Source organism: Diorhabda carinulata, chromosome 6 (assembly GCF_026250575.1).
Source record: "Diorhabda carinulata isolate Delta chromosome 6, icDioCari1.1, whole genome shotgun sequence".
NCBI lineage: Eukaryota > Metazoa > Arthropoda > Insecta > Coleoptera > Chrysomelidae > Diorhabda > Diorhabda carinulata.
The window spans coordinates 1,123,350-1,245,245 of NC_079465.1; the positions used below are offsets into that span (position 1 = coordinate 1,123,350).

At 31.0% G+C, this 121,896-nt stretch overlaps 17 protein-coding genes and 1 long non-coding RNA gene across 30 annotated transcripts; 9 read left to right on the forward strand and 9 right to left on the reverse strand.

Moving 5' to 3' along the window:
* Positions 1 to 6,334: 6,334 nt before the first annotated feature.
* Positions 6,335 to 22,272, reverse strand: LOC130895280 (uncharacterized). Its single transcript, XM_057802503.1, has 7 exons — positions 22,194 to 22,272; positions 19,480 to 19,559; positions 15,373 to 17,799; positions 11,562 to 12,091; positions 9,987 to 10,531; positions 7,653 to 7,760; positions 6,335 to 7,125 (listed from the first exon to the last, which is right to left on the reverse strand). The coding sequence occupies exons 1-7, from the start codon at positions 22,239 to 22,241 to the stop codon at positions 7,075 to 7,077; spliced, it is 3,789 nt and encodes a 1,262-aa protein (XP_057658486.1). The 5' UTR covers positions 22,242 to 22,272; the 3' UTR covers positions 6,335 to 7,074.
* A 980-nt stretch (positions 22,273 to 23,252) lies between these two features.
* On the reverse strand, positions 23,253 to 29,591 carry LOC130895155 (glycoprotein-N-acetylgalactosamine 3-beta-galactosyltransferase 1-like). Of its 3 annotated transcripts, XM_057802326.1 has the most exons (10): positions 29,512 to 29,591; positions 29,090 to 29,165; positions 28,713 to 28,772; positions 27,795 to 27,911; positions 27,552 to 27,746; positions 27,385 to 27,502; positions 27,194 to 27,332; positions 26,978 to 27,137; positions 23,713 to 23,934; positions 23,253 to 23,510 (listed from the first exon to the last, which is right to left on the reverse strand). In XM_057802326.1, the coding sequence occupies exons 3-10, from the start codon at positions 28,725 to 28,727 to the stop codon at positions 23,307 to 23,309; spliced, it is 1,170 nt and encodes a 389-aa protein (XP_057658309.1). In that variant the 5' UTR covers positions 28,728 to 28,772; positions 29,090 to 29,165; positions 29,512 to 29,591; the 3' UTR covers positions 23,253 to 23,306. The 3 variants fall into 3 exon arrangements, with proteins under 3 accessions (XP_057658309.1, XP_057658310.1, XP_057658308.1); XM_057802327.1 differs by lacking the exon at positions 29,512 to 29,591 and having other exon boundaries at positions 29,090 to 29,181; XM_057802325.1 differs by lacking the exons at positions 28,713 to 28,772; positions 29,090 to 29,165; positions 29,512 to 29,591 and adding an exon at positions 28,271 to 28,353.
* A 450-nt stretch (positions 29,592 to 30,041) lies between these two features.
* On the forward strand, positions 30,042 to 30,987 carry LOC130895157 (uncharacterized). The gene is made up of 4 exons (XM_057802328.1): positions 30,042 to 30,214; positions 30,271 to 30,386; positions 30,439 to 30,712; positions 30,769 to 30,987. The coding sequence occupies exons 1-4, from the start codon at positions 30,167 to 30,169 to the stop codon at positions 30,823 to 30,825; spliced, it is 495 nt and encodes a 164-aa protein (XP_057658311.1). The 5' UTR covers positions 30,042 to 30,166; the 3' UTR covers positions 30,826 to 30,987.
* Positions 30,988 to 32,603: 1,616 nt separating this feature from the next.
* LOC130895154 (scoloptoxin SSD14-like) lies at positions 32,604 to 38,694 on the forward strand. The gene is made up of 10 exons (XM_057802324.1): positions 32,604 to 32,840; positions 33,983 to 34,129; positions 34,422 to 34,645; positions 35,277 to 35,472; positions 35,694 to 35,894; positions 36,126 to 36,360; positions 37,458 to 37,648; positions 37,706 to 37,946; positions 38,164 to 38,280; positions 38,337 to 38,694. Coding segments are annotated over exons 1-10 (1,722 nt in total). The 5' UTR covers positions 32,604 to 32,838; the 3' UTR covers positions 38,505 to 38,694.
* Positions 38,695 to 40,422: 1,728 nt separating this feature from the next.
* Positions 40,423 to 42,538, reverse strand: LOC130894873 (GTP-binding protein 128up). Its single transcript, XM_057801890.1, has 6 exons — positions 42,397 to 42,538; positions 42,041 to 42,337; positions 41,582 to 41,990; positions 40,856 to 40,985; positions 40,669 to 40,791; positions 40,423 to 40,615 (listed from the first exon to the last, which is right to left on the reverse strand). Exons 1-6 carry the CDS (start codon positions 42,436 to 42,438, stop codon positions 40,513 to 40,515), a joined length of 1,104 nt encoding a protein of 367 aa, XP_057657873.1. The 5' UTR covers positions 42,439 to 42,538; the 3' UTR covers positions 40,423 to 40,512.
* Positions 42,539 to 42,769: 231 nt separating this feature from the next.
* On the forward strand, positions 42,770 to 45,497 carry LOC130895501 (serine/arginine repetitive matrix protein 2-like). Of its 3 annotated transcripts, XM_057802827.1 has the most exons (5): positions 42,770 to 42,852; positions 42,903 to 43,069; positions 43,840 to 44,709; positions 44,771 to 44,919; positions 44,974 to 45,497. In XM_057802827.1, exons 1-5 carry the CDS (start codon positions 42,827 to 42,829, stop codon positions 45,295 to 45,297), a joined length of 1,536 nt encoding a protein of 511 aa, XP_057658810.1. In that variant the 5' UTR covers positions 42,770 to 42,826; the 3' UTR covers positions 45,298 to 45,497. The 3 variants fall into 3 exon arrangements, with proteins under 3 accessions (XP_057658810.1, XP_057658811.1, XP_057658812.1); XM_057802828.1 differs by lacking the exon at positions 42,770 to 42,852 and having other exon boundaries at positions 42,980 to 43,301; XM_057802829.1 differs by lacking the exons at positions 42,770 to 42,852; positions 42,903 to 43,069 and adding an exon at positions 43,172 to 43,301 and having other exon boundaries at positions 43,536 to 44,709.
* A 1,961-nt stretch (positions 45,498 to 47,458) lies between these two features.
* LOC130894772 (serine-threonine kinase receptor-associated protein) lies at positions 47,459 to 49,557 on the reverse strand. The gene is made up of 5 exons (XM_057801758.1): positions 49,307 to 49,557; positions 48,662 to 48,952; positions 48,475 to 48,599; positions 48,128 to 48,404; positions 47,459 to 47,777 (listed from the first exon to the last, which is right to left on the reverse strand). The coding sequence occupies exons 1-5, from the start codon at positions 49,419 to 49,421 to the stop codon at positions 47,605 to 47,607; spliced, it is 981 nt and encodes a 326-aa protein (XP_057657741.1). The 5' UTR covers positions 49,422 to 49,557; the 3' UTR covers positions 47,459 to 47,604.
* A 365-nt stretch (positions 49,558 to 49,922) lies between these two features.
* LOC130894893 (uncharacterized) lies at positions 49,923 to 51,661 on the forward strand. The gene has a single exon (XM_057801918.1). The coding sequence runs from the start codon at positions 49,968 to 49,970 to the stop codon at positions 51,516 to 51,518; it is 1,551 nt and encodes a 516-aa protein (XP_057657901.1). The 5' UTR covers positions 49,923 to 49,967; the 3' UTR covers positions 51,519 to 51,661.
* Positions 51,662 to 52,595: 934 nt separating this feature from the next.
* On the reverse strand, positions 52,596 to 60,863 carry LOC130894742 (organic cation transporter protein). The gene is made up of 10 exons (XM_057801711.1): positions 60,654 to 60,863; positions 58,531 to 58,690; positions 55,275 to 55,464; positions 55,116 to 55,219; positions 54,735 to 55,058; positions 54,448 to 54,684; positions 53,367 to 53,581; positions 53,125 to 53,306; positions 52,927 to 53,063; positions 52,596 to 52,875 (listed from the first exon to the last, which is right to left on the reverse strand). The coding sequence occupies exons 2-10, from the start codon at positions 58,671 to 58,673 to the stop codon at positions 52,749 to 52,751; spliced, it is 1,659 nt and encodes a 552-aa protein (XP_057657694.1). The 5' UTR covers positions 58,674 to 58,690; positions 60,654 to 60,863; the 3' UTR covers positions 52,596 to 52,748.
* On the forward strand, positions 55,456 to 57,808 carry LOC130894743 (probable N-acetyltransferase 14). 2 transcript variants are annotated; one of them, XM_057801713.1, is made up of 4 exons: positions 55,456 to 55,685; positions 57,035 to 57,390; positions 57,460 to 57,594; positions 57,647 to 57,808. In XM_057801713.1, the coding sequence occupies exons 1-4, from the start codon at positions 55,563 to 55,565 to the stop codon at positions 57,741 to 57,743; spliced, it is 711 nt and encodes a 236-aa protein (XP_057657696.1). In that variant the 5' UTR covers positions 55,456 to 55,562; the 3' UTR covers positions 57,744 to 57,808. The 2 variants fall into 2 exon arrangements, with proteins under 2 accessions (XP_057657696.1, XP_057657695.1); XM_057801712.1 differs by having other exon boundaries at positions 55,459 to 55,685; positions 57,035 to 57,408.
* Positions 60,864 to 61,828: 965 nt separating the features above from the next.
* LOC130894745 (E3 SUMO-protein ligase NSE2-like) lies at positions 61,829 to 62,694 on the reverse strand. The gene has a single exon (XM_057801717.1). The coding sequence runs from the start codon at positions 62,599 to 62,601 to the stop codon at positions 61,933 to 61,935; it is 669 nt and encodes a 222-aa protein (XP_057657700.1). The 5' UTR covers positions 62,602 to 62,694; the 3' UTR covers positions 61,829 to 61,932.
* A 258-nt stretch (positions 62,695 to 62,952) lies between these two features.
* Positions 62,953 to 83,142, forward strand: LOC130894744 (intersectin-1). Of its 3 annotated transcripts, none has more exons than XM_057801715.1 (21): positions 62,953 to 63,084; positions 63,152 to 63,332; positions 63,393 to 63,760; positions 63,812 to 64,127; positions 64,180 to 64,338; positions 64,392 to 64,612; positions 64,671 to 65,365; positions 65,431 to 65,805; positions 67,876 to 68,045; positions 68,103 to 68,259; positions 70,096 to 70,227; positions 70,355 to 70,561; positions 70,646 to 70,919; positions 70,980 to 71,147; positions 75,562 to 75,833; positions 77,261 to 77,498; positions 77,643 to 77,974; positions 79,407 to 79,635; positions 80,119 to 80,190; positions 81,450 to 81,674; positions 81,735 to 83,142. In XM_057801715.1, exons 2-21 carry the CDS (start codon positions 63,154 to 63,156, stop codon positions 81,887 to 81,889), a joined length of 4,944 nt encoding a protein of 1,647 aa, XP_057657698.1. In that variant the 5' UTR covers positions 62,953 to 63,084; positions 63,152 to 63,153; the 3' UTR covers positions 81,890 to 83,142. The 3 variants fall into 3 exon arrangements, with proteins under 3 accessions (XP_057657698.1, XP_057657697.1, XP_057657699.1); XM_057801714.1 differs by lacking the exon at positions 80,119 to 80,190 and adding an exon at positions 80,229 to 80,330; XM_057801716.1 differs by lacking the exons at positions 70,355 to 70,561; positions 80,119 to 80,190 and adding an exon at positions 80,229 to 80,330 and having other exon boundaries at positions 62,973 to 63,084.
* Positions 71,688 to 83,517, reverse strand: LOC130894746 (uncharacterized). Its single transcript, XR_009059379.1, has 3 exons — positions 83,389 to 83,517; positions 83,161 to 83,323; positions 71,688 to 73,472 (listed from the first exon to the last, which is right to left on the reverse strand). It is a non-coding gene; the product is annotated as an uncharacterized LOC130894746 (long non-coding RNA).
* Positions 83,518 to 85,313: 1,796 nt separating this feature from the next.
* Positions 85,314 to 105,012, reverse strand: LOC130895413 (uncharacterized). Of its 3 annotated transcripts, none has more exons than XM_057802669.1 (8): positions 104,507 to 105,012; positions 93,526 to 93,743; positions 91,826 to 93,470; positions 90,995 to 91,297; positions 90,099 to 90,410; positions 87,960 to 88,268; positions 86,245 to 86,549; positions 85,314 to 86,186 (listed from the first exon to the last, which is right to left on the reverse strand). In XM_057802669.1, the coding sequence occupies exons 2-8, from the start codon at positions 93,736 to 93,738 to the stop codon at positions 85,950 to 85,952; spliced, it is 3,324 nt and encodes a 1,107-aa protein (XP_057658652.1). In that variant the 5' UTR covers positions 93,739 to 93,743; positions 104,507 to 105,012; the 3' UTR covers positions 85,314 to 85,949. The 3 variants fall into 3 exon arrangements, with proteins under 3 accessions (XP_057658652.1, XP_057658651.1, XP_057658650.1); XM_057802668.1 differs by lacking the exon at positions 104,507 to 105,012 and adding an exon at positions 97,702 to 97,872 and having other exon boundaries at positions 86,245 to 86,531; XM_057802667.1 differs by lacking the exon at positions 104,507 to 105,012 and adding an exon at positions 97,702 to 97,872.
* On the forward strand, positions 100,711 to 106,014 carry LOC130895414 (group 3 secretory phospholipase A2-like). Of its 3 annotated transcripts, none has more exons than XM_057802672.1 (7): positions 100,711 to 100,800; positions 102,696 to 102,723; positions 102,883 to 103,025; positions 103,288 to 103,445; positions 103,502 to 103,640; positions 103,843 to 103,986; positions 105,367 to 106,014. In XM_057802672.1, exons 2-7 carry the CDS (start codon positions 102,718 to 102,720, stop codon positions 105,458 to 105,460), a joined length of 684 nt encoding a protein of 227 aa, XP_057658655.1. In that variant the 5' UTR covers positions 100,711 to 100,800; positions 102,696 to 102,717; the 3' UTR covers positions 105,461 to 106,014. The 3 variants fall into 3 exon arrangements, with proteins under 3 accessions (XP_057658655.1, XP_057658653.1, XP_057658654.1); XM_057802670.1 differs by having other exon boundaries at positions 100,715 to 100,800; positions 104,056 to 106,014; XM_057802671.1 differs by lacking the exon at positions 100,711 to 100,800 and adding an exon at positions 101,570 to 101,835 and having other exon boundaries at positions 104,056 to 106,014.
* A 652-nt stretch (positions 106,015 to 106,666) lies between these two features.
* On the forward strand, positions 106,667 to 108,041 carry LOC130895415 (uncharacterized). Its single transcript, XM_057802673.1, has 6 exons — positions 106,667 to 106,721; positions 106,875 to 107,017; positions 107,074 to 107,261; positions 107,321 to 107,426; positions 107,483 to 107,623; positions 107,859 to 108,041. The coding sequence occupies exons 1-6, from the start codon at positions 106,719 to 106,721 to the stop codon at positions 107,914 to 107,916; spliced, it is 639 nt and encodes a 212-aa protein (XP_057658656.1). The 5' UTR covers positions 106,667 to 106,718; the 3' UTR covers positions 107,917 to 108,041.
* A 456-nt stretch (positions 108,042 to 108,497) lies between these two features.
* LOC130894906 (brachyurin-like) lies at positions 108,498 to 110,032 on the reverse strand. Its single transcript, XM_057801940.1, has 5 exons — positions 109,940 to 110,032; positions 109,365 to 109,567; positions 109,075 to 109,301; positions 108,788 to 108,943; positions 108,498 to 108,726 (listed from the first exon to the last, which is right to left on the reverse strand). Exons 1-5 carry the CDS (start codon positions 110,000 to 110,002, stop codon positions 108,545 to 108,547), a joined length of 831 nt encoding a protein of 276 aa, XP_057657923.1. The 5' UTR covers positions 110,003 to 110,032; the 3' UTR covers positions 108,498 to 108,544.
* Positions 110,033 to 111,903: 1,871 nt separating this feature from the next.
* LOC130895362 (facilitated trehalose transporter Tret1-like) lies at positions 111,904 to 120,238 on the forward strand. Of its 2 annotated transcripts, none has more exons than XM_057802600.1 (3): positions 111,904 to 112,033; positions 114,979 to 115,143; positions 116,721 to 120,238. In XM_057802600.1, exons 2-3 carry the CDS (start codon positions 114,987 to 114,989, stop codon positions 118,061 to 118,063), a joined length of 1,500 nt encoding a protein of 499 aa, XP_057658583.1. In that variant the 5' UTR covers positions 111,904 to 112,033; positions 114,979 to 114,986; the 3' UTR covers positions 118,064 to 120,238. The 2 variants fall into 2 exon arrangements, with proteins under 2 accessions (XP_057658583.1, XP_057658584.1); XM_057802601.1 differs by having other exon boundaries at positions 111,968 to 112,033; positions 114,974 to 115,143; positions 116,721 to 119,570.
* The last annotated feature ends 1,658 nt before the right edge of the window (positions 120,239 to 121,896 follow it).

The following is a 121,896-nucleotide window of genomic DNA, read 5'->3' on the forward strand; positions in this document are numbered from 1 at the left end:
GATAGAACCCAATCTAATATTCCCATTTCCAAAATTATTACTATTTTTTGTTTCATCGCTTCGATTTTGCACCAGCAGTCGAAAAAATTCAACCTCGATCACCCCTACCTCGTATTTCCATCAAATACATCATACCAGGGACGTCAAAACTGTCGATTTCATTTCGTTTCAGCTCTACTTGATTATTTTGGCGACGTCGTACGACGCAGTGGAAAACAGCGGAAGGCGACTCATAAAAACCTGCTACCTCTCCGCGGAAGAATCGAAAAACGCCAATAACAGAGAGCAACTGCTTTTATTGGCGAAATACGCGGAACAATGGCGCCCCATTTTTTCAGCGGGCGGCTTTTACGACATCAACCAATCGTGTTTAACATCAATTTTTTCTTCTATCATCATCTATCTCGTCATTATCATACAATTCAACATGGTACTCACCAACTAACCGACACATTGCGCTGATGAGAACCCCCAACTAGAAAACACGCTACACAAAATGCGTTTTTACATCTTATATTTGTCTGAAACATTGTTCAAAACCTTTCCTTTCGGTTTTTCGTCGATTATAAAACGCGTCCTCCCCAAATCGTTTATTCTTTCAATTAAGGAGATAAATTGTAATCGCCGGGGACCAAATCTGGGTTGTAAGGAAGTTATCCATTCAAATATGTTGACTTAGTAGGGATCCAAATGAAAACATTCGCCATTATACAGAATTTGTTTAGTTTCGACGAGACTGTGTCAGTTATTGGAACCGGGAGGGTAATTTTCGAAATACACTGCACTGCGTCCGTTTAAAGAAACAAATCTAAGGCTTATCCTTTCGAACGAAATCAACCGGAGGAAATAAATACGATCATTAAGTCGGAAACCGAAGACGTAATGCGTTTCTTCAACAAGAATCCGTTTATTTATTACGTCGAGAGAAAAATAAACATAAAATTTGTATCTAGAGACTTTTAAATCTTGGAATTTAGTCAGTCTCAGTTTAATTTCACCGTTTTTTTTAATCTGGCGTTTATTTCTTTGATTTTGGTGTCTATTTCTTTGATTTTTTCGTCATATGGTTTCTTTTTTACCTAATATCGAATTCTGAACCCACTTCGACTGTTTTCTTGTTTTATATGGCGACTGGAAGTAACTAAATATATTTTGGGTTTGATTTCCACGGTCACACAACTACAAACTTTATTTATATTTATGGGAATCGTGTTTTTCTAAACAGGACTTTTAAATCTTGGGATTTGGTCAGTCTCAGTTTAAATTTATCGTTTTTTTTTTGAATTTGGCGTCTATTTCTTTGATTTTTTCGTCATATGGTTTCTTTTTTATCTAATATCGAATTCTGAACCCACTTCGACTGTTTTCTTGCTTTATATGGCGTTAAATATCGACTGGAAGTAACTAAATATATTTTGGGTTTGATTTCCACGATCACACAACTACAAACTTTATTTATATTTATAGGAATCGTGTTTTTCTAAACAGGACTTTTAAATCTTGGGATTTAGTCAGTCTCAGTTTAATTTCACCGTTTTTTTTTTGAATTTGGCGTCTATTTCTTTGATTTTTTCGTCATATGGTTTCTTTTTTATCTAATATCGAATTCTGAACCCACTTCGACTGTTTTCTTGCTTTATATGGCGTTAAATATCGACTGGAAGTAACTTAATATATTTTGGGTTTGATTTCCACGGTCACACAACTACAAACTTTATTTATATTTATGGGAATCGTGTTTTTCTAAACAGGACTTTTAAATCTTGGGATTTGGTCAGTCTCAGTTTAAATTTATCGTTTTTTTTTTGAATTTGGCGTCTATTTCTTTGATTTTTTCGTCATATGGTTTCTTTTTTATCTAATATCGAATTCTGAACCCACTTCGACTGTTTTCTTGCTTTATATGGCGTTAAATATCGACTGGAAGTAACTAAATATATTTTGGGTTTGATTTCCACGGTCACACAACTACAAACTTTATTTATATTTATGGGAATCGTGTTTTTCTAAACAGGACTTTTAAATCTTGGGATTTGGTCAGTCTCAGTTTAAATTTATCGTTTTTTTTTTGAATTTGGCGTCTATTTCTTTGATTTTTTCGTCATATGGTTTCTTTTTTATCTAATATCGAATTCTGAACCCACTTCGACTGTTTTCTTGCTTTATATGGCGTTAAACATCGACTGGAAGTAACTAAATATATTTTGGGTTTGATTTCCACGGTCACACAACTACAAACTTTATTTATATTTATGGGAATCGTGTTTTTCTAAACAGGACTTTTAAATCTTGGGATTTGGTCAGTCTCAGTTTAAATTTATCGTTTTTTTTTGAATTTGGCGTCTATTTCTTTGATTTTTTCGTCATATGGTTTCTTTTTTATCTAATATCGAATTCTGAACCCACTTCGACTGTTTTCTTGCTTTATATGGCGTTAAATATCGACTGGAAGTAACTAAATATATTTTGGGTTTTATTTCCACGATCACACAACTACAAACTTTATTTATATTTATGGGAATCGTGTTTTTCTAAACAGGACTTTTAAATCTTGGGATTTGGTCAGTCTCAGTTTAAATTTATCGTTTTTTTTTTGAATTTGGCGTCTATTTCTTTGATTTTTTCGTCATATGGTTTCTTTTTTATCTAATATCGAATTCTGAACCCACTTCGACTGTTTTCTTGCTTTATATGGCGTTAAATATCGACTGGAAGTAACTAAATATATTTTGGGTTTGATTTCCACGGTCACACAACTACAAACTTTATTTATATTTATGGGAATCGTGTTTTTCTAAACAGGACTTTTAAATCTTGGGATTTGGTCAGTCTCAGTTTAAATTTATCGTTTTTTTTTTGAATTTGGCGTCTATTTCTTTGATTTTTTCGTCATATGGTTTCTTTTTTATCTAATATCGAATTCTGAACCCACTTCGACTGTTTTCTTGCTTTATATGGCGTTAAACATCGACTGGAAGTAACTAAATATATTTTGGGTTTGATTTCCACGGTCACACAACTTCAAACTTCATTTATATTTATAGGAATCGTGTTTTTCTAAACAGGAATGTATTTCATAGTCATTTTTTGTTTTTTTTTCCTTCTCGGTTAGTCGTCGACGTTCATAATTGCGACATAAATATTAATAACTCAAGATTTGTAGTATTTGATGTCTTCTTATATCTTTCTTAGTGATCTTTATCACGTACGTCGTCATTATATTATAAATCTTGAAGATTCGCCGGCTTTTTGAAACAGTTATTTTTGCTAGATTCCTCGCGATTTAAAATATAGTGAGATTTTTATGTAAATTCCATTGCAAACTATTTTATTTTTGAATAAATATAAAAGTAGTGATTCATACATCCCTTGATGGTGGAATAATGGACGACAAAGGGCCGTTAAGTATACAGTGTGTCCACGTAAATAAATTGGCGGCATATGGGACGTAACTTTTTTATTATTAATTTTGCGAAAAAAAGTTATTCTTTATAAAAAGTTCTAAATGTTCCGAAACCTAAAATTCGATCATCGGATGTTAAATTTTTTCAGTCGTATACGAGGTTTGTCGAAAAATGTGATTTTTTGACAATATCGAAAATTGTTATAAAGAAAAGATGTTCAGAATTGAAAATAGCTTTTAAACAATAATAAATAAACTTTTAAAAACAATTATCATCCAGTGCATCCTAGATTAATTATGCATTAATGTGCAAACTCAAATTTCCAACGTAATCGCAGAAAAATATGTAGAAAAAATAATTTTTTTAATTAAAAATAAACAATTCGAAAGCTATTTTTAACACTGAATATCTTTTGTTTATAACAATTTTCGATATAGTCAAAAAATCACATTTTTTTTCCATATTTGTCGAAAAATCACATTTTTCGACAAACCTCGTATACGACTGAAAAAATTTAACATCCGATGATCGAATTTTGAGTTTCGGAACATTTAGAACTTTTTATAAAGAATAACTTTTTTTCGTAAAATTAATAATAAAAAAGTTAAGTCGCATACGCCGCCAATTTACGTGGACACACTGTATAAGTAGGTATGTATGCGTTGTGAATGTGAGCTCATGTTATAATCACTTGGAAATTCCACTCCTCTCGACCCGAACTGGTCAACATTTACATACGGGTCAACTGAATAAAATAGTAGAAAGATTTTTTTCGCGAATGGTCCTCCCAATTATACGAGGGGCGTTGGAATCGCATATAAACAAAATTAAATTCATTTTGAACAGTTTAAACACAAAAACAATCGTAGTTTCCCGATTTTTTATCGAGTCATTAATTCGAGAGTTTATCTATTACGTAAAAGATGGCGCATACATCAGGTTTTGTTCGATGTTTTCGTGACAAAATATTTTTCTTACTGTATTTACTCTTATTAACAATAAACAGTAAAAAAACACGATTATTTAGTTTTATTTCTATAATTCTACCCAAATATAACGAAGTTATTTACCGAAAATGAAAAATTTTATCACGTTTTACAAATATTTTGACAAGTGACGTCATTCTAATGGCGGATATTCCTTCCGCTACGACAACGAACGGTTCTAACCCTATCAGGTATTGAAAATAGTAAATTTTGAACGTACTGCACTGGCAAAATTTGATATAAATTGTTTTGTGATAAAAAAAATTGTTTTTTATACTTTTTATAACAATTACGTGGGGATATATATAAAGTACCACTAATTTAAACAGACATTAAAACCTTACGTTGTCTGACCTACTCCTTACAAGTCACTCAACCTCATTTTTGTATTGTATGCATTCGATAAATAAAAATTTCAAAAGGAAAAAAAAATACTTGCAAACAATTGAAAATGCACATCGTTTCCCGTACATACGAGAGTCTTTAACTGTAAAAAGGTCAAGATATTTCGACGAATTGTTTTTTATTTCGTAAACACAAATTAAAATCGTTCAATTCACAAAAAATAGATATAAATAATAGAATAATGTAACGGAAAAGTATGTAAAACAATTTAATATTAAGAAATTTACTAAAATCGAAAACCTAACCTAACTTTACGAAACGTTTTTTATAATATGCTAAGTACGCCACTGATTTGAATTTACGCGAACTCCACTTTTCGCTATGTACACTAATTGAAAATAAAATTTATGACCAAATCTGTGAATAACTAATAAAAAAATCGTGAGTTACACACGACGGGGATTCTTTGCCGGTGGCCTTTGATATCATCTCTTTTTATTCCCCTTTTATGTAAAATCCCATTTGCAGACAACAAAAGGTATTCCTGCAATGAGAAACTCGATTCAACAAAGTATTTCAAATCCTGTTTTATTGGAGAATTATTGCTAGTGAGAAATTCCATTGATACATTGGAAGCTCTAATGCACTATATTGATTCATTGGTAATTATTTAGTACATTTTATATATTTAACTAAAATATTTTAATACTAATAAATGCTGAATAGTTTAGACGGTAGAGACATCTATTGGTGCGTAAAGCATATTCAATTTACGTATTCTAGTTGTATCGAAAATTTCTATTAACAGCATTGAATTAGTGTATAGTACTGCTATCTAGATGGCGTTTTTATCTACCAAATAATTATATATATAATTCTAATTCAATAAATTCGGTATGAGAAAATTTCAGTTTTTCCTTTATTCTTACTTATTCCAAATTTAATTATGTAGAATTTTCTCCATATTTCATAAAATAAATTGCAGTAGATCGTCCATTACATGAGATTGTAGAAATCTCCCATTTTTTATCCCGTAATGTTAACAAGTTCATCTATTACACAATAGGTGGCCATTGAAAATATGCCATTTTTTATCCAGTGATTCAATCTAATCCATCTAATTTATTTTCATCCAATTTTGGAATTTGTTTTGTCTATTACACAATAAGTGACGAATGCGATGTTGGAAAACGCCATTTTTCATCCAATGATTCAACCTAATTAATCGAACAGGGAACTGTAATACTCATTCGTTTTATCTATTACACAATAGATGGCGATGTTGGAAAACGCCATTTTTGATCCAATTATTCAATCTAGTTAATCGAATAGGAATCTGTAATTTTTATCCAATATCCTAATTTAGTTCACCTATTACGTAATAGACGTCAAATGCGATATTGCGAATCTGCCATTTTTGTTCAATAGTTAATTTTAGTTAATCTATTTCATAAAAGATGGTGCGTGCGATATTCGAAACTTTTTTTCTATACTGTGATCAAAGCGAGTTCATTCACTACATAAGAGATGGCAGTGGATTCGCAAATTGGTCTTTTTAGTGAATTATGAGTAAAGTTAGGAAAAATAACGTTCGAGAAATTGTTACAAATAATTTTAATAACTTCTTTTTCATATCAACAAGTACAAAATAATACAAAACATTCTCTCAACTGAATTCAAAACTATCACATTTTATAAATTACATCTAATTCATGGATGGATTATGAATATTGTATTAAACCAAAGTCTTTTGGAGTAAAAACAAAATCTAAAACCTCAGTATCGAAATTATACGAGGGCAATCGAAATCGTGTAAAAATTTGTCCAAAATTTGTAGGGCAAAAATTGTTTTTATCGAGAAAAAAATATCATTTCGAGGATTTTACGGTCTAATAGGGGTCTAATATCCATTAATCGATGAAAATCGGTATGAAAATTTCCTTATACCTAAATCACAGGATAACTTTTATACACTGAAAGTAATCGTTAAATTACCTTCGCATCCACTTCCACCCCCTATTTTTATATATTGGATAAGTCCAAAGCACCCTCACTAACTTCAAAGTCAATTTTAACTTTGATATTTTCTAGTTTTTAGGGGTGTACTGCAACGATTTTAGGGTAGAAAACTCAAAAATATTTTCAAACAATCACTAGACTATTAAAAAAATAACTTTCGGTGGTTAACTTTTCTAATTAAACATAAAATTTGGGGGGAGAGGCAACGGTACCGTTTTTTTCGTTATAAATTCACCGATAAGTCAAATAAAACTTTCGGAACAAATATTTTTGCACTATTTTCCCCCTAAATACGATAATAACGTGAAAAAAAATATTTGTTAACCCTTTTTATATACGCACATTTTCTTATGTTCCGGCCAATGTATTATCTGAAAATATAAAACAAAAAAAAATTGATTTCCATTTCACCTCTCCAATATTTACGAGGTATGTCCAAAAAAATTTATACAAATGTACCGATATTTCAAGGATCGTCGTTTTTTTTAAACACACCTCGTATATCCCGCTTTAAATTATTCATTTCATCCACTGACGTTTCTTGAATTTGAAACGGCGGTAATTAAACGGTTCCATTCCAAACTCGTTTAATGATAATATTGCGACATGTAAGCAGCCGCACGCCATCTAACGACAATAGTCAAAAGCTCAGCGAATACTATAAATGATGACGAGTGGCTCCATCTATTATTGAATAACCGTTAATAAAACTGCCGTTTCAAATGGTATGAACTGTAATTAGATAGAAGTTTTTAAAATGGTCTAGAATCGATGCTACGAAGCGGGAAATTACAGTTGGATTAGTTGAATTATGAAAGGTTTTGAAGGTCTCGTCTCGTCGTCTCAATTTGGTCGAATGAGAAATAAAATGAAATTCAAAATTAGTATCAATACTTACTTGACAATTATTGCTACAATACATAGCCATACGGCAACTACATATTAAAATAGCCGGTTTATTGCATATACAATGTCTTCCGCTGATGACCAATTTATTAATTTGAAGCTGGAATCAAAAATTATGTGTCGAAAAATACGTCAAAATTTCAAAATTTGGGTTAAAATAACACAAAGATACAGATACATTTCGAACAAACCTCGTATATCTGGTAAAACGATAAATTTTAACCCAAACATACAGATACGTTTCGAACAAACCTCGTATATCTGGTAAAACGATAAATTTTAACCCAAACATACAGATACGTTTCGAACAAACCTCGTATATCTGGTAAAACGATAAATTTTAACCCAAAGTTACACATACGTTTCGAATAAACCTCGTATATCTGGTAAAACGATAAATTTTAACCCAAACATACAGATACGTTTCGAACAAACCTCGTATATCTGGTAAAACGATAAATTTTAACCCAAACATACAGATACGTTTCGAACAAACCTCGTATATCTGGTAAAACGATAAATTTTAACCCAAACATACAGATACGTTTCGAACAAACCTCGTATATCTGGTAAAACGATAAATTTTAACCCAAAGATACAAATACGTTTCGAACAAACCTCGTATATCTGGTAAAACGATAAATTTTAACAAAATTACGAAGCTCTGGACGTGAATGATATTTTATTTGTATTTGTTTACCCTTCAAATATAGATAAGATTTCTGAGAAACCATAAATTAGAATTGAAGACCCAACATGTGCAACGTTGATAATAAATTTTATCAAAAGGTTTTGTCGTTATCCAGTTCGCAGTATGCTGACATAATCTTATAATTAATAAACGTCAGGTATTATGAAAAAATCTGCTACAAAGCTAAACAAAATCATCGTTTCACCGCCGTTTGCATTTTTGTTAAAATTGTTTATAAAATGCGTTGCATTTTTTATATGACCTTCACAGTTTTGTAGAGTGGACGATATTTTTAACAACCTCGTATAAAAAATCTAATCGAGTGATCGATTGTTGTCTTTTAAACATGTGACGGTTTTTAGCAACTTACGTATCAGATTATTATTATCATAAAAAATACTAAATCAAGTTAAATCGTATTAATAATCCAATCATATTTAAAAAATATAATTCGACGATTTGTTACTGTTATTTTTAAACTGTACGTAATAAAAATTCCCATCTCTAAATTCTAATCTAATATTTCACACAAGTTCTTTCTGGTTAAGTTATCCAAAACAACCCTCTTGACAGCGACGTATCATCATCAACTATTTAGTATTACGAACTCTAACCTCATCAAGTTATCATGCTATAAATTTTGAATATGTTTAATCGGTCAGTTGATATTCATCTACTACGATAGTCAGATTAGTGTAACCACTTGCCAACTTTAAATTATTAAATCATCAGTTCGCCAAATAAATTGTTTTTAAAAAGCAAGTTGGTGAATTGTGTCATTTAATTTTATTATTACGACGCAGTTGCGCAGTAGGATCATTTTTCAATAAGCAATATGGCGACAAACGTATTGTTTTACAATGTAGGAAAAAGTAGATCCTGTTATTTCAAGTTTTATCGAAACTATAATTCATCATTTATTAATTCAATTCATGAACAATGACGTAAACAATAGGAAACGTCAAATTAAAAAAAAAATATGAAAAAACAAGTGGTAGTAGAATAAACTATGTCGAGTTAATCCGAACATGATTTAGGAATGTTCGGAAAATACTACGCATCATATTCGTTAAGCAGCATTGCCAAATGTCACATAATTATCACATTTCAATAAATTTTATCGTTTGTTATTAAATTTATAATGGAAAACTCACATATAACGAAATTTACATTCGATAATTTTTAAAACAATTGTGTTTTATGCATTTTTGTTCAATTTTATTTGTGTTCTATGTCATCCAACAAAGATGCTTGTTTTATTCTGTAGATACTTTTAAAAACTCATTGGTGTTTTAAATAATTTCATCCAGGAAATCTGACAACGCTGCTATAACGAGTTATGACTACACAATGACTATGCTGAGTTCACGATTTTTAAACTTTTCAACATAAAAATAATTTATTGGTATGAAACTTTATATGTACGTTATGTAAGTTATTATTAACAATTCCATAACTAAATTAAAGTGTATAACCATAAATAATGAACACGACATATTAGTAATAATTAATTTGGGAATATAGAATACGAGGGTTGTCCATAAAGTAAGGTACTGCGGACGCAACAAATTAAAAATTTTTTTTGTATATCAATATAATCGTAAATTATGTTGAGATGTGTATTAGTAAACTTACCGAAGCAAAGTGATTTTCGTCTACCAGCATTGAATCATCTTGAATTTCGACCTCTTCCTTCTTGATGATCATGAAATCGATCGCTTCGTCGAGCTCGGAGGACAGCACGTTTTTCAACCACGTCAAATCAATAACGTCGTCGTCGACTGGGACACTAATTTGAGCAACTTCATTAGAAATAGAAGCGTCAGTCGGTTTTTTTCTATTTCTGTTGCCAGTTTGGCACCTCTGACGAGAATACTTGGATGTACTTGGTACGGAAGTCACCTTCGATTGACCTGGATGATCGTCCACCTTGTTGGAACCATCTTCGGACGCTTCAAAATCGCCAACCAAGGACGGCCGCCTCGTATCGCACGTTTTGGCATTGGAGGTTTGACTAGGCGGCGGTTGTTGATACGGAAACTGATTTCTTCGATCTGCACAACGATTCAATTTACGATAATGGTCATTTTTTTGAGAATTCAACACTAATGAATTGAACATGATTATTTGTTCACGTAGCGTTGATCTTTGCTGAGACGTGAACTCTTCTTTTCTATAATCTGAAATTAATTTCGACAATTGTACACGTTTTATCAAACCGTTATTCGGAACAGCTATTCCCATCTCTATACAAATTTTGTCCTCTACGATATTTACGAAGCGTGACGAAAAAGTTTCGACGAGATGTTGGTTTATAAGCAGCTAAGCCATCAGATGACGGTGGTATCAATTAAATCGGTCGAATGTACGTACCATCGACCGAGGTATGGAAAAAAAAACAAAAATGAGGGAAAACGATAATTGGTCAATACAATTTTTCATTTTATGCGTCTGTCATATGTCACAGTCGAATCAGAGAACGTTTTAGATACGACGGCCTTCAGATACATCAGTACCAAATACCATCAGGCACCTTGATTTGAAGCTTTCAACTATAAATAGCAAACTTTTGTCTTTGCGCCACCATATACACCTGATTCGGTTCCTTTTTACTAATTTGTGTGTATAATGTGTTCCAGGAGTCGTTGAAATCGAAACTATACAATTATTGATAAAAATTACTAATTTCCGAAAACTGGAACCTCGATAAATGGATTCGAGGGAATCGAAAACACCAAATTAACGTGATTTTCATTATACCAAACCGAGCAAAAACACATTTTCTTCTTATACACTCTTTTTAAAAAAAGTCACAATCAAATAACCCTCGTAATAAAATAATACTAATACCTTGTTATGACCAAAAAAAAAACTACCAAAATAACCTACAGCCCTCGTATTATTATTGACGTTATTTTTAAAAATAAAAAAAAATCATAAATCGATGTCACGTTATATCTTCAAATCTCCCTCGTATATATATACATAAACAGACTGATTTATTCAAGTTGATATGATTCAAATATTGTTATCTCTTTCTTTCTCACGATGTAAATGTATTTGCTTCTTTTTTTAATTGACAACTCGACGACATTATTTTATTTTATATTGTTATCTCTTTCTTTCTCGCGATGTAAATGTATTTGCTTCTTTTTTTAATTGGCAACTCAACATTATTTTGTTTTACGTGAAAGTCGTAAAAAAACTTACCTTGACATTGTGCAGATTTGGCGACGATGGCTTCGATGCATTTCTGCACAAATGTGTACAAATTTTTCAACGCTACGTGATTGTTATAGAAAGATGGATAGAATCCCATCAGTTTCCACAACAACGTGTACATCCGCACTATTGATATCCTTAAACCTTGTCGGAGTAAAAAATTGTAAATTTCGTCTACATGAACGACAGTCAAGTGGGTGTTGATATTCGACAAATGGAGTTTGACCATCAAATTTTTGGCGTAATTAGAAAAACGAAATTCTTGAATTTTTGCCACCATTTTGAATTCTTTGGTGTAGATGTCGGACGGGAAGTTTTTCGATTTTAACCAAGTTAAATATTGGTTGTCGTAGTGCATCGATTGCTCTATAAACCGAATGTAATGCCCGATGTGTTCCTGCCAATCTTCAAGGGTGATATTAGACAAAAGTCGAGGTTGAGACACCCTTCTATTCGATGAAATCTGATTTATGGTCGCGTTGGGATGTCGAGGGCGTTCGAGTGTATTTGATGCCGTTCTGTAGAAAAAATGGAATAAATTTAGGTGAAATTCTAGTGAGGACTGTCTGTGTAATTAGAAAAAAAAAATAAAAGTCCATCGATCCAGGAGAGGCTCGGGAAACTTTGCCAACGAAAATTTTGAAAAAAAAATTGCATGTGTGCAAAGGAAAAATTCATTTAGAAAAATGCAACTCGAATAGTTAGAAAATATTGCTGGACAGGAGATTTTACAACACAGGGGGGTTTTGGACGACGATGCAGAAGGAACCTGGGGCCGAAAGTGGCCAACATCTACGTCGTCTATTAATACCCCGTAAAAATTCGTTAAGGAATTGAACAAATATATGCATCCTGGAGGTTTTGATATCGTTAAACAAGAATATCACGACGGAGAAGACCTGCAAGGTGCCTGCTGTACCTGGGGTGACGGTTTTACGTCTTTTCCTGGAGCTCCATGGAAATTAGTCAACAAATTGGACAAATATATGCATCCTGGAGGTTTTTGAGATCGTTAAACAAGAATATCACGACGGTGAAGACCTGCGAGGTACCTGGTGTACCTGGGGTGACGGTTTTACGTCTTTTCCTGGAGCTCCATGAAAATCAGTCAACAAATTGGACAAATATATGCATCCTGGAGGTTTTCGAGATTATTAAACAAGAATATCACGACGGTGAAGACCTTGCGAGGTACCTGGAGTGACGGTTTTACGTCTTTTCCTGGAGCTCCATGAAAATTAATCAACAAATTGGAAATATATATGCATCCTGGAGGTTTTCGAGATTATTAAACAAGAATATCACGACGGAGAAGACGTTGCGAGGTACCTGGTGTACCTGAGGTGACGGTTTTAAGTCTTTTCCTGGAGCTCCATGAAAATTAGTCAACAAATTGGACAAATATATGCATCCTGGAGGTTTTTGGGATCGTTAAACAAGAATATCACGATGGTGAAGACCTTGCGAGGTACCTGGTGTACCTTGAGTGACGGTTTTACGTCTTTTCCTGGAGCTCCATGGAAATTAGACGACAATTTGGACAAATGTATGCATCCTGGAGGTTTTTGAAATCGTTAAACAAGAATATCACAACGTTGAAGACCTGCGAGGTACCTGGTGTACCTGGGGTGACGGTTTTACGTCTTTTCCTGGAGCTCCATGAAAATCAGTCAACAAATTGGACAAATATATGCATCCTGGAGGTTTTTGGGATCGTTAAACAAGAATATCACGACGGTGAAGACCTGCGAGGTACCTGGTGTACCTGGGGTGACGGTTTTACGTCTTTTCCTGGAGCTCCATGAAAATTAGTCAACAATTCGGACAAATATATGCATCCTGGAGGTTTTTGGGATCGTTAAACAAGAATATCACGACGGTGAAGACCTGCGAGGTACCTGGTGTACCTGGGGTGACGGTTTTACGTCTTTTCCTGGAGCTCCATGAAAATTAGTCAACAAATTGGAAATATATATGCATCCTGGAGGTTTTCGAGATTATTAAACAAGAATATCACGATGGTGAAGACCTTGCGAGGTACCTGGTGTACCTTGAGTGACGGTTTTACGTCTTTTCCTGGAGCTCCATGGAAATTAGACGACAATTTGGACAAATGTATGCATCCTGGAGGTTTTTGAAATCGTTAAACAAGAATATCACAACGTTGAAGACCTGCGAGGTACCTGGTGTACCTGGGGTGACGGTTTTACGTCTTTTCCTGGAGCTCCATGAAAATCAGTCAACAAATTGGACAAATATATGCATCCTGGAGGTTTTTGGTATCGTTAAACAAGAATATCACGACGGTGAAGACCTGCGAGGTACCTGGTGTACCTGGGGTGACGGTTTTAAGTCTTTTCCTGGAGCTCCATGAAAATTAGTCAACAAATTGGACAGATATATGCATCCTGGAGGTTTTCGAGATTATTAAACAAGAATATCACGACGGAGAAGACGTTGCGAGGTACCTGGAGTGACGGTTTTACGTCTTTTCCTGGAGCTCCATGAAAATTAGTCAACAAATTGGACAAATATATGCATCCTGGAGGTTTTCGAGATTATTAAACAACAATATCACGACGGAGAAGACGTTGCGAGGTACCTGGTGTTCCTGGGGTGACGGTTTTACGTCTTTTCCTGGAGCTCCATGAAAATTAGTCAACAATTCGGACAAATATATGCATCCTGGAGGTTTTTGGGATCGTTAAACAAGAATATCACGACGGTGAAGACCTGCGAGGTACCTGGTGTACCTGGGGTGACGGTTTTACGTCTTTTCCTGGAGCTCCATGAAAATTAGTCAACAAATTGGAAATATATATGCATCCTGGAGGTTTTCGAGATTATTAAACAAGAATATCACGATGGTGAAGACCTTGCGAGGTACCTGGTGTACCTTGAGTGACGGTTTTACGTCTTTTCCTGGAGCTCCATGGAAATTAGACGACAATTTGGACAAATGTATGCATCCTGGAGGTTTTTGAAATCGTTAAACAAGAATATCACAACGTTGAAGACCTGCGAGGTACCTGGTGTACCTGGGGTGACGGTTTTACGTCTTTTCCTGGAGCTCCATGAAAATCAGTCAACAAATTGGACAAATATATGCATCCTGGAGGTTTTTGGTATCGTTAAACAAGAATATCACGACGGTGAAGACCTGCGAGGTACCTGGTGTACCTGGGGTGACGGTTTTAAGTCTTTTCCTGGAGCTCCATGAAAATTAGTCAACAAATTGGACAGATATATGCATCCTGGAGGTTTTCGAGATTATTAAACAAGTATATCACGACGGAGAAGACGTTGCGAGGTACCTGGAGTGACGGTTTTACGTCTTTTCCTGGAGCTCCATGAAAATTAGTCAACAAATTGGACAGATATATGCATCCTGGAGGTTTTCGAGATTATTAAACAAGAATATCACGACGGTGAAGACCTTGCGAGGTACCTGGTGTACCTGGGGTGACGGTTTTACGTCTTTTCCTGGAGCTCCATGAAAATCAGTCAACAAATTGGACAGATATATGCATCCTGGAGGTTTTCGAGATTATTAAACAAGTATATCACGACGGTGAAGACCTTGCGAGGTACCTGGTGTACCTGGAGTGACGGTTTTACGTCTTTTCCTGGAGCTCCATGGAAATTAGTCGACAATTTGGACAAGTATATGCATCCTGGAGGTTTTCGAAATCGTTAAACAAGAATATCACGACGGAGAAGACCTTGCGAGGTACCTGGTGCTCGAGTTGATTAGTTTTAGCGCGGTTCAAGGACATAATATCCCGTTTCAGTCTCTCACCTATCATTTCCTTCGTCAAGTGATCCCGTCGAATCCGATCTGGCACTATCCATGGGCGCTACCCCCACAAGTCGACGATTAGTTACATCAACCGTTCGCAAATCCCCCGTAAACGACGAATATTGCGTGTCATTAACATTCAGGGATTCCCCAAAGGGCAATCGAACCTCGTCCGGAACCAACGTATCGGCGCCCGATTTCTTGCAAGGGAAACGTCTCGTCGGTGGTACCGCTGATTGGTTCAAACAACTACCATTTAAAATTGGCGAAATCGTTGGGGCAGACTTATTTTGAGCGGCCCCTTTCGAAGGCGACGACACTAATTGGACACCATTCCATGGCGGTAACATCGGTCCAACGGTACTGCTCCCGACACCAATCGGTGACGGTTCTATTGATGTTTGGTTAAATGAGGCGGCGGCGGTGCGAAGGCCTCCCGATGAAGATGGTATCGATTTAAGTCGGGAGCTGTTTGTCGAAGACGTTACTTTACCGCGGACATATTTAACGCCTCTCGATGCCGATGCTACCACCGAACTCGATTGAGCTCCATTCGATAAAAATCGATCATCAAGTTTCCCTTTCGACCGCGACGATTCCGATAAAAATCGATTCTCGTGGCCCCCATTCGATTCGGATGACGCCGTTTCATCATTCGATAAAGTTCGATTATCGATTGCGTCTTTCGATTTCGACGAACCTGATGGAATTCCACTCGATAAGCATCGATTCGATGGGGAATTATTCGATAACAATTGAAATCCGTTTCCGTCCAAAGTTAGAAACGTATTCGTTATATATTGATTGTAATTAGTGGGCGACGGGGTAGGTTCCGATTCATCGATTATTACAACACGATTACGATCTCTCGATTGCGAATTTAGTAGCGCGTCGTCACCAATTCGACCTACGCAATTTTCGTTTTGATCGACGTCTTGGCAATCGTCGTCGATCGTCAAATCGATGATTTGCGCATTCGAAATTTTAGTCGATGCTTCGATTTTAATCGATGCCGCCGTAGCTGGTTCGCAATAATCGATATTTGTAGCGGTTGGTTCGAGTTGTTGAAAATCGACCGGTCGAATTATCAACTGCTCGCAACGGGACAAACATTCTTCGATTTCCTTTTCTACGGGTCGTCTTATTTCTAAATCTACACTAAGTTTCGGGGGGTTTTCGATATTTTTGAGTTTCTTTTGTTTTTTATCGATTATCATCGAGATTTCTTCGGTTTTATCACTCGACGTACCGAACAATTCCTCCAATTTCTTGCTTACGCTTTCGAATTTTTCATTTTCGATCGGTTCGGGTGGAATTATTTGCCCGTCATTTTCTTCGCTAGTATTTATCGATTTTTTTTCGATTTTTTTCTGGTTATCTCGTGTCGATTCTAGTGAAACGTCTTCGGAATTGAATAATCTCATCAATTTTTGTTTGTATCGATCAATTTTTGAATTTTTTCGATTATTATCGTCTTTATCGGTAGATTTTTTATTATTTTCGTTTTCTTTTTCGTGTTTTTTAATCGTAGTTTTTTTATTGTTTTTCTTCGGACAATGTTCGCGCGATTTCTCATTTTTTTCTTTCCCATTTTCAACGGAATCCTTCTTTTTCTTACAAACATTTTTATTAGATTCTTTGTCGTGTTTACGCGTTTTGGAATTTTCGTTTTTGCAATTTTTCTTCTTTTGCGATTCCGAAGATTTTGTCTTTTTGGTTTCCTTTTGTTTTATGCGACTTTTTTTCGCTTTATCTACGTTTTCCTCCCCATCAAATTTCGGTATTTCGATTTTGTTCGCCTTCGCGACGTTATCTTTAGCAAAAGATTGTATCGGTTTGTAGCACGGCGAATCCGCTTTTGAAAAAACCCGTTTCGCCTTCTCCAACTTCGGGATTGTATAATTTTTTGGTAAACTGGGATAAAATCGGTGATTCAAATCTTTAATCGTGTCTTTTTCGTTATTATCGTCATCGTAACGGCTCCTCTTCGATATCCCAGTCTCCGACGACGATCTTCCACTAGAACCACATTTTCGTTTGCGAGATTTGGAATTTTCTTCTTCTGTTTTATACATCGTGGATTCGTTCGAGTCCTCGGATAATCGCTTCAGCAATTCCTCCGGTTTGTCTTCAGATAGATCCAAGTCTACAACTCCGAAATCATCCGAGGCGGTTTCTTTCGATTCCTCATAAATCAAAACGTCGTTTAATACAAATTCCAAAGCTGTCTTCGGAACGATTTGATCTTTTTCTACCGGAACATTTTTTATCGTTTTTTCATTGTCGTCGTTCGGTTCGGTTTCGACGTTACTGTCATTTTTATGTTCGTTACTCGCAAAGTAATTTCCTTTACCAAAAACTTTGGTACGATTAAACGGCGACGAAAATTTACTATTATTTCGGTAATAATAGCTTTTACGACTGTACCTGGAAAGGAAAACGACTTTATAATCTAGTTTTATACGCGAGAGAGTAATAAAACCCAATTTCTAATCCATACGCGTCGAGCCGAGTCCCATCCTGCACGAAATGACGATTGACATTTGACATAGCGTTTGCTGTCAAAAAGATTTGACGTGTGAAGCAAATAATCGAATTAAATGGTCACCGAAATTAATTAGGCGAAAAAAATTCTTATTTAAAGTGTTTGCAAAAAAAAAGTGATACGCCTATGGATCAGGAATGTTTCGTCGCATCGTTTTGTACTAATTTTTTTTAGAGCCTTGCTGGTAGAATTTAAAATTCATCCTGTATCCACACGTCACTTTTTTCTGACCAATCGAAATATCGCGAAACTTTTGAAAGTTGGTACTTCGTACACGTCTTAAGCTCAATTTTTAATGTCCCTACGTATTTCAAAAATGAGACCTCATTATATCCTTAAATTACCATTAAAAGAGTTAAATAAATAATTTTGATCGTTACTGTAGATATTAATCGCGTATTAATTCATTTATACAGTGCCTAATTTAACTAATCGAATCAAATATTGCTAAAAGTTCGTCGTTAACTTTAGCGGGACAACCTGTATAATTTCCAAGACAAACAACGCCAGACAGTCAACTCAAAATGTCTGCAAATTTTCGGCACGAGCTGATAACGTGACGCGAAAGAATCTGTTGATAAAAAATTTACACGTTAACGATCCGTTTCAATAGCAATCTAAATAATTCTGAAATGAAATGTATTGTACAAACTCAATATATCGTGTATTATTATTCAACTCAATTTTCGCTATTTTTCACAATATTTTCACCCCGATTTGCATTAAATTGAAATTATACCCTTATATTTAAAACACTAGTATAAACCAGTTATATCCACCTACCAAATGTTGTGCTAAATTGATATTTAGATAGTAAACTTCGTTTATCTCTTTCTAACATACCCCATTATCTCTGTTCTTAAGAATCCCGATCGTCTAATTAAATGTTGCTACGTTCGATTTATATTCTATATCTCTTTCTATCGCTAAATATACCTCATTATCTTTGTTCTTGAGAATTGTGAACCGTTTCATTATATGTTACCAACTAATACTCCGTTCGATTTATATTCAAAGTTCTACTATCTCTTTCTAATGTTAAATATGCCCCATCATCTCTGTTCTTGAGACCTGTCGATCGTTTCATTAGACGTTGCCACGAGTTCACACTCGTAATAACTAATACGAAATTTTTCGTAAAAATTTCTTATACTTTTTATAACTAAATCCATTTTTAATTAGAATTTGCGTTAAAATAAATTTTTATAATGATAATTAATAAAACGTAGCAACTATTAATTTCGATTATTTCATAGTTGTAAATTGTCGTAACTCAAAAAACATGACAACACTGTATTTTAATATACTACACTGGATTGAACTATAAAAAAAACCATCTTGTCATTGGTAGATTCGTAATAAAAATTATTAAACAATTATAAATAATAAACAATTAGTTCGATGTATAGAGGTGGGAATCATTTTGATTCAACCAAAAGTCAATAATCATTTTGTTATCGTGGACGTGACCGATATACGTAAATAATTATTTGAAAAAAAATTTTTTCGAGATAATATCGAATATAAAATGAACCTGTACAGAGTTACGAAAATAAAAATACCAGTTATTTGTACTCCCTTTGAACATCGCATTCGTTCGTCGAAATACGTGTGGTACGGGTGGTAATCTGTTAGTTTGATACTGAAAAGAAAAATGTTAGATTATCGCCCGGCTGGAAATTAGATCAAAACAATAGATTTGGTAATGAAAATAGTGCAATTTTTTTAATAAATTTGATAATTACCATTAAAAATGACGGAAAATAATTTTTGAATACATAACCTCAATTAACTAACGTATTCGTTCAATTTCCTATTAAAAGACACCATTAGAAAGGATAACATTCTTATTCTTCCCACAGATCAAAAATTAATTGCTATTTCAACGTTTTTTTACATATAACGTCGCGATCGATGCCTCAAATCACTTGTTTTGGACGTACCTCAATCGGAATGGAAAAAATGCTTAGACAATTGCCTCAAACGCATGCAAAAGTGAACTTAACGGACAATATTTTGAAAAAAACAACAAAGCCATATCCAATTATAGATATTTGTTTAAATTTGTCTATCTCAAAACTTATGTAGCAACCCTCGTAGATGACGAACTTGTTTTGATGGATTTATTATTTATTTTAAACATAAATTTGTATGGAAATTACGTTAAAACAAATTAATTAAAAATTTTAAATCAAAATTTGATCAAAACCTGATAAGAATTCAAAATTATTTCAAATCTCAGACGCAATTAAATCCTTGTTAAAAAGCACGAATAGATACGCGCATGCTTCGTATTGAACTAACCTTTCATCGCCATCATATTGTGCCGCCGCAGTGTTGCCGATCGATGTATTGAAACGCATCACCATTAATTAACATTTGTAAAATAATTCTCAATTTCATTCACGTATTAATTAATATATTATTAATTATCACTTATACTTCTAATAATAAAGTATATTTGTAAATATTTCAGTGTGTCATTGTCAAATTTTCATATATAACGTAACCAAATAACATATTCCAATTAATTATTTCGAAATTAACGATATCCTCATCAATTATTTGATTATTTCTCTTATTCTAGTGTTTTTATGTTATAAAAAATAGATTAATACTCACGAAATACGTTACAAGTTGACACAATTCGTATTTCACGTCCGCACTATACGAAAATCAAAACGAAAAGAAATTTTGTTTATTTATCGTTACCAAAACGATGATCATTGTTTTCACAGGTAACTATTTTTTACTAGATCAACAGTGAGTTTTTGAGGTTATAATAATCGTCTTTTTTGTTGGTATTGTTCATTTTCGGGTAATTGGTTTTTTAGGGTTATATGCAATACGCCATCTTGTTGAACGTGATTATAAATTTGATTTATTGCATGATGATTAATTTTATTTTCATTTCAATATAAATAATGACGAATAAGGGTATAAATCTCATGATATATATATATATATATATATATATATATATATATATTTGTATTTATAAATTTTAAATAATTGATGTATCACAACATCGTCTATTCGTAGCTTGACACCAACGTTGCCAAATTAAAAATATTTCAATAGATATATAAATTATTTAAAATCCAGTTATTATTCAATTAATAGAGACATATTCGTTTAGTAATAGTAAAAAAATATAGAAAACAATTAAAAAAATATTTTCTTGATGACATAATGCTTTCCGGATATTCTACAAATAATAATTGAAAATCAGTTCAAGAAACTTCAGAAGATTGAAATTTGGCAACGCAGCGTTTAGAGATATAGCAATACGTCGTAATACTTCATTTTATAATATATTTTATCTAATTTATCAACTAATTTTTGTATTAATCGTGCTATATGGGTAAATTTGAATTTCTTCTAATACTTACACATGTTCTTCGGACGGCAAAACTTTTAGAAAGAATTAAAAAGACCTAAATCACTATTTTTATCATAAATGTGTCTCATACAAAAACACTTCTAGAAAAACTTGTTATTTTATCAATATAGGCTGCTTTTTTGTCTTTACTACTTATTATACTGGATTTAAATAACTAAACACGTTAACTGCCGCCTAATTTGTATTCTTTGTCCAAGTACAGTTGTACAAATAACGAAAAATAAGGATTGTGATTACAAAAATTGTGGGAAGATGTGTTAAAGAAAGAAAAGGGCCATTCGCTGATAATTATAAACATATTTTGAGCCTCTATAAATATATTGATGATTGATAGACCAAATGATGGAAAAAAAATGACTAGGGCAATTACGACCACATTTTAGTGAAAATATCTACAAAAAAACAATAATGTTTCGCGGAATTTTATTGCAATGAACTATGTTCAAGTATTGAATCCAGAACTAGCTGCGTTCGATGCAATTAGCGCGCAAATCTTATTGGTCAATTGGTTTTGTGACGACTACGTTTTCATTACGTCAGTTTTGTAAAATTTATTTTATCTTAATTGTACAAAAAAAGTATCACCGGTAATTTTATGAGATTAGTTGATTCAGTTTACATATATTCTTCCTTTTATCGACCACTAGATAATATTTGATGCTTCACAAAGTTTGTGGTAAGCGATGAATGATAAAGATGATGAATATTTCGTAATAAAAAACATGTTATGGTTTATTGTTGTAAAAAATTTTTTTATATCTTTTAAACTAATAATAATTCGTTTAAAATACGATATTCATATATATTTTCAATACCAAATCTATATATTTCATAAAACGAATCATATAACATATAATTAGAAAAAAAATTAACCTGTGAATAATAAAATCCCTCGTAAGCCATTTTGTTCACTGAACACATACACAACAACAACCTTTGCCTGTTACCAAGTGACTGTATTATCAGAAGCTCCAGACAATATTAGAGCAGCACATCTAAAGACACGCCTGCGCAATAAATTGTATGTATAAAAAAAGTGCGGTAACTCTTTCTGTCAATAACAAAAAAAACTGAAGGTTAAAACTGATGTGCTAGAAGTTATATACGAGATTTTAGTTTAAATTTATTTTAATTTGTATTACCAATTAATTAATTTGGTATTTGTGCTTTATTTAGACGTAATGATGAATCGAAAAGATTCAAATAATGACACGGCTCTACAAAAAAAAAGTTTCCGTGTTAGTTTCAATTTTTTATGTTCTCAAGTTCTCATATTATGAATATGTGGTCTTATTTTTATAATTTTGAATAATTATCGGCTTAATAGTAAAAAAAATATTTTTCCCTATACCAAAAATCATTGATAGCTTCATAATTTTTGACAGTTAAAACATCCAAAAGCGATTTTAATGGTGAGGAGTGTTTTCAAAATTCTAAGACAGGAAGTAAAAAACAAAGTTATATAAAATAAATAATACTTTATTAAAATTAGAAACATGAAAATTATAATATCTTTGGTTTTAATCAAACGAGTAATTTTCGTAGTATACAAAAGTACGATTTCATTATTTAACATAATAGTTGTTATATTAAATGTGAGGTTATGGATAGTATAGATCTTCTGTTAATTATATTTTGCAATGTTATGACATAAATATATTAATAGATACGTTCCAGCATAAAAAAATTTCCGTTCAATTATTTTAAATAAAAAATCTTTTCCATTGTGGTTGGAACGCACTTCTAACGTATTGTAGGTTAACAACATGGCGGTATAAACATACAATTAGTTAATATTTCATGGACTCGTGTATAATCTACAATTTAACTACAACCAAAGAAAAGGGATATCAAACGTAACTTTTTTTTCTTATCGTTAAATTGTCGTCTCGAAATACACGGGGAACGAAAAAAACAAAAACTACTCCTCGATTTTCCTAATCGTAACAAAATTTGTTTGCTTTAATTACTTAATATCACATTTTTTCATTGCTTTTGTTGTTTTTTTCGTTGGTTAATTTTCTTTTCGTCCTTCTGTCTTGCAATAAAACCTTTAAGTTCGTCAGGTAAAACTGGATTATAAGCGATTCCGAAAGGTTTTAAATGGTAGATCAAATATTCCATAGCATACATCATGTTAGGGCGGATATAGTGAAATGAAATGGCGTTGTCAGAACAGCACTCCAATCCCTAAACGAAATAAAATATTTGGAATCACAATTAATGCACAATCGACATTTTATTGCATTGATACACCGACACAACACGCGTAGATGTGCCGTCTGGAAATATACGACGTAATATTTAAATATAACAGTGTTGCCATATCACAGCAAAATATTTAGAAATAATTATTTAAATAAAAAATTTTAAAACGGGTTATATGACTTACCGGCGTTTCGTTATAATAAATGTAACTCCAGTACCAAAAAGATTTATCCACGTGACCAGGTATTAGGTGATGCTCAGGTGAAAAAGGGAAAAATCTCCCTCTATTTTCCGGGTCTCGTGAATCCCCAGCGATTACATCAACTGATTCAAGGCATTTACCCATTTCGACGTCTTCAGCCCCATTATTATCTTGTCTACATTTATTTTTGTTCGGCAAACCTAACTAAAGGTTAAGTAAATAATCATATTTGGAAAAAAAATTGTTTAAAATTTAACATGGCTGATATAGAATGGGGGAAATTAGCTTATATGACGAGTGTAATAAACTGAATATTTTCAACCCCCAAAATCGACGAAATAAAACTAGTTTTGTACCAAAAAGGTGGTTGAAACATCGATGAAGGGTTTTAGAACTATTACTTAACCCAGAATTTATATACAACGTTATTTAAAGACATTTATTGACAATATTATCATGGCGTTGTATACAGATTGATTAGAGACAGTTTGGGCTCCCCACGACCCCCAAAATCGACGAAATAAAACTAGTTTTGTACCAAAAAGGTGGTTGAAACATCGATGAAGGGTTTTAGAATTATTACTCAACTCAGAATTTATATACAACGTTATTTAAAGACATTTATTGACAATATTATCATGGCGTTGTATACAGATTGATTAGAGACAGTTTGGGCTCCCCACGACCCCCAAAATCGACCAAATAAAACTAGTTTTGTACCAAAAAGGTGGTTGAAACATCGATGAAGGGTTTTAGAATTATTACTCAACTCAGAATTTATATACAACGTTATTTAAAGACATTTATTGACAATATTATCATGGCGTTGTATACAGATTGATTAGAGACAGTTTGGGCTCCCCACGACCCCCAAAATCGACGAAATAAAACTAGTTTTGTACCCAAAAAGGTGGTTGAAACATCGATGAAGGGTTTTAGAACTATTACTTAACCCAGAATTTATATACAACGTTATTTAAAGACATTTATTGACAATATTATCATGGCGTTGTATACAGATTGATTAGAGACAGTTTGGGCTCCCCACGACCCCCAAAATCGACCAAATAAAACTAGTTTTGTACCAAAAAGGTGGTTGAAACATCGATGAAGGGTTTTAGAACTATTACTCAACTCAGAATTTATATACAACGTTATTTAAAGACATTTATTGACAATATTATCATGGCGTTGTATACAGATTGATTAGAGACAGTTTGGGCTCTCCACGACCCCCAAAATCGACGAAATAAAACTAGTTTTGTACCAAAAAGGTGGTTGAAACATCGATGAAGGGTTTTAGAATTATTACTCAACTCAGAATTTATATACAACGTTATTTAAAGACATTTATTGACAATATTATCATGGCGTTGTATACAGATTGATTAGAGACAGTTTGGGCTCCCCACGACCCCCAAAATCGACGAAATAAAACTAGTTTTGTACCAAAAAGGTGGTTGAAACATCGATGAAGGGTTTTAGAACTATTACTCAACTCAGAATTTATATACAACGTTATTTAAAGACATTTATTGACAATATTATCATGGCGTTGTATACAGATTGATTAGAGACAGTTTGGGCTCCCCACGACCCCCAAAATCGACGAAATAAAACTAGTTTTGTACCAAAAAGGTGGTTGAAACATCGATGAAGGGTTTTAGAATTATTACTCAACTCAGAATTTATATACAACGTTATTTAAAGACATTTATTGACAATATTATCATGGCGTTGTATACAGATTGATTAGAGACAGTTTGGGCTCCCCACGACCCCCAAAATCGACGAAATAAAACTAGTTTTGTACCAAAAAGGTGGTTGAAACATCGATGAAGGGTTTTAGAACTATTACTCAACTCAGAATTTATATACAACGTTATTTAAAGACATTTATTGACAATATTATCATGGCGTTGTATACAGATTGATTAGAGACAGTTTGGGCTCCCCACGACCCCCAAAATCGACGAAATAAAACTAGTTTTGTACCAAAAAGGTGTTTGAAACTTCGATGAAGGGTTTTAGAACTATTACTCAACTCAGAATTTATATACAACGTTATTTAAAGACATTTATTGACAATATTATCATGGCGTTGTATACAGATTGATTAGAGACAGTTTGGGCTCTCCACGACCCCCAAAATCGACGAAATAAAACTAGTTTTGTACCAAAAAGGTGGTTGAAACATCGATGAAGGGTTTTAGAATTATTACTCAACTCAGAATTTATATACAACGTTATTTAAAGACATTTATTGACAATATTATCATGGCGTTGTATACAGATTGATTAGAGACAGTTTGGGCTCCCCACGACCCCCAAAATCGACGAAATAAAACTAGTTTTGTACCAAAAAGGTGGTTGAAACATCGATGAAGGGTTTTAGAACTATTACTTAACCCAGAATTTATATACAACGTTATTTAAAGACATTTATTGACAATATTATCATGGCGTTGTATACAGATTGATTAGAGACAGTTTGGGCTCCCCACGACCCCCAAAATCGACGAAATAAAACTAGTTTTGTACCAAAAAGGTGGTTGAAACATCGATGAAGGGTTTTAGAACTATTACTTAACCCAGAATTTATATACAACGTTATTTAAAGACATTTATTGACAATATTATCATGGCGTTGTATACAGATTGATTAGAGACAGTTTGGGCTCCCCACGACCCCCAAAATCGACGAAATAAAACTAGTTTTGTACCAAAAAGGTGGTTGAAACATCGATGAAGGGTTTTAGAACTATTACTTAACCCAGAATTTATATACAACGTTATTTAAAGACATTTATTGACAATATTATCATGGCGTTGTATACAGATTGATTAGAGACAGTTTGGGCTCCCCACGACCCCCAAAATCGACGAAATAAAACTAGTTTTGTACCAAAAAGGTGGTTGAAACATCGATGAAGGGTTTTAGAACTATTACTTAACCCAGAATTTATATACAACGTTATTTAAAGACATTTATTGACAATATTATCATGGCGTTGTATACAGATTGATTAGAGACAGTTTGGGCTCCCCACGGCCCCCAAAATCGACGAAATAAAACTAGTTTTGTACCCAAAAAGGTGGTTGAAACATCGATGAAGGGTTAGAGTTAATAAATAACTCTCTAACAACGCGATTTATAGAATTTTGACACTATTAACCCTCTATCTAAGAGAAAGCAACTTTGGTGCGATCTGTAAGAAAAAAATTGGGTCCAACCTATTCTATTTACCTCAATGAATCTTCTGACTGCTTCTCTACTGAGTATATACCCCGCCCCGCCGCTCATATACCCTTGTTTGACGTACGGTTTGAATCTACATCCGTAATAAATCGGCATATCCGGGTTAACGGAAAGCAGCATGTATCTCAGATTTTCCACGATTACGTATCTGAAAATAATGAAAAAATCCAAGGTATATATATTTAATTTGAGCTACCCGCTTACGTATCATCGTCCGCTTTCATAAACCAATCGGCTTGATCGAAATAATTTTCGTAAACGTATCTATAAGCAGCTTTCGTTTTCGCCCACAAGTTGTCTCTGCCTTCGCTGACGTTTAGGGGAATAGCGGGCAAGTTCGGATCTGGATTAAAATATAAAGTAACTAGAGGTGGGACGGTTACGTTACTAGTTACCTGCTTGGGAACTCATGAAAAGTAGGATGTTGCATCTTTTCCCCCACGTGGCTTTGACGTGTTTAGCTTTGGTGTCGTGGTTGCTAGGACCCGTCATCACCCAACATAGTATCCTAACCTAAAAAATAAGATTTATTTTACGTGTTCGCGCGTATTTCGTTGCTTACCTTTTCTTTTAGAGCTTCGGCTAAAGACGAATCCGTCATTTTATGAAACGTGTCGTTGTCGCCATGTTGTCCAACATCTCCGACGTCTTCAACATCGTCTAGTTCATCTTCGTTATGGAAATCGTGGTGGTTGTCGCGATGACCGTGATTATCAATAGGGGGCGGTTCGTTATCATATTTTTTTAACGTACCACTCTATAAATGAGTTTTCGGTTTTATGAAAACTTTCGTTTATATACATACCTTGTACATTTTCGAGTATTCGTTTGCTGGTCTATACACTGTAGACGGAGCTAGTACTATAAAAGCTAAAGTAAATCCAATCACAATGCCGGTTATCAAACAAAAAGTTGTTTTATTCTAAAATTTATAATAAACAAATTAATTTAAATAACATATCGATATCTATAATTCTATATTCTTCCCCAAATTCTCAATATAATTCGACAAATTACGCCATACGATAAGAATTCACCCCTAACTCCGGTTCTGTACAGGAAATTTTCACTAAATCAAAATTATTCATAAAACAAATCGTATACTACATAAAAATGCCCCTATCACCCCCAATAAAATTACCGCAATAATCTATCTCTCTCTTACTCATATGTTGCCGCTTTTAATTATCATTTTAGAGGCTTGAAAAGTAACTTAAATCAACAAACACAAATCTACGATTTTTATTCAATATTTCAATAAAAAATTTCGGAAAAACTTACCGATGGGTGGATTGTCATTGCAAAACTATATTCCACCACGTAGTACTTACATATACGATATAATTCACTGATTGAACAGATAAAAAGTGTTATCTATCTTCATAAATTAAGTAAATACACATAATTCCAATAACCCAGATATTTACCTACGTCTGAATAATTGTACCAAGTCAATTTTGTACCTTCAGTCCACATTTACAACTTTCATTGTTAAAACAAATTACGATTTATTACAACCTTTTAAATTAAGGTATGTCTTTTTTAAACGTCAATAAATCTGTATAACTAAAAAGAATAAATAAACGCGGCAACGCCGCAAAAATGTATATTAAATGGCGCTATGTCATAATAGACAAAGAAGGGATCGGGGAAACGGTAATTTGGTTTTTTTTAATACATTGTGTCATTATTTATAAGTATTTCGTTAAGAAAAATGTTTTACCTCGACAGTTCTCATCTTCTAATTAATTAATTACAATAAGCGGTATTTTCTTGGAAAAACCTGCAAGAAAAAAGTAATTTCTTTTTTTAAACTTTATTTTGAAGTAGATTTGTGTTAAACCACATATAAATGATGAGTAATAAATACATAAAAAGCATTGTACTTTGACCAAATATATATTGTGATTCCAACAATTTTCATTAATATCTACAAATCTGTTTAATCTTCATACTTATACATAGATTACAGATATCTTTTAATCATATATATATTTTATGTAAGTGGCATATCTATTTTATTTTTTTAAAAAATGGAAGCCCCAATTGCTTTAATTTCAACCAGAGATCGTGATTTTTATATAAGAAAAAATGCGTTACCTTTAATTGCGTGCTTTTATTAGGAAACCATATTTTGCGTTACCTCATTTGTGATTCTTTTAAGAAACTACCAATTCTGTAAAGAAACAATGGCAATACTAAAAAAGCCCAAGTGCACTAATTTGAATATGGAAATATTCGAATTGCATTATGTATTGCGGTTATTTAAAATAATTATAATATTTCATGCATAGACAGCATATCAGTTTTTGTCGCAAATTGTTTTGTATACTTATTATATTAGTTCTAAATTTGACCGGATATTCGAAATTATCAAATTACTACACAAATTTATGTATGAGATGGTGCCGAATTGTATACCGGATGATTGATTTTCCTACTACCTATTAGCTTACTTCATTTAATTCATGATTCGCCCTGTATACTATTTCTACATTATGATTAAGCAAATTTTTACTTACTTGTGAAGTAATTGAACATTTTAATTCTAAAATAGGTTGTAATTTGAAAATTTATTCTACTAAAACTAAATTTTATTTTTATATTGATAACAAAAAACGCAACAGAGTCCGTTTCCTCTATATTTAGATAGGGCTGAGCTACTTATCGCAGCTATTTGTTCGCTGATACGCACATATAAAAGTTATTCAAAGAAATTTGGTTAAATTAAATAAAATATAAAGATTTATATTTCTTATGAAAATCTATTTTATTTTTCCGTTAAATTGTAATACAGTCCTGTACTATTAAAGGCATTTTCAAGAAAACCCAAAATGCAAAATGAAGTTGACAGATAACACTTCTTTACTTTGACGTAAATTGATATCTATTTAAAAATTTCCTAGCAATTTTTACATAATTATAATAGCTTATAATAAAATATAATGGAATAGAGAATATAATAAAATAAATATATTTGAACTTCTTATTTTTTTGTTCGCGAAAATACGCCTATAAAAAATATTCCCGACCTATAAATTTCCTAACGGTTATATTTGTAGTTTTTGTTTTGGCATGTGCTTTGCTTATATTTTTTTATTCGTAGTATTCTAGTTTTTTAGTAGTGGCTATAGTAGAACAGTTAACAATTATTTTGTTATTAATAAACGTCTGAAAATGAAACCTCAGAAAAAAGTAATCATAACAATTGGATCACAAGATCAGGTAATCAAAAAATGCGATATAGGTTATGTTTATGTTAAAGATAAGTTCTTTTTTAGGAAAATGTTAAAGATACACGCCGAATGTTTAAAGATTTACAAAGAGATGCTACAGATAAAGAAAATTTAATCGGCAGATCGTCTACGAAAGATTCATTAAAATCTCAACTTTCCAAGTAAGTTATTATAAAATTTCATAATTATTAGTTTCAGTTATCGTTTATATAGGGATTCTTCTAAAGTCGAACCTAACAAAAAAAAAATCTCGATGTCAGATAAAGCCGTACAAGTTGGAGAACTTACTATAACAAAAGAAGATTTAATTTCTGATGAACCTAGTATCGACTATTGGAAACAACTCGCCGAAACTAGGGGACAATCTTTAAACGATAGTTTACACGAAATCGAAGTCCTGAAGGAGAATATTTCGACATTAAAAGAAGAAAACAGGATATGCAAGGAAATGTTGGAGGAATCCAAGCAATTAGTTGAAGTTTTACAGGTAAGTTGAATATATTATAATACATTTAGGTTAACGTCAAACCGCTGTTAATTTAGGAGATGTTGGGTGAACAGGACGATACAGAATCTCAAGAAAATGATCCAAATGTTTAACTAAAACATAATTAGTTACCCTCATATTAATTTAACCAGTTTGACTGCATCACTAATTAATATTTCGATTTATATACGATTTAATTGAACGTTTTAGTTTATATTTTTGTAAAATTATTAAAATTAGGATGTACTGTAGTAGTAATATATTTTTGACGATTTTGCTATTGTTTTCTTTTTGTTTTAAACACATCGGAATGGAATGAGACTCAAAGAAACGAAAGATTTACTTTTACACAACATTTCTGAAACTTTTTGCATTTTTATTGTTTATAAAATTTCAATCCACATATTAAGAGTTTTCATTTTGTTAATGGAACTAAATTCATACTTTTTAATGGTAATTGCGAAAACCATTGCTTATTGGCCAAACATGGGAACTTAAGCCTAAAATGGTATTCCGGATGTACCAAAAGGTCATCAAATCCATGATCACATATGTGTATATGTACTATTGTGACTTCCTGGCCACCAAGGTATACCAGGAAGAGAAGAAGTAGACAGTCTTGTCAAAAAAAAAGGAAACGACTCCATACCTTGGACCAGAACCCTACTGTGGGTGGAAAGGCCTATGACAATCCAAAATATTCATAACTACTTGAGCTAAGAAGCCTGAAGAACTTTTTGAGTGCAGGGTCGGACCAGCTTGGAAACTAAAAAGTTTGTAAACCGTATGGAATCTTCAAGAGAGATATTTCCCTTATTTTTTTTATAAATATACCATAAAAACAAATATATTGGATACGAATTAATTGAAATCGATTTTAGCTGTAAAAAGATTTACAAAAAATTCAAATAAATCGGAAGGTTTTTTTGATTTTTTAGTGCAAAAAACTAACAGACCGCGATTCTACAAATCAATCATTATTTAAATAAATAAGATTTCAAAATCTGGTTAAAAACCGACAATGAAATTAATTATTCACTTATTTGGCAACTATTACAATTTTTTTAGAAAAATTCACACTCATTTCGACCCTGCATTTTGTTTACATTATCCGCTATGTCAAATTTGACACGCCTCGTGCATAGTAGAGCTTCATAACAAAAATTACACTAAGAAAACTCACTAATAACACAAGATAAGTGATCAGATGATTGAATTCAAAGATTAAGCAACTGTTCGTGATGTTTTTAAAATTATACTTCGAAAAAATGGTGATCACGTAGACACTACAACGTTGCCAGTATGTTCAAAGAAATATCTGTCTCATCTATCAACTAATAATTTCAAACATTTCAAATTTATGTTCATAAACTAGTGATGAATGTTTATTAACCGCCCTCGTATAGAAAATAACTAATTTTCTTATCTATTTGTTTACAAAATATATAATTATCAAACTCGATAATAAAATAAATAGTTTTGACCCTACTTATTTTTGATAGTACTTGTATATATTATGTTTAACAAAGACATATAATGAACCTTTTCAATTAATTATAAAACAATAGTTATCCTTGGAAAAGAAAATCTTGCAACAATGCACGAAGCTACAATAGTTGTCAAATGTCAATAAATACTACAACCAGAGATAATAATAATAAACGTAGAGGTTAAATAGTAAACAAGTTAAAATTATTATTAGTTCAATTTGTTTGTTATGATACTTTATTATTTATTATATAATATTCAAATTATTAAATAATACATGTTACAATATAACATTTACTGGAAACCTAACCACGTGATACCGCCATGTTGTCGTGAGAAAACATGGCTGTCACAAATAAGGCGGTAAGTATATTTTTTACAACAAAATATATAAAAAAAAACTGTAGGTGTGATAGATTTAAAATTAATGTCGACGCCACTGGTAGAACCAGAGTGAGTCGTCATTATTTTCCTTCTGCGATCAGTCCATACGGATTTAATATTGAATTGAATTGACCAACAGACCGGCATCTACGTAGATTGACGCCGGGTCTAATGCTAGTAGTCGATTGTACCGCTTAAAAAGTAGTGGTCTAGTTAATTCCGTCAAAAAAATATTGGTGACATAGAAAAACAAAATGTAAGTTATTATTTTGAATTCAACCACGTTTTTAAAAATAAAAATTTGCGAATTTATTAAAAAAAAGAAATTTAGACAAAAACTTTTTTTTTATACGACACGTGTTATTCAGATAACTTTTTTTCATACTCAAAACGTTGGTCTGGAATAGAATTTTTCAAATATTTATTACAATAACCGGTGAAATGAGATTTAACGTAAATCGACGGGAAGTTTAAAAAAAATTGCCTTACGGAAATTTAATTGAGTACGTTTGGCAACAACGGATCGGTAAGAAATATATACAATGAAACAATTGAATGATTAAAATACATTATGGAAAGAAATTGATCCTCACCATAAGGAAATATGGCATAGCTATTAACGTTTGAATTACGTCTGAATTATTTTCGAAATATTTTTAATAGAACACATGTTTATGATATAGTCACGAATTTTGAACGTTAAACTATTTGTTTTCGATATTTTTATAAGCTTGCGATAAGAAATATCATAAGCGTACAAAAATTCTCTTATAATTAAAAGTTAACAGTAAAATATTCTAATTCTTCATGCCACTATTATATAAAAGTATAATTTGAACCTAATATAAATATTATACATTTCGCCTTTCAATAATATTGATATAATTTAATAATTTATTTGTGTATCGCATTGATACGCAGCTGTTTCATGTAGAATTTGAAAAAAAGATAATGTATCAATTACAAATGGCCATGAGATTACGAAAAATAGTAAATAATACGACATAACGTAATATGATAATACAGGAAGAAAGAAGAGTTGCATAACTAATAGGACGTGGAATGTGTCCTTTATCTACGACTAATTAAATAAAAAAGAAGTAGAGTCGGCTTCTTCAAACAAAATTTAATTTTAACGCTTTTTTATTCTTTGATTAAAGTGAATTGAAAAAATGTAGTACGAAAATTCTTTATTGAAAAGGTTATTGTAATTAACAAAGTATTTTCAGTTTTATTAGTCATAAGAAACACGACTTACATAAAATCGTTTAAATAACAAATATTTCACGTGACTAATTCGAAACGTACATATGAATAATCACAAAATAAATATATTAGATATTATTGTAAATGATAGGAATAGTCATTTACGGTTATGAGAATAATTTTTTCCTATAGGAAGACAACAACGAAACGGGTTGTTGTTGGGGTGACCATTATTGTAGTAATTGCAATAATTATTGTGGTAGCAATGACTGTTACGAAAGACAAACACAAAGTAGGCGCTGTTGCCAGTAGCGGACATGGGTGTGCCGATATAGGGGTGTAAGTTTTGAATTAAATATTAAATATATAAATATATATAATAAGTAGGAAATTGAAATTTTTTTGGTAGTACGTTTTTTTTCTATATTTTTCATACTAGTATATAGTGGAGATGATGCAAAAAAGCAAAATAGTAAATTATTTTTTTAAACTTCGTACTAATGTCATTATCATTGTGTATTTTCTTCTTCTTTTTTTTGTGTTATATAAATATGTTTTTTGAGAATTAATAATCGCACTTTGGACTATATTATATTATAAATTTGTTTTTTTTTTATTTTATCATCTTTAGGTCTATTTTGGGTAAGGGGGGAAACGCGGTGGACGCTGCTATAGCGACGTTATTTTGCGAAGGAGTCATGTTATCAGAAAGTATGGGATTAGGAGGGGGTTTCTTTTTGGTTTTATACAATAAAACCACGGGGGAAACGTGGGCTTTAGACGCCCGGGAAACTGCCCCTTCTGCATCAGGAAAAAACATGTACAAGGGCCAATTAGCATCTTCATCGTTAAGAGGTTCGTTCACTTTAAATTTATTCTCCATTTTTCGTTATTTTAACGGCTATACTTCCGTATCCCGTTCAGAATCTCAATAAAAAACGTTAGTTTAGCGTTTTCTAATTCGTAGAATCCATTTATCGATGTTAGGTTTACTTTAGCTTCGATTAGAATACGTTTAGCTTCGATGAGGTTAGGTTTACTCTAGCTTCGATGAGGTTAGGTTTACTCTAGCTTCGATGAGGTTATGTTTACTTTAGCTTCGATGAGGTTAGGTTTACTTTAGCTTCGATGAGGTTAGGTTTACTTTAGCTTCGATGAGGTTATGTTTACTTTAGCTTCAATTAGGTTATGTTTAATTTAGCTTCAATTAGGTTATGTTTACTTTAGCTTCGATGAGGTTAGGTTTACTCTAGCTTCGATGAGGTTATGTTTACTTTAGCTTCGATGAGGTTAGGTTTACTTTAGCTTCGATGAGGTTATGTAACCGTAAGTCAATATATCTAATTATTAGTAAGAAGTATTAATTTTCGACATCTAGGATTTCGATAAATGGATTTTGATACAGCGAAAACGCTAAATCATCGTGTTTCGATTATAATTCTGGTCTGGGTATATGCGTAAGTATTTTTATTTTATTTTTTGAAAGGTGGTAGATCGGTAGCCGTACCTGGCGAATTGCGAGGTTATATGGAACTTTATAATCGATTCGGTGGAGGTGTACCGTGGAAAGATCTAATTCAACCTACAATTGACATATGTAAAAACGGGCAATACGTTACGAAACATTTAGAATCTAGGTTTAATTTGAGAAAAGAAATGTTATGGAAAGACCCGATTATGAGGTAAATGTCTAATTGAATCGATAAAAATCATTGAATCATTGTTTTCACCGCCCATTTGTCACTTTCTTTCAAGTAGTTCGAAATGACAGATGACAGGAAACTCTTTATGTTTCATGCAAACACAGAATAACCTTAACGTCAATGACGTCATCATTATCGACTCATTCGAAACCAGCTGTTTCAATGTTTCGATAATTGGATTTTTGTTTTTATTATTATAGAGAAACTTTTTTCGATAAAAAAACCAACGATACTTATAAATTTGGTGATTACGTCAAGCGACCCAGAATGGCGAAAACTTTGGAAATAATCGCCAACGAAGGTGGAAACGCTTTACACGATGGATCTCTAACTTCCTCATTCGTGGAGGACATTAAAAATAATGGCGGAATCATAACTATAGAAGACATGAAAAATTATAAGTGAGTTTTACGGAAACATCACCCTGTATATTAAAAGTATCATTTTCTAACTCTAAACGCACGCATATTAAAATCTAAAAATAAAAATTTGTAACCCCTCGTAACCCCAAACGCACCGCTATGTTAATTAACTTTCGACATTTACTGATAAACATTTTTTTTTGCTTATACCTTTTTCATAATTCATAAAAATATGTACTGAACGTCATGAAAGCGAAATATTTTTTGCAGGCCTTTATGGAAAAAACCCATAAAAAGTAATATTTACAAAAATTACACCGTCATATCACCGCCTTTACCTGCCAGTGGCATAATTTTAAATTACATTTTAAATATACTAAGTAATTTCATAGATGTTAAACAACCAAATTCAATTATCAACAATCAAAGAATAGTTGAAAGTTTCAAATTTGGTTACGCAAAAAGAACGGTGTGTGCCGATCCAGATTATTTCAATTTTACATCGGTGAGTAATTTTTAAATAAATGGATATAACGTTATTTCGAAGACGTTGCAACATAAAGATAAAATATAATGAGTGGAAGAGAGAGAGACTGATATTTTTCCAGCGACTGGCAACGTTGTGCGTTTACACGATCACCGTTGACGTGGAGCTTTAAACTTTACAGTATTGTCAGATTGTGAAAGAAATACGTAGAAAATAACTAATAAATTTTGATTATAAATATGGTTAGGACGGTTTAATATTCACCAAAATTATTTAATTTTCTATATTTATTATAATTATTTGGATGCATTCATATAAAATATATTTTTTTTTAATAATTAGAGAAAATATAAATCTCACTAGAAAATGTTTTGTCTATGGACTTTGCGGAAACTTGAAAACGATATAAAATTTTAAGGAATGTCGATAATTTTATGTATACCCCAATTTTATTTATTGATAAGAAACTAATTTATGAAAAGAATTTCACCTGGCGCCTATACCATTTATTCAAAACATACAACACATAACATAAATTTATATTTTCCTAAAAATTTCAAAAAATCATCACAAAACGATTATTGGAATGCATTGGCAACGCCGCGATAATTACGTTCTATTGACCTAATTAAGTAGATTCTGATGGTAATTTCAATTGCAGCGTTGCCGGATATTTTTACAAAGTTGATATATTTTTCAGATTATTATCTATTGTTAATAAAACTTTGTTTTATAATATGAACTTTAGAGAATAATTAGATGAAATACGTGTTTTAAGTACATGATATAAAACTATCTGCATATTAAATTACATTTTACAAATATAAATAATTTTCATTGGCAGATAAAACCGGCAACTACGGATCCCGAATTTTATACAAGAAAAAGTGAAAATTTAGTCTCTTAGTTGAAACAACTGTAGTTTTTACATTTTTAGGTTATGCTTGTGTTTATTTCATATATTTTTTTTATAAATAATTTAATTTCCGAAATTAAAATTATATGTTTTGACATTTCTGACAGTTGAAAATAGAATCAACTACGTATTAATTTCTTAAATTTTGCAATTCACAACATGTCGTGATATTTTTGAACATAAATACGTGTGGTTTCAGCTAATCGATGAACTAAGTTCAAATAATTACGCCGAAACTACTAGAAAATTAATAAAAGATAATGCAACGTCGCAAGATCCGTATTACTATGGAGCAGCGACGAATTTCCAAGAAGATCATGGTACATCGCATGTATCAGTTCTTTCTTCGCAAGGAGACGCCGTATCAGTAACCAGCACAATTAATTTCATGTAAATAATAAGTACAACGTCTCTTACTTTTCGTTAATGTATAATATTTTTATTTAGTTGGGGGGCTGGTTTCCAATCTAACAGTACGGGTATTATATTAAACGACAGCATGGACGATTTCTCCCAACCGGAAACGTCAAACGGTTTCGGTTTACCGCCATCTGAAGTTAATTTTATTAAACCCGGGAAACGCCCTATGTCATCCATGACGCCCGTTATTGTACTAGACGGTAACAAAAACGTTGTACTAGTTCCAGGAGGGGCCGGTGGAAGTAAAATAACAACTGCGTTAGCCCTAGTAAGTAAAATTGGGTATCGAATATAAATATTTTCCTTACAAATCTATATAATGAACAACGATAAAGTAACATTTGCAGGTGTTATTAATGACGTCATATTAGAGGTGGGAATAACTTAAATAAACGTTGTTGATTAGGTACGGGGGGTATTGATGAAGTTGTCCATTACGAACTATTTTATTTTTTGTATTTTTGGGGTTTTATAATTTTTTTTAGACTATCATCAAACATCTTTGGTTCGATCAAGATTTGGCTACTTCAATAAACGAAAAGAGGTTGCACCATCAGTTAATTCCTATGAAGATAATTTTCGAAGAGGAATATAAAACGAAGGTGATTATGACGTTTGATTATTTTCAGTATAAATTTGTTCTAGCAATTTTATTTAGGCGATGGATATTGTGAACGGTTTGGAAGCCATAGGACACAAATACGATTTCAAGGACGATTTCGGATTTGCGGCCGTTACGGCGATTAGCAAAAATTTTAGTACGGGTGATATCATCGCTGTGACAGATAAAAGGAGACCGGGATCGGTGGCTTATGTGACTGCTTAACGTTTATACATGGTTGTCAAATTGAACAGCATTTTATATAAGAATAAAAAAATGCGATACAAAATATAAACGGTATTGTTTTTATAGAGAGTACAATGTTGCCAGACTTTGAAAAAAGTATCTCGAAAATGAAAAATGTAAATTTTGAGGTTATGTTGATAATTATTCTGATTAAAATATTTTGCTGTTATTTGCAGTTTTATTTAATACTTACAAGGAGTCATCCATAAATTAATTTTATAGAAAGATTTCAAAAAATAATTACAATGTTGTCAGACTTTGAAAAAAGTATCGAGTTTGGGGAAATATCAAATTTGAGGTTAGGTTTATATTTGTTATGATTAAATTATGTTAATAATGATAGTTTCAATACATACAGGGGATTATTCAAAAATTACAATAAATTTTTTTGTCACAAGTTGGGGGGAAGAAACAAAAATGGCATTATTAGATTAGGGGTGGGTCAAAAATGTATCGAATTTAAAATATTCAATTTTATATTTTTATAGATTGTCTAATGAAAATAATAAAACTAATATATAATTCAAAAATCGTGACGTCACATCGGGATAGCGATAGAAAATTTGATTACGTCATTGATAATTTTATAAAAGAATTGTTTGTTTATTTTAACTATAAGTTATTGCTAAAACTATTCAAATAAATATTTCTATTATATATTACTCTTTGAATACCCCCTGTAACATGTATATTAATTAGATTTACTTTGTTGTGATCAAACGAGAATTTTCATTCGATTGTGTTATAAATTGACGTTTCTCGACTTGAATGAATGATCGAAAAGAAGAATGACGTTTAAGAGAAAATATGATTGGTTGGAGATCTATCACAAAGTACTTTTCTTTTGGATAGATCACCCGATTGTTTCTATGTATAATGTGTTGCGTATAATACGTAACATAAGAACATTTTATCGCTGAATTTCGACATAAACAAAAATTGTGAAAGTAAAGCTTTGCGTCATTTTTAGTACGGCAATTATTAATCAGACATTGTGCTATTAATTAACATAATATTTTAATCTACTTCTTGAAAATCAGTATTTGGTAATAAAAGTTTTTCTAAATATCTTTATGATGATAACAAATTTTACCATACTATTTATTGTAACGATCATAGGTGATTCTTCTTTTACCTGGTATATGGCCTTTGTCTATATAACTTCGCAGCCATTAACTACTCTGAGACTGTTCCATATAACTAATGTACAAAAATATTTTGTGGTCACAAAACGGAAGTTGACAGCTCACTTGAAGAAATGTCAAAATTATAAATATTAATAAGTAAAACTTTAAACATCGACTTTTTTCATATTGTTTATTTTAAAAAAATGGTAGTATTAAAAATATATATAATTGTTACCATCCGACAAAAAAAACCGCTCGAAACAATTGTCTAAACATAAATAAAACGAAATCTTCCTTCATTGTGATAATAGGGTTGACGTTCACGTCACGTTATTTATTCTGAATGCGGTGTTGCCATACTTTTTTAGTTTACCGTAAAACCAGTGATATAATTTGGTATAGTTCACTTTTTTAACGCAAATTGATTTAAAAAATACAAAAATCTTGGAAAAATTTCTTTAATCGTTTTATCCAAACATACAATTTAGTTTTTAATTATAAAATGAGTGAATTGGACACAGGGTTTAATTAAATTTTATGTTACGACAATGTGGCCGACGTTTCAAGTCACATTACCGGAAATGCTGTATTCTGAATGCGATATTGCCATACTGCTTTAGTTTTCCGTAAAACTAGTAATAGGTTTTGACGAGATTTCACTTTTTTAACTTCAAAAAGGGTAGAAAAAAAAACAAAAATTATAAAAAAACTCTTTAATCGTTTTACTCAAAGTTTCTAATGTACAATCGTAAAATAAACGAAATAAAACACGGGGTTTAATCATTTATTATATTCTACGATACACATAAGACGCAATAACGTCACTTTGAGTACATTTTCCAAAATTCCAAACGCACTTTTCAAACTTTCTTAACGATCTGTACAACATCCTCGTCGCTTAGTACATGATCCAAACCAACTTTTTGGGGTTGATGCTTAACAGAAGATCCCCAAACGAGAGCACTGAAATTATAAACGTTAAACCACCCCTAATCGTTAATTCAACCAAAACTCACTATTTGAATTCTTTAGCTATACTTCTGTGCAATTTATTACAAAAATCTTCAACGGAAGTGTGTTCAGAATGTAATACAATCGGCGAATTGTAATCGGGAAGTTGCCCTTTCGGTTTCGTATAACTGAAAAAGTCCAAAAAAATAAAAGAATTTTCCCCCCTGACTATAAACTACTCCCTGTACTTACATCCTCACTAATTTCAAGTATTCCCACATTTTTTCCAACAAATCGTCGAAATTCCATCGGTGGTGGGCTGATATCGGTACGCAATGAGGTATTTTGTAAATAACATCTAATTCTTCAATACTAATCTGGTCTGAATGTAAAAAAAAATGACAACGACAACTATTTTTAAATAATTGTTCAGATATTTATGTATCTATAACAAATTTCTTACAAGGTAGTCGATTTATTACTCATGCTGCAGTTATTTGGACTAGTTTTAGTACCACCCTCGTATATTGAGATAAATAATGACAAGTTTGAACCCATTTTAGGATCTACTGTAGCAGATTTGGTGTAATTATGGATATTGAACAACGAATCGACCCAAACAAGTGTTTGTATTCAAAAAATATAACAAAAAAGCTCAAAGAATGTCAAAAATTATCTATAAAGATAATTTAGCGACTTAAAAGACAGTTTACTAGTGATACGAGCGATTTAAAAATGAAGATGAGACAGTTAAGAATGGACAACAATTAAAACATCATTTTATCTCAAAAACAGATAAAAATGTACTAAATTTAAAATTAAATTCAATTAGAAACAAAATTTATCATCAAAACTTTACATACGGACAACTACAAACAATTATTAACATATTAAATTAAAAAAAAAACAAGTTTTATATGACACACACTTTAAATAAGATTGAAACGAAAAAATTAAGTAAAAAAAGTATCAACTCACCAATTTTATTTAATATGTAGATACAAGGTACGTAAATTCTGTTGCCTTCAATGACGTCAATAAGATCATCACTCGTAGCATCATATTTTAAAGTAACATCAGCATTGTGTATTTTATATTCGGATAAAATTGTTTTAACAGTATCGAGGTCTAGTTCAGATTGAGGTACCATACAATTCAAATTAATTCCTCCCTTATCCTTTTTCCGAAAATATATATTTGGAGGTTGTTTATTTAACCTCAATCCGAAGCCCTCCAATTCATGTTCGATGAGTTTTTTGTGTCCTAAAGGTTTTAACACGTCTAGACACAAGAATATCAAACTGCAAGTTCTAGCAACAGCTATTACTTGTCTACCTCTACCTTTTCCATCTTTCGCTCCCTCGATAATACCCGGAAGATCTAATAACTACAATTTAATAATAATTTCACGAGTTTTTATAAGATAAATAATTTTACCTGAATTTTAGCTCCTTTATATTTGATACATCCCGGTACGGTGGTGAGGGTTGTAAACTCGTAAGCTGCAACTTCTGAATAAACACCGGCTAAATTACTCAATAAAGTACTTTTCCCTACTGAAGGGAATCCTACGAAACCGACTCTAGCATCTCCTGTTTTGGCAACGTCAAAACCTTCACCGGTTCCACCACCACCACCTTTTGGAGTTATTAATTCCCTACGTAGTTTCGCTATACGCGCTTTTAGTAAACCCAAATGTCCAGCAGTTGCTTTATTTTTTTGCGTACGAGCCATCTAAAAACCGGTTTTAGGTTAAGACAAGGATTCATCTTTTTCTCTATTGTTTTCCTTACCTCGGCTTCTATTGCCGCTATTTTTTCGACTATAGTACTCATTATTATTAAATTATAATAACAATATTAAGTTTAGAAATATGATTTCACGTGTCAGAATTGTACTTTTAAAAAATGTCAAACAATTGACATTGTTGACAGTAGGATGTTGGTTGCATAAATAACTTTTAAAATATTGATTTATCCATTTCAACAATTTCATATTACAAACAAATTTAGTTTTACCAATTTTTAATTCATTATTTAATACGCATTTAACTCGATAATTGAAAATAATTTATTATAAATTATAATTTGTTAAAAAACTGTCTCGTTATTGTAAACGTAAAAGGCCATTTTTTTTAAATGTCATTATTGACAGTGTCAATCGGCCATTGAAATTTAAGTATTGACAAGAAATAGAGTTGTTAAGCTTCAAATATTAAAAGAGATGGCTTCGTTTAGCGGTTCTGAACGGTAAATTAACAATATAATAAATCTCGATTTTATTATAATCTTGTTAATAGTTCTAGGCATACCTATGGAGTTTTGGCAAGCGTTTCTTTAGTGGAATTGGAATCAATCAGAGTAGGTATAAAAAGACGAAATATAAATAGTAACCAACCTCCAGGACCTATCGAAAGAAGTATAGATGATCCGAAATATTTAGTTCCATTAGTACATAGCAAAAAGGGTAAAACAAGTATTTTTTTTTCAAATATATGAATATTTTTGATAAAACGTTTATTCTTATTAGATTAAATAAATATATATGAGTTGAAAATATATATTGTAAACAGATTTTTTAATTGAAATAGATTATAATAAATTTTTTATAGTAGTTTCAACAGTTTAGGTAAAATTGTTATGGAATATCATGGAGTTTTGTATATTTGGAAATGGAGAGCAACCAAAAATCTTGAAAGGTAAGTTCGTGCTTAAGGTTTTTATGAATTTTATTGTTATATATATATATATATATATATATATATATATATATATATATATATATATATATCGTGAATGAATTTTTTTTAACAATATTTTTATATTTAATAATTCTACGTATTCAAATGAAATTTTTGGGGTTATAATGTTTTAAAAAATTCATTCACATGAGTATTAACATTACTAATATTTACGATTCTGTTACAAAACAGGTTATAGTGACTTTTGAAGATTTTTGAAGGTAGAAGATTTAAAAATAATGATTAAAATCAATTTAATTGATATTTTTTTCATATAACTTCATTCAAATTAATTTTTTCACATTTTAATTTTTAAGATATATAAAAAATTTGCATTAAATTTCACTTCATAATTTAATTGTTTTAAAAAATTCACACTAAGAAGAAAGAAGAATGAAAACCAAGAAGAAACACCGCAGGAAGAAACGGATTGTAACAATTTTATTAATTTCTCATATTCAATATCAAATTGTTTGAGCTTCCAATAAATTTTCAGATCATGCACCAAAATATAAATCGATTTTTGATAGGGAAGATATAGTCGTTAATAAAGAAGAAAGACTAGTTTTGATAGATGCCAACATGTTCGATGCACCCCAAAATAACCGATCAGATTCGAAAACACGCAGCAACTCCACAACCAGAAGCAAAAGTAGGGATCGAACTAGTACAGATAGAAGCAGAAGACCCAAAAGTAGAAGTCCAGAAAGGAATAGAAGAAGTAGAAGTCCAGAAAGGAATAGAAGAAGTAGAAGTCCAGAAAGAAATAGAAGAAGTATAGATAGAAGAAGAAGAAGCCCAGATAAGAATCGAAGGAGTACTGATAGAGATAGAAGCCCGGATAGAAAAAGAAGAAGTGCACATAGAAGTAGAAGTCCTGATAGGGATAGAAGGAGTACTGATAGAGGTAGAAGCGCAGATAGAAAGAGAAGAAGTGGAGATAGAAGCAGAAGTCCCGATAGGGATAGAAGTTATTGTAGTACAGATAGAAATAGAGATTGGAGAAGCAGGGAGAGAGATACTAGGGAGAAAACAAGGAGGTATAGTCGAGAAAGGGATCCAATATACGAGAAACATTCGGTATCAAGAAGATCTCGTTCAAGAGAAAGATATCGTGAGAGGTATAGATCGTTGACACCATTAAAACCTGGTGAATATCGTAGGAATCATCCTGATTTGAGGAAGAGATCTAGATCGAGGGAGAAATATAGATACGATGGAAATAGAAGGAGTGGATCGAGAACGAGACCGTCTACGTCTAAAAAACGATCGTTATCTCCAAGGAGATCATCGAGTAGGTCTCCTAAAAGAAGAAAACATTCGGATTACTACGAGAAAAGGAGAAGCAGATCACCGCAACCTTCTGGTAATACCATCAAATAGTATTTCATTAATAATATAGAAAAAATTTTTCCATTTTCCAACAGGTTCTAGGGATAGGAAATATTATAGTAGAAGCCCGGATTATGAAAGGGATAAAAGGTATAAATTGGAAAGGGGTGGAAGAAGTCGGTCTCCTGGAAGGAAAGATGGGGTGCCGTACAGAGACCCGGCTATGGATTTCGGTTATTATGAAGTAAAAACTTTCGATTTGTGGTTATATTATTTTGAATTTGAATTTTTTTTGTAGGGTGTCGGGGATTATTGGATGCATCCCGGTTTAATTCGTCCTCCACCGTATCAGGTGCAGAGGTTTTATCCTCCGGCTTTTTATCCTAGGATTGTACCCGGTGGTCCGGTTTTGTATCCTCCTCGTCATCCTATGATGCAGCCAATAATAAGACAGAAATTGCCGGTTTATAATAGTAGATCGAAACCGGTTGTCACACAAACTTTGGATAAAGTGACTACGGTGGATAAAGGTGATGGAAGTAAAGAGGAGGGTAAATGTACTATAGAAGAAGTGAAAAATAACGAAACCGAAGATAAAGAGGATAAAGAGGAGAATAAATAGAGTTTGCGATGGATTTTTCAAAATTTTGATTCTTTTTTTCATGCAATAAATAATAGTTTTTGTTTTTATTATTAATTATTTGACTTATTACTTAATAAAAACAATGTTATTCTAATATACAGAATGAAGTATGAAAATTTCGGTTTTTTGATATTTTTTTAAAATTTGATGTCCTTTTTGGTAATAAAGTAATTTTCGTATTTTTTATTCATTATTACACGTTTTAGACCAAGGTAAAACAATAATATCTTCTTATACAGGGTGAAATATCAAAATTTTGGTTTTTCAATACATTTTTGTACAAATTTTGGAAATTTGTTTCATTTTCTTATATTAGACGGTAATTTTCGTTTTTTGATTAATTATTCCACGTTTCACACTGAAAAAAAAACCAATTTCATCTTTATATACAGTGTGAAATATAAAAATTTTGGCTTTTGATGATTATTTTTCTGCATATTTTGAAAATTTGTTTCATTTTCTCATATTAGACGATGATTTTCGTATTTTTTATTCATTATTACACGTTTTACATCAAGAAAAAACAATTATAGCCGTATATATAGGGTGAAATATAAAAATTTCGGTTTTTTGGTTCATTTTTTTCCAAATTTCGAAAATTTTGCCCTTTTTTTTATAATAAATAGTAATTTTCCTTGTTTTATTCATTATTCGACGTTTCACACTAAAAAAAAAACAATTTCATCTTTATATACAGTGTGAAATATAAAAATTTTGGCTTTTGATGATTATTTTTCTGCATATTTTGAAAATTTTTTTCATTTTCTCATATTAGACGATGATTTTCGTTTTTTATTCATTATTCTACGTTTTACATCAAGAAAAAACAATTATAGCCGTATATATAGGGTGAAATATAAAAATTTCGGTTTTTTGGTTCATTTTTTTCCAAATTTCGAAAATTTTGCCCTTTTTTTTATAATAAATAGTAATTTTCCTTGTTTTATTCATTATTCGACGTTTCACACTAAAAAAAAAACAATTTCATCTTTATATACAGTGTGAAATATAAAAATTTTGGCTTTTGATGATTATTTTTCTGCATATTTTGAAAATTTGTTTCATTTTCTCATATTAGACGATGATTTTCGTATTTTTTATTCATTATTACACGTTTTAGACCAAGGTAAAACAATAATATCTTCTTATACAGGGTGAAATGTGAAAATTTTGGTTTTTCAATACATTTTTGTACAAATTTTGGAAATTTGTTTCATTTCCTCCTAATAAAGACTAATTTTCGTTTTTTATTCATTATTCTACGTTTTACATCAAGAAAAAACAATTATAGCCGTATATATAGGGTGAAATATAAAAATTTCGGTATTTTGGTTCATTTTTTTCCAAATTTCGAAAATTTTGCCCTTTTTTTTATAATAAATAGTAATTTTCCTTGTTTTATTCATTATTCGACGTTTCACACTAAAAAAAAAAACAATTTCATCTATATATACAGGGGGAAATTTAAAAATTACTGTTTTTTGAAACATTTTTCTTCAAATTTCGAAAAATTTTATGCATTTTTCCACAATAGAGGGCAATTTTCGTTTTTTTATTTGTTATTCGACGTTCCACACTGGAAAAAAATTATTTTTTTTCCTTATATACAGGGCGACATACGAAAATATCAGTACTTTGATACATTTTTCTCCAAATTTCGAAAATTTAATGCGTTTTTCCACAAAAGAGAGCAATTTTCTTATTTTTACTTATTATTCGACGTTTCACAGTGAAAAAAAATAATACTATCCTTATATACAGGGTGAAATATGAAAATTTCAATTTTTTCATACATTTTTTCCCATAATGAACCATTTTGGTTTTTTTACTCATTATTAGACATCATACACTGAAAAATAAAACAAAATCTTTTCATACAGGGTTTTTAGTTTACATATTCTTACAAACTTTCAAATTACGTGTAACCGTAATTGAAAAAATTAATAAAAATACGAAATCATCGTTTCAAACAATTTATTTAGAAAGGAAAACTAATAAAAACGGTCATTTTATGAATTATAGGGTTCCAAAGACTACCAAAAAAACGTTTTTTTAACCAAATTTCAAAAAACACTGCTGCTATTGGCCATTTAGGTCGATTACTTCCTGGACCGCCCTCGTACAACCATAGAAAGGTTAAAATAAAATTCCGAATAAATAAAAATAATTTATTGAAATATTACTTGTCCGGGAAACATTTTTTCAAGTGTATTCACGAAAAAAACATTTTTTTTTTCATATATATATATATTTCAGAGCGAATTTCGATAGAAAAAAAAATGGAATTCAATTCGCTTGGACTTCTTTAGGCGGCGACAGAGGATCGGCGTTGATTTGACCCTCGACGCATTTCCACAAACCGTACGTTTTACCGACAGTGGTTTGCCACAGTCTCAATGTACCATCCTCCGATCCGGATGCGTACAATTCACCGTCCGGCGAAAATTTCACACAATGTACTGAAAAGTATGAAAGAAAAAAGAAAAACATGGTACAACATCCTGGTGATGATTCAAATGAATGGTTCCGAACGATCCGGTGAATGTAATGGACATTTTTGTTGATTGTATCGGTATTTTGAGGTTAAATTTGAAAAATCAACAAATAAATTGAAAAATCGGAGTCATTTTAGTGAGAAAATTTTGTTAAAGTATCTCATAGGATTTAAGTCTGACTTATTTTCACTATTTTAATGATAAAAGCATCTGAAGGTATCTTAAATCTAATAAAAATGATAAATTTTCACTATTTCAGTGATGAACTTTTTAAAACACATATTTGAATAATTTGAAAAACTGCCGAGACTTACCTGGTCCGAAATGACCTTTAAAGGACTCAATTTCAGTTCCGGTGGTGTAATCAAATTTATACACTTTCAAATCGTCTCCTCCGGCGACAAAAATACTTTTGTCCGGATGCAATGACGCCGAATTGACAGTGGAAGGAATAGAAAATTCCCTAATTTTCGACAACGTTTCCGAATCTAAGAAAATAACGTGGTTAGAATAAGTAACTGTCAGCACACTTCCATCTTTCGACACTTCTAAACTGTTTGGATTAGCGGCAAAATCCACCTTTTGGACTTCCTTAAAGAAAATGGTGAGCCGTGAAAGAGTTGATCCACAACCAGGATAATTCACATTCGAATCAACTTACTTTTCCCGTAGATCTATCCCATACCCTCAAACTTTTGTCATCGGCGCAAGAAACCAAATGAGTGTCATTCCTAAAGAACAACACGTGTCTTACACCTGCAGTATGACCACTAAAAATTTCTGGACCTAAAATGAATCAATTTTTGCACGAATTTTGTTTATAAAGTCTTTAGTTTGGATAAACTCACTAGCTTCTGGTTTATTGAGGTCGAAAATGCGCACCAACTTCTCATTACTTCCAGTAACCATCAAATTCGAATTTTTTGAAAAATCCACGCTCTTTACAATGTGATTATGTTGAAAAGAATGCAATTCTTCTCCCGTAACAGCGTCCCAAACTTTCCCTGTAAAATCTGCGGCGCCACTAGCAGCCCTAGTAGCTTCGCTATTTAAAGCTACACCCCAAACAGCACCTTTGTGACCCTCAAAAGTACCAATCCAATCTCCAGTATCACCTTGACGCAACATTGGTTTCCCATCTACGCCAAATTATACAATTTGACAAAAATATTATATTCAAAATATCTACATTATTAATAAACTCAGACAAATTTGCGTAAAAATGAAAAACACTTTATCCCTATTTTATATTAATTACATTTCTTGATGTTACCATTAAAAATTTCCGTAAAAAAAATTATAATTACATTCTCTTTTGCAAACAATAAATAAAAACAGGAAGATTATTGAGTCTGACCTTCCATGTCTACTTGTAAGGTTTTATTTCAGGTCAAATAACCTAGCAGCATGTTAATGCGTATAATTAGGCCAAGGTACACTTTTGTAAACATCGAAGGTTATAAATTGTAACAAAAAAAATAATAAATCGTTACCTTTACAAGCCGAAATTAAATAATAACCACTATCTGTAACTTCACTAAAATCTAAATGAACAACAGGCCTTGTATGTCCGCTACAAGTTAAAGGTGTTTGTCTTAAATTTGCCATGTTGTCAAAAAAAATTAAAATAATATTAAAGTAACTTATAAAAACAAACTATCCATCTGGTAACGTCAATCGATACTGAAATGATTGAAATTTCGACTTTCTAGTTATAATCCAAATTTACAGGTGTCATTTAATTGACGTCTTCATAGGCAATTTTTCGCTTATATATTTATTATCACGGTTAATTGAAGGAAAAAGTCCAATAGAATTGTCATATTTCGCATTTTGATTTCAAATAATCAGAAGCTCAACAATTTCCTAGAGTAGTTTCAAACTGGGCACACATTAGAGAAGGAATTCAAAGTACATAACTTTACGTCGAAGCGCGTGCCAATTCACCTGCGAATCGCATTAGAAATGTACTTTAGATATTTTTGTATTTAATTTTCAATTGAATTTGATATAATAATTGATTTTTTTAATTAAAACTATAGATTTGAAAATGAATAAAAATTTTTAAAAATATAGCTAGTAAACATTTGTTAACATAAAAAAGAAGAAGAGCGTGTCAGTTAGGAGTTCGTTATTTTAAAAAAACGAAATAAAATGGAAGCTTATTATAGTAGCGATGATGAAGTGTCGTGGGGTCCTTTGACAATAAGAGAAATTAAATCTCATCTCAATAGACCGGTACTTCGTAAACCAGATAGAAGACATACTTTACATAGTGAACAAACAATTGAATATAACAAAATGTCAAACGCACTATCAGAAGATTCAATTTTGGAAATATCAGCTTACTTAACTGCTTCAGAAGCTGCCAGTGTAAAACAAGATACGGATTATTATTCAACAGAGGAAAATTCCATTAAAGTACCTCCTAATAAATCCACACAGATAAATCGTGACAAATCTTCATTGGGTTTCAATGAAAAAGACACGTCTTGTTTCGATTTTGTGCATAATGCAATGGCCAAACCGAGTGACGTCTTTATTAAAAACGAGTATGTAACACTTATTGAAAGTCCTAATAATAGTTTAAACCAAACAAATTCGGATATCATAGAAATTTCAAGTGATGATGAAACCGAACTGAAGAAAAAAGCAAACTTGAGTTGTGTTTTGGAGATAAGTGATATTAGTGATGAAAATACGAGTTACACCGAAAAAGATTGCAGCAGACAGGAGGAATTATGTGAAATAGAATCATATTGTAAATATAGTGATGATTCATTGTTAGATCATAGTGAGGTTGATATTTCGAGCATAAAACTTACAACTTGTAATTCCAATGAAAATATTGACGAATATGTTTGTGAAATTGATGCTACAAATGAATCTAAGTGTCCATCATCTTCGGCTGTAACAATACCTGAAATTGATCTACAGCAATTCAACGATTCGAGTGTTTATTCGTTTAATGATACATTGGAACGAATAAATGCCATTTTAAATCAAGATAAAGAGCAGTCTTTAACAGAAAGTTCAAATGTAGAGACTACAAACTCTGAGGTGAACAAAGAAGAAGTAAAAACATCGCCAATTTGTAAAAAAAGCCCTAAAAGAAGTGAAGATTACTCTCAGTCGTGTAATTTGATATCCGGTTCATTTATACAGAAACCATTATCAGATTTACCATCAAAAAAGTCTTCCACTAATTACCAAACTCCTAAAAATCATTTTGTTGTCAAAAGTCACATTCCATTACCTAAAAGGTCACCAGATTCCTTCAAAGTACCGACTTTACCATTGAAATCCAAACCAAATCTAAAAGATATAGTTAGTCCGGTGAGGATGTATATTAAATACAGTCCGAAACCTGTTTTAAAACGAAACGTGGATCCAATTGCGACAAAACTCTATCAAAAACCAAAAAACTCAAGCAAGGAAAACGGCAGTGACATTCCTTCAAACGTAATTTACAAACCGTCCAAAAAACCAGTTTTAGGATCTGAAAAGGCAATTTCTCTACCGAAATCTTTGAATAAGTTGGTGATTAAATCTACAGTTACAAAACACGAAAGGAACCCTGTTTCTGTGAAAACAGACGTCAGCTTGAATTCTGAGTGCGAGTTGACTAAAAATAGTTTGAACGAAAGCCAGTTTAGTGATCAGAATATGTCCGTATTGCATAAAAAACCTGCGTACGGGAAGTAATGATGCAGCTATTGAGCCAATTAATAATGATTCAAAAAATATGATTCTGATATGTTTTTAATATTTTATTTCTTTTTTATAATATACTTATTTTTTTATTATTATGATTTTTTAAAGGAAGCAAATAAACCAATTCAAAAGTGTTTTATTTTTTTCACAAATTCCTTAGGTATAAAACAAATACGAGTGTTTACCAAAAAGTTTTGGGTTGGTGAGGTTAGCGACGCCATATTGGCATCGAAATGTCATTACAGGTCCGTTACACCAATGACTCATGACTAACGTTCCCGTCGACTTTTCAACAGGTGCGTTGAAAGAATTATCGAAGTTATCAACACATTCCATTTAGGTTTACGGTTACAACACTCTGGACTAAGTGAAGCGGGAAAGATCAAAGTTTCTACTTAGATCATCGTTATACATCGCAGGACTGAGTCTATCTTGTGTATTAAATTAATATACCAATAATTTCATAAATAAAGTTCATTCTTATTAAAATTAATAAGTTATGTACGTGTAATAAAGTTCTCTGTAGTCTTTAGGTCCTTATAAAACAAATGTAAACTTATTTTTTTGTTTTATTTCAATAAAAACGGATAACAATGACAACATATATTACTCCCCCCATATCTTAACAAATGACTTCCGTTTTCTTCTTTTTTAAATCTTACTTTAATTTTTAAAACGGCACGTCATTGTTATCATTTACCAAATAAATCTTTTGTTTTGTTTGCATTTTAAACAATTCGTAGTATAATTTTTTTGGTGAAATATTTGATTTTGACTACTATTTAAGTCTATTCACCACTGTTTTCTAGTAAATAAATGATTTATCTTTCGTCGTTAGTTAAGGTAGATCGTTAAAAAAGTCTGGCAACACCGACGAAGATCATCCAGGACGTAAACATCTACAGACTTATATTTAGTATGCATCCAGCAGTGATGGTTGGTGCATTGTGTTTATGGAGGTTGTAATGCAATATTATAAAATACGAGGGTAAATGAGAAAATAAACGTTGTGAATAAGAAGGAATAATAGGATTGAATGTTAAAAGGTTAGTTTAAAATAGAACAAAATGTAGTTAGATATAGTTCATTTATTAAAATTGTATAAAAACTAACATAAAACTGGTATAAAGTATATATAGTGATGTTTAAAAGTGATGTATGAAAAAATATATATTCTTAGTTAAATTGATGTAATATCTGAGATATTGAAAAAATTCATTTCTAAGAAACGCTATTTTGTAATAATTTCTCATCCGCGCCTATTTCCGATCGATTTGTATTATTTTGTACTTTGTTCAACGCTTCTAAATCATCTGTCGTTTCTTTTACGACCAATTTCTTTGTTTTCCTAGTAAAAAAAAACATTTTTTCACCAAATTTTAATCATTCATCTACTTACTTTCCGAATTGCTCCCCTTCTTCCATCGTTTCCGGTAATTTCTTATTTAACGTTTCCGGTAGAACGAGCGACATCAAACCGCCTATCAGAGCGCATGTTCCGAACACGAGAAGCGGAAGTGGTTGCCATACGTGTACCTGTAAACGAAATTATTCGTTAAAAAATCCGTCGAACGTCAAAACATCGACATTTATTTACTAAAGCGTTCATGTAAGGCGCCAATATGGATCCGAATCTCGCAAAAGTGGAACCGGCTCCGAGCCCCGCGTTCCGTATAACAGTAGGAAACTGTTCAGTCGATAGAATATACACTGCCCCGTAACTCGATGTGATCGTTAATTTTCCTATCATAGCCAAAGTAACTATGAGCCATTGTTTATCTACGAAATTGAAATATTCGTTAAAATAATATGTAGTAAGGGGGGGATATATTAGCATACCGTCGGGTACGATCATTGTTAGGAGTAGGGAAATTCCAGATATCAACATACAACAACACATGAGATTCCTTCGCCCCCATTTATTGAGCAAAAATAGTAAAATGAGGAAAGCTGGGATTTCTACTGCTCCCGACATCACAAAATTTAAATAGGGGTTTCCTGCTAAATTATTCGTGTTCCATGATAAACCGTAATAAGTGAGATTGTTAGCAAACCTAAAATATCGAATTTATAGAAAATTATTTAAATCTCCCGATATATTTTAAATCCGACAACGCTGTAATTTCTCATATACATCAGATGATTTACGCTGACGATTCAAGGTCAATTTTATTAGTTTCGTCGAAGACACTAGATGGGTCTGTTGGCATTCCTGCTAAATTATTCGTGTTCCACGATAAACCGTAATAAGTGAGATTGTTAGCAAACCTAAAATATCGAATTTATAGAAAATTATTTAAATCTCCCGATATATTTTAAATCCGACAACGCTGTAATTTCTCATATACATCAGATGATTTACGCTGACGATTCAAGGTCAATTTTTTTAGTTTCGTCGAAGACACTAGATGGGTCTGTTGGCATTAGACATCAATATATTTAATTTATATAACTTTATGAATTTAATTTTTGTTTTATTTTTACTTTTTTTCAATATCTTCACGGATTATAATTATTATTCGTAATCACAAATTACTATTAGAGGATGTACGAGGAGCTATCAAAAACTACGATTCGAGAAAATTTCAATCATAATTAGGTAAATTACGAGGTACAATCAAAATTTCTAGTACATTAAATGTAAACACGTTTCCAAATTAATAACTGGAAGATATACGAGGGGATATCAAAAAGCTATACCGCCATTAATAACTAGATATACGAGGAGCAAACAAAAACTATAACTGTAAAAATTTTTTATCAATAATTTGAATTTTGTTAACGTTGAATAATTTTGAAAAAAAAATGCAGTTATAAAATTTTTTTTATTTATTTATGAATTTTCTCAATAGTTTGCTAATAGTCCGGCCCTGATGTTTTTATACATTTCGCATCGAACCTTGACAAATATTCTACTTACCAATCAAAGAAGATGATTAACGATTTTTTTCTCATGTTAGGATATTTAAATATGTCGATGACCGAAGCGGCTTTGGCATTTTTATCACAATTCGACGATTTGGCGGATTCTAATAATTGATCGAGCGTTTCGTCAGGAATAACGACATCATTATATTTAGCCGCCTCTTGAATCAACTTTTTCGCCTCCTCGGTGCGATTTTTCGTCAAAAGCCATCTAGCGGATTCGGGAATAAACCTTAAAATTCAACATGAACCCCAAAAAAGGATTCTTTTCATTCTACCTACCACCAATAAACGAAAAAAGCCACACCGGGTATAGTCAGAGCGAATTGCATCCACCTCCAATTATCGATATAATAAGCGAACGCGGCTGTTAACATATATCCTAGAGAAAAGAACATTTGTACTACGGTCCCGGCTATTGGTCTCTTAGACGGCCCTACCATCTCCAAACCTATGACGTAGGCGACTAAAAATACCCCCGAAGTCGTAGCGCCGACAATAAGTCTGGCAACAGTGAACGTCCATAATTCGGGCGCGATCGCCGCTACCAAACCTGCCACCACTAGAATCACAAGCGATATGAAAAATGTTATTTTACGTCCGATCCTAAAAATATAATCAAACAGGAACGATTCGATATTAAAAAAAAAAAAAAAATCGTACCTATCGGACATTTCTCCGAAAATGATAGATCCAAGCATAACGCCTACCATAAATAGAGCATTCGACGTTGCTATTAAATAAGCTGAACTACAAGTTAGTCCATACTGTAACGTGAAAAAATTTATAACGATAAAACTACAATTTCATTCATTTAATTACCTCTATCACAGACGTGTATCCGTATACTTCATGATCGAATATATACGATTCGCAAAGTTGAGTTTTGTTATCAATTAATATCTCACAAGAAGAATATTTATTATGGAGTTCATCTTTAGGATAATAAATCGATAATATCGTATCGTTCAAATAATAACTTGCATTATCCGATTCGGTAGGTAACTTACACCTGCAAACGTTTATAAAAAAGAAGAAGAAATGAAGTGACGTTAACCCTACATTTTTACGTTCAAAACGGTTTGTAAATGTTTTGTTTTTAGTAGAATTATGAGTTATTATATAGTGATAAGGAAAAAAAGAGATACAGATTTTCCTTCGTTATCGGAAGTAGTGAGAAATGGTTATTTATCTACTGTGAATAACGTTTGGAAAAATGCTATTTTTCAAGAGGTACGTAGTAGCTGGTTGTACGCGTTGTATTTGAAAAACAAAAGTATTTTTGATAGCATAATTAATATTTAGAGATATTCAATTGTTTTATTTAACGTACAAGTTATAGTTTTGTAATAATTCAATAATCAATTCTTATTCTTTTCGCATTTCAACAAATAGAAATCATTTCTAAAATAAAAAATGGTTTTTAATTCGTTTTAGACTCATCAAAAGTATACAAAGAAGCAAAAAATCATTTAAATTTAGTCATCTTAGAAGTTTTGCCACTTTTTCAGCCAAAGTTACTGAAATGAATATTGAGTTTTTTTCACATTTGAAGAAAAATAATTGTTCAATATAAAGCTGAAACTAGGAATCAATGCAAAAAAGAAAAAACAGAGCCGAAACAGGGCCATTGTCAAACTTATTGATTTTTCTCCTAAATCATCCTCAGACAATTATTTATCAAAAAATTACGTATCAACATGTACAGGGGTTGTTCAAAATATTAATTACCTGTTTATGACATTCATAAACACCTTATTCAATAAAAAAGATAGAAGACATGCTAGAAATAGATGGAAATTTCTTCGGAATAATTTTCAAACATAAATTTATCGGAAACAATTAGATCTCACGTATCAATATGTACAGGGGTTGTTCAAAATGAACTGTTTATCACATTCTGAAACTTGTTATGTAAAAAAACAAAGAAGTTGATCGAAACTTCTCCCCTGAATCATCGTCAGACATGAATTTATGAAAAAAATTAGATTTCACGTATCCATATGTACAGGGGTTGCTCAAAATTGCCTATTTATAACATTCAGAACCTTATTGAGTAAAAAAGGAAATGAGACATACTATAAATTGATTGAAATCTGTCCTGAATCATCCTCAAACATGAATTTATATAAAAAAAATAAATCTCACGTATCAACATGTACAGGGGTTGTTAGAAAATAATAATTCCTTTCTTATAGCATTTATGAACAATTTATTGAATAAAAAACTTATTTTTTTTGCTTCGGTGTCATCCTCAGACATATTAATCGAAAAAAATATATATATATCTTACAGAATTAACATGTACAGGGGTGACTACAAAATTAAGAAGTGAAGTACAACTTTATTTTAGAAAATTAATTTTTTTCAACGAATAAATGACTGGGAATGATTGAGGAAATGAATCAACGAGCTTCCGGTATTTCATTTTCATGGAATAAAGTACTAAAACGATCACAAAATCTAATCAATGTAATTTTCATTCCAAAATAAGATTTTCTGCGTCCAACTGCTTCCAGTGGTCGCTAGTATTTTTTTTTTAATATTGGAATCGAGTGGAAACTATTTTAATTTACTTTTAGCTCACGTTCGAATCGATGATACTAATATCAGCGATACTTTTTATATGTTTCGGGGTACCACTACATCTTACGATTATTTCAGTACCGATTGTATTATTAACTTTATATATATCCGTATATTTATCGATATTTATGAAAGTTGCTCAATTTTTATACGAAATACCGACTTTGGATTGCTGGGTAGCCGAAGTATACGAACCTTATTTCTCTATGAAAAATCCTGAGAATTGTTGGTATAAAATGATTGATGAAAGTGAAATCGATAACATCCGAATTGATGGATTGAAAAGAAAGATAATTGGAACTGTGGCGGTAACGAAACACAAACAAAAAGAAGACTGGACGTGGCTCTTTAGGTTAGTAGTGGATAAAAGGTAAATTATCATCCGTAACTATGAACGAAATCTACCAGATCGAATTCCCAGGTATCGTAGAAAAGGTATTGGGATTAAATTGGTAAACGAGGTGCAAAATTGGGCCAGAGAAAATCAATTTAATAACATAGAATTAGTGATAAGCGAGTGTCAAGAAGGGTGTAGAGATCTTTTTAACAACGCGGGGTAAATAAAACTGTTCAAAATCGATTTTTTTCGAAAATAATCTGAGTTTTAGGTTCGAAATAAAACAACTCTACCACAAGAAGATTTTTGCCGGCTTGGTTACTTTGCAGATGTTCCAGTTGCAATGCGAAGTTAGATCTACGTTTTAATACAAGATTAACGTGAAATATTTTTGATATTTCCTTTTACAAATATAGAATTTTTTAAAAATAAATTTGTTTTTATTCAATTCTCGAATAGAATCGTCATTGAAATACTACCGATCCGACCCTGCACTTTATTTACGTTACGAACCTGTCAAATGACGTCACCTAACGCGATAATAGGTACGTTCTACAATGCATTATACAATGAGCGTTGTAAGTCTCGAGAACATGACTCATAAGAACTGTCATGTTGCGAAATGACATAAACAGTCTCACATTAGTACTAGTGGTCCGATTTAAGAAATTTAAACGAAATATTTCAGATAAATACAAAAAAATGTCATTTATTAACGTTCAAATCGAAAAAAAAAAATCATTAAAAACCCCAGTCCTGTACTGTCCAATGCAATTAGGAAAGAAAATTTAACAGAGAAATAAAAACTACTTATAACGTTCCCCTCGTATGTTTCAATTGTTATTATATTAACAATACAAACTCGTCGGTTCGATTAAAGCAATTGAGGTCACAAGAAGGTCAGTTGAGAATATTTTGAGACAAATTTATTAATAAATGACAGACAAAACATAATTATCACTTCAAATTGATAAAATACGCAAAAAATAAATGTCCCATATCGCATTATTAACGAAATAAATTGATTAGTTAATTTAATTTGGGGTAGTGACGAATGTTAGTTATTATATACGAAGCAGATGGCGCCACTAAATTATTTTTCTATAAATATCAATTTTATTATTTAATAAATGGATTTTTTTTATTAGAACTTACCTATAATTTGGTTCTGCGATTAAAAAAACGTTACCCAATTTTTGAAAGGCACATAAAATAGCTGGTAAACATAATAAAAAATAAATTTTTCTTTGGTATCTACCAAATTCGCCAAGTAACGATATCACATCGTCATAACTCATTTTGAATGATAAATAATCTGGAAAAAACATAATTTAAACAATATTTTTCAAAAAAAAAAAATCTTAAGTTTGTTTAACTAGATAAACTGTTAATATAATTATACACAATAGAACAAAATGGCGGCATTTTGAAGATGCACATAACTGTTGCCAGGGTGATTTTATTAAACTTTTAAATAGTATTGTACAATCAACTACATATCGAAAACGAAAATTTATTATAAATAATTTCCTAAAAAGTTTTAAGGGAAGTAAATGAATTTAGAATCTATTAGTCAATTGTTTACATTTCTATCTGTCTCGAGGTCATTGACTTCAGTTCATGGTCAATTTTTATCTTATTTTAAACTTTTCGATAATTTTATTTTCAGTCTATTCGTAAATAAAACCGATACCGAAATAAAACAACAAAAACAAATAAATGATATATATATAATAATATCAAGTATAAAATAAAATAAAATTAGAACACAATAAACGACATATCGACATGGCAACAGCGTAAATGAAACGAAAAAAGAAATATGGCCGTAGAATAATAATTATGTTAAACGTGTATAGAAACTATTAGAAGTTCTTGGCAGGTACTTCTAGTATAATTTGTAATTGTAGGCATTAAAATTAAATTGATCTAAGTAAAAATGAATATATCTTATCTCAAGCATTCAATAAATCAGTCCGGAAGCCGGTTTTGATAACCATAACATGCATGCAAATGACATGCGTAAAAGTCACAGACATATCACAAGATGTTTTGTGGTAAAAGCTAATATGAAATCATAGAACTAAGAATGTCGATTGCATAATGAAACTAAACGGAAATATTACATTCAAATGTAATTAGGGTAATGAGATGTACTTAATTAGTTTTGAATGTTACAAATTTCTTTATAATCTATTTCAATGTTGAATTCGAGGTATTGAAAATTACTGTACGTACTGTGACCTTCAAAATTTGTTGATCTTAAACGTGGTCCGTACGTTTCCTGCTGTGAAGTAACTAAACGATAAATGAAAAGTAAATTAAGCGTAAATTAGACGAAATTCGTTTATTTAAATCAAATTGTGTATTTTGAATAATGTTATTGTTATAAAGTTGAATTAACATTTCTACAGACAGACGCGGCAAATTTATTAATCTTCGTTATTGTCGTACGGAAATTACAAACAAATTTATTTTTTCCAGTCATCTAAATAGATGTATTAAAATGATAAATTTCTTTTTTACTGTCATAGGTCAACTTTGTAATTTTTTCCTATCAATTAAAATTAACAGAATGCCAAGTTGTGTCTTGCGTATATTCTTCGACTTGTAAATAAACGCAACGTTGCCATATCGAAAAATTTTTAGTTAACTATTGTATATAAGCTGAGCTCACATTTTAATACATATGCAAATAATATTATTTGAGTTACTTCTCTAAGAAATAATAAAGAGTTGGCATGCATGCAATACTTATAAACAAAAAATTTTGCGCAATGATTAAAATCACGAGTTTAATTGAACATTTTTTTTTCATTTTAGACGTGAAATGTCGATAAAGATAATTTTTTCCTTATAATTTCCTTCCATGTTGATAACGTTAACCATACACGGTTAATGAAAATGACAAATAATTTGATTTTCAATATTTATTTCGATACAAACAAAATTTTGGTAGTTTATTTATTATCCAGTGATATTTACACATCTTATCACTCAAATATTTGTTCTTCTGATCATAATATTAATTAGAGGGAGATTAATTCGTAATAAACTTCAATTAAAGTACGCAAATATCTAATTTCCAAAACAATTTGCATATAAATTTAGTTGATATAATATAAGACAACCTGTATACTTTTAAAACGATGAACGTATACAAAAAAATAATTTTCAGTAAGTATACAAGTAGATTTTTGAATAAATATTTGCCGCCTTCTCAATTTATTTAAATAAATAATCGTAAATCGTTATTAAAATATTAAGTAAGATCTTACCTTACGTAATTTGAATAAAATAAATCGTCTAACACACTAAGAAAAAACTACAGTTGTAATATATTTAACTGTATAAAAAATACTATTATATTAATATAATTACAGACATTTTGTTAGGAAATTGAGCACATGTACACACGTTCCTACCGTCAAAATTATATTGCTACTAGACGATTCCATTCTATAATCCAACCAAGTTTTGAACGCCCCACTTTCTTTAACTTGCTTCTATATTTGATTGGTCAATTGGATCGTCCGTTGTTTTCTGAGCATGCGCGAAATGTTTATAGATTTTCCAACGGATGCTGTAGAGGTGTGATTGACATAATAAAACGAATTAATTCATGGTTTTTCTATTGGGTTGTTGGAACAGTTACACATTTAGGAAACAATTTCGATTTTTTACAAACAGTCGTTGTGATACCTTTATCATAGTCGAGATTTATTATCGAAGCGTCATGGGGAAAGAATGAAATATAATAATTGTTAATTAATTAATACTTTTATTAAATTTATAATAAAATGTAGAGGTGGAATTACCGCGGGTTATAAAATTACGTCTTTAAATAACAGTTATAAATTACATTTATTGTCAATCACTGCAGAAAACAAATAAAAACGCATTCAGTTTATTCTAAAAGTAGAATAAATAAAATAAGATGTCGATATATTATATATTGTTAAAGGTAATGGTTGATAATGATGTTTATTTGTTGTGGCAATATCAATGTTATACTTCCTTTCTGATTTGGAAAAATAATGCGTGATACTACCACAAAAATATAGACATTGAAGACTTCTAAAGGTACTAAAGGCCGATTCATAAATTTGACTTTCTGTTTAACGTCTATTGACCCTATTGGTAAACTTGCTGCCATTAACCTAAAAATTTATTGCTTTGTGATTTCGTAATATTTTTGTTTGTAATGTGGTATTTATAGACGCATTTATGGAAAATTACGAAGAGTTTTTATTATTTGATCACGTGATAAACTCAAACGGATGTGATTGGCTCTTTTCTATTACTATTACGTCGCCAATGACAGACGGCGACGTCAAACCACAACTATGAATGGTCTTATATATTTTAATGATGACAGTTGACATACTGATGAGAAGTTTTAAAAAATTTCAGATCGTAAAAATTATAGAATTTTGTAAAAAAACAATTTATTAACAAATTATTTATTTTTCAACAAGTAGAATTTTTTTAATAACACTTTCTATTATTGAAAAATTTAACATTTTATTTAAGAAACTATGTAAGCTGTTACTTATTTCAATCGTCATCTTCTTCAGTCTCACTTTGATGCGTTTCTAAATATCGAGAAATTTGATTCTTCATTGCATTGTCTTTAACTAAATCTGTCACTCTCAATTGTCTACTGGTGCAGCCTATGTAAGGACATTTTGCTTTCTGTTTTACACGTTTAATGTAATCCACTATTGAGTCGTATTCGTAAATATGATCGCACGTTTTATTTCGGCACGGATTCCTTACAACCACTTTAGTAATAGGATCGATTGGTGGAGAAAACACATTAGAATACATTAAAGAATCGTCTACCGCTTCGTATTGATCATTATCAATTTTTTTCTTCTTTATCCGTATTTCTTTGACGTCAGATAAATCTTTGAATACCGCTTTCCAAACTTTACTATCTTGATGATTTATTGTAGATCTAGTGGCTAAGCTTTCGTAACAATCTTGATACAGTGTATCTACATCTTCACATGTTGTTGAATTATTCAACTTTTCATCTAATAGTTGTATAGCTTTATCTGTTTTATCATATTCTTGTTCTAACTTACTGTAAGCTTCCACTTGTTGTTTTAAAAGGTTAATATCGTCTTCACTAGCGCACACGTTTGTTATTATTTTTTTCCAAGTTTCTAATGATCTCGTAATGTTTTCTAACATTTCGTCAGTTTTACGTAATACTGACATAATTATTTTTAACACTTTTTTTTAATCAAATCACAAAAATTCAGATTGTTTATACTATGTAGTGTATACACTCCATAGTTTATACCTTCTTAAGAAAACTTCTTCTTTTTTGTAAACGAATTGTGACGTTTTATCAAAATACATCATCACGCTATCATTAATATTTACAAGAATTTGAATAAGGTTTTTTTAATAATTTTGTTGATGTTAATCATATATTTTTTATTCATTCATTATATTTTGGAAATAGGTTAAAAAAAACAACAAAAATTATCAATTTTGGTATATTTTACTGTATTCATCTATTCGATTGTAGTGATGACAGAAACGTCAGAAATCATTAGAAACGTCAGTTTACTTCAAAATTTATTGATTAGTCTTGAAGGTAGTGACAATTCATTAGAGGGAGTATTCTAATAATCTGAAAATATTCGAATTTCGATGAATTTTTAAACGTACAAACCAAACATTCAGACTTATAAGGTAAAAAAATGAAATTTTAGTGCGGGGATGGTAATAAATGTTTTTAAATTGTATTTTATCGATTTAGTTATGATGTCTGCTGCGGGGACACCCTCAACAGATCCATGGGTGATTCTAGCTAGAGAAAGAGCTAGATACGAAGAGCAGTTTAAATCATTGAAACCCAACAATGGTATCATCACCGGAGAACAAGCTAAATCGTTTTTCTTACAATCCCAGCTACCACCCATCATATTGGGTCAGATATGGTAAGTTTACATATTTTTTTATAATTCTATTGCTGAATCTCTATGCGTGCGCTATTATAGGGCACTAGCAGATACTGATGCAGATGGAAAAATGAACATAGAAGAATTTTCAATAGCATGTAAGCTTATTAATTTAAAATTACGCGGTTTTGACGTTCCCAAAGGACTTCCCCCGTCTCTTCTAGCTTCCCTTAAGGGTAATACACCTCCTGCTATTCCTCCATTACCAAATACAAACCTTGTTCATCCTCCAACTAGACCTGAACCTCCTAAAATCCCCCCTATGCTGACGACACAACCGGTTGTACCACCACAACAACCGTTATTACCGAATCTAATTGGACCAACATCAAGCAATATTCAGGGAAGTGGGATTCAAACAGGAGTGATCCCACCTATGTCTAATTTTACTACAACTATTCCTACAGGTAGATAACGTTGTTTAAATGAAATTTTGTATTTACTAAGTTTATTTTAAGGAATTGTTCCACCTATGCAGTCAACTACACCTCTAGTTCAACCGCTTATTGATTCAGTACCACCAATGCCTTCCGCAGTTCCTCTAGTTTCTGGAATACCTCTTTCTTCATCTACTGTTCAACCTATTATGCCCAATACTGCTTTAGGATCAGTTCCAATGATACCCCCAGTACCGGTTAATACTGTTGCACCATTAACAGGTCCCGGTATGTCACCTGGTCAATCGGTAGGAGTGGTTAGTAGACCAGGGGCTACTAGTACACCTAGAGCTAGTGTTACCAGTTTGGAAAGGACCCATTCAATTGAATCTGTATCGTAAGTTGATATAGATATCGTTTGGTAGTTGTATCGAGTTGTTTATTTATAGAAGTCAACCAGAATGGTCGGTTCCTCATCAAACAAAGTTGAAATACACACAAATATTTAATACGACCGATAGGACACGTAGTGGGTTCTTATCAGGAGCTCAAGCTAGAAATGTTATGGTACAAACGAAATTGCCACAGAATATTTTAGCGCAGATTTGGTACTTTAGTTTAAATTTGTTAAATTCGATTTTATTTTGAGATATGTTTTAAGGGCTTTGTCTGATATGGATTCAGATGGTCGTTTAGGTTGCGAAGAATTCGTTTTAGCTATGCATTTATGTGAACAAGCTTCTTTAGGACATCCTCCTCCAACGAAATTACCACCGGATCTTGTACCACCTTCGTTTAGAAGAACTAGAACTACTTCGGTTTCTAGTCAAGGTAGTGGTGCTCCAGTAGATCAAGATCCGGCGTCAACTTTATTGCAACAGAGTGAGAGATTTTTCTTCGGAGGTATTTGAATGGAATAGAATTATTTGTTTATTTTTAGATTCGTTTGAAGATAAGCGTAAAGAGAATTTTGAAAAAGGTCAAGCGGAATTAGAACGCCGACGAAAAACGTTGTTAGATCAACAAAGACAAGAAAGAGAGGAGAGGGAAAGGAAAGAAAGGGAGGAGCAAGAGAAGAGGGAGAGAGCTAGACAAGAAGCCGAGAGGAAACGATTGGAAGAATTGGAAAAGCAAATGAGGGAACAACAAGAAAAAGAACGACTAATAGAAGAAGAAAAGAAGAGACAAGCAGAACAAAGGGAGGCTGCTAGAAAGGAAATGGAACGACAGAGACAATTAGAATGGGAAAAACAAAGATTACAAGAATTACAGAATCAAAGACAAAGAGAACAAGAGACTGTACTCAAATTGAAAGCTAAAAATCAGAGTCTCACTATAGAATTGAATACATTGAACGAACAAGTTAGAGAACTGTCTCAAAAAATATGTGATACCAGAATGGGTGTATCGAACGTTAAAACGACCATCGACGGAATGAGATCTACAAGAGATTCGCAAATGCAAGAAATGTCTCAACTCAAAAACAAACTCAAAGAACAAAACTCCAAATTATTAGCGCTATCTCAAGAAAAGATCAAACTTGAAGCTAAAAATAAAGTAAACACACTAGATTCGGAGCAAACGAAGCGAGCCTTCGAAAATAAAGAAGTTACCATTAAAAATCTCAAAACAAAGGTAAAAAAAATCATTTTTTCAATATTTTCTTCGCAATAAATCAGCAATAAATCACGTTGTTATAGGTCGAGGATATGGAAGGGGAAATAGAGGGTAAAATGGCTGACATTGAAAACAACAACAGCCAATTGAAGGACCTGAAAACTGATCTGAAGAATTTATTGAACGAATGCGAACAACTTTACACAGTATACGAAGTAAAGAGAAATACGGTTTTAGAAATGAAAAATTCCAATAAAATCAACGAATTAGACGCTTGGAAAACCAGTGATTCATGGGGACCCAACGTTGATGAAACTACATCGGAATGGCCGACAGATAATTGGAGTACGTCTACTGATATGTCGAATTTACCAGGGGTTGTTAAATACAGGGCGTTGTATGAATTCGTGGCGAGGAATAACGACGAAATTTCCTTTCAACCCGGAGATATTATAAACGTAAGTTTTGAAACAGTTATTCATAACATTCAATTAAAATATATATCTGTTTTTTATATAAAATTCAATTATTTAGCTTCTAATCTTAATGGAATTGTTTTTTTATCTTATTTTGGTTAAAAAACTTGTTAAAATCCATAAATAAACATATATTGCATAATATAGTGTATGGACTGCTATACCAATTATATGTGAATAATAAACCGCGTCGGTTGCACCAAGATAGTTGTACCACGAAAGATTATAAAACTTTTGATGTAAAATAATTTTGATTGATAAATACATAAATTAAAATTCTAATAATAATAATTGAACCAATTAAAACGATTTATTATTATTATTAGGATTTTAATTGATGTATATATTGATGAAAATTATTTTTTATCAAACATTTTATAAAAACTTATGGTGCAACTGACGCGGTCTAGTTTCATATATAATTAGTATAGCAGTCCATACACTATATTATGTAACATATATATTATATGGATAAAACCAAAATAAAAAAATAGGTTATGGATGAAATTGGATTCAAAACGGGAAAGAGTGGGACATCTGTATATATACAATTTTTATTTGGAAAACCGTTATAGCCGTATGAACATCAATCATAGCTACCGAATTATTTCCAGTCATACAGGATGTCCCAAAAGTAGTTAAAAAAATCAAACATACGATTTCTTACAAAAAGTACAAAAGTTATGGAAATAAAGTGGATCCATATGGTAACCAAGCCAGGTAAGAAGGTAAAATGGTAAAAAAATTGATGAGTACACCAAAAAAATGAAGAAAAATCATGAAAAAAATTTCCAAATTATTCAAAAGTTGAATGAAATCAAGTTTAGTGGAAAAATTTGGAGAAGAAATGAATCAGAAGCAGAGTGGGAACCAGTATATGAAGAACTAAAGGAAACCGTGGAAAAGTATGAAGAAATAGATTTTTTTCTTAAAATAATACGGGGAATTCCAAAAAAAAAACAATTTTTATATAGGGCTGCTATCAGAAATCTATTTCTGTATCTATCCGGCATGGAATCATAATCTAAGCATACTAATTTGGCGTTTTCGAAGTTAGGGAATCCATTTATCTAGGTTATAGACATTCGAAATTAGTAATATTTAACAATAATTGAATTTATTGACTTCCGGTTTGGTTTTTTTAATTAGATTTATGTATTACACAAAATGGCATATCGTATGTCATAGAAAAATATATTTTTCACGAGTTGTTAACAAATTAAGACAACATAACCTAACCAGTACTTGGATAGTTTTTAATTCGGATATAAATGGAAATTTTATAAATAAAAACGTGAACGACATTTATTTCGATCTTTTTTTCCCTCTCCAGCCAAATCTCCATCTCCAAAACATACCCCCCGCCCCCAAAAAAACCACTAGTTATCTCCGTTTTTTTTTTCTATTTAATTTTTGTCGTTTTGATGACTGATTCTTCAGGGATTACTCATAATTGTTTAAAAAAATGAAATATTTGTGACAAATCCTCGATAAATGATTTCATTTATCAATTTGAGTGATACAAAAAAAAATTCGTGTTTTCTTCTTTTTTTTTAATCATAAATTTTCATCTGATCATCGTGGCGTATAAAAAATAAGATCATCTCATTCTATGACGTCGTTTATGTCATTTTTATCTATTTATATATGTAGAATTGAATCAATTTTACATCCCTAATAAGACAGATAATAATTATTGCTCTACTCGCCCCCACTGTCATACATGAAGCACGACACTGCCACGAGTTCTCTTCGAACAACCACAGCGCAGCGATTCAGTGGGAAGTGAGATGCTGAACGACGAACGTTACGCGGTTAAAGACGATTCCCGCGCTTTTAAAGACGATTTCCCGCCCATATAACTTAATAACCACGATTTTCAATATATTTTTTAATCTTTTGTGAACCAGTGTCGTTACTTAAATTCCATACATAAAATATTTTCCATATACCCGGCGATTACGAAGATTTTTTGTAATTACTTATAAATTGGTGATCCCCACTTCTGGGGTGGTAATAATACCCGCGAAATGTATGGAAAAATGATTGTAGGTGCCGAAGGAACAAACAGGAGAACCGGGATGGTTAGCTGGGGAAATCAGAGGACATACCGGTTGGTTTCCTGAAGCTTACGTCGAACCGATTGATGGTATCGGCGTAAAAGACGATTTCGGTTCGAATCAATCGGCCGGTCTCGAAGAAACTGAAGCTAAACGTTTAGAGTAATTATAATATGTTTTGGAAAATTTAGTTTTTTTTTAATAAATGTGGATTTGTAGAGGGATAGCCGAAGTTCCCGAAGGATCTGATACGACTAATTCGTTCGAACCTACCCCCGGTGTTACGCAGATCGAAACCCAACCGGTTGTGGTGGATCAGAAAGTTTCTGAAGATGAAATCGAGTATTACATTGCTAATTATCCGTATCAGTCACAAGTAAGTACTATATTTGATTATTACATTGATGTGGGTGAATTTTTGAAATCGACTGTAGAGTGTATTTTACAAATTTCATTTTAGTGAAAAAATTTTCTTGAAAACAATCGTTGGCGAACATAAAACGTGTTCTTTTTCGTATTTAGGGGGTAATTCAACCATTTCAAGGGTATTTTTTTCATTATTATTCGTTTTCAGTCAAAACACCCCTTAAAAAATTAATTTCTCCCATTTAATTGAACTAATTTGTAATAAAATTAAAATTTAATGACCACTAATCGAATTTCAACAAACTTTTCTTCAAATTTTGTGTTTTATCTTCATATCTATATTGTGAGTGTAGCAACTTTTGAAATCGACTGTATACTGATTATTTTTTATTTAACAAATTTTATATTAGTGAAAAATTTTTCCTGAAAATACTCGTTGATGAACATAAAATGAGTTTTTTTATATTTAGAAATTGATTTAACCATTTCAAGGGTATTTTTTTCATTATTATTCATTTTCAGTCAAAACAACACCTCAAAGAATTAATTTTCCCATTTAATTGCACTAATTTGTAATATAATAAAAATTCAATGGCCACCAATGAACTTTCAACAATTTTTTTTCCAAATTTTGTGTTCTATCTTCATTTTTATATCGTGTTGTAGCAACTTTTGAAATTGACTGTATACTGTTCATTTCCCTTAAACTTATTAATAAACTTTAATCAAAACTTAAGTTAAACCTTGAAATACGTTCATTTTCTGTCCAAATGTTGATTTAACAATTTTTTTAATATGTTTTTTTCAAATTTTTAGTAATGATAACTTTTTACGAATATAAAAAAAAACAATTTTCTAATTTATTAAAATAAATTGAAGAAATCTATAATCAAGTGAAAATCTGTTGGTTTCTAACTGAAATATTCAAAAATTTCAAAAAATATTTACCATATTAGTTATTTTAATCCAATATTAAGTGAGGAAACTTTTGAATTCATCTTTATACTGCTTACAACACTTTTTTCACTTATATTTGAACAAAAAGTAATTAAAAGTTCCCAAAAATATATAAATCTATTTAAATAGCTCTCAAAAATTTATAAAAAAGTATTTTTTTTTAATAATAAAATAATGAAAACTAAAATTGCACAACACACAAGGATGCTCCATGACAGTTGTAACTTAAATCGAAGTAGTCATGATTGAGACGAACTTCATATAAATTAAAATGCGGCGTTGCCGGGTCTACTAAATTTTAATAAGATATTAATAACCATAAATCTATTATCATTTATAAAAAATCGATTTTTGAGATACTTAATGATAAATAAATTAATTTTTACATGTTATTATAACAACAATTAGTACTTTTTATTTACTATTTAATTGTATTAATAATAAATGTTAGGTAAATTGAGATACGTAAATTGAATCGATGATTTAATACATTAATCGAAATTGGAATTACTATTCAATATATATTTTCATATTTATAATTTTCGTTTTTTCAGTATATTGAATAATATTTATGTTTTTTTATTAAATGTTTATTGAAATTTAATTTTACGATCCGGCAACGCTGGATTATGTCTTCGCCTTCTGATGTTCATATTGGACGCCATTACATTTATGTGTGTTTAACGTGTTTGACGTGATTTTAAAATATGAATTTAAAAATGTGTTGTTTTCAGTAATGAAAGTATTTTAGTGGAAGTTTTTACGATTTTTATTCATATTGGTGTTAAAAAAACTTCGTATTGTGAAAATTTAATATAAATAAAAAAAAAAATACAAGGTGAAATGAAACTTTGAGGTTAGTTCAATCTTTTTATTTTACCCTACAAAGGAACCAGGTGATTTAACGTTCAACGCAGGTGAAATGATAGCAGTAATTAAAAAAGAAGGCGATTGGTGGACGGGAAAACTTGGAGACGCGATCGGCATTTTCCCGAGTAATTACGTACAAAAAGTCGACGTGGTAAGTACTTCATATCATTAAACTTTTCGCGATGATCTGTATTTGTTTAATTTGATATAACATCGAATTAATTACCGCATGCTGGTTTCTTTTTATTGTGTGTTGATACTAATCGAGTTTTAAATAGAATTCGACCGCCGCCGCTGCACCAACGGATACGATCGTGCAGGATCCGGCGCCTTCTCAACCGCCACCGGTGCTTTCGACGGCGGTATCCGCCGAAGCGGTAAAAACAGCTTTGGCTAGCGTCAATGCACAAGCGCAAGCCGATAACGAAGTATCACAATTAACGAACAAAACTAAAGAAGAATCTCCAGTACAGATTAATTCGCAGGTTCGTGTGATACGCTACCAATTTATCATTTCGGTTTATTTATTTATTTTTTTTGTTGTTGTGTGAATCGCTATTCTCTTATAGGTTTCCAAAAATAAAAAACCGGAAATAGCGTCGGTTATAGCGCCTTATCAATCGACCAGTCCGGAGCAATTGTCTTTAGCTAGGGGTCAGTTGATAATGATAAGGAAAAAAACCGATTCCGGTTGGTGGGAAGGGGAATTGCAGGCGAAAGGTCGGAAAAGGCAGGTCGGGTGGTTTCCGGCTAGTTACGTTAAAGTTTTGAATAGTTCCGGAAGGATAAGCGGTCGGACGACTCCGGTGTCTACTACTCGTATGCAACAGGAAGTTGTTATAGGTGATTATAAAGTGGTTTCGGATTTTCGGACGTGTTTCGATTATTATTTTTTCTCTATAGATAAAGTGATCGCTTTGTATCCGTATACAGCTGGCAATCCTGACGAATTGACATTTGCTAAAGACGATATTATTAGTGTAACGGCTAGAGAAGAAGAGGCTTGGTGGAGGGGTGAACTTAACGGCGTTTCTGGATTGTTCCCCAGTAACTATGTCGCTCCATTACAATGTAAGTGATCGATTTCTGATCAATTTATTTTATTTATAGCGTTTTCGTTTCAATTATTTTTATATTTCTATAAGTAAACGGTCAAAATAATCGTTTTTGGTGCTCTAAGACTAAATCATACGAATAACTGTGTTTATGAGTAGTTTTAAATCGAATTTTGAAATTTTCTTGCTTCAAAATTAAGGTATTTTTAGATGGTACCTCGTATAATCGAAGGTCTTGTGATTAACGCCTAATGTATTAGTATGTTTCAATTGTACCTCGTATTTTGTTAACAACCTTTTTTGGTGTTAACGTCGTATTTCAATTTGTTTTCGACAGTACCTCGTATTGTTTATGGTATTACGTCGTAATTTAATTTGTTTTCGATGATACCTCGTATTTTAATTTGTTTCCGATGATACCTCGTATTTTTTTTGTGTAACGTCGTATTTCAATTTGTTTTCGACAATACCTCGTATTTTTTATGGTATTATGTCGTATTTCAATTTGTTATCGATGATACCTCGTATTGCAATTTGTTTTCGACGGTTCCTCGTATTTTTTTTGATGTAACGTCGTATTTCAATTTGTTTTCGACAATACCTCGTATTTTTCATGGTATTACGTCGTATTTCAATTTGTTAACGATGATACCTCGTATTGCAATTTGTTTTAGACGGTACCTCGTATTTTTTTTTGGGAGGTTACGTCGTATTTCAATTTTTTTTCGATGGTGCCTTGTTTGGAAAGTGGTCAATGACCTACGATAACAATGGCGGTGTGTGACGTCACTCTGTTTCCAGACGCGAATGAATCTCTTCTACAACGTTGCCAAATTTTAATTATATTGCAGTTTCAGTACTGAATTTATAATGAACGATCAAAAGGTACAAAAAAGATTTTGACGTTTACTTATACAAATCCATTCATATTTTCAGCACAAAATCTTTTCTTTTTGTTTAATTTTGTTTTCTTTAATAGTTATTTAAAGATGACAAAAATTTTTGTTTCTAGGAACATTGCACCCATCCTACCATTCAACGCTGAATAGTATAATATATAGAATCATTAGGATTTGTAGCATTATTATTATTATTATTGTTATTATCATGTACGTGTTTTTCTTAAATTTTAACGAAAAAATGTCTGCGTTTCTCGTAATTGTGCCCATTTTAATATTTCCTTTAAAAAATCGAAAAATTATTCAATTTTTCCTAAACAAAACCGTACACAGGGTGTTAGTTTCGAAAATAATGACAAAAAATGTTCTATTTTGCATGTAGTAAATTAATTTTTATTGTTTATCGTTTTCTGATCCAACATTTGTTATAATTCTTCCGATATTGATTCTCTTTTATCTATTCTGAAGTAGTTTAAATAATATGGTGAAAAATGGATTATTAAAATCGATAAAATTATGGTTTTAAACTAAAAAAAGTGGATTTTCTAATGAAAGTATGAATTTTTTTGATGTTTTGGTGGAATATTTTGGGAAACCAAAATTTTTATTTTAGAATTTTTTGAATGATGCTTTCCCTTTAAATAATTGAAACACGTAAATTCCATTAAATGTTGTGTAAAATAGGCCAGGTTACGTTTTTATTGGTGGAATATTTGGGTAAACCAAATTCAATTCGATTTAATATTGCGCTGTGAAAATTTTTTATTGTTTTGGTGGAATATTTTGGAACACTAAAATTCTGATTAGTAGAATAGGCCAGTTTAGGATATTAAAACTCACTTTTTTTCATTTCAACTTTTTATTGCTTTGATGGAAAATTATTTCAGAGATTTACAGACATTTTCTCACTAAACAACCCCCCAAATCATCAAAACAAATAAATTGAATAGAATTTTTTGTAAAAAAAGGGCAGTTCGAGTTGTAAAAACCGGATTTTTGTAGATATTTCAACTTTTTGAGTTTTTGGTGGAATATTTTAGGGCATTGTTTCCCTTATTCCAGAGATTTCCAAACATTTTTCACTAAACAAGCCCTCAAATCAACAAACCAGATAAATTGAACAGAATTTTTTTAATAATAGGCCAGTTCAAAATGTACAAACTCGATTTTTGCAGTTTTTTTCTCGCCATTTTAATTTTTTGGGTGGAATATTTTAGGAAACTTATTTTTTTATTCCAGATTTCTCCAAAAATTTACCAACTAAACAACAAACGAAATAAATTGAATAGAATTTTTTGTAAAACAGACCAGTTCGAGGTGTAAAAACTCGTTTTTTGTAGTTATTTTCCGACATTTCAACTTTTTATTTTTTTGGTGGAATACTTTATGTAACTTGTTCCTTTATTCTAGAGGTTTCCAAATATTTTCTCACTGAACAACCCCTGAAATAAACAAATCAGATAAGCTGAATAGAATTTTTTGTAAAATAGGCCAGTTCAAGTTGTAAAAATCGGATTTTTGAGTTTTTGGTGGAATATTTTAGGCATTTAAATCCCTCATTCCAGAGTTTTCCAAACATTTTCTCACAGATTTTTAAATGAACAAATCATATAAAATACCCTTAAAAATTGTTCAATTATACTAGGACATTATTAAATAATGACATTCGATACTTTAATTTTAGGTTATGTTTGACATTTAAGCGTGTTTTTTCAATATTTTCTTCGTTTTTATAGCAAAATTTTATTAAAATGAGCCCAATTGACGTTCGCTTTTAAATATATTCCATGTATTTAAATATTTCGCTTGTGAAATTGATAAAAATTAATTGAGGTTATGTATTCGGCATGGGAATAAATCTCATTCTACTGATTTTCGATTATCACCGACAAAATTTTCATCTCGTGTGTCTAGATTTTCCCATTTTTTAAAAAACGTGATTATTATCGTTATGCTCATTAATTTTTAAGTTGTAAAAATTGTGTTATTATTAATTTTTTTCAGCAAATAGTTTGGTAGGGTGGGTACACAATGTCCATATTTAATTTACGGTAAGATTATTTCGGTCGTTTCCAATTTAATTTTTTTCTGAATATTTAATTGTTTTTTTTTACTATTTTACCACCCTACTGAACCAAATGCTGCACATTCTCAAATATTTGTGTATAGGGTGGACTAAAATACTAAATTTCCATCGATTTTTTTGATTTGATATTCCTTTATCTTCTAAAATCTAAAATTTTTTCAACATCTGTTAATTGATAAACAACCCTCGTATATAACGATACTTAATCAATATCCCCTATATATTACTTAATGATCAACCCCCAACATTATATAATGAAAAACCAAATTCATGTACAGACCTCGTATATCACATTGTATATTACATGATAAATACCCTTCAAAACGAACAGTCCTCGTATATTACAAAATAAACAGTTCACGTATATTAATTAATCGACAATCCTCGTACATTACATAATGTACAACACTCGTATATTCCATTATTAACACTCCTCGTATATTCCATTATTAACACTCCTCGTATATTACATCATGAACAGTCCTCGTATATTACATAATTTACAATCCTCGTACATTACATAATGAACAACACTCGTATATAACAAGGTGAACAGTCCCCGTATATTAAATCAAGAGCGGTCCTCGTATATTACATCAAGAGCGGTCCTCGTATATTACATAATGAACAACACTCATAAATTCCATTATTAACACTCCTCGTATATTACATCATGAACGGCCCTCGTATCTCACATAATTTACAATCCTCGTACATTACATAATGAACAACACTCGTATATAACAAGGTGAACAGTCCCCGTATATTAAATCAAGAGCGGTCCTCGTATATTACATCAAGAGCGGTCCTCGTATATTACATCAAGAGCGGTCCTCGTATATTACATAATGAACAACACTCATAAATTCCATTATTAACACTCCTCGTATATTACATCATGAACGGCCCTCGTATCTCACATAATTTACAATCCTCGTACATTACATAATGAACAACACTCGTATATAACAAGGTGAACAGTCCCCGTATATTACATCATGAACTGTCCTCGTATATTACATAATGAGCAGTCCTCGTACATCATATAACGAACAGTCCCCGTACATCAATCACTAGATGGAGAAATCTTGTATAATACATAATAAATAGCCCTCGTATATAACATTTTTTAAAACGTATACGTACGTTAATCATTTATTACAATATTTTCGTGATTGTATATTGTGAGTTTAAACGAATTTAGTATTTTAGTTCAATTTATCCAAATTCTGTCTTGGAACGTACCTACTTTCGAATAAAAAAAAAATGTTTTGCTTACCACACAAAATGGTATCAATCACCTTCATCATTATATTGAAGAGCATTAAAATAATTGAATATTCGAAATCTTTTATTTCATTTTTCTAATATTACCTTTCCCCCACTTCCTTTTCGGTAATGCACATAGAATAAAGTATAATTATTTTTGCTCTCAATTCATTTAGCTCCCCAAGTACAGCCCGGAATAAATAAGAAACGTCGGGAATGTGTCAACGAATTTATACAAACCGAAAAAACATACATCCACGATATGTCGCTAGTCCACGAAGTTTTCGAAGAACCTCTGCGAAAATGCAAATTGATATCTCCCAAAGAAATCGATGATATTTTCGTCAATTGGCAAGATATAATCGATTGTAACAAATCTTTTTTGAGAGATTTATTAAACGCGAATAAATCTGGTAGCGATATGATCGGACATATAATTTGCAAACACGTAAGTATATGTAACAGAAAATATGTTGGAAAGTCGATTAAATTAAACGCTTGGCAATGCCGAAATCGTCCTATAAACGAACGCGACTTACGTTCACGATATATTTAATACTTCGAACGAACGCGGGGTGGTTGCGCTCTTTTTCTATTTCTCATATTTTGTAATTTGTCTTCTCTCTCTTATTTTGATGTATCACGTTGAACATACCGTTTCTCGTCCAATCTCCGCGGTTAAACAGTTGCAAACCTGAACTACGAAAAGAAGCGTCGGCTAATTTTATCACATAATCGAGTGGAAGTTTTAGTGAAAAGTGAGGTTATGATGTTTTAAAAATCTTTTTTTTACCAATAATTCGTAGTAATATACCCGGCGAGTGATAAAGTTCGTGTGTGGATTAATAGTGAAGTGTATTTCGGATAATTTCAATTATGTAAATTTATAATGGTAAATATTTTTTTTATTTGTTAAATCAAGTGTTTGATCGTGAAATACAGTAACTTCTACTACTTGAGTTAGTTTTAATAAACGTATTTTCACAATTTTTATTCTGTTATTATTTATAAAACTAATTTGATTGTATTGATATCTTGATTAAATTAACGAGTTTGAAATAATAATTACATTTGTTTTTTTCATTTTTGTACGTGAATATCTGAAAATTATTCATTTTAATATTTTTCAATCGTTAAAATTAGAAATATCCAGTTTTTATTATCAATGGAATATAGAGAAACTTGGCGACAGACCTATGTTTGATCTATTTATGACGGTTATAACCTCAAAAGTATATAGTTAATTCAATATTCGAAACAGCTGATTTGACAATCCGCCATTTTGTCTAGAAGACATTAGATTATCTACTGTGTTAATCAATTGCAATATTTCAAAGTTTTAATGAATTTAATCCCGAATTGAAACTTATTCATATAAATATTTTTTCATTATTTATTTATGCACAGTTAACTATCAAAATCAATTTAACATCTTAATTTCTACAATTACTAGCCTATAATAAATCCGTATATTATTTGTAATTACGCTGTTGCCAATTTTTTCACTTGTGATAATCAAAACTTATTTTTTTATAAAATAAAACAAAATATAACCCAAACAGTTATTAATTAATTAATTGTTCTTATAAATTCCCATAATTATATTTAATTATTTGAAATTGTATATTATCCACATATATCGTATCGTATTTTTATTCACCCTGTATCCATACATCGTTCGTATCGTTGCCAATAGTTACATTTTTAGCGTTAAATTTACGCCGTTGCCAAATTTATGCGGTTGCTACATTAACATAGGTTATCGACCTCATGATTGTAACAGCTGACGAGGTTCAAAACACAGGGTCGGCTCAAGATGTAAAATCACATGATGTTGACGTTAATTATATTTTGATGAGTTGCAACATTTTTTAGCTACCGGAAATGAAAGCTTACGTAACTTTTTGCGGTAAACAATTGGATAGTGCAGCTCTTTTACAAAAATTGACCGAAAATTCGACGGCTTTTAGGGAACAAGTAAAAAAATGTCAAAATAACGTAGCAACAAAAGGGATGCCTTTATCCTCTTTTTTAATAAAACCAATGCAGAGGATTACTAGGTATCCTCTTCTAATTAATAAAATATTAGAAAACACCCCTAAAAATCACCCAGGTAAGAAATTTGAGGTTAGGAATACAAAATCGTACAATAACCGTTACTTTAATATCGTCTTCTCCCATCTCTATTATTCTTTTGGAACGTGTTTTAGTTGAAAATGCGCGAAAACTTCGTTTTATCGATGATTTGATTTTACAGATTACAAAAATCTTCGACAATCTTTGAAAATATCCGAAAGTTTTTTGAATAGCATCAACGAAAACGTCAGGTTAAAAGAAAATGAGGACAGGTTAAATTGGTTGCAACAATGTGTTCAGAACGATTTGAATTTGGTATTCGATAGCGAAACTAATAAATTGGGGCCACGTCAATTATTACATTACGGCGTTTTTAATAAATTGAAGAGTAACAAGGAGTTGCTCGGTTTTTTGTTCAACGATTTTTTTATGTTTGTACAGGCTACGAAAAGTTTGGGGGGCCAATTTACCTTTCAGATTAACGGAAATGTCTCCTATAAAATTTATAAACAGGTGAGTTTCGTCGTTCGGACATTTTCCGTTAGAATTTAAAATTCCTGTAATGTCCAATTATTAACATTCCATTTCCCGAATAGATAAAATAATCGTTACAGCGTAGAGACAAAATGTTTTATTGATATACCTGTATAATTATGATATATTGGCAACGTTGCAAACAGCAATAGACTGCAATAGTCCAGTGAAATTCTACAAAATGGTTGGACAAAATGAAATTATTTACAAAACGTAGTTTTTTTTTCATTATCAAACATTTACGATTCATTCTCATTGGTTTATTATTTTTAATTATTCAGCTCCATTATTAACAAATTCTTATTCGTTATAATTTTTTATAATGGATGGTAAAACCAGTGTTACTAAAAGTGTGGCAACAATTCATTGGTGAATTTTTGGATATTGGGTTCCTATTTTTGGTCATAAAAAAATCGATATTTTCAGTAGTTTTTTTCGTTTTGGTCGATTTTTTCCGCGCATTTGAAATAAAAATTTAAAAAAGTTTGAAAATTGAAGTTGCAACACTTTTTTTATTAAATCATAGTGAAAATCACGCGACGTTGTAAAGAAAGAGAATCTAACATAACCTAAAAAATTTCTAGAAATTATTTTTATCATTTTTTTTTATATATATTTTTCTGAATTCTTCGAAAATTTTATGATTTTTGCATTTTTTATTGTCAAAAAAGTGTTGAAATTTTAGTTTTCGAACTAAATCTCATTTTTATCTTTATAATATTTCATGATCAAAAATAAGGTAGACTTCGCTACCGAATTATATAAATTTTATTTGAGGAACATAATTTTCTAAATCTTTGATTTGTGGTAATTTTTGAAAAAAAAATCATATTAAAATAATTATTTTTTCCGATTCAGCAATTAAAAATTTTTAAATCAATAAAATTGTTCACCTCTTAGATAATCTTTAATAATAATCTTCAAGTCCAACTAAATATTGAAAATTAAATTAGTCAACCTAAAAACACAATTTGACTGTACTATAAATTTGCTCCGAATCGAAGTCTTGATCAATAATGAACCGAATGATGAGGTGAACGAACCCAGTTTTGTTAGTGCGCATGCGACAAGCTACTCGTTTATTATTTCAATTGCAACGTTGCCGTTTTTACAGAATTGTTTTAATTGTTTATACTTATTTTTATTATAAAATTTTGATACAAAAAGTGAATTTTCATGGAAATTTCTTATTGAAATACGTTTATTTATTTATAAGATTATTAATCGTGTATTAAATTCATTATATTCTAAATAAATTTTATGAGAAAATAAAACCGGCAACGACGCAATAACGCGAGTCTGTAAACGAATTTGTCTCTCAGCTGTAACGTCTTTCATTGACATTTTGTGGTTATGTTTTCAATTTTTCGGGTTTAGATACGTGAAGAAAATGCGTTTTACCTATTTTCAGCCAATTTTAATGCAGCATTTATTAGTAACTAGAGAAAGTGGTGAAAATATGGAAAACGGTACCGATTCCAATAGAATTTTGAATATACACGACGAAAAAAATACTTATAAGATATCGGTTCTCGTTCATTCGGTGAGCGAATGCAATTTTTGGATGAAAAAAATCGAAAATGCGAAAGAAACGTGTTTGAAAATGTTCAATTTGAATTTGCAAAATAAAAGAAAAACACGTGAGTACAATATTACGAAAATTATGGTTATTTTTGCTTAAAACATTATATAAACAAGTATTTAATCTACCACCAGCTTTTACTTCAACATTTATCTATTTCTATATATACAGAATGTCTCATATATTATGAATTTTGAAAATTATCACGTTTAAACTTTGTTTATGGGTGTTCGTTGAAACATTTGTGAGTCTACGTCATCGTATCTTATATATATTACGAGGGTTGATTGAAAAATTGATAAAAATCAATGAGGGAAAGTTATAAATTAGTTTCGAAGTAATCAAATAAATTCCGAGGCCAAATTATGCCAATTCAACTATTTTATTACAAATTTTTATCAATTAATTCCACTTTTTTTTTTTTTCTAATTTGAATTTGTTTTCACCGAGTTCGATATCGTAACTTCAACTTTCCAAACGACCCTCGTAATTCAACATCTAATTCCTGTTAGCTTTTGTCTTTTCTATTTCGTCTGTGCAGAGCTTCACCTAGGGCCATCTTGCGGACGTCTACTCGTACTCGTCCAAAAAGGGAAAAGGTTTATATCTACGGGTGAGTATCTAATTTGTTTTCTTCTTTTTTTTTTTCAGTACCTTATAGTCGGAGAATATTATCGGTGACTGTACTCGAAGCTTACGAATTGATCGTAAGGAAAAGCGGCGAAAATGGCGGCATTTTTAATTATTGGAAAGGTATTTTCGATTGAAACTATCGGATTTTATGAAATACCAAAATATATTCATAAAATGCGATATTTCTTCCATAAAAACTGTAATTGTCAAAAAAATCTACAAAATATAGACATTTAGACTTGAAACAGACGGTTAGACATCCAACAGACAAAGATAACAGCGGTTAGACTTGAAACAGCCGGTTAGACATCTAATAGACAAAGATAACAGACGGTTAGACATCAAACAGACAAAGATAACAGACATTTAGACTTGAAACAGACGGTTAGACATCAAGCAGACAAAGATAAGAGACATTTGGACTTGAAACAGACGGTTAGACATCCAACAGACAAAGATAACAGCGGTTAGACTTGAAACAGCCGGTTAGACTTCTAATAGACAAAGATAACAGACGGTTAGACATCAAACAGACAAAGATAACAGCGGTTAGACTTGAAACAGCCGGTTAGACATCTAATAGACAAAGATAACAGACGGTTAGACATCAAACAGACAAAGATAACAGCGGTTAGACTTGAAACAGCCGGTTAGACATCTAATAGACAAAGATAACAGACGGTTAGACATCAAACAGACAAAGATAACAGCGGTTAGACTTGAAACAGCCGGTTAGACATCTAATAGACAAAGATAACAGACGGTTAGACATCAAACAGACAAAGATAACAGACATTTAGACTTGAAACAGACGGTTAGACATCAAGCAGACAAAGATAAGAGACATTTGGACTTGAAACAGACGGTTAGACATCCAACAGACAAAGATAACAGCGGTTAGACTTGAAACAGCCGGTTAGACATCTAATAGACAAAGATAACAGACGGTTAGACATCAAACAGACAAAGATAACAGACATTTAGACTTGAAACAGCCGGTTAGACATGAAACAGACAAAGATAACAGACGGTTAGACATCAAACAGACAAAGATAACAGACATTCAGACTTGAAACAGACGATTAGATATCAAACAGACATTTAGACAAGAAACACCTGGTTAGACATCTAATAGACAAAGATTACAGACATTTAGACTTGAAACAGACGGTTAGACATCTAATAGACAAAAAAAATAGTAGAAAAACTGATTTTTTGTCGTTTTTTCTTTGATTAAAGGTAAAACCCATACGGATAACATCTATTGCAAGGTGTTGTTGGGTACCCAAGAACAGGAAACAGACGTGGCCAAAGAAAATATAAATAACGGTAATAACATACAAAACGGCGCCCCCCACATTCCGGCTTTGGTGTGGAATTACAGCATGCAGTTTCAACTCCGGAATATAAATCAAGAGAATCTTAGTTTTGTCGTTTATAAACAAAATCTTTTCAGTCCGGACGGTAAGTTTGTTAACATAAATCGACGATATAATTTTATTTTCCATTTTTTTTTGTTCCAAGAATTTTTAGGACGAGCCGAATTGAAAATAAAGGATATTTTGAGGGATTCCCAAAATCACAACGGTCCCTTAACTAAAAAGCTCATCTTGCACCAAGTCGAATCCGGTGAAATAACCGTTAAATTAGATTTACATTTGTTCGACAATTTTTTTTGAATATACCTCGTAGCTATCAAAACGCAGTTAGTTTTTTCGAAATAGTAGAGATGCAACTATTCGTTTGTACAAAAAAAATATTTTGTTTAACAAATTTTTTTATCTAAAATTATAGTGCAAAAAGTTTTTTAAGAAATTTTTTCGTTCCCCAATTTTTACTATCAAATTTGTATTAGTAATACTTTTATTAGTATCTAAATACGTCCCTGCAATTCACACAATCTAATTTACAAATTACGCTTTATTCTCACTGTATACGTAGCAGTAGCCACTGCCGATTTATTTATATCATAACATTCCAATATGCCTGCATCATAATCGTCTATCTTTCTTCCTCCTACTACTAGCCATATATAGGAACTTAACCTCAAAATATTTCACGTTCATAAAACGAATTTTGGTAATGGTTACTATGCCAATTAACGTAAATTTAGAGCGAGATGATAATTCGCTATTTATTCCGAAGTGTTCATGAAATTATTATTGTTGTAGACAATATATTTATCAAAAATGCTCATTGTTATGAAAGCTTTAATAAAATCAAATATATAACGTTCAATAATTATGATTAATATCATTTTACAATTTTAGCTATGTACCAAATAAATTGATACAATCGGTATTTGAAAAAGTTATTGATTCCAAGTGTTTTTTATGCAAAAAATTATATTTTAACGAAAAAATAAATTCCACTAATAATAATTGTAATAAATCTCGACCAATAAGTGGAACAGTTTTATAACAAATCAAAAGCTTTCTCGATTTTTTCCTATTTTAACAATTTCTACTAATTAATTTGCAGTTTTTCCATTTATTTTAGGTTAATGTATGTTTTTTTTGTACTTACTCCCTTTTTTACACACTTTAATTTCTTGTTTAAATATATACAGGACGTTTATAACAAGCCGGTGACTTTATTTGTACCAAATAACGTTTTTGACATATTTTTTATTCGATATTTTGAATTGTTAAGTTTATTTTTTTGATTTTCATTTCATTTATGTTTTATTTTGAAATATCCTATTCTAGTTTGATGTTGATTATACTTTTAGCTTTCCTTGCACAAAATCAGACATTTTGACATATACGTTAATGATTTTTGTTAATTTTCGTAGAGCATTTAAAGACACAACTTCGTATTACTATTTTATACTAAATTGAAATGATACTGTATAATTTTTTTATAAAATATTTGTTATTTCAATCATAAATGTTTAAAAATTGTTCAATATACACACATTCAGTATTAAAAAGTAGTTTTATTACCTTACCTTTGTTTCCTATAAATTCCTGCTTCGTTTCATTAATAAATACTCATATTAGAGTAGAAAAAAAAAGAATTCGTTTTCTTTAAGTCAAATAACAAATAAAACAAATAATTTATTCACAATCCAGCCTCTGAATCGATAAATTAAATAAATAGACAAACATAACCTAAAAAAACAACGATTTAATTGTTGCTTGGACAATTAAATTGAATAGGATGTAAATGTACTTACGAAAATAAATAATTCCTTTGATTACGTTTATTTAATAATTAAATAACTTACACTACACATGTTTTGAAAGTATGCGAATATATGAAATTGTTTTGATTTGCTAACAACAAATCTATCAACAACGATTGTGACATATTACTACCAACTTTTAAATCGAAATCTTCACTGAAACACGAATAATGATTTCAGTAACACTTTTGATATATGAATATCATTGAGTCGTAGCAATTGTTACACAAACGTTCGTGAATAATTGACAGTTGCTTTTTACATCGTTGCCACGTTATAAATTATTCCCTAGTTGTTAGTATAAATTATTCTAAATGTCAAACGATTGTATTCAATTCGATAAATGGGAAATTACAACGAAAATTGTTTCGATTTACTAATAACAAATCTCTTAACACGGATTGTGACATACTATTACCAACTTTTAGATCGAAATTTTCACTGAAACACGAATAATGATTTCAGTAACACTTTTGATATATGAATATCATTGAGTCGTAGCAATTGTTACACAAACGTTCGTGAATAATTGACAGTTGCTTTTTACATCGTTGCCACGTTATAAATTATTCCCTAGTTGTTAGTATAAATTATTCTAAATATCAAACGATTGTATTCAATTCGATAAATGGGAAATTACAACGAAAATTGTTTCGATTTACTAATAACAAATCTCTTAACACGGATTGTGACATACTATTACCAACTTTTAGATCGAAATTTTCACTGAAACACGAATAATGATTTCAGTAACACTTTTGATATATGAATATCATTGAGTCGTAGCAATTGTTACACAAACGTTCGTGAATAATTGACAGTTGCTTTTTACATCGTTGCCACGTTATAAATTATTCCCTAGTTGTTAGTATAAATTATTCTAAATGTCAAACGATTGTATTCAATTCGATAAATGGGAAATTACAACGAAAATTGTTTCGATTTACTAATAACAAATCTCTTAACACGGATTGTGACATACTATTACCAACTTTTAGATCGAAATTTTCACTGAAACACGAATAATGATTTCAGTAACACTTTTGATATATGAATATCATTGAGTCGTAGCAATTGTTACACAAACGTTCGTGAATAATTGACAGTTGCTTTTTACATCGTTGCCACGTTATAAATTATTCCCTAGTTGTTAGTATAAATTATTCTAAATATCAAACGATTGTATTCAATTCGATAAATGGGAAATTACAACGAAAATTGTTTCGATTTACTAATAACAAATCTCTTAACACGGATTGTGACATACTATTACCAACTTTTAGATCGAAATTTTCACTGAAACACGAATAATGATTTCAGTAACACTTTTGATATATGAATATCATTGAGTCGTAGCAATTGTTACACAAACGTTCGTGAATAATTGACAGTTGCTTTTTACATCGTTGCCACGTTATAAATTATTCCCTAGTTGTTACTATAAATTATTCTAAATGTCAAACGATTGTATTCAATTCGATAAATGAGAAATTACAACGAAAATTGTTTCGATTTACTAATAACAAATCTATTAACACGGATTGTGACATACTACTACCAACTTTTAAATCGAAATTTTCACTGAAACACGAATAATGATTTCAGTAACACTTTTGACATGTAAATATCACTTAGTCGCGGCAACATCGAATATTCTCAATGTTACCAACGTTTAGAATATAAATTTCCCTAAAACACACGAAATATTCACAGTAGGTCGCTGATACTTGACAGATGCTTTCACATAGTTGCCACGTTGAAAAAATAAATCGATTATGCCTCAATGCTACCAACGTTTAGAATGTAATTTCCGTTTAATCCCATCAGGGGCGTCAATTTTTATATTGGCAGCAATTGTAACTGTCATTGTAAACTTCAGACGACATCTTGTTAAGGTATTAAATAAAACCAAAAAAAATACTCAAAATTTTAATAATTTCAAAATTTTAACTACAATTAACTGAAAAAAAAAATAATTGAATCATTTTTTAATGTATCTGATATTTTTTTTAAATTAATATTATTGTAACATAACCTCAAATACTTACACTAATAAATATCCGTAGGAATGTCCGAAATTATTATAAATTATACATTTTTCATCGATTTAATAAATTATCGACATTTTTATTGCACTAAATCACGTATTAATTGAAATAAAAATGTCACGTGTCCCACCTATCACCAAAATTATTACGTATACAATCAACCAGTGTTGCCAGACTTTTCCTTTAACTCACAAAAATCTTTCAAATCTTTCGCACTTTCAATACAATTGATTTTCATAAATATAAAATTATTGGAATTGAAGAAATTTTTTCAAATCTGACAACACTGTAATCACCGATCTACTCATTCAATATTCAAAATCTCTCATATACAAGAAATTTTTTTAAATCTGACAACGCTGTAATGAATAATATCTACTAAGAAGATTATTGGCGTGAAAAAATTCCAATATATCCATCTATTTATGAGAGATACCGGAAATTACGTCATTGATTGTATACAAAAAGAAATTTACTATCTACACTATCGATTTTCCTTTAAATTCATTCGTCTCTATCGTTAACCTTAGTTTCGATAAATTTTTTTTCATCCTCGGGAAAATTGAGAATCGGTTTGAAACCACCTTCTAATTGCGGTTTGAAATTTTCGATATCGAATTCACTAGTCGTCGCATATGGCAACGTTGTTTCTTCGGCCGCTTCCGTCGAAGTGAAGTTTTTGCTTCGTACTATCGACCAACCTTGAGCGTCCGACATCGTATTGTCGATTTTAACACTAGCCTGACAAAAAATATCAATTTCAAAAAGGATAATTAATTTTTTTTTTATTTAATTTCACCTGAAATGGAGCTTCGAATTCAAATTTGGGATATTCGGGAAGATCTACGTCAGTTTTGTGATTCGAAATTACGTCCATTCTATTTATAGGATTATTAACGACGCCATTTTGATGGTTGGTGTGCATGATTGCACTCACGGTGTAAACTTTGTTCGTTTCGCTCGGTCGTATTTCCGGTATAACGGGCGAACCGTAATTAGGCATCGAGTATTTATTCGTTACCGGATTCGGTTCTGTCGGTGTATAAGCCACGGCTATTGGTTTGTCGGTGTGTGTTTTTAAAGTAACTGAAATTTGATTGATTCCTAAAAAATTATTACACTGAGAAATATCACTTCCGTATAGAATATAGAAAAAAATCGAAAACTAGATTGAGAACAAAGCAATGACCTTGAAAAAAACCCAGAAATAAACAATTTTACGAGTACCCCCACTCTAGAATGATAAAAAAATGTGTACACTGAGAAAAGTAACTTTCAGTTTTCAAATTTGGAAAAAAAATCGAATAAATAGAAAAAAAAATTGAATATTATATTTTTAAAACCTGATTTACACCACTAAAAATCATAATCGGAAAAATGTGTACACTGAGAAAAGTAACTTTCAGTTTTCAAATTTGGGAAAAAAATCCAATTAAAAGAAAAAAATTAAATATTCATTATCAAAATCTTAAAAACTTGATTTACACCACTAAAAATCATAATCGATAAAATGTGTACAGTGAGAAAAGTAATTTTCAGTTTTCAAATTTGGAAAAAAATCGAATTAAAAGAAAAAAAATTAAATATTCATTATCAAAATCTTAAAAACTTGATTTACACCACTAAAAATCATAATCGGAAAAATGTGTACACTGAGAAAAGTAACTTTCAGTTTTCAAATTTGGGAAAAAAATCGAATTAAAAGAAAAAAAATTAAATATTCATTATCAAAATCTTAAAAACTTGATTTACACCACTAAAAATCATAATCGAAAAAATGTGTACAGTGAGAAAAGTAATATTCAGTTTTCAAATTTGGAAAAAAATCGAATTAAAAGAAAAAAAATTAAATATTCATTATCAAAATCTTAAAAACTTGATTCACACCACTAAAAATCATAATCGGAAAAATGTGTACACTGAGAAAAGTAATTTTCAGTTTTCAAATTTGGAAAAAAATCGAATTAAAAGAAAAAAAATTAAATATTCATTATCAAAATCTTTAAAACTTGATTCACACCACTGAAAATCATAATCGGAAAAATGTGTACACTGAGAAAAGTAATTTTCAGTTTTCAAATTTGGAAAAAAATCGAAATGAAAGAAAAAAAATTGAATATTCATTATCAAAATCTTCAAAACCGAAACGAAATTCGAAATTCCGCCATTTTATTTAAGTATTCGAAAACTCGGAAATATATTAGAACTAGTACACTTTGATGTTTAATTTTACCACAATCCCACAACGAAAACGCTCGTAATCTAGCTGAGGAAAATTTCGTTCCAATTTATATATATATCATATTGTCAAAATGTACACTGAGAAACATAATTTTCGGTATTAAATAAAATCGAATGCAGAGAGAATTTTTTAAAACCCGAATCACACAACAACAAATCGACAATTATTAGATCGAGAGCAAAAAACGCTGAAAGTGGATAATTCTCTGAAAGTTAAATTTCAAAGCACCAAAAATAATTATATAGAAAAAATAAAAAAAAAATTATAATTACCGGTTATTTTTTGTCCATTAACAATTTTCGGTTCGTAGACATCGATGGTATTCCATTGATTATTCGAAAAATAATCGCGATCATCTAAATCGATATCGATTTTCGTGGGCGTTTCCGGAACCGGAATTAAATTCAAATTCGATTCGAATCCCGGCCGTTCCAACGGATAAGGAAAATCGGATTTAATGGGAAAAATCGCTGGTTTATGGGGTTTCAATATGGGATCGTCGTTTCGATCTTTAGGATCGAAAATTATTTCGAAATCTTGATTGATTTTCGAAGGCGGCAACGGTCGTTCGGAAACGGTCCCTGAAAAAACGTTCGGCGATATTCGCAATGTTGCCAAATTTACTAAATTCCCCTCTAATCCCGATAAACGATTAAAATATAGTCCGGTCAATTTAGACATTTGGTTACGCATAAAGTCACAATAAGTAAAATTGTTCGAAAAAAAAAAGCGTCTGTAGACCAGTTTGGTGTTTGCGAACCACATCTGCACGGGATTATATAGATATAGATAGCTCGGGAGAGCATTTGACGTGGTAGATCGACGATTTTTCTTCTATGCTTTAAACTGTCCAAGTTTTTAGCCAACCTTTGATCATTTATGAGTCGAATTTTTATCTTCATGGTATGCTTAGAGTCCGAACTCCATATTAATCCAAACCTCAACCTCCGACAAGCGAATCCTCAGCTGCAGCGCCAGTTTTCATTGTCAAAGTACCAGTCTGGTTGTTTTTTGCATTAAACTCGAAGAAAAAAGTCAGACAACTGGTTTTAAAGTAAACAAAGATCGATTTTCGGCGGTGTTCATTTGGTATTTGCTGTATAAAAGCAGCTGGACCGGAGTTCAAGATGACGAACTGAATTTTCGTAAGCTTGTACGCGTGTATGTACTTTGCGTCCACATGTTACATTTTTGAAGCGTGATATCTCAAAAACGGTGGCTCGTAGGAAAAAAATTATTGATACGTTTTTTGTAGATAATTTTATGATCTACAATTTTTGTCTGAGGTATTTTTATGGTAAAACTCACAGTTTTGCTAAAAATCGCGAAAAACTTAACGTTTAACTTGTCTAATTTGCCAAAGATCGATTTTGCATGTATGTATGTATGTACTTTGCGTCCACATGTTTATTATGACGAATACAACTTTTATACATTTTTGAAGCGTGATATCTCAAAAACGGTGGCTCGTAGGAAAAAAATTATTGATACGTTTTTTGTAGATAATTTTATGATCTACAATTTTTGTCTGGGGTAGTTTTATGGTAAAACTCACAGTTTTGCTAAAAATCGCGAAAAACTTAACGTTTAACTTGTCTAATTTGCCAAAGATCGATTTTGCATGTATGTATGTATGTACTTTGCGTCCACATGTTTATTATGACGAATACAACTTTTATACATTTTTGAAGCGCGATATCTCAGAAACGGTGACTCGTAAGAAAAAAATTATTGATACGTTTTTTGTAGATAATTTTATGCTCTACAATTTTTGTCTGAGGTATTTTTGTGATAAACTCACAGTTTTGCTAAAAATCGCGAAAAACTTAACGTTTAACTTGTCTAATTTGCCAAAGATCGATTTTGCATGTATGTATGTATGTACTTTGCGTCCACATGTTTATTATGACGAATACAACTTTTATACATTTTTGAAGCGCGATATCTCAGAAACGGTGACTCGTAAGAAAAAAATTATTGATACGTTTTTTGTAGATAATTTTATGATCTACAATTTTTGTCTGAGGTATTTTTATGGTAAAACTCACAGTTTTGCTAAAAATCGCGAAAAACTTAACGTTTAACTTGTCTAATTTGAGAAAGATCGATTTTGCATGTATGTATGTATGTACTTTGCGTCCACATGTTTATTATGACGAATACAACTTTTATACATTTTTGAAGCGTGATATCTCATAAACGGTGGCTCGTAGGAAAAAAAGTATCGATACGTTTTTTGTAGATAATTTTATGCTCTACAATTTTTGTCTGGGGTATTTTTGTGATAAAACTCACAGTTTTGCTAAAAATCGCGGAAAACTTAACGTTTAACTTGTCTAATTTGACTGGACTATATAGTTTCGACGTTCATCGATATTGAATATACGAGGGTCGTTGCATAATCGACATACCTATGACGACGCTTTCTTTTTTATTGTTATCATCAATAACGTCCATTTTGACTGGAGAAGAATTGACGGGATACACTTTATAAATTGTTTTTTCCGTATTATCATCAAAATCGGATTTTACGCCGTTAATTATCGATTTTCGAGATAAAACGTCCTTATTTCTTTTTTCGGCAGTTTTCGCTTGTATCATTTGCAAAGTTTCTATTTCGGTTACGTCCGAATCGGCCCTTCGGTTCGCCAATTTCACTTGGGGGGGAGTTTGATACATACCGGGCTGATCTTCGCTCACCACTCCATCTTCGGAATGTTTCCCTTCAAGACAACAGAATTAAACAAACATCCCCACGGGATATTTATGGATTCGTGGAGGAATTGACAAGTTTGAACGTGCGCTACCGGTGAAAAGCTTTCGCCCCAACTGTAGTTCGCCAAAAATTAAAAAAAATCCGTAGAATGATGGACCAAGACCAACAACTAGACCTCCCAGGAGACGGTACGAAACCTGGACATCTACTTCAGAAAATACACTGAAGAGGAAAAGAATTTTGACACTTTCTGTAACAATTCTGTCAAATAATCGGTTTCCATTTGTTTTTCAGGATATTCTAAAGATGTGAGGTGGTAGTACGACACCGCTTTCTAACTTCTTTGTCCAATTTGGGCCAAAACTCTATGGGGTTAAGGTCTGGCGACTCCGATGGCCAAATCATCAGTTTCAGTCCATTTTTCCTTTTGTTTCATACCAAAAACTCTTTGGAAAGTTTCAAGGAACGTTTGGGATCGTTGTTTAACGATGTAAAAGCGAAATTTGAATGTTTTATGAGGCGGGAAAAAACTTTTCACTGGTAGCGTATAAAAAATACAACAGAATTAGTGTTTTTTTCGATGGTACTAACCTAAATTTTCTTCCAAATTCGCTCTAATCGGCGGCGTGTTTTTGTTCCTCGACGCCGGTATATTTTTATGCGCGAGAAAGTTGGGCGGAGGCGGAGGAGGCGGTTGCAATTTTTCAAAGAAACTGATCGGCCTATTCGACGGTCTATCCAATAAAGGTTGACGATTCAATTTTTTGTCGTGGTAATTTTGTGGGTATTTACTAGTATTCGGTCGAAATTGCGGTAAAATATTAGGCAAATTGTCTATGCGTTTGTAGGCGGTATCGGAGTGCGGACGGGGCGGACGATTATACTCGGGGTTGCCTACAAAAACAAAATTTTCGATAAAAAAACAACGATTTGTCCAATTGGTCAAACGGAAACCAAAAAAAAAAAAATGACGTAACTATCCATCTATCACATAAATTAACGACATTTTTCATCTTTAGATCGTTTCCTCGAACAATATTTCGCTCTAATCACCTGAATCCGATCTAATCCTCTCCGGTATCTCTCGTAACACGTTTTAGGAAAAACCAACATTCCCGCGTTCTTCTACCTTTCACGCGAAACGAAACTACGCGAGCGTGTCGCGAATTAAGCGTATAAATACCAGAAAGGATACAGGGAGCATACCGATGAAGTTTTCGGAGGGATAAAAACGAATGAAGGATCGGAGGACACGTGAAAGATCGAAGAATAGAGCGGTTGGGGTGTACCAGAAGGATACCCGAAGGTACAGGTTACAACGAGGGCGGATTTTCCCAATTTACGAGCCGATTCGGCACCTGGTGATTCGGGAATGCAGAAGAAACAAGGAATCATCTCAAAATGTGACAATGGTGGACTTACCGCTATGAAAATGTCCCGGTCTCGGATCCCAGGGCGGTCTTCCGTTGTAAGGTCTCTTCGAAGCTTCCTGTTCTCTAGGAGGCGTCAGATCGCTGGGTAATTGATGAAGTAACGGACTCGAATTCAATTGCAAAACTTCTCGATTATTCCCCGTCGTTATCGATTCTCTCGCCGGCGCCGGCGGCGGCGGCGGCGGCACCAAATCCCGATTATCGAACGGGAAAACGATTTTATTCTTTCGCTTTTCCGAATCAGCGTCCGGATCGAGTTTTTCGTCGAGCACTTGTCCGGGCGTTTGTTTATTCGTACCGACGGGTACTCCGATGGCCAGAGAAGCTTCCGATTCCGAAGGAAAGGAAATGCTGCCTTTCAAGGTGATCTCCTTGTCGTTTTCGTTCGTCGTACCATCTCCGTAATAAGGTCTGAAAGGGTTAGCGTCGTAGGGGCGTTCTTTAACGGCGGTACCGTAATAACCGCCGTCGAGGTTCTGTCGGTTTCCTAATACCAACGAAACCGTGTCTTGTCCGTGGGGTATATGGACGTTGTTGCGATTCGGTGCCACTTTTTCTCCGTTCAATTTTTCTCTCAAATTCTGCGTCGCCACTATGATCGGTTCGCGATTTTTGAACGGTTCGTAATCGGTCGTCGTCAGATGGTTATCTCCTAAAGGCAAAGACGTTACTTTCGACGTCGTTTCTTCGGTATAATCGGTCGTCATATCGATCGGTTTAACAGTGGTTATCGTTTCCACGTTAAAATCTTCTTCTGGTCTACTTTCTACCGCTATATTATCGTCGGTATCTTCGTAATCGTAGTTCGGATACGGTTCGGTGGGCGCTGGTACCTTTTGGGGTTGTTGGCTGTATATTTTGGTCGTTTCGTCGAATTCGCCGAATAATTGTTCGAATAAACTCAATATTTTCTTCGTGGTGGTGGTGGTTGTGGTGGTGGTACTGACCGGTGTAGTACTAATCGTTTTTTTACTGGTAGTTTCCATAGTTGTATCGTAATAATCTTCGAAATCGCCGGAAAAATCGACGCCCATTCCGGTATCTAATAGATTAACGACTTTGGTGGTTTCGGTTGGTTTTGTGGTTGTCGTCGTTGTTTTTTGGGTCGTGGTGGTTGTCGGAGTTGTTGTACTATAAGTTACTTTGAAGTATTTCTCGGTGGAGCGGTAAGTGGGGTTCGCGTACGGTTTTTTAGTTGTTGATTTGCTGGGGTAGTCTTTGTGGTTGTGTAATTTGTTTAAGCTCCCTTGGTATTTGGTGCTGGCGTAGGAACTTGATATCAGAGGGTAGACGTACTTGGCCGAATTGTATTTTACCGGCAAATTCAAAAAATCGTGGAAATTCGGTATCAATTGGTTTACGTCGTTGGGTCTATGGCTGCCGAAGTTTGTGTCTTTTCGATCTATGTTGGATTTTGGGTTGGGTTCGTCGTCTACGTAATCGTATAAATCTTCTTCGCTTTTTGTTGTCGATAATTTCTGTTTGAACTCGATATTACCGGTCGAAGGGTCTTTCTCGCCGTAAAACGGTTTACCTTCATTAAATATATTGTCAGGTAGATTATAACCTGGTAAAACTAATGGAGAAGGATCGGGGATGTCTTCCGATTCGGATCTACTATGTTGTGACGTTTCCTGAAATTTTTTTTATCGAATTATTTGGATAAAATTCTACCTATAAGTTGCTTACAGGTTCGAATTCTTCTTCTAGTTCTTGACTATCCGTAAATTCGTAATCGTAATAAGGGGCCGAGACGTTCGTCAAGTTTCTCACTTTACCATTACCCTCTCCCATAAGGGCGGCACCATGAATTGTGGGAAATTCGAACGTACAAAGTATTAAGATAGCTGACGTCGAAATAATGATTTTCAAAATAGTCTGTAGGACATAACTGAGATCCATTTTATCTAAAAATGATGAATATCGCTTCTTTTATCCATTTGGTAGTCAAAATTCAGAAAAAAAAAAATAATTTCGACAATCCCCGTACGTATTTTTCAAGATTATTTTAAGTCGATTTCATTTAAACACCCTGTATACTTGATACAATTGATTTTTCTAAATTTTCATTAACAGAAAAATAAATTTGAAAATCAAGATTCACAAAAAAAAAACAATTTCGACAATCCCTGTATGTATTTTTTAAGATTATTTTAAGTCGATTTCATTTAAACACCCTGTATACTTAATACAATTGATTTTTCTAAATTTTCTTTTATCGAAAAATAAATTTGAAAATCAAAATTCACAAAAAAAAACAATTTCGACAATCCCTGTACGTATTTTTTAAGATTATTTTAAGTCGATTTCATTTAAACACCCTGTATACTTAATACAATTGATTTTTCTAAATTTTCTTTTATCGAAAAATAAATTTGAAAATCAAAATTCACAAAAAAAAACAATTTCGACAATCCCTGTACGTATTTTTTAAGATTATTTTAAGTCGATTTCATTTAAACACCCTGTATACTTAATACAATTGATTTTTCTAAATTTTCTTTTATCGAAAAATAAATTTGAAAATCAAAATTCACAAAAAAAAAACAATTTCGACAATCCCTGTACGTATTTTTTAAGATTATTTTAAGTCGATTTCATTTAAACACCCTGTATACTTAATACAATTGATTTTTCTAAATTTTCTTTTATCGAAAAATAAATTTGAAAATCAAAATTCACAAAAAAAAAACAATTTCGACAATCCCTGTACGTATTTTTTAAGATTATTTTAAGTCGATTTCATTTAAACACCCTGTATACTTAATACAATTGATTTTTCTAAATTTTCTTTTATCGAAAAATAAATTTGAAAATCAAAATTCACAAAAAAAAACAATTTCGACAATCCCTGTACGTATTTTTTAAGATTATTTTAAGTCGATTTCATTTAAACACCCTGTATACTTAATACAATTGATTTTTTTAAATTTTCATTAATCGAAAAATAAATTTGAAAATCAAAATTCACAAAAAAAAAACAATTTTGACAATCCCCGTAAGTATTTTTGAGGATTATCTCATTTCCAATCTATTTGAACACCCTGTATACCTGATACAGTTAATTTTCCAAAATTTTCACCAAGAAAAAAAATAAATTTGAAAATCAAATTTTACAAAAAAAAAATATTTCAACAATCCCCGTACGTATTTTTGAAAATTATCTCAACTCGTTCTCATTTAAATACTCTGTATATTTGGTATAGTTGATTTTCGTAAATTTTTATTAACAGAAAAATAAATTTGAAAATCAACATTCACAAAAAAATAATTTCGACAATCCCTGTACGTATTTTGATTTCATCGCGATCTCATTTGAAGTCCCTGTCATATATATTTTTGAAAGTAATATCGTTTGACTACCCTATATACGTATTTTTGATGCCTCCGAACAGGATAATCCTTTTGTATAGCAAAATTAAAATCAACAATCCCTGTACGTAGATTAATAAATTTGAAAAAAATATATTTATCAATTTTTATCCCCTCGTAAAAATCCGCACACCACTGTACTCTCTATCGTACTTTGACCTAATTTAACATTAAACGGCGTAAACTGATACAGGAATAACTGTCAGCGAAATCAACTCTCATGTTCTCGTATGTTTAAATTACTCATAGTGAAATTTGTTTCCCACAGTTTTTAATTTCTAATTAAAATGATGAATATGTATTATGTACATATAGATACATAAATTTATAAAAGACACCCGGTACGTCTGATTGTAGGTGTAAAATTAACGGTATAACCGTCATTGGTACGCCTGATAATATGGGGCTTGGTCAAGGTCGAAATATGTGACCTTGCCTCGGTCTGTTGACCTACTCTTCCTAATATATATTGTTTAAAATGTAAAAGAAATGTAGAAAAAAAAAATAATTGGATATATAATGATAGTTTACAAAGCTTAACACGGTATACTTTAAATTATTACGTAGGGAAAGTTCATTAGGATTGAACTTTAACATAAAAATGCAACTTGAAAACATGAATAGGTTTTTGGAATGTTTACAAGAAACAAATAATTGGATCTAATGGAGGAAAGTTGCTACAGCGGTTTATTTGTGGTGAAAGTTGAAAAAAAAAATGGAATTTTTAGCATTGCTGATTTATTGAATCCGTCAAAATAATCATGAAATCGAATAATCATTAAATTTTTTCCAAGAAACATATTTTAAAATTAATTGACTTGGCAACAGCGCGTATTAAGTTCGTAAAAGAATGGAAGTATTTTATAAATGAAACCAACTACAATTTTAATTTTGTTTTATAATTGTAAAATTAGAAAATATTTAAAAAAAAAATGCTTAACATAAGTCAAGGTCAATATAGAATCTGTGTATCGTCTAAAAGCGGCTTCTTCAATTCCATGAATGCTAGACGCCATTTTATGACATACAAATCGGTGACGTATTCGATGGCAGTTATGGTTTTTTGTCATTCGTTTGGTAATATAATAAAATGTTAAATTATATCATTCTAAACTTTCAAAAACCTTTATAGAAATTAAAAAAAATAACAACTTTATAAAAATATTTAAATTATAGTTTACGATATTCAAAAATACGTAAAGCATATATTAATGTAATACGTGGCAGTATTGTTTGTTGCCTACCCATCCGGTTGGAATATGATTTCTCGTATCCAACTCATGGAACGAAGTAGAGCCGATTCGATGACAGGTGACATATATTGACAACGTGCTTTAACGTAATTTTAAATACCATTTTTGTTTTCTTTTATTTTGATTAATTAAAGTATATTTTTCTAATATAAGTCAACAACCATTATTTATTGAACCGTTCGTGAAAAACGACGTATGTAATTAAAAAAATATATCGTAGGATTTAAACGTGATGTTGTTTTATGAATATCGAAATTTTTATATTACATTATTTGTATCGCCCTCGTATAAAAACAGATATGTAGTTGTGAATTCGTTCGACTTTCTGAATATAGGTCAGTAATTTTAATGCTCGCCTTTAGCAACTTGAACTGTGCTTAAACCGTTCAACCGAAACAAAAATAGGTGTATTAATAAAACAATTTTAGTAAAGGTAACGCTGTTTATACTTCCTGCATCTTCAAGCGTAAATACGAGGTACCGCAAAAAAAAGTTTATAATTATCGTTTTTTTACAGTTTACGTAATTGTATGGAAAAAAATTATTTTTTTAACAAATATATTAAAAAAAAAGATTTAATTTAATTATTTTTTTTAAATTACATTTGAAGAGATTTGTTGATTAAAAAATGAAAATTAATCTAATAACTAAAAAAAATCATGTTTTTCAAAAAATTTGGTGCAAATTTCGTTCTATCTTCTCAAATAACGAATGGGGGAGAGTGGGAACTATTTTCTATAATCGTAACTTCAGGTTTAATTGATAAATAATTACAAATTTAGTCTTTGTGAAAACAGTTTTTCCCCGCCAATATAATAGTGTTAATTTCAAAGTTACCTAATGTATAATAAACACGCTAGAGGGCGATATTAACTATATTTTGAATAAATTTGAAAAATATTGAACGGAAGTATATAATTTCGATTAAAAATTATAATTAATACTGAAATAGTGAAAAATGTCATATTTTTCGAGGTCCATTTGTGAGGAATTTATTGAATTCGATTTAAAAGATTCGAAAAAGAATTTTCGTCCTTTTTTTTGACTTCACCTTGTATACGATTAGATGTAACTATTTTAGGAAATGGGAATAATTAATACATTTACATAGAACATATTTTTTTTTGAATAAACAGAGCGTTGAATTTTTATTTTAAATTATCTTCCCACTTAAACTACATTATCGACATCCCTCGTAACGACCTCACGTTTTTTTTTCATATTTTATTTGAATACTTACTTCGATAATTAATAATCATTTATTGAAAAACGCAACACACCATAATTCACAAATACCTACACTGAAAATAATATATTCCTTTTTTGAAAATTATTACCGTTATTTTGGTTAACGCGAGTATTTTTTTTCTTCTCTACCGTCAACTGTAGAGCGACACCGATAAATGAAGAACAGCGAGAACTTGACCTCCGATACTACCGAGCCGAAGAACCAAAGGCTGATAGTACGGGAGATGAATCAAAAATTATTACGAGCAGTATTTTAAATCATCCACTTCATATAAATTTATTCATTCACCCAATATACAATAGTAAGTAGACGTCATATACGTCATAAGTACACGTCATATAACCAGTATTTCGTAGTTTTCCAATGTTGCCAGATTTTCAAAATAGTATATAGATTTAAATACTTGATATTCGAAGATATAAAAAAATTTTTTTTGGTCATTTGCAGCTCTAATTAATAACAAAAACTACTATGATGAATTATGATGTATCGGGATATACATAGTGGACAAAAAAAATTGTTCAAAATACAATTTTTATTTTTACGATAAAAATGACTGAATAATGCATGTATATACGTGTCTAATCACCATATACGAGGTATGGTCATTAAATAACGAAATTTCTGGATCATTTTAAATCGTTTATATTAAATTGCACTCATTTTGGAAGTTTCTAGATCATTCCAGAAATTTTTAAAACTATCTAGAAACATCTTTATTCCATTATAATGATGTGTCTATAATTTGGCGCATGCGTACTTTTTCTGATCCAATGATAATGAATGTTTTTTTTCCAGCCCATCTCACGGACTATAAGTAACGTTCACTTGGATTATTTAGTGAGATTGAAAACAATTCGACGATCATCTACACTTAAACCGTTCTTCAACAAGAAATTTAGCTTAAAAAAATGTTGGAAATATATAGATATGGTTACTTTCTCTCTTGTTTTATACACTATTAAAAATCTGTGGATTCAGTTTTGAATAAAAATGCTTGTTAACGCCGTTTTTATGAAAAACGTCTATATACGAGGTTTGGTTAAATAGTTTCCGACGTATAGTCTTCTTTCAAGTCTATACACTCAATACTTAACCTATATAACCTCAAAATATTTCACTTTCAAGTGAAAATTTTAGATTAGAAAACAGAAAAAGTCGCTGGGGGTCAGATCTGGTTGAATACTCAACTATTGTGCAAATATATCGATAAACTTTTTATAAAACCCTCGTATATCGGTGAATATTGATACCTTTCTACACAAAATTTGATTAAATTATATCCAGATATTTGATTCGACACTTGTCAGCTCACCGGGAAGTCGTCTGAATAGCCTTTCAAGGTCATTGTGACTTATTCACAAAAAATTGTGCCAACAGCGCCATCTAGTTTTTTAAAATTTATGTGTAAGTCAAACGCTGTCTAGATTTGTATATTTTTGATGTAATACACCGTAGAAAACGTATACATTTGTTAGCTATTGAAAAAATTATAATAATTATTGTTAAATTCATTTCTAATGTAGATGAGAAACTTCGAGAATGAAATTTAGTTTATAAATTGGTCATGTAGGCCACAGTACCCAAAGTAGGTGTTCGGAATACGAGCCAAATATGAAATTAATGCACTGTATGAAACATTAGAATGTGGAGCGAGTTTCATTGTATCAAATTACAAGGGTCTTATGATAATTTTCGAAATTTAAATATCAAAAATTAATTTCAAAACATGCTTTATATATTTTAGTTTCAAATCCACTATTTCGTTCCAATGTACTGAATTAAATAGCCAGAAATTGGATTTAACTTCCTGTTAATTTAATTTTCATTCATATACTGATAATATATTTCTAAAGCCTGACCTGTTTTACCCCACTTGACCCTATTTTTGTACTAATTAATATTTTTAAAAAAATTCACCCGGAATCGATGATATGTTTCTTAGGCCTGACCTGTTTTACCCCACTCGACCCTATTTTTCTACTAACGAACCTTTTTATAAAATGTCACCCAGAATCGATGCATATATTTAAATACATTTCTTAAGCCTGACCTGTTTTACCCCACTCGACCCTATTTTTGTACTAACGAACCTTTTTATGAAATGTCACCCAGAATCGATGCATATATTTAAATACATTTCTTAAGCCTGACCTGTTTTACCCCACTCGACCCTATTTTTGTACTAATTAATATTTTTAAAAAAATTCACCCGGAATCGATGATATGTTTCTTAGGCCTGACCTGTTTTACCCCACTCGACCCTATTTTTGTACTAACGAACCTTTTTATGAAATGTCACCCAGAATCGATGCATATATTTAAATACATTTCTTAAGCCTGACCTGTATTACCCCACTCGACCCTATTTTTGTACTAACGAACCTTTTTATGAAATGTCACCCAGAATCGATGCATATATTTAAATACATTTCTTAAGCCTGACCTGTTTTACCCCACTCGACCCTATTTTTGTACTAACGAATCTTTTTATGAAATGTCACACCGGAATCAATGTATATATTTAAATATATTTCTTAAGCCTGACCTGTTTTACCCCACTCGACCCTATTTTTGTACTAACGAATATTTTTATAAAATGTTAAGCCAGAATCAATGTATATATTTAAATATATTTCTTAAGCCTCTACCTGGTTTACTCCACTTGACCCCATTTTTCATACGAATATAAAACTGAACTCCATTTTTATAAAATGACATTCCGAATCGATTAAATTCTATTTCGATTATTAATCGAAATTAAAAATAATTTTTGTACAATTATTTTGGAAATGAATTTACATAACCTAAAATATCATTTTCAACCATACCCATATCAAATATTTCATCCGGTATAAACAATTTTCATAAATTAAAATATAAGATACAACTACTATATGACGAAAAGTTAAAAGTGTTGCCTATACATCAATACATATGTATTAAAGGTTGCATATGTACACGGGAAACTATTTGAATTTTCTATTTCCCTTTCGAAAAATTCCTAAGCGACCAAATCAATACGGCACAGTCCTTTTAGCACGTTGCGTGATTGTTAATTCATATTAACCCAAATGGAAATTTATTAGGGTAAGTTAAAATGAAAAAATTATATTTTTACGTAGAAATGGTGAATATTTAAGAATAGATAATATTTGAAAGTGATTCAGCGTAGTATGTAATTTGAATTATATATAAAATTAGAAATATTTGTTGATAGTATATTTGTTTAAATATACTATCAACGACTTTTTTTATTCAATAAGTTCATTATATTCCGATTGAATAAATAAAAATACGAACCTAATAAAGTTAGGTTATATCGTCTACCATTAAACAATTATAGTTATGTATATGAATAAACGATCTTATACGATTATACACGATTCTGTATTCACAGTTTTATCTAAACGAATCGATAAGAATGGAAATCTCAAATCGATTATTTATAAGGATAATTTTTCTATTCTATTCTAATATAAATGAATTGGAATCGATTTTGGGGATATTGAATTTCTGTTTTCAATACACCGAATCGAAAGAATCCAATGTTTGACGTTAGTTTTGAAACATATGTTTTTATAGAGAGAATATAAAGTGTAGCAATTTAAGATTAAACCAATCTATCTACACTAAGAAAAATATTAAATAATCTGGGTTATGTGAAAAGTAGGGAATTGAATGTTGGTTTTGTGAATGTCAATTTGTAAAAATGCGTACAATGTTTTGTAATACCTATCGTATAAGTAGATTTAGCAACTGTAATTGCAAATAAACCTGTTTTATTAATTATACACATATAGTTATATAATGAAACTGATTCTTCTTCGTATCTAAATGCAATTATTATTTATTTATATTGTGAATTGTTTATCCGCGATTCTCGTATGTTGTTTTATTACAAAATGGCGGTTTCGATTGGAAAATTTGACTGTTAACCAAAGAATTTTAATTAGCATTGCAAATATTTCAATTATATATATATCAAAATCAATAATATTTTGCTCTTATAAACAAGTTGATGAAGGACGATTTAGTGTGAACCAGTTTGTTGTATAAACATCAAGTTTGATCAAAATTTTTCTTAAATTCCATAATAATAATAAATTGTGCGAATTAATAATTGTAAGTATTCATAATTTCCATAAAAAAATGGTTAATCAATAAGTTTAAATGACATTCTATTATACAATATTCGGAAAATTAATAACGCCATCTATTATTGAACGATGAAATTTATCGAACAGCTGATTTATACCAGGGTGTCCGGGACTTGATGCAAAAAAATTCGGGAGTGAGTATATGACGTGAAAATAATAATAACATAATAAAACGACTCGTTTTTGAGTTATAGGCATTTAAAGTTGCGAAATTAGAATTTATGTTTAAATATATTTTCTAAATTACACATTGGAACGTAATGAATTTTTAATGGATGATTACGTGTGTTTGACATTGTGAAGGCCAGGGGCGGCTCATACCCAATGGTTAAATCCCGAATTTTTTTAACCGTCCCTGTTGGTAGCACTAATTTTTGTTTTACAAGCACCGAAATTCGTTAAACTTAAGGATGGTGATATTTATAAAAATACACTGTTGCCAGATCTAATTCCAGTTTCGTGGTATATCCGGATATATGGATATGATTCAAATTTGACAAAACGTTTTATCTTAAAGGACGTTTTTAGACATAAATCTATTTATTATATTGTGATAATAACTGTTTTTATTTAAATATGGGTCTGGGACAAAGTAAAAGGGATAAACCCTGGTATATATTAATCATTTTTTATTTAAATCCAAGTCGCAAACATATCGATCAGTTTTACATTGAAATACTTTGAAATTGTGGCTGGGGATTTATTTTTCCGTTGTCGGATGGTAAATCCAGACCTAAATCTCTTTATTATTCATACTATGCGGTTTTTTTTTATTTAATGAAGAAGAATTTATATGAAAAAATTGATAATAAATCGTTATTTCAGGATACGCAATCAGTGTTAAAGCATGAAGGTGAGTTTTATTAAATTTATTCATATTTTTTTTATCAAAATACAACACTGTATATTTGGGAATGTAGATCACCTAATTTTTGTATTTTCTTTAATTTAATTTAAACAACTGACGTATAGAAATAAAATTCGTTTATAATTTTCGTATTTTTTTTTACAGTTTATCGGAGTGACTCGTTTCGTCTCATGTTCTTTGCTGATACATGTTGCCATTTCTAGTACCGTTTTTATATCGGATTTCGGTATGTCCAAAATGATCGAACTCAGTACAAAATCCCCTTATTGCGTGGTGCAAGTTGATAGGTGAGTTTCAAATTGAAAATTTGAAAATAATTAATTAAAATATCCTAAGAAATTGTTTGAAATACGTATTTCCAATGAATAATTGAAATCCTTAGCTCTTCCTCGTGGAATAATAAATAAATTGAGAGTGTTTTCAACTTCTAATGGAAAAGAAACCATCTTTATATTCTTTAACACGTTCACTGCCTTCAAACGCAACAGACAGATGACGTGTAGTCATGTCAATATTAGATTTGTTATTTGAGAAGTTGTTATGTTGTAGAGGTAAAATTAGAGACAAATTATTAGCGTCCGATCCTCGTAGAGTAAGAAAAATGTCCGACGAATCAGTAGAAAATTTAATAAAAGTTTGTAATAAGAGTATTCAGTCACCGCATCAAGGCGGGTTTATATACCCGGGAACAAAATGGTGCGGACCTGGTAATTATATTCGTTTTCAATGTTGCCAGTTGTTTTCACGATTTTTTTCTTTTCAGGAAACAAAGCTAGAGATTATTCCGATTTGGGTTTTCATTCTAAAGAAGATATTTGTTGTAGAGAGCACGATATGTGTCCTAAATCTTTATCGAAAGGAGAATGTAAACAAGGCATTTGTAATAATTCGTTATTTACCAGGTAAAATTATTATTAAAATCAAAATATATATTCCTCTATCTCTATACTAGTTTTGAAGCTTGGCAACGTTGTTAAGAAAACCCTATATATAATACTAATCGCGTTCCTGTGCGATGTACAAACTTTTTTTACTGGTTTAATCAATTTCTGGATTTTTATTCATATAATATATGATTTATTTTATTTTTTTTTTGTATTTTAGGTCTCATTGTGATTGCGACGCGGCTTTTAGGAAATGTTTACAGAACGTAAACACGGAAACCGCCAATACGATCGGCGCCATCTTTTTCAACATAGTTCAAGTGATCTGTTTCAAAGAGAGAACTCCATGCACACAATGGCAGAGGTATGAAAACAATTCACGATACCTACAATTCTATTTGTTTTAGTTCAGTTTTTATTTTGTTTATTCTAGTTTTTATTCAGATCAGTTTGAAGAGTGTCCTATATATTTTGAAAGGTCGGGAAGGTTCAATGGCACCGAAGTGGAATACGTTGATAGGTGGAACAAAAAAGAACATTTCGTCAATAATATTTTTAGAAAATTCAGACTATTATAATATTATTTTATTTAATCATTTCATTTTATTTTTGTATACATTTTTAATATTATATGAATTATTCTGCAGTATTTTTTAATAATTTCTACATTTAAAGCGGAAAACTCGCACGACCTTGAAAAGTAATTAATCTATAGCTTAGAAAATAGCAAATTATGCAATAATTAACATTTATTCCATTTATCTTTACCAAAAAAATACTATACTTATGATAAAACTATTTGAGAAATGTTTATAACCCGGTATAATGCTTGTCACATAGTGTAATTTTTTCATTTGTCATTTTAACACATATATTATACTTACATGAAAGGAAATAACTTCAGGTATAAACCTTTTAATGTTTTTAAATGTTTTCTCTTCACAAGACATTGTTTCCACTAAAAAAACGGGTAGTGGCAACTACACTGATCACTAACTGACACTTATAAACTAAAACTACGTTATCTTTGACCAAAACTTCGAAAAAAGGAGCAGTTACATCTGACACCAAATCAGCTCTAACAAAAAACACAACAGTTAACGCATAATCACAATTTCAACTCAAAATTATCAACATTAAATATAGGTATTATCTATTTTAGCACTACTTCATGCCAACAACCACTTTTTAGGGCGAAAAACCAGTTTTAACATATCATTTTGACACATACACCCTAATTTCATGACAAAAACTTAACAACTCACGCGAATATCAAAATGGAGGCTCCATGGCGTCTAAGCTTATTACGCAGATTATCTTAACAACGTTGCCGGACTAACAATCTTACCAAGTTTTTACATGTCATGTATAAATAACTATAAAATGGTTAATACTGTCTTTATTATTGCATATTCTATTAAAACTTTTTCATTTTCACATAAACAAGAAGTTCATTTGGCATATATACACCTATATTTTTTATTTATTATGAATATTTCTAATTAATTTCAACTTGGCAACGTCTTACAACAATTATGAACTGTCAATTGTTCTTGATGTATAATATGTTGCCTACATTTTGTTACATGCTCAATAGCAATAAACATACTTCTTTAAACAATTTTTTGATTTTTATTTTAGTCAAATTTCATTGAGAAAATAAATAATGCATAGTGGATTGACTCAAAATTATAAACATCGTATTATTATTACCCAAATTATTCCTATTTTTTTTCAATTTCAGGAATGGTTATACGAAAGCGGAAGGTGACGCTTTATGTTCCCAAATTCATTTCAGACCTTCGGAAAAATATGTACCTTTAATGCCCCTACCTTAAAATAAACTTACGAAACGTTACAAAATTTTCCACAACAAAAGCAATATCAAAGGAAAAATGAAAACTCCGTTATATGTACATAGGAGAACTTACCGAAGAAATATAATCAAATAGATTAGATATAATAGATAATTCTATATAAAACTATTTGAATAAGTTTCATTCTTGCGCTGTTTAAATACTCTAATAATGTACAATACAATAACAAAAAAATTCGGCTCGCCCCTGCCACCTATCGATAGATTCTCAACTTATACATTTATAACCTATAGTTTCCTCCTATTTTCGGTACATAGTAACATAAATAGAAGTGAGAGGTCACCACGTTTGACGATTTAAGAATTAATGTCATCAGTAATGTCAATCTAGTTGAATTATTTAATAAAATAGCGAAATTGAATTTATCGATAAGAAAATTGTTTGATATAAATTCGTAGTATTATTTCGCTAAAATAAAAAAGTTGTTATATAGTATAGTATCGACTGGTTAATTACATATCTATGTAGTCTATTTTTAATAGTTTGTTGTTAATAAATCTGGAGCAAATTATTTAGAAGTTGTTTTAATACCATTTTCCCATTTAATATGACGGAAAAGAAAAGTTATCCACACACCTCATACGCTGTTACGCAATAATGTGAAATTAAATGCAGTGTAACAAACAAAAATAGAAATTAATCAGCTACAGCCAGTTGTCGTCAAACTGCGACTGCATTTAAAACTAGAGAAGTTTCATCTATTTCTATGAAAAATTGCATGAAATATTGGGATATGAACTGAATTATACGGAATCAAGTGGAAATATAATAATCCTAGAATTTTCAATTGTGTTTTGAACACGTTTTAATGCCAAACTCTCTTCTTCTAATATTTAATAGTATAGCAGAGCAATACCACAACATTTTAAATAATATTATATTATGATAAATAAAAATTTCGCGTATTGATGATGTAGATGACTAATTTCATGTTTTGTTTGTTATATTATAGTCGTTTTTTTAATCTGTTGTTTAATTTACCAATTATGTGTAATTATTTTACATCATTTAATTATTTAAATAGACGAAAATTATTGAAAAGTACTAAAAATTCGTAAATTATTTAATAAAAATATTATTTCGCGCGTTAATTTTCAAACATTATTATTTTTTATGACAACATTATTTTTTTTTTCAATAATAGTTAAATAGGAATAAGTACAAGTTATAAAAAGTTGAGCCAGTTAAAGAAATCATCTAGTTCGAGTGCTGCATCAATATGGTAGGTTTCTTTATTTTATTTAGTTTATTTTAAAGAGAGACTGAATATTTTCAAACCACTATTTCTATACCATTTACATAACTTAAATAAAATTACAACTCATATTAAAAGAATAAACACTTTTCGCGTAGACACTGTATATTTATGTTACAGGTCGTTGAACTGTCTGGATTAATACATTTTTCTATGCTTATACATGTTGCCATATCTAAAAGCACTTTTATATTAAATTCAGATGCGTCTAAAATAATTGAATTAAATGTAAAAGACGATTTTTGCTTGGTACACGTTGACAAGTAAGTTTAATTATTTATTAAATTAAGAAATTAAAGTATTCATTATACATTTCTAGATTTAAAATTCAAGAAAAACTATCGAATTCCGATAAGAGTTTACAAACACAAATGCCCGACGCTTTTGTAAACGAGTTCGTAGAAATCTGTAATAATAGTACTAAGACCCCGCGGATAGATAGAGCCACTCGTGACGTGATGTATGGTATAGGTTTCACGTATCCAAAAACGTTATGGTGCGGACCAGGTGATTTACGTTTATTTGAATATATACAAAAAAGTATCGCGATTTTTTTTTATTTCCAGGAAATACTGCTAATAATTATTGGGAATTGGGAGAAAATCCACAAGTGGATGCATGCTGTAGAATGCATGATCATTGCCCTATTCATAAAGTAGGATTAATTACAATGTTAGTAATTAAAATTACAATAATACATTACATAATAATGTTATTTTTTGTTCAAGATCTCATTGTGATTGCGACAATGCTTTTTATAACTGTCTTAAGGCCGCAAACTCCCCGTTGGCGGATAAAATCGGAAATATATATTTTAACGTTCTTGGAATGTATTGTTACGTATTTGTACCACCGTGTATACAAGGAAGGTAGGTAGAATTCTTATATTTTTACTCTCTATTAGACGATATATAACTTATATTCATAACATAATTCGATCTATTATATTAACGCGACATCTATGGTTAGGTTGTCATTTAATAGGAGAACAATTAGATAGGAATCTGTAATATCATGTAATAATGTAAGATGGCGTGATTCCACCTATATAATTTCAAGTAATAAACAATAGTTTAATGTATGAACGAATTATTTATTTTTTAGTTCTCCAATTGACAAGCCTGTATGTCAAGAGAGAGATGTACCTCCACGGGTTTACTAATAATTACTTTTCAACAATATAAATCCCTTTAGATGAAAAAATAAAATTATATTTGAACCCTATATTGTTTAATTATTTTTATTTGTATTACTCACCGTCAAATAAATAGAAAATTACATTTTAAACGATATTTTCATTAAAATAATTACACGATGGAAAGTAGTCCAGTTTTATTTAATAAAATAATAAAAAGAAACAATTCAATAAAAAAAATATAAAGAAGAAACTTCCGAACATAAATAACAGCACAAAAACAAAACCGACAAAACCTTAAAAACTCTTCTTCTTTCATAGAAATCTAATAATAGATTATTCTACACGTATTCGTGCTGTGTTGCCAAATATAAAATCATATGTATAACTATTACAATAAAAAATATTTTTCCTATAAACGAAAATTTGTTAATTGCTTGTAAACTAATTATACGATCACCAATATAATTAATTAAATTATATATTTTTAATATTCGCTTGGAAGACATAGTTATATTGCTAACGTTTAATAGATAGCTCTGTTTAACGATTTAAGGAATGAAAAGATATGGTAGAGGGGAATTAACCTTGAGCAAAAATAAAAACCGTTTCAATTTTAATATTTATTCGGTACATATTTTTGATAAAACGTGAATCATATAAATTGTACGTCTGAATTTTGCATTATCCAATCGGCGTACTTCGTTACTCTGGTGAATACAGACGGTTTACCGGCTTCGCAATCGTCGGATCCGAAAGAAACGATACCTACTTGTATTCCGTTAACAGCTAACGGTCCTCCTGAGTCACCCGAACAGGTTCCTCTGTTACTTTCCCCTGTAAAAATATACGTCGAAAATATAGAATAACTTTTATTTGACGATAATGAAGTGTTTACCGGATGTACACATGAGAGTGTCTAATATTACGGCATCGTAACCCGAATCAACGTTTTTGCAATCCGCGTTACTGATAATATACGGAGTTATGTATCTTAAAGTTGGAGTTACGCCACTTTGGGAGTTTGCTGTTATTCCCCAACCGGCTACAACACCTGAAAAGCGATAGATAATATCGAAACTATATATTACGTCATTGAGTGAAATCAGATTTTAACAACGTTGCCAGATTTGGAAATTAGTAGGGAAATTGTATGATTATATTGATTTTAGAAAGTTTTCTTACTAGATTGTTCCGCATAAGTATCGGTCCCTTTGGCGAGAGTTATAATTTTTATAGCGGTAGTTTCGCTGATAGAATTTGGTAATTTTATTAAAGCGATGTCATTCTTGTTAAAATTATCACTGTCCCATTCAGAATGTATTATAAATTCTGTGGATACCAATCTAACCTGAGTATTTTCAACGATCGTTATATTATGAGCACCGAAAATAAGTGTCACTTCAACAGCACTAAAATTGACGTAAATTTTTTAACGTTTTCTTCAATATAACAAAGTATATTGCATTACTTACTTATCCACACAATGGGCAGCTGTAAGTACGTAGTTGGAAGATATCAGTGATCCTCCGCAAAAGTCCGTTTGAGACGGATTTTTTACGAAGATGCCCACTTGATAAGGAAATTGATGCGGCGTTGCAACATTACCGTTTATTATTGATTTCCGAGAAAAAAGTTGGTCTAACCTCTCTTTAGGATGAATAAATTCAGTCTGAAACTGATATTAGAACGAAAATGCAAATATAAAATAATAAAATCGATTAAAACAGCAAATTTAATTACTATTATCATAATAAAAATAATGATATATGACGAATTTGGTTGCCCTTAATTGTTGTTAAACCGGCAACAGCGCGATGGTTTTAAGAGACTACGGGAATGTTGACGTCACACATCGCCATTGTTTACACAGGTCAGGAATGAGTGTTTTATAAGATGTATGACTTAAAAAATAGTTAAACAAATTGATTAGATAGAAATTTAATACGTTACCAATCAAATATTAACAATACTCTTTCTAATTAATCCAGTTCTGTATTATTCTTCTCGTTATTTAATATAAAATAATGAGGATAATAAAAATACTTACATCATTTTGCGGTAAACCCAAAACCACTGAAAATATGTGAAATATAATTGCCAATCTCATCATTTTCGATACAAAATTCTTCACTTCACTTTTATCAATGGAGCAAAGTGAATTATTATTTTATAGATAATATATTTATCTTATCAATGAATTCTTTCCAAAAGAAACATTTCAAAAATTTAATTAAATCTATTTTTGTCAAATATCAAAATTTGAATTAAAACAAAACTAAAACAAGTCCCAAAAAACTAAGATTAATGATTTAAAGTTCATTAACAAACTTTTAATTTACGATATCATTGTTTTATTGTACATAACAAAACGTGCAATGCTGGTTGTCTACCTAGTAGGTATCGAAGAATAGTCGACAAGGCCATTGAGAATAAATCATATAAAAGAAGAAGAAAGGACATGTCACCTTTCACGAGTTAAGCTAAAGGTTATATTTTATTTTATTCCTTTTGAACTATTGCTATAAATTTTATTTTTTGAACTTTTGCTATAAATTTTTTTTTTTGCTTCTAAAATTACCAATGCATGATATGTCTACAAGAAACAAAGTTGAATTCATAATGAAATATCACATTATATCACATAATTCAAAAAGAGCTTTCAATATTTACATTATACCGATATGTATACGAAAGTTTTCCTTAAAATATATGAGAAATCCCGAACTACGCCATCTATCAAACAATTACAATACTTACTAATAATTCCTGTAATAATGATTTTGTTATTATTAGTTTTGTGTACGTCATATAGTTGATAGATGGCATGAGCAGTATTATTTTTTTTTAAATTTCATTTTTTCTATTCAAAAAATGAAGGCGTATAGTTTTGTTTCCAAAGTAAAAAAAAATAATTTTTCTTAGACAATAACGTCTATATTTTTATTGACGTTTACTTTGGCGCTATCCTTTGAAAAATGTACGTAAATAATTCATTACTGAATATTTAAATTGTTCAGTACATACTGCAAAATAGGCATTGTCTTCAGGTAATTCAATATTATGTTTATCGAATTATCATTACAAAAAAATGGATCAATTGAAAAAATGTATTTGAATAAAGATAACAAACTTACGTAACATGAAACAATTACTTTTTTTGAATATATTTAAAAGATAATACAACAATCAATATTGGGTAAAAAAGTTAATAAATGAAAAAAATAGGACACTTTTGGTTATAAATGAATTAGATTGAAGTATATTTTTATATAATTATTGTTATTCAAGAGATACAATGGAATCAAAAGCCATAAATTTATAATTAAATTACGGTAGTAGCGCCATCTATTAACCGGTGGCAGTGGTTATTGTATCTGTTTTGAAATGGTAACTGCAACGACGTGACGTAACGGTAGAAACTACAGTTTAAAAAGTTTGTAAATGATATTAGTATGAAGCGTAGAGGTAAGGAGTACCATCTCATATGGGAGCTTAGCTTAAAAACTGTCCGCTTGTAGACGGTAAATTATAATTCAAAATTTGACCAGAATGACGCTCCTGTCAGACGAGATATCATATGATCGTTCAGTTCAGTCTTCCGTCCGTCTTATTTGAATATGCAATTTTAAAAAATTTTAAATGACTAGACTCATCCCTTTATTTAAAATTTACACGCCTTCCTAACGTAAAGTATTTGATAGACACTTTCTGTAGCACAGACTTAAATCTAATAATGATTTTAGTAATCTATTACATATTTAATGTTAGTTATTATACAATGAAGACAATTGGTTTATTGTTTATAAATGTTAACCTATAATCCATCATCAGAATGATATCAATTAAAAAAGAAAAAAGGCAACACTGTAAGAAATAAAAACGTCTCCAGGTGGCTAATTTTCTGGAGCACAATTAAAACATGTGACGTTTTCGGTTTATCGTAAACTTTGTATGGAGTTATTCCACTTGATATTTTTTTTAAATTTAATACACATCGGCTTTATTCTTATCAATAACTGATATTCGTCAATTATAAATATGTTAATTGAAATCGAATCGTTTATAATCTGAAGAGGTGGTAATTGAAAACAGTATCGGATTTTTTTTATTGTTTCTCATCGCATGGTGCTGAAATTGTGAAGTAAGTTGAACCCTTTCAATATATTTGGAAAAAGGTCGTCAAGCATGTTTTTACGTCATTCGAAAATTATTTTTAAGTATATTTATGAAAAAATATTTGAAAAACGATACGTATAGTTGAATTAATTTTCGAAAAGTATATTTTTACGTATTTCTAACGATTTTATTAGTAATCAACTTTATGTATTATACAGGTTGTCTTAATGATTCTCAATATTTTTCGACTAAATTAAAAACTCTTAATTAGATTTCCCTTAATCCCTCGGGTGGATTCTATTTTTTTTATGAAAGAATCAAATTAAAAAGTTAAAACTGAAATTGCTAAAATAAACCGAAAAGTTTAAGACGAAATTAACTTTTTCGCCGCCCCTGGTATGTTTATTTTTAATTTTTTTGTAAACCCTACATACTTTCTCCGATTTTTATCTTTTGTTACGAAAATTCGATGACGTTTTAGTATCAAAATACTGAAAATTTAAAAAGAATTGAAGAATTTCGAAAAAAAAATCGTATTTTTTAATATCCACTGTATAATGTGTAATAAACAAGGTTAAACTGATTCTTCCTATCATTTTGTTAAATATTTGACCCCGGAATTGATCCATGTTTTGAATGCAAATAACAGACGTTAAGTTTAATAACCAAATATAAAAACAGGGGTGATCAGATAAATAATCGTTTTTTATAAAGAAAAAAATTAAATTATTTTAACAAGTTTTTTTTTTAATTTCATAGAAAAATGTTGTTGAAATTATGAAAACTGTTTTTCAATGTCAAATTTACTCAAAAACGAATGGAAAATGATTTAATTCGATTTTTAATTTACAAAAAAGTAGATACTCGAAAATTTATAATTTTGTTATCGCGATATTCATTTCTGATTAATTAAAAGGTTTTTAAATGATTACGAGATTGTTAATAAAAAAAAACTAATATTATTTTAGAAGATATATCTCAAGTGGCAAATCAAAATAATTCAATTGTACGCGTGATATATTAATAAATAAATGAAACTCACATTTTTCTTGAGATATTATCTCATGAGATTACTAATTAACCTACTCTTTACAATAATACTAATATCACTATTTCCATTATGATTAATAACTAATTTTACATTATTTCTAAATATCCTATGTCGAATTGATATGAAAAAACTTTTTGAACGACCACGTATATGGTAAATAACAAACGGTAAATCTGGCAACATTCATAAAAGCTTCGATTATTCTTAGTAGGCTGACAGAGCGGGATAAACGAGATACAGTGGATTTTGATGATAATACGCATGCGCACGAATGTATTTACATTATATACTCGATTTAATATAAAACGCCATTAGCAAATTATTAAAGATTCTCATCTAATGAGACTTTTAATTATTAATATCGAAATCAAATCTATAGGACGGATTTATTTTTAATTATTCAATTATTATTGTCAAGTTCTAATTTATAAAATATACTTAGCACCGGGCAAGTGGCAACACTGCGACGCCATTGTGTTATATACGTTTTTTTGTTGATATCGGTGTAAAATGTCGTCATTTAAACGCTGTTTTTTATATGTCTATACATACGATGCAAAAAAGGTAGACGGTGAATACATTTCAGAATTCAGATTAAATATTACGAGGATTTTTATCATTTTGAAGCTTTAAAGTTGGTGTAAAGGAGTAAAGAATTTTTATTTACAAGGTTAGGAGTATTCTACACTGAAAAAAAGCTAAAGTTACACATTGATATAATACATATTATATAAGATTGTAATAATTTATGATACATGTTTTTCACGTATTTTTTCACGTAGAATACGATGGAGTTGTTAGTTTTACGATAAAATCTACATTATAAGCGCTGGGAGTGATATACATAACGTATTTGAGAATTGGATAGGTCAAAATTGACATTTTCGTTCGTATTTTCCTAACTGGACATTTTGGTTAACTGCTGTTTGGCAAAAAAGTAGGTCAGAAGTTCCCGAAAAACATATCCGAAATTCGCGACAATTAAGTGTGGGGTTTTTGAGAAATCGATTTTTGCACAAAAAAATCTTTTTTTAGTTTTCCCGTATTTCTCGGTAAATTTTTTGTTTGATGTTATTACTGAGAACACCAGTTGAAAGTAGAATTAATAACGCACATTTAAAAAAAAAAATTAGTCACCATAGGTCAATTTGGGCCATAATGAGGGCCGTTTGAAATATTGTATTCACAACGTACACTTTCACAGGGTTCAAAAAACGTTTTTAAAAAAAAAATCGAAAGTAATCAAAGTTTTAAAAAAAATGTACAAAAAAAGATACCAAAACCAGCCATTTTTAGTCCAACAAGGGACCGTTAGTTTTGCATAACTTAATTTTGATAATATTTCGTTTCACCCTCGTAAATTGTTTTCCGAAGTCTTCCTCGTAATATATATGTCTGGAAGAATGGAATTTTCCACTAATAGATCAATTTTTGTGACGTCCAATGGTCTCGAAATAACAAGTAAAAAAAATCAATATCAACGCAGTATCGAAATTGATGCAAAAGATCGTCAGTTTTTCTGAATTTTAATCATGTCGAACCGGTGACACTTTAGTAAAAATTCTTCAATAATATCGTGAAAAACGACGTGGAATTTTTTATCAGTACTAAAAATGTAACGGTTAGTAATTAACTTTATTAAACAACTATATACATATATTGTTGAATCAGCTCCATCTATCGGAATATACTTTGACAGTTCATTTATTTACAAACATTTTGTAAACAAATTAAAAAATAGTCATTCGTAATTAATAGTCAACTATGAACGACAGTTCAAATAACATATCACATAATTTGTTGTACTTGAAAAATTTACCAACAACGAATAATAATCGAAAGATATAATTTGAGGTTATGTTACATTATGAGTCATACAACGAATTTAAATATAGATTTTTGTTTTATTTTTGGGTTAGGGAAGAAAATGGAAAACAAACAAGAATTAGGTTACAAAAAAGTACCGATACTTGAGGAAGGAGTGATCGAAACATCGACTTTACCAAGTATAGAAAAACCATTCGTGACAATAACAACAACTGGAGATACGAATCGTACTTTTCTTTATATAGCGGCTTGTACAGGTACTAATATTTTTTATAAATAAAATTAATACGAAACAATTTTTAAAACTTCAAATATTTCTTTTTTTACATAGTTTATTTTAAAATAATATTATTACAAGGGAAATGTGAAATATACTCCGGCGCCATCTACATAATCTAGTATAAACTAGATTTACTTTGACGTTACAGAAAACTGTAAAAATAATGTTCAATTCAAGTTGTAAGTGAAATATTCAAGTATAGATGGAACTACTAACACTTGTTTACTTATATAGTTACGGATAATGTTGTATTCGTTTTTCATCGTATGTAGAATGGAGGAATTTTGGTATAAATATTTGAATAATTGTAACAAAAGTTTAAATTTTAATCGAATTATATGTTAAACTAAATAAATTTGATTTGAATAATTTAGGAATATGAGTCTAATTAAGTTACGAGGTTATTACTAAATTTTAGATAATAAAGGTCGATAAAAATATAGGAACCTACTAGTTAGGTGACACAGAATACTTCTACGTATTGCGTTAACATTATGACATATGTAAACTTTGTTTAAAAAGTGAACTGTGACAGACGCCATTTAATTAATCAGCAATAGGGGAGACTGGGGCTTTAATAAATCCTAACGATTTAAAAGTAAGATTAAAATAAAATGAAATCGATATATTTCAAGCCGGACGATACATAATGGAAGATTTAACGGTGAAGTTAAATGTAAAATACGAGGGTACCTCGAAATGATCCATCAATTTCGATGTTTTGGTTTTTTGTCAATATGAGTCTAATTAAGTTACGAGATTATTACTAAATTTTAGATAATAAAGGTCGATAAAAATATAGGAACCTACTAGTTAGGTGACACAGAATACTTCTACGTATTGCGTTAACATTATGACATATGTAAACTTTGTTTAAAAAGTGAACTGTGACAGACGCCATTTAATTAATCAGCAATAGGGGAGACTGGGGCTTTAATAAATCTAACGATTTAAAAGTAAGATTAAAATAAAATGAAATCGATATATTTCAAGCCGGACGATACATAATGGAAGATTTAACGGTGAAGTTAAATGTAAAATACGAGGGTACCTCGAAATGATCCATCAATTTCGATGTTTTGGTTTTTTGTCAATATGAGTCTAATTAAGTTACGAGATTATTACTAAATTTTAGATAATAAAGGTCGATAAAAATATAGGAACCTACTAGTTAGGTGACACAGAATACTTCTACGTATTGCGTTAACATTATGACATATGTAAACTTTGTTTAAAAAGTGAACTGTGACAGACGCCATTTAATTAATCAGCAATAGGGGAGACTGGGGCTTTAATAAATCTAACGTTTAATGAGTCAGACGCCATTTAATTAATCAGCAATAGGGGAGACTGGGGCTTTAATAAATCTAACGATTTAAAAGTCGGATTAATGAAATGAAATCGATATATTTCAAGCCGGACGATACATAATGGAAGATTTAACGGTGAAGTTAAATGTAAAATACGAGGGTACGTCGAAATGATCCATCAATTTCGATGTTTTGGTTGTTTTTGAAAGGTTACGTACATAATATTTTTTTTTTTTCGTTTCAGTTAATATTGTATCTTTCATTTGCGGTACGAGCTTGGGATGGACGTCGCCGGAAATACCGTTATTGAAAAATTTAACCACTAGTCCGTTGGAGGAAATCATAAGTCCTTCGCAGGAAGGTTGGGTGGGATCTTTCCTCCCCTTAGCAGCGGCTATCGGTCCCATAGGCGGGGGAGTATTAGCAGATAAAATCGGAAGGAAAAAATCTCTGTTGATCGCCAATATACCTTTTTTCGTAGCGTTTCTCGTAAATTTCTTCGCGAATTCGATCTATCATTTCTTTTTATCGAGATTTCTATGCGGTCTGGGCATAGGGATTATATTTACCGCTCTACCGATGTATATGGGGGAAATAGCCGACGACGAAGTCAGAGGCGCCCTGGGATCGTTCATGCAACTATTCATCGTGATAGGATTATGTTTTTCTTACATACTAGGGCCTTACGTGCCGATGAAAACGTTCAATTTGATTCTACTGACACCCCCGGTGGTATTTTCGATTTTGTTCGGCGGTTTTGTACCGGACAGTCCGTACTATTTGATCCAAAGCGGTCGTATCGACGAAGCTTTGAAGGCTCTGATCAAATTTAGAGGTTGTAGTAGAGCTTCGGCGCAAAAAGAATTGGAAATTATGCGGACCCAAATCGAGGAAGATTCGAAAAGTAAAGGGAATTTCGCGGAAACTTTCAAGATTGTATTAGGTTCGAGAGGTTTGAAAATGGCGTTGTTTATATCGCTGAATTTGGTTACTTGGCAACAATTGTCCGGTATTAACATCGTTTTGTTTTATACCCAGAGCATTTTCACCGACGCCGGAGCGTCTTTGGCTCCGGAAATTTGTACTATAATCACGGGGGTAGTTCAAATAGTAGCCAGCGGCGCTACGCCTTTACTAGTCGAACGTTGGGGCAAGAGATTCCTCTTAATGCTATCCGCCATCGGTATGGGTCTATCTCAAGGCGTATTATCATATTTTTTCTATATGAAAGAGGATCAATCGAAAGATGTATCCGATATTGGTTGGGTACCGATCGTGAGTCTGGTGGTTTTCATTATCACTTATTGTCTAGGTTTCGGACCGCTAGCTTGGGCTGTTTTGGGCGAACTATTTCCTGGTAACGTTAAATCGGTAGCGTCTTCGGCTACCGCCTCGTTTTGTTGGATCCTCGGGTTTTTTATTACGAATTATTTCGGCGCTTTAACGTCTCTAGTAGGAAAATCGGGTTCGTTCGGTTTATTTACAATTTGTTGCTTCATTTCGGCCGGTTTCGTTTATAAATTTTTACCGGAAACGACTGGGAAAAGTTTGATCGAAATCCAGGCTCTTTTAAGCGGGGAAAATTGAAATATATCCTCGATTAAATAAAATATTATAAAAAAAAATTTAGTACGCCTCTGGAATTTCTATCTACAATAGACAGTTGGCTACGTCGCATAATCAAGGTCGACTAATATATCGGAAATGACGTATACTCCCGCTTCGATGTGAATCGGCCGACTAACTGTCAGCGACTGCTGCACAATTATGTTGGTAACTACATTAAATACCGATGTGTTACTGCTCTCTGGCGGTCAGGATCGGTACTATACGTTATAGGGAATGTATATATTCTTTATTGAATTAAAAGTGAGGGAAAGAGAAAGTTTTACCATAGGCGTGCTATACGAAAATTATTTTGTGGGGGATTTGATTAGATTTTCTTTGAAAATCACAAAGTTTTATGGAAAATTACAAGAGAAAAATAAGTTTTAGAATTAATTTATCTATGGTATTAAATTAATATGTTTTTAAATCAAATACTCAAATATATAAATTCATGAAATTTTCGACAATCATCCGGAAAAGCACTAATGTTTCGAAAAAATGGTTAAAATTTTTAGAATGGTCCAGAAAATCACTTAAACTACGAGAAAATGCTCCTTAATTTTCGAAAAAATTGCCGAAATATTCCAAAAATACCGTAAAAGTTTTCAATTTTTTTTAAAAAATTTCCAACTATTCTCAAAAAACCCGTAAACTCCTCCAAATTTTCAAAAAAATGTTGAAATATTTTTGAAAAATTGAAAAAAAATCGACAAATTTTCGAAAAAATTGCTGATATATTTCAAAAACATCCTAAAAGTCAACAATTTCCCAAAAAAACGCGCTGGATTATTCCAAAAACACCATAAAGCCACCAAATTTCAAAAAAAAATGTCCAATTATTCGACAAATTTTCGAAAAAATTGCTGATATATTTCAAAAACATCCTAAAAGTCAACAAATTCCCAAAAAAACGCGCTGGATTATTCCAAAAACACCATAAAGCCACCAAATTTCAAAAAAAAATGTCCAATTATTCGACAAATTTTCGAAAAAATTGCTGATATATTTCAAAAACATCCTAAAAGTCAACAATTTCCCAAAAAAACGCGCTGGATTATTCCAAAAACACCATAAAGCCACCAAATTTCAAAAAAAAATATCCAATTATTCGACAAATTTTCGAAAAAATTGCTGATATATTTCAAAAACATCCTAAAAGTCAACAAATTCCCAAAAAAACGCGCTGGATTATTCCAAAAACACCATAAAGCCACCAAATTTCAAAAAAAAATGTCCAATTATTCGACAAATTTTCGAAAAAATTGCTGATATATTTCAAAAACATCCTAAAAGTCAACAAATTCCCAAAAAAACGCGCTGGATTATTCCAAAAACACCATAAAGCCACCAAATTTCAAAAAAAAATGTCCAATTATTCGACAAATTTTCGAAAAAATTGCTGATATATTTCAAAAACATCCTAAAAGTCAACAAATTCCCAAAAAAACGCGCTGGATTATTCCAAAAACACCATAAAGCCACCAAATTTCAAAAAAAATGTCCAATTATTCGACAAATTTTCGAAAAAATTTTTGAAATATTCCAATAATATCGTAAAAGCTTTCAAATTTTCAAAAAAATTTTGAACTTATCCCAAAAACCCGTGAACTCCACCAAATTTCAAAAAAAAATGTCCAATTATTCGACAAATTTTCGAAAAAATTGCTGATATATTTCAAAAACATCCTAAAAGTCAACAAATTCCCAAAAAAACGCGCTGGATTATTCCAAAAACACCATAAAGCCACCAAATTTCAAAAAAAAATGTCCAATTATTCGACAAATTTTCGAAAAAATTGCTGATATATTTCAAAAACATCCTAAAAGTCAACAAATTCCCAAAAAAACGCGCTGGATTATTCCAAAAACACCATAAAGCCACCAAATTTCAAAAAAAAATATCCAATTATTCGACAAATTTTCGAAAAAATTGCTGATATATTTCAAAAACATCCTAAAAGTCAACAAATTCCCAAAAAAACGCGCTGGATTATTCCAAAAACACCATAAAGCCACCAAATTTCAAAAAAAAATGTCCAATTATTCGACAAATTTTCGAAAAAATTGCTGATATATTTCAAAAACATCCTAAAAGTCAACAAATTCCCAAAAAAACGCGCTGGATTATTCCAAAAACACCATAAAGCCACCAAATTTCAAAAAAAATGTCCAATTATTCGACAAATTTTCGAAAAAATTTTTGAAATATTCCAATAATATCGTAAAAGCTTTCAAATTTTCAAAAAAATTTTGAACTTATCCCAAAAACCCGTGAACTCCACCAAATTTCAAAAAAAAATGTCCAATTATTCGACAAATTTTCGAAAAAATTGCTGATATATTTCAAAAACATCCTAAAAGTCAACAAATTCCCAAAAAAACGCGCTGGATTATTCCAAAAACACCATAAAGCCACCAAATTTCAAAAAAAAATGTCCAATTATTCGACAAATTTTCGAAAAAATTGCTGATATATTTCAAAAACATCCTAAAAGTCAACAATTTCCCAAAAAAACGCGCTGGATTATTCCAAAAACACCATAAAGCCACCAAATTTCAAAAAAAATGTCCAATTATTCGACAAATTTTCGAAAAAATTTTTGAAATATTCCAATAATATCGTAAAAGCTTTCAAATTTTCAAAAAAATTTTGAACTTATCCCAAAAACCCGTGAACTCCACCAAATTTTCAAAAAAATGTTGAAATATTTTTGAAAAAATGAAAAAAAATGGATAAATTTTCAAAAAATTTGCTGATATATTTCAAAAGCATCCTGAAAGACACTTAATTTTCAAAAAAATACTGAAATAATCCTAAGAAAATCAAAAAAGTCGACAAATTTTCAAAAAGCTTGCTGAAATATTCCAAAAACATACTAAATGTCATCAAATTTTCAAAAAAATGCTGTATAATTCCAAAAATAGCGTAAAAACCACCAAATTTCCAAAAAATGCCCAATTATTCCTAAGAAAATAAAAAAAGTCGACAAATTTCCGAAAAAATTGCTGAAACATCCCAAGTCATCAAATTTTCAAAAAAATTCAGTCACTAAATTCTCAAATCAACCGAGAGATAAAAAACAAATTTTTGTGAACTTTTTTTTCCGAAATTAAACCCCCTCCCCTCCCCAATATTTCAACTTGGTATAGATATAAATTGCCCCCAATCAACTTATTCGCCGATACGCCTCTGTTTTATATCGGTTCGTACGCGGGACACCCTGTATAGATGGTAGGTAGCTGTCTTTCCTTCACTTTATTTTCAATGTTATATCCATAGAGTTAATGTTAAAGATAGATATTTGTGACGTATGTGACGTCACATCATACGTCAAATTTTATACGTGGTCTTGGATATGTCATATGTCAAATAAATATGACGTTTTTTGTACATTTTTGTTGTAAATATAAAGTTCAGTGTGTAACGGTTAGGTTTGTAAATAGACATTGAAATTATCAACAAAACTTAATTATTATATTCAAATTTGTACTTCATAGTTTACTTTTCACAAAAACCCATATACATATATGATTGAATAAGGTAAAAATGACGCACAATATTTTTTTCGAACGAATCAACTTGTGTTTTTATTTTCATTATCAAAAATAAAGACTGAAATATACACGTGAACGCAGTGTCTAGACCAATCAATATTATTGTGAAACCTCTATACTATTTATTTTATCTATGCTAAATAATTTTTTTGTATCTGAAGTACAAAATCAAAGAACTGAATAAATTAATGTAAGAAATATGTATTATTATGAATAAATGAAGTTGTATAATGAATTATATCGTTTTATTTTTATCC

What these genes read in the sequence shown, in the direction of transcription:
- LOC130895414 (XM_057802670.1), top strand. An exon ending in AACAAAATGGTGCGGACCTG is followed by an intron (nt 103,446 to 103,501) that starts GTAATTATATTC and finishes TTTTCTTTTCAG; the next exon opens with GAAACAAAGCTAGAGATTAT. An exon ending in CCATGCACACAATGGCAGAG is followed by an intron (nt 103,987 to 104,055) that starts GTATGAAAACAA and finishes TGTTTATTCTAG; the next exon opens with TTTTTATTCAGATCAGTTTG.
- LOC130895362 (XM_057802600.1), top strand. Translation starts at nt 114,987, where the DNA reads ATGGAAAACAAACAAGAATTAGGTTACAAAAAAGTACCGATACTTGAG. An exon ending in TTATATAGCGGCTTGTACAG is followed by an intron (nt 115,144 to 116,720) that starts GTACTAATATTT and finishes TTTTCGTTTCAG; the next exon opens with TTAATATTGTATCTTTCATT.
- LOC130894742 (XM_057801711.1), bottom strand. Translation starts at nt 58,673, where the DNA reads ATGAGTTATGACGATGTGATATCGTTACTTGGCGAATTTGGTAGATAC. An exon ending in GATACACGTCTGTGATAGAG is followed by an intron (nt 55,220 to 55,274) that starts GTAATTAAATGA and finishes TTCACGTTACAG; the next exon opens with TATGGACTAACTTGTAGTTC. An exon ending in GCTTTTTTCGTTTATTGGTG is followed by an intron (nt 54,685 to 54,734) that starts GTAGGTAGAATG and finishes TTGAATTTTAAG; the next exon opens with GTTTATTCCCGAATCCGCTA.
- LOC130895157 (XM_057802328.1), top strand. Translation starts at nt 30,167, where the DNA reads ATGAAACCTCAGAAAAAAGTAATCATAACAATTGGATCACAAGATCAG. An exon ending in CAATTGGATCACAAGATCAG is followed by an intron (nt 30,215 to 30,270) that starts GTAATCAAAAAA and finishes GTTCTTTTTTAG; the next exon opens with GAAAATGTTAAAGATACACG. An exon ending in AATTAGTTGAAGTTTTACAG is followed by an intron (nt 30,713 to 30,768) that starts GTAAGTTGAATA and finishes CTGTTAATTTAG; the next exon opens with GAGATGTTGGGTGAACAGGA.
- LOC130894906 (XM_057801940.1), bottom strand. Translation starts at nt 110,002, where the DNA reads ATGATGAGATTGGCAATTATATTTCACATATTTTCAGTGGTTTTGGGT. An exon ending in TGGGTTTACCGCAAAATGAT is followed by an intron (nt 109,568 to 109,939) that starts GTAAGTATTTTT and finishes TTCTAATATCAG; the next exon opens with TTTCAGACTGAATTTATTCA. An exon ending in CACTCTCATGTGTACATCCG is followed by an intron (nt 108,727 to 108,787) that starts GTAAACACTTCA and finishes ATATTTTTACAG; the next exon opens with GGGAAAGTAACAGAGGAACC.
- LOC130894744 (XM_057801714.1), top strand. Translation starts at nt 63,154, where the DNA reads ATGATGTCTGCTGCGGGGACACCCTCAACAGATCCATGGGTGATTCTA. An exon ending in AACCCGGAGATATTATAAAC is followed by an intron (nt 65,806 to 67,875) that starts GTAAGTTTTGAA and finishes AAATGATTGTAG; the next exon opens with GTGCCGAAGGAACAAACAGG. An exon ending in ATTATCCGTATCAGTCACAA is followed by an intron (nt 68,260 to 70,095) that starts GTAAGTACTATA and finishes TACCCTACAAAG; the next exon opens with GAACCAGGTGATTTAACGTT.
- LOC130895413 (XM_057802667.1), bottom strand. An exon ending in GAATTTGGAAGAAAATTTAG is followed by an intron (nt 90,411 to 90,994) that starts GTTAGTACCATC and finishes GTTGTCTTGAAG; the next exon opens with GGAAACATTCCGAAGATGGA. An exon ending in TAATGGACAAAAAATAACCG is followed by an intron (nt 86,550 to 87,959) that starts GTAATTATAATT and finishes ATAATTTTTTAG; the next exon opens with GAATCAATCAAATTTCAGTT.
- LOC130895280 (XM_057802503.1), bottom strand. Translation starts at nt 22,241, where the DNA reads ATGTGTTCAGTGAACAAAATGGCTTACGAGGGATTTTATTATTCACAG. An exon ending in AGGGATTTTATTATTCACAG is followed by an intron (nt 19,560 to 22,193) that starts GTTAATTTTTTT and finishes TTTTCTTTTCAG; the next exon opens with TATCAAACTAACAGATTACC. An exon ending in AAAGGGAGTACAAATAACTG is followed by an intron (nt 17,800 to 19,479) that starts GTATTTTTATTT and finishes TTTCCTTTCCAG; the next exon opens with GTACAGTCGTAAAAGCTATT.
- LOC130895501 (XM_057802827.1), top strand. Translation starts at nt 42,827, where the DNA reads ATGGCTTCGTTTAGCGGTTCTGAACG. An exon ending in TCGTTTAGCGGTTCTGAACG is followed by an intron (nt 42,853 to 42,902) that starts GTAAATTAACAA and finishes TCTTGTTAATAG; the next exon opens with TTCTAGGCATACCTATGGAG. An exon ending in CAGATCACCGCAACCTTCTG is followed by an intron (nt 44,710 to 44,770) that starts GTAATACCATCA and finishes ATTTTCCAACAG; the next exon opens with GTTCTAGGGATAGGAAATAT.
- LOC130895154 (XM_057802324.1), top strand. An exon ending in GAAGACATGAAAAATTATAA is followed by an intron (nt 35,895 to 36,125) that starts GTGAGTTTTACG and finishes TATTTTTTGCAG; the next exon opens with GCCTTTATGGAAAAAACCCA. An exon ending in ACCAGCACAATTAATTTCAT is followed by an intron (nt 37,649 to 37,705) that starts GTAAATAATAAG and finishes ATTTTTATTTAG; the next exon opens with TTGGGGGGCTGGTTTCCAAT.
- LOC130894772 (XM_057801758.1), bottom strand. Translation starts at nt 49,421, where the DNA reads ATGGCAAATTTAAGACAAACACCTTTAACTTGTAGCGGACATACAAGG. An exon ending in TTTAATTTCGGCTTGTAAAG is followed by an intron (nt 48,953 to 49,306) that starts GTAACGATTTAT and finishes AATTTGGCGTAG; the next exon opens with ATGGGAAACCAATGTTGCGT. An exon ending in CCTCAATAAACCAGAAGCTA is followed by an intron (nt 48,600 to 48,661) that starts GTGAGTTTATCC and finishes GATTCATTTTAG; the next exon opens with GTCCAGAAATTTTTAGTGGT.
- LOC130894745 (XM_057801717.1), bottom strand. Translation starts at nt 62,601, where the DNA reads ATGTCAGTATTACGTAAAACTGACGAAATGTTAGAAAACATTACGAGA.
- LOC130895155 (XM_057802325.1), bottom strand. An exon ending in AATACTCGAAAATGTACAAG is followed by an intron (nt 27,747 to 27,794) that starts GTATGTATATAA and finishes ACTCATTTATAG; the next exon opens with AGTGGTACGTTAAAAAAATA. An exon ending in TTTATTATAACGAAACGCCG is followed by an intron (nt 23,511 to 23,712) that starts GTAAGTCATATA and finishes TATTTCGTTTAG; the next exon opens with GGATTGGAGTGCTGTTCTGA.
- LOC130895415 (XM_057802673.1), top strand. An exon ending in TGCTTGGTACACGTTGACAA is followed by an intron (nt 107,018 to 107,073) that starts GTAAGTTTAATT and finishes ATACATTTCTAG; the next exon opens with ATTTAAAATTCAAGAAAAAC. An exon ending in CCACCGTGTATACAAGGAAG is followed by an intron (nt 107,624 to 107,858) that starts GTAGGTAGAATT and finishes TTTATTTTTTAG; the next exon opens with TTCTCCAATTGACAAGCCTG.
- LOC130894743 (XM_057801712.1), top strand. Translation starts at nt 55,563, where the DNA reads ATGAGTTATTATATAGTGATAAGGAAAAAAAGAGATACAGATTTTCCT. An exon ending in AGGTTAGTAGTGGATAAAAG is followed by an intron (nt 57,409 to 57,459) that starts GTAAATTATCAT and finishes TCGAATTCCCAG; the next exon opens with GTATCGTAGAAAAGGTATTG. An exon ending in GATCTTTTTAACAACGCGGG is followed by an intron (nt 57,595 to 57,646) that starts GTAAATAAAACT and finishes TCTGAGTTTTAG; the next exon opens with GTTCGAAATAAAACAACTCT.
- LOC130894873 (XM_057801890.1), bottom strand. Translation starts at nt 42,438, where the DNA reads ATGAGTACTATAGTCGAAAAAATAGCGGCAATAGAAGCCGAG. An exon ending in ATAAAGGAGCTAAAATTCAG is followed by an intron (nt 41,991 to 42,040) that starts GTAAAATTATTT and finishes ATTAAATTGTAG; the next exon opens with TTATTAGATCTTCCGGGTAT. An exon ending in ATAGCTAAAGAATTCAAATA is followed by an intron (nt 40,616 to 40,668) that starts GTGAGTTTTGGT and finishes TTATAATTTCAG; the next exon opens with TGCTCTCGTTTGGGGATCTT.
- LOC130894893 (XM_057801918.1), top strand. Translation starts at nt 49,968, where the DNA reads ATGGAAGCTTATTATAGTAGCGATGATGAAGTGTCGTGGGGTCCTTTG.